Genomic DNA, 142,917 nt, shown 5'->3' with positions numbered 1-142,917 from the left:
CAGCCTTTCTTGTAATACATTTACAGACAGACAATGCTCATTGTGACACAATCTTGAGAGCTGTTTATTTATTGTCTGAAGACCTTTGGGTTTACAGTTTTAAGTTTGTTTGTTATTGTAAAACAGTAACCTCTGTCTGTGGTGGGTTTATCTAACCCTTGTGGGCTTTTATGTCTCTATGGGTTTATGGCCCATTGTCTGATGTATGACTGATATCTTGGTCTCATCTTATCTTGAAAGCTGGCCACTTGAAGGGCAGGGTGAAACTAAATTAAACATAGTGCAAATCACTGTATAAGACCAGAGAAACGTGACTAAAGGTACCGTCACACATAACGATATCGTTAACGAAATCGTTATGTGTGACAGCGATCAACGATCAGGCCCCTGCTGGGAGATCGTTGGTCGCTGGGGAAAGTCCAGCACTATATTTTGTCACTGGATCTCCCGCTGACATCGCTGAATCGGCATGTGTGACGCCGATTCAGCGATGTCTTCACTGGTAACCAGGGTAAACATCGGGTTACTAAGCGCAGGGCCGCGCTTAGTAACCTGATGTTTACCCTGGTTACCAGTGTAAATGTAAAAAAAAAACAAACACTACATACTTACATTCCAGTGTCTGTCCCCCGACGCTCTGCTTCCCTGCACTGTCAGCGCCGGCCGGCCGTAAAGCACAGCAGTGACGTCACCTCTTTGCTTTACGGCCAGCCGGCGCTCACAGTCAGTGCAGGGAAGCAGAGCGCTGGGCAATATACTACGTGGCTGGGCAATATACTGTGTGGCTGGGCAATATACTACGTGACTGGGCAATATACTACTTGACTGGGCAATATACTACGTGGCTGTGCAATATACTACGCAACTGGGCAATATACTATGTGACTGGGCAAAATACTACGTGACTGCGCAATATACTACGTGACTGGGCAATATACTACGTGACTGGGCAATATACTACGTGACTGGGCAATATACTACGTGACTGGGCAATATACTACGTGTCTGGGCAATATACTACGTGACTGGGCAATATACTACGTGACTGGGCAATATACTACGTGACTGGGCAATATACTACGTGACTGGGCAATATACTACGTGACTGGGCAATATACTACGTGACTAGGTAATATACTACGTGACTGGGTAATATACTACGTGGCTGTGCAATATACTACGTGGCTGTGCAATATACTACGTGACTGGGCAATATACTACGTGACTGGGCAATATACTACGTGGTTGGGCAATATACTACGTGGCTGGGCAATATACTACGTGACTGGGTAATATACTACGTGGCTGTGCAATATACTACGTGACTGGGCAATATACTACGTGACTGGGCAATATACTACGTGGTTGGGCAATATACTACGTGGCTGGGCAATATACTACGTGGCCATGCATATTCTAGAATACCACCATCTAGTCTAATATATAAAGCTGAATGTGTGTGTGTATGTGTGTATGTCCGGGATTGGCATCTGCACCGTCGCAGCTACAGCCACAAAGTTTTGCACAGTCACACGTCTGGACCACACATAAAACTCGCCACGCGCAAAATTCGCTATGCGCAAAACTTGCTGCACACAACTTGCTACACCAACCTGTCATATGCAATTCGACACACAAAAAGTTGCTACACGCATGTTGCCACACAAAACTCATCTCACAAATGTCGCTACATGCATGTCGCCACATTCAACCTAACACACACAACTTGACACATGAAACTCGCCCTAAAACACACACAAGTCTGGTATTATCCTTCAAAAATAAAAATCTGATTAATAAGCAGACAAACTACAAGAGCAACAAATGTACCATATAGGAAATACGGCAGCTGTCAGTCACATAACCTGTCTATTATGTGTATGTGTGAGCTAATATATACTGCCAGGGGGGAGGGCTTCCTGTTGGCTGGAGATTTATCAGGCTGCCAATTTAGCTTACAAATACTGAGGTAAAAATACCGACCAAATAACATGTGAACGAGGTCTAATACAGGAGGAGATGACACACAGATATATACTATATACAGGGGAGATGACACACAGGTATATACTATATACAGGAGAGATGACACACAGGTATATACTATATACAGGAGGAGATGACACACTGGTATATACTATATACAGGGGAGATGACACACAGGTATATACTATATACAGGGGAGATGACATACAGGTATATACTATATACAAGAGGAGATGACACACTAGTATATACTATATACAGGGGAGATGACATACAGGTACATACTAAATAGAGGGGAGATGACACACAGGTATATGCTATATACAGGGGAGATGACACACAGGTATATACTATATACAGGGGAGATGACACACAGGTATATACTATATACAGGAGGAGATGACACACAGGTATATACTATATACAGGAAGAGATGACACACAGGCATATACTATATACAGGGGAGATGACACACACATATATACTATATATAGGGGAGATGACACACAGGTATATACTATATACAGGAGGAGATGACACACAGGCATATACTATATACAGGGGAGATGACACACACATATATACTATATATAGGGGAGATGACAACAGGTATATACTATATACAGGGGAGATGACCCAAAGGTATATACTATATACAGGAGGAGATGACATACAGATACATACTATATACAGGAGGAGATGACACACAGGTATATACTATATACAGGAGATGACATACAGGTATATACTATATACAGGAGGAGATGACACAGGTATTTTCTATATACAGGGGAAATGACACACATATATACTATATACAGGAGGAGATGACACAAATGTATATACTATATACAGGAGGAGATGACATACAGGTACATATTATATAGAGGAGGAGATGACACACAGGTATATACTATATACAGGTGCAGATGACACACAGGTATATACTATATACAGGAGATGACATACAGGTATATACTATATACAGGAGATGACATACAGGTATATACTATATATAAGAGAAGATAACACATAGGCATATACAATATACAGGAGGAGATGACGTACAGCAGGTATATACTATTTACAGGGGAGATGACATACAGATATATACTATATACATGAGATTACATACAGGTGTATACTATATATAAGGGAGATGACAAACATGTATATACTGAGGGGAAAATGAGAGGTTTGAGGTGAAAATGAGGGGTGTGAGTGCAAAATGAGAGGAGTGAGGGAAAATAGTGGAGTGATTGGAAAATGACAGATGTGAGGTCTAAATGACAAGTGTTAGGGGGGAATGAGAGGAGTGAGGGGGAAAATAAGAGGGGTGAGGGGAAAATGAGAGGTGTAAGGGAGAAAATGAGAAATGTGAGGGGGAAAATGAGAGGCATGATGGGAAAATAAGAGATGTGAGGTGCTATAACTAACCACAGATATTTACTATGCCCAGGCAACACCGGGCTCTTCAGCTAGTCTAATATATAAAGCTGAATGTGTGTGTATGTCCAGGATTGGCATCTGCACCGTCGCAGCTACAGCCACAAAATTTTGCACAGTCACACGTCTGGACCCCGAGAGCGTCATAGGCTATGTTGTGAGGCAAAATTTTAACCCCGCATGTTCCAATTTACCAAACAATTTTGCCCCTATTTACATAAAGGGGAAAAGTGAAAGTAAAAGTGTTGGAGGCAAATTGACAGCTGCCAGATGTGAACAAAGAGTATTTACCGTACAGTTGCTAAGGTGGGGCCCCGAAATAGGATACTCACCACACACGGGGACATGAACACACACACAAAATGCGCCACACATTACCACGTGCTTGAACACATATACCACTCTCAGCACACATTTCCCCACACATACACCAACCTCGCCACATAAAAGTCAAAACACAAAAGTCACCATTCAAAACTCGCCAGTCGCCACGCGCAAAATTCGCCACATGCAAAACTAGGCTCACGCAAAACTAGCCACACATGCAAAACTCATCTCATGGAAAACTCGCCAAAACTTGCACACGTGGAAAAATTGCCACATGCAGAAAAGTTGCAACACATGCCAAAATTGCCTCACACAAAACTTGCACATACTCAAAATGCACCACACATAAAACTCGCCACATGCAAAACTCGCCATGCGCAAAACTTGCTGCACTCAACTTGCTACACTAACCTGTCACATGCAACTCGACACACAAAAAGTTGCTACACGCATGTCGCCACACAACTCATCTCACAAGTCACTACATGCATGTCGCTACACGCAACTCAACACACACAACTTGACACATGAAACTCACCCTAAAACACACACAAGTCTGGTATTATCCTTCAAAAATAAAAATCTGATTAATAAGCAGATAATCTACAAGAGCAACAAATGTATCATATAGGAAATACGGCAGCTGTCAGTCACATGACCTGTCTATTATGTGTATGTGTGAGCTAATATATACTGCCAGCGGGAGGGCTTCCTGTTGGCTGAAGATTTATCAGGCTGCCAATTTAGCTTACAAATACTGATGTAAAAATACTAACCAAATAACGTGTGAACGAGGTCTAATACCGGAGGAGATGACATACAGGTACATACAGTACTATATACAGGGAAGATGACACACAGGTATATACTATATACAGGAGCAGATGACACACAGGTATATACTATATACAGAGGAGATAACACACAGGTATATACTATATACAGGGGAGATGACACACAGGTATATACTATATACAGGAGGAGATGACACAAAGGTATATACTATATACAGGAGGAGATGACATACATGTATATACTATATACAGGAGGAAATGACATACAGGTATATACTATATAAAAGAGGAGATGACACATAGGTATATTATTATTACTAGATGGTTGCCCGATTCTAACGCATCGGGTATTCTAGAATGTATGTCCACGTAGTATATTGCCCAGCGACGTAGTATATTGCCCAGTCACGTAGTATATTGCCCAGTCACGTAGTAGATTGCTCAGCCCCATAGTATATTGCCCAGTCACGTAGTATATTGCCCAGCCATGTAGTATATTGCCCAGTCACGTAGTATATTGCCCAATCACGTAGTATATTGCCCAGCCACGTAGTATATTGCCCAGCCACGTAGTAGATTGCTCAGTCACGTAGTATATTGCCCAGTGATGTAGTATATTGCCCAGTGACGTAGTATACAGCACAGAGCCACATAGTATATTGCACAGCCCATGTAGTATATTGCCCAGCTATGTAGTATATTGCCCAGTCACGTATGACAGGTTAAAAAAATAAACATATACTCACCTTCCGCAGGCACGTTGTAGCACTGTCGCCTGTGTGGGGTGCAGGCGGCATCTTCCGGTCCCAGGGTGTGCTGACATCGTAGTCACGTGACCGTGTCGCGGTCACATGACCGTGACATCACGGCAGGTCCTTGTCATGCAGGACCTGTCATGACGTCGCGGTCACATGACCGTGACTTCATGGCAGGTCCTTTCCGCGCAGGTGCACAGGACTTGTGATGACCTCGCGGTCACATGACCGTGATGTCATGGCAGGTCCTTCTGCCAGACCATCCGTGCGACCGGAACGTGCCGGTTGCATCGCGAGGAGCGGGAAAGGTGGCGTAGGTGAGTATATAATCATTTTTTATTTTTTAAATTATTTTTAACATTCAATGTTTTTACTATTGGCGCTGCATAGGCTGCATCAATAGTAAAAAACTTGGTCACACAGGGTTAATAGCAGCGGTAACGGACTGCATTACACCGCGGCATAACGCGGTCCGTTACCGCTGCCATTAACCCTCTGTGAGGGCAGAGTGGAGGGGTGTATGCGGGCTATATACAGAAGAGATGAGATACAGGTATATACAATATACAGGAGGAGATGACATACAGCAGGTATATGCTATTTACAGGGGAGATGACATACAGGTATATACTATATACAGGTGATGACATGCAAGTGTATATTATATATAAGGGAGATGACAAACATGTATATACTGAGGGGAAAAGGAGAGGTGTGAGGTGAAAATGAAAGGTGTGAGGTGGAAATGATAGGTGTGAGGTGAAAATGAAAAGGTGTGAGTGCAAAATGAGAGGAGCCAGGGAAAATAGTGGAGTGATCGGAAAATGACAGATGTGAGTTCGAAAGGACAAGTGTTAGTTGGGAATGAGAGGAGTGAGGGTGAAAATTAAAGATGTGAGGTGGAAAATGAGATGCGTGATTGGAAAATAAGAGAAGTGAAGTGCTATAACTAACCACAGATATTTCCTATGCCCAGGCAACGCCGGGCTCTTCAGCTAGTATATATATATATATATATATATATATATATATATATATATAAAATCTGTACACTGACACTATATACAGAGCTTGTTGCAACTTTTTGCGTTCTGTGCGGTCGGCGGGCGCGTCAAAATACCGTATCCGCATACATCCTCATGTCTTGCGTACCCAATGTTAAAGATAGTTATGCAGGACGCCTGCAGAAGTATGCAGAGAAAGGCGGGGCTTAATGTTGGACATACGCAGCCTTCCGCAATGCTCCAGAATGCAAATGTGAACTTAGCCTTAAATCATTCTTTATCTACATGTACCTGTACATTCATGCAACAAGCAAGTTATCAACAGCCCCTCTGGCCTCCCTGTTTTCTGGCTTTGGAGTGCACCACATTACATCACACTACCAGGAAGCAGAGATTAATTAAGTTCACCCTGGCATCACAAATTTTTTTTTCATTGCCATAGCGATGTGGTAACATCCGCACACCACATGGTGCGTGACCTATGGCATAGTAGTGCATGCATTACACAAACTACTTGTTAATGTTGTCCTTGGTGGGATTTGCAACCAGGAACCCATTGATGCAAATAACATCTGAAAACTCCACTCAACTCTGATATCTCACACTGACTCCCTGGTCCAGTACAACAATGCATTTCATGTTACATAGTATGTGGGGGAGGTGGTTGTACTCCTCAGACCAGCCCCTTACACTGATTTCACCAGGGTAGTTTTATAATTAACTGATTTTCATTTCACAGTGATCCATAGTTCACAAGTAGTAAGCTTCTGCCCGTGAAGGAGGAAGCTCTTCGTAAGCCACCAGTTTTTCCGACATCAGGTAGAGCATCTGCACTTGAAGGTAACTTGCTCTTTTGCTTGTTTTTGATTAAATCAGAATTTGATAATTATAATTCAACAACTGAACAGTGTTTTGTGTCTATAGAGAAATAATGGTTACACATTGTGTTTAGCTATATTAATGTGTCTGTAATTATTTGTTACAATTGGTGGTAGGGTCGTAGTAGTAGTAGTTTGCGCTGCTGTGCTAGATTCATGAAATCCGGAGGACGTGATGAGGGATTAGGTCAAGCAGTTTAATTCTCAATGTGTTTCAAAGTTGAATCAACTTCTTCATCATCCACAATGCATTTATTTGCTAGAATGTCTTTAAATAACATAAATTATATAAAAATACTAACAGAGTACCTGCAGTACAGCAGCACGTTCCCATGTCAGATCACATTGTCTCATTCTTCACATAATTGCTTCTTTACTGTTGGGATGAATAATGTAAGTTGTGTTGAGTGCTGTAGTTTATAGGAAAATGAAAAACAAATATCACGGGGTAACTGGCTGTATTTTTCCTTCTTTCCATTTCTTCTGTATCCCACAGTAATATATAAAGGTATATTACTACTGTGAGCGCTCACTGAGCTGCCGGCTTAGTCTTACTTCCCTCCCTGTCTCCATAGATTGACAGACGATTTTTCATTCATTGCAAAGGCAAGATATAGCCGTAGTCTATAACCGAACAGAACAAACCAGAAAGTGAGAGCTGGAAGCTACAATACTGAAATGACATTGATCATCACATATAGACGTCTATGGCACAAGTCAGGAGTGGGCATATTCCATCCACCAGGAAAACAAACCCTACTACATGTAATTCTACAAAATAAAAGTCTAATACTTGAATGTTAAAAGAAAAATCTAGAAGTGATTGACGGGTCTCTGCTTCATGTATAAAAAAACAATTAACTCCTTTTTTCAATGCGCTGATTATACATTCTGGGATTGGCTTACACATTGGGTATTTGCCAAAAGCATGTAACAGTAGCCCGTGGGATACATGGATATGGCTTAGCTAATATTTCACTAATTATAGCCTCTGTATAAAGGCAGATAATCGTTAGGATTTTTCTTTAGTATTGTAACTCAGATTTTATTTAGCCATCACCAATAATGCAAACAAAATCATTGAAGTCCATTTCTAGACATCAATAAAGCTCAAGTTTCAAATGGTGTAATATCCAAGATCGGCTCCTACAAAATATTTAAGGAAAATTTTGGAAAGAAACATTTTTTTTTGTTAGGGAGTTATAAGGGTTAAAATTTGACCAGCAATTTCTCATTTTTACACCCTTTTTTTTTAGGGACCACATCACATTTGAAGTCATTTTGAGGGATCTATATGATAGAAAATAACCAAGTGGGACACCATTCTAAAAATTGCACCCCTCAAGGTGCTCAAAACCACATTCAAAAAGTTTATTAACCCTTCCGGTGCTTCACCGAAATTTTTGGAATGTTTAAAAAAAAAATGAACATTTAATTTTTTTTCACAAAAAATTTACTTCAGCTGCAATTTGTTTTATTTTCCCAAGGATAACAGGAGAAAATGGACCTAAACAGTTGTTGTACAATTTTTCCTGAGTACCCCGATACCCCAAATGTGGGGGTAAACCACTGATTGGGCGCATGGCAGAGCTCGGAAGGGAAGGAGCGCCATTTGACTTTTCAATGCAAAATTGGCTGGAATTGAGATGGGACGCCATGTTGCGTTTGGAGAGCCACTAATGTGCCTAAACATTAAAACCCCCCACAAGTGACACCATTTTGGAAAGTAGACCCCCTAAAGAACTTACTTAGATGTGTGGTGAGCACTTTGACCCACCAAGTGTTTCAAAGAAGTTTATAATGTAGAGCCGTAAAAATAAAAAATAATATTTTTTCACAAAAATGAATTTTTCGCCCCCAATTTTTTATTTTCCCATGGTTACCAGAAGAAATTGCACCCCAAAAGTTGTTGTGCAATTTGTCCTGAGTAAGTTGATACCCCATATGTGGGGTAAACGACTGTTTGGGTGCATGGCAGAGCTCGGAAGGGAAAGAACGACGTTTGACCTTTCAATGCAAAATTGGCTGGAATTAAGATGGGATGCCATGTTGCATTTGGAGAGCCCCTGATGTGCCTAAACATTGAAACCCCCACAATTGACACCATATTGGAAACTAGACCCCCCAAGGAACTTATCTAGATGTGTTGTGAGAACTTTGAACCCTCAAGTATTTCACTACAGTTTATAACGCAGAGCCGTGGAAATAAAAAAACATTTTCTTCCTACAAAAAAGTTTTTTTAGCCCCCCAAATTTTTATTTTCCCAAGGGTAACAAGAGGAATTGGACCTCACAAGTTGTTGTCCAATTTGTCCTGAGTACGCTGATACCCCGTATGTTGGGGGAAACCACCGTTTGAGCGCATGGCAGAGCTCGGAAGGGAAGGAGCGCCATTTGGAATGCAGCCTTAGATGGATTGGTCTGCAGGCGTCACAATGCATTTGCAGAGCTCCTGATGTGCCTAAACAGTAGAAACCTATCACAAGTGACCCCATATTGGAAATTAGACCCCCCAACGGAACTTATCTAGATGTGTTGTGAGAACTTTGAACCCCCAAATATTTCACTACAGGTTTTAACGCAGAGCCGTGAAAATAAAAAATCATTTTTTTCCTACAAAAATGTTTTTTTAGCCCCCCAAATTTTTATTTTCCCAAGGGTAACAAGAGAAATTGGACCCCTGAAGCTGTTGTCCGATTTGTCCTGAGTACGCTGATACCCCATATGTTGTGGTAAACCCCTGTTTGGGTGCACGGGAGAGCTGGAAGGGAAGAAGCACTGTTTTTCTTTTTCAACGCAGAATTGGCTGGAATTAAGATCACACGCCATGTCGAGTTTGGAGAGCCCTGATGTGCCTAAACAGTGAAAAACCCCAATTCTAACTGAAACCATAACCCAAACACACCCCTAACCCTAATTCCAACCACACCCCTTACCCCAACTCCAACACACCCCTAACCCTAATCCCAACCATAACCTTAGCCACATCCCTAACCCTGACACACCCCTAACCCTAATTCCAACCGTAAATGTAATCCAAACCCTAACCCTAGCCCCAACCCTAACTCTAGCCCTAGCCCTAAACCTAACCCTAGCCCTAACCCTAACCCTATCCCTTACCCTAGCCCTAGCCCTAACCCTAACCCTATCCCTAGCCCTTACCCTAACCCTAGCCCTAACCCTAGCCCTAACCCTAGCCCTAACCCTAATGGGAAAATGGAAATAAATACATTTTTTTATTTTTTCCTAACTAAGTGGGTGATGAAGGGGGGTTTGATTTACTTTTATAATGGGTTTTTTAGCGGATTTTTATGACTGGCAGCATAGCATAAAATATTTTTTTGCATTAACACATTTTGAGAGCTATAATGTTTCCATATTTTGGTGCACAGAGTCATGTGAGGTCTTGTTTTTTGTGCGACGAGTCGAAGTTTTTATTGGTTACATTTTTGGGCACGTGACTTTTTTGATCGCTTTTTATTCCGATTTTTGTGAGGCAGAATGACCAAAAACCAGCTATTCATGAATATCTTTTGGGGGGGGGGGGGGGCGTTTATACTGTTCCGCGTTTGGTAAAATGGATAAAGCAGTTTTATTGTTCGGGTCAGTACAATTACAGCGATGCCTCATTTATATCATTTTTTTTATGTTTTGGCGCTTTTATACGATAAAAACTATTTTAGAGAAAAAATAATTATTTTTGCATTACTTTATTCTGAGGACTATAACTTTTTATTTTTTTGCTCATGACACTGTATGGAGGCTCGTTTTTTGCGGGACAAGATGATGTTTTCAACGGTACTATGGTTATTTATATCCGTCTTTTTGATTGCGTACTATTCCACTTTTTGTTAGGCAGTATGATAATAAAGCGTTGTTTTTTTGCCTCCTTTTTTTTACGGTCATCACTGAAGGAGTTAACTAGTGGAAAAGTTTTATAGGTCGGGTCGTTATGGACGCGGTGATACTAAATATGTGTACTTTTATTGTTTTTTTTTTCATTTAGATAAAGAAATGTATTTATGGGAATAATATATATTTTTTTCTTTATTTATATATTTTTTTTTTACAGAACTAAATATATTTGTTTTAACTTTATAACATTGCTCCAGTGGGGGGCATCATGTTATAAGGTCAGATCGCTGATCTGACACTTTGCAGAGCATTCTGAGCAGGCGCTCGGTAAGTCACCTCCGTGCAGGACCCGGATGCAGCCCTGCAGCCATTTTGGATCCGGGGCCTGCAGTGAGAAGAACGTAGGAGACCCACGGAGCAACGCGACCACATCACGTTGCTCTGAGGGTCTCAGGGAAGCACACAGGGAGACCCCTCCCTGCGCGATGCTTCCCTACACCGCCGGAACGCTGTGATCATGTTTGATCGCAGAGTGGCAGGGGTTAATGTACCATGGGCAGCCCGTGATCGCTCCTTGCACATAGTGACGGATGTCAGCTGCGATAGTCAGCTGACACCCGGCCGCAATCGGCCGCGCTCCCCCCGTGAGCGCGGCCGATCGCTTTGATGTACTATTCCGTCCCTGGGAATTAACCCCTTAGCGACCGCCGATACGCCTTTTAACGGCGGCCGCTAAGGGTACTTAAACCACAGCGCCGTTAATTAACGGCGCTGTGGAAAAAGTCCATAGCGCCCCCCAGAGGCCGATTTTCTCCGGGGTCTCGGCTGCCGAGGGTAGCCGAGACCCCAGAGAACATGATTCGGGGGTTTTTTAACCCACCCCGCATTTGCGATCGCCGGTAATTAACCATTTACCGGCGATCGCAAAAAAAAAAAAAAGCGATCTCTTTTTAATTTCTCTGTCCTCCGATGTGATCTCACATCGGAGGACAGAGAAAAGGGGTCCCAGGTGGCCCCCCAATACTCACCTAGCTCCCCCGATGCTCCTCGTGTCTCCCGGTGGGCGCCGCCATCTTCAAAATGGCGGGCGCATGCGCAGTGCGCCCGCCGACCGGCACCGGGAGAATCTTTGGGGTCTCGGCTGCCGGGGGTAGCCGAGACCCCAAAGAGCATGATCGGGGTCGGTATTACCGACCCCTGTTTTGCGATCGCCGGGAACTAACTGTTTACCGGAGACCGCAAAAAAAAAAAAAAAAAAAAGTAAAGTGTAATTCTCTGTCCTCTGATGTGATCGCACATCAGAGGACAGAGAAATAGGGGGATTCGGGGACCATAGCATACTCACCTAGGTCCCTGGATCCTCTTGCTGCTCCTCCTGGCCGCCGGCAGCAGAACATGGCGGACGCATGCCCAGTGCGCCCGCCATCTGTCTCCATCTGCCGGCCGGCAGGAGAACAGCAGTTGGGGCTAAAATTAGGGTTAGGGGTAGGGGTAGGGTTAGGGGTAGGGTTAGGGGTAGGGTTAGGGTTAGGGGTAGGGCTAGGGTTAGGGCTAGGGTTGGGGCTAAATTTAGGGTTAGGGTTGGGGCTAAATTTAGGGTTAGGGTTGGGGCTAAACTTAGGGTTAGGCTTCTTTCACACTTACGTCGGTACGGGGCCGTCGCAATGCGTCGGCCCGACATACCGACGCACGTTGTGAAAATTGTGCACAACGTGGGCAGCAGCTGTAGTTTTTCAACACATCCGCTGCCCAATCTATGTCCTGGGGAGGAGGGGGCGGAGTTACGGCCACGCATGCGCGGTCAGAAATGGCGGATGCGACGTACAAAAAAACGTTTCATTGAACTTTTTTTGTGCCGACGCTCCGCCAAAACACAACTGATCCAGTGCACGACGGACGCGACGTGTGGCCATCCGTCACGATCCGTCGGCAATACAAGTCTATGGGCAAAAAACGCATCCTGCGGGCACATTTGCAGGATCCGTTTCTTGTCCAAAACGACGGATTGCGACAGAATGCCAAACGACGCAAGTGTGAAAGTAGCCCTAGGGCTAGGGTTAGGGTTGGGGCTAAAGTTAGGGCTAGGGTTGGGGCTAAAGTTAGGGTTAGAGCTGGGATTAGGGTTAGGGTTTGGATTAGGGTTGGTATTAGGGTTAGGGTTGGCATTAGGGTTACGCTTGGGATTAGGGTTAGTTTTGGGATTAGGGTTAAGGTTAGGGTTGTGATTAGGGGTGTATTGGGATTAGGGTTAGGTTTGAGGTTAGGGTTGAGATTAGGATTAGGGGTGTGTTGGATTTAGGGTTTTGATTAGGGTTATGGTTAGGGTTGACATTAGGGTTGTTTTGGGGTAAGGGTTGTGATTATGGTTAGGGTTAGTGATTAGGATTATGGATGAGGTTGGGATTAGGGTTAGGGGTGTGTTGGGGTTAGGGTTGGAGCTAGAATTGGGGGGTTTCCACTGTTTAGGTACATCAGGGGGTCTCCAAACACGACAGCCAATTTTGCGCTCAAAAAGTCAAATGGTGCTCCCTCCCTTCTGAGCTCTGCCGTGCGCCCAAACAGTGGGTTACCCCCACATATGGGGCATCAGCGTACTCGGGATAAATTGGACAATAACTTCTGGGGTCCAATTTCTCTTGTTACCCTTGTGAAAATAAAAACTTGGGGGCTACAATATCTTTTTTGTGAAAAAAAAAATATTTTTTATTTTCACGACTCTGCATTCTAAACTTCTGTGAAGCACTTGGGCATTCAAAGTTCTCACCACACATCTAGATAAGTTCCTTGGGGGGTCTAGTTTCCAAAATGGGGTCACTTGTGGGGGGTTACTACAGTTTAGGTACATCAGGGGCTCTGCAATCGCAACATAATGCCCACAGACCATTCTATCAAAGTCTGCATTCCAAAAAGGCGCTCCTTCCCTTCCGAGCTCTGCCGTGCGCCCAAACAGTGGTTTACCCCCACATATGACGCATCAGCGTACTCGGGATAAATTGGACAACAACTATTGCAGTCCAATTTCTCCTGTTACCCTTGTGAAAATAAAAACTTGGGGGATACAATATCTTTTTTGTAGAAAACAAAATATTTTTTATTTTCACGACTCTGCATTCTAAACTTCTGTGAAGCACTTGGGCATTCAAGGTTCTCACCACACATCTAGATAAGTTCCATGGGGGGTCTAGTTTCCAAAATGGGGTCACTTGTGGGGGATTTCTACTGTTTAGGCACATCAGGGGCTCTCCAATCGCGACATGGCGTCCGATCTCAATTCCAGCCAATTCTACATTGAAAAAGTAAAACCGCACTCTTTCTCTTCCAAGCTCTGCGGTGCGCCCAAACAGTGGTTTACCCCCACATATTGGGTATCGACGTACTCAGGAGAAATTGCACAACAACTTTTGTGGTCTAATTTCTCCTGTTACCCTTGTGAAAATAAGAATTTGTGGGCGAAAAGATCATTTTTGTGTAAACAAAAGCGATTTTTTATTTTCACGGCTCTACGTTATAAACTTCTGTGAAGCACTTGGGGGTTCAAAGTGCTCACCACACATCTAGATAAGTTCCTTAAGGGGTCTAGTTTCCAAAATGGTGTCACGTGTGGGGAGTTTCCACTGTTTAGGCACATCAGGGGCTCTCTAAATGTGACATGGTGTCCGATCTCAATTCCAGCCAATTCTGCATTGAAAAAGTCAAACGGCGCTCCTTCACTTCTAAGTTCTGCGGTGCGCCCTAACAGTGGTTTACCCCCACATATGGGGTATTGGCGTATTCAGGAGAAATTGCATAACAAAATTTATGGTTACATTTCTGTTTTTACACTTGTGAAAATAAAAAAAATGGTTCTGAATTAAGATGTTTGCAAAAAAAAGTTAAATGTTCATTTTTTCCTTCCACATTGTTTCAGTTCCTGTGAAGCACGTAAAGGGTTAATAAACTTCTTGAATGTGGTTTTGAGAACCTTGAGGGGTGTAGTTTTTAGAATGGTGTCACACTTCATTATTTTCTATCATATAGACCCCTCAAAATGACTTCAAATGTGATGTGGTCCCTAAAAAAAAATGGTGTTGTAAAAATGAGAAATTGCTGGTCAACTTTTAACCCTTATAACTCCCTAACAAAAAAAAATTTTGTTTCCAAAATTGTGCTGATGTAAAGTAGACATGTGGGAAATGTTATTTATTAACTATTTTTCATGACATATCTCTCTGATTTAAGGGCATAAAAATACAAATTTTGAAAATTGCAAAATTTTAAAAATTTTCGCCATATTTCCGTTTTTTTCATAAATAATCGCAAGTAATATCGAAGAAATGTTACCACTAACATGAAGTACAATATGTCACGAAAAAACATTCTCAGAATCAGCGGGATCTGTTGAAGCGTTCCAGAGTTATAACCTCATAAAGTGACAGTGGTCAGAATTGCAAAAATTGGCCTGGTCATTAAGTACCAAATTGGCTCTGTCACTAAGGGGTTAAGTCCCTGGTCACCTTGACGGGATAGTACGTCAAATGGGATAAAGGAGTTAAAAAATAACATATTAAAATCTAGCGGTTGTGTGACTGGTGCAATCAGGGTAGACATAATCTTATGTGACAATTTAGCAGGGGCAATAATTTTCATTACTCCGCTGTTGGAGTGTGTCAGCAAAGCAATCAATAGGGAGTACAAGTTTCACCATTGCACAATGTGGCAAGTTTTCACAAAGTACAAAACATTACCCATGTGGGGTATACATACATGACCAAAATAGGTTTGGATAGTAAAAGATGGATGTTAAGACAGCTTCCAAAAAAAACATTTGGGCTGCTTTCACATTGCGTTGCTGTTATCTGTAAGGCTTGCAAAGTCGAAGGAAATCAAGCCCTTGTTCAATTTTAGAGTCAGCCTGTCTTCATTTTCCCTTGACAAGCATGTGCACCTATCCGTTATGATTGCAGCAGCAGCCGAATTAGAATTAATGTTGTTGGAGTATAATTATGACATGGTGGAGAAATCTGAAACATGGCTGTATGAGAGTCATGACTGGGCTGTTAACTTGCTATAGTCTGTTCAGAAATGACCGAACGGATAAGCGAGAGGTAGGTGTGTGTCTATATGTAAAATCATCCTTGAAACCCATCCTGCGTGATAATATAGGTGAATCTAATGAAAATGTAGAGTCCCTGTGGGTGGAGATAAGGGGAGGGGGAAAAAATAATAAATTACTGATAGGGGTTTGTTATTCATCTCCAAAAATAATGGAAGCAATGGAGAATATCCTCATAAAGCAAATAAATAAAGCTGCGACTCAAGGAGAAGTCATTATTATGGGGGACTTCAAATACCCTGAAATTGATTGGGAACAAAAACCTGCAGTTCCAGAAAAGGTAATCAGTTTTTTGACAACTAAAGGTACCGTCACACATAACGATATCGTCAACGATATCGTTGCTTTTTGTGACGTAGCAACGATATAATTAACGAAATCGTTATGCGTGACAGCGACCAACGATCAGGCCCCTGCTGAGAGATCGTTGGTCGCTGGGGAATGATCAGGACTTTATTTCATCGCTGGATCACCCGCTGACATCGCTGAATCGGCGTGCGTGACGCCAATTCAGCGATGTGAGGAGAAAACACTGTGTGCACAGCTCACAGACTGGTGCTAAGACTTAGGTTCCCAAACCGTCAATATGTGTAATGTAAAAGTCTAGCACTCAACTTCAGTAACCGTAGAAGCAATTGTAACCGTAGAAACGATTTATTAGTAGCACAAGAAACGTTTCAGTCCCTTGGGACTTTCATCAGTCGCGTGCCTATGAAGGCCAAAAAGGCAGATTCAGTATAACTGAATGAGATTCGGATAAAAATAGCGGTGGACGCCGTGTCTCGAGGTGGTCTCTCTCTCCCCTCTCCAGCATTCTTAAGTCACGGGTGCTTCACCCGATAGGTGGTCATTTTCCACCGTATCCCATGTGCTTTCAAGCATACTCCTTTCATATAAGGGTGTTACACATATGCACTATTTTTATCCGAATCTCATTCAGTTATACTGAATCTGCCTTTTTGGCCTTCATAGGCACGCGACTGATGAAAGTCCCAAGGGACTGAAACGTTTCTTGTGCTACTAATAAATCGTTTCTACGGTTACAATAGCTTCTATGGTTACTGAAGTTGAGTGCTAGACTTTTACATTACACGCCAATTCAGCGATGTCTTCACTGGTAACCAGGGTAAACATCGGGTTACTAAGCGCGGCCCTGCGCTTAGTAATCCGATGTTTACCCTGGTTACCCGGGGACTTCGGCATCGTTGGTCGCTGGAGAGATGTCTGTGTGACAGCTCCTCAGCGACCACACAACGACTTTACCAACGATCACGGCCAGGTCGTATCGCTGGTCGTGATCGTTGGTAAATCGTTAAGTGTAACGGTACCCTAAGAGAGACAATTACCTTTCACAACTGGTTTAGGACCCAACAAGAGGGGGGCACTTCTAGACCTAATATTAACTGTTGTGAATTCTGTGGCAGAGCTCCCTCCTGTGGTCACAAGTGGTACTTCGGCTGGTTCTCTCTGTGAGCTTCCGTTGGTGGAGGAAAGTGGTACTGTGGCTTCTGAGTTTCCTTCCTCAGGTGATGTGGTGAAGTCGTTAGGTGCTTCTCTATTTAACTCCACCTAGTGCTTTGATCCTGGCTTCCAGTCAATGTTCTAGTATTGGACCTGTTTCCTCCTGGATCATTCCTGTGGCCTGCTGCTCTGCATAGCTAAGTTCCTCTTTGCTATTTGTTTGCTGTTTTTTTCTGTCCAGCTTGTCAATTTGTTTTTTACTGCTTGCTGGAAGCTCTGGGACGCAGAGGGTGTACTTCCGTGCCGTTAGTTCGGTACGGAGGGTCTTTTTGCCCCCTTTGCGTGGTTTTTGTAGGGTTTTGTGTTGACCGCAAAGTTACCTTTCCTATCCTCGCTCTGTTCAGAAAGTTGGGCCTCACTTTGCTAAATCTATTTCATCTCTACGTTTGTCTTTTCATCTTAACTCACAGTCATTATATGTGGGGGCTGCCTTTTCCTTTGGGGTATTTCTCTGAGGCAAGGTAGGCTTATTTTCTATCTTCAGGCTAGCTAGTTTCTCAGGCCGTGCCGAGTTGCATAGGCAGCGTTAGGCGCAATCCACGGCTGCCTTTAGTGTGGTTGGAGAGGATTAGGGATTGCGGTCAACAGAGTTCCCACGTCTCAGAGCTCGTTCTTGTTTTTTGGGTTATTGCCAGGTCACTGTATGTGCGCTGACCTCTATGTCCATTGTGGTACTGAATTACCTTTCATAACAGTACTGGAAGCCCAAAGTACTAATGATTCTCAATAGAGGGAAAAAAGAAGTTCTGAGACCATTTTTTTTTCTTTGCACTGTGTTTTGCCTTTTTTTCCCCTAGACATTTGGGTGGTTCAGGACACAGGTGTAGCAATGGACATTAAAGGTCTGTCTTCATGTGTGGATCAGCTCACGGCAAGAGTACAAAGTATTCAAGACTTTGTGGTTCAGAATTCTATGTTAGAACCGAGAATCCCTATTCCTGATTTGTTTTTTGGAGATAGAACTAAATTTCTGAGTTTCAAAAATAATTGTAAACTATTTCTGGCTTTGAAACCTCGCTCCTCTGGTGACCCAGTTCAACAAGTTAGGATCGTTATTTCTTTTTTGCGTGGCGATCCTCAGGACTGGGCATTTTCCCTTGCGCCAGGGGATCCTGCATTAAGTAATATTGATGCATTTTTTCTGGCGCTCGGATTGCTGTACGATGAGCCTAATTCTGTGGATCAGGCAGAGAAGAATTTGCTGGCTCTGTGTCAGGGTCAGGATGAAATAGAGGTATATTGTCAGAAATTTAGAAAGTGGTCCGTACTCACTCAATGGAATGAATCTGCGCTCGCAGCTATTTTCAGAAAAGGTCTCTCTGAAGCCCTTAAGGATGTCATGGTGGGATTTCCTATGCCTGCTGGTCTGAATGAGTCTATGTCTTTGGCCATTCAGATCGGTCGACGCTTGCGCGAGCGTAAATCTGTGCACCATTTGGCGGTATTACCTGAGCTTAAACCTGAGCCTATGCAGTGTGATAGGACTTTGACCAGAGTTGAACGGCAAGAACACAGACGTCTGAATGGGCTGTGTTTCTACTGTGGTGATTCCACTCATGCTATCTCTGATTGTCCTAAGCGCACTAAGCGGTTCGCTAGGTCTGCCACCATTGGTACGGTACAGTCAAAATTTCTTCTGTCTGTTACCTTGATCTGCTCTTTGTCATCGTATTCTGTCATGAGAGGTTTGAGGTGAAAATGAGGGGTGTGAGTGCAAAATGAGAGGAGTGAGGGAAAATAGTGGAGTGATTGGAAAATGACAGATGTGAGGTCTAAATGACAAGTGTTAGGGGGGAATGAGAGGAGTGAGGGGGAAAATAAGAGGGGTGAGGGGAAAATGAGAGGTGTAAGGGAGAAAATGAGAAATGTGAGGGGGAAAATGAGAGGCATGATGGGAAAATAAGAGATGTGAGGTGCTATAACTAACCACAGATATTTACTATGCCCAGGCAACACCGGGCTCTTCAGCTAGTCTAATATATAAAGCTGAATGTGTGTGTATGTCCGGGATTGGCATCTGCACCGTCGCAGCTACAGCCACAAAATTTTGCACAGTCACACGTCTGGACCCCGAGAGCGTCATAGGCTATGTTGTGAGGCAAAATTTTAACCCCGCATGTTCCAATTTACCAAACAATTTTGCCCCTATTTACATAAAGGGGAAAAGTGAAAGTAAAAGTGTTGGAGGCAAATTGACAGCTGCCAGATGTGAACAAAGAGTATTTACCGTACAGTTGCTAAGGTGGGGCCCCGAAATAGGATACTCACCACACACGGGGACATGAACACACACACAAAATGCGCCACACATTACCACGTGCTTGAACACATATACCACTCTCAGCACACATTTCCCCACACATACACCAACCTCGCCACATAAAAGTCAAAACACAAAAGTCACCATTCAAAACTCGCCAGTCGCCACGCGCAAAATTCGCCACATGCAAAACTAGGCTCACGCAAAACTAGCCACACATGCAAAACTCATCTCATGGAAAACTCGCCAAAACTTGCACACGTGGAAAAATTGCCACATGCAGAAAAGTTGCAACACATGCCAAAATTGCCTCACACAAAACTTGCACATACTCAAAATGCACCACACATAAAACTCGCCACGTGCAAAACTCGCCATGCGCAAAACTTGCTGCACTCAACTTGCTACACTAACCTGTCACATGCAACTCGACACACAAAAAGTTGCTACACGCATGTCGCCACACAACTCATCTCACAAGTCACTACATGCATGTCGCTACACGCAACTCAACACACACAACTTGACACATGAAACTCACCCTAAAACACACACAAGTCTGGTATTATCCTTCAAAAATAAAAATCTGATTAATAAGCAGATAATCTACAAGAGCAACAAATGTATCATATAGGAAATACGGCAGCTGTCAGTCACATGACCTGTCTATTATGTGTATGTGTGAGCTAATATATACTGCCAGCGGGAGGGCTTCCTGTTGGCTGAAGATTTATCAGGCTGCCAATTTAGCTTACAAATACTGATGTAAAAATACTAACCAAATAACGTGTGAACGAGGTCTAATACCGGAGGAGATGACATACAGGTACATACAGTACTATATACAGGGAAGATGACACACAGGTATATACTATATACAGGAGCAGATGACACACAGGTATATACTATATACAGAGGAGATAACACACAGGTATATACTATATACAGGGGAGATGACACACAGGTATATACTATATACAGGAGGAGATGACACAAAGGTATATACTATATACAGGAGGAGATGACATACATGTATATACTATATACAGGAGGAAATGACATACAGGTATATACTATATAAAAGAGGAGATGACACATAGGTATATTATTATTACTAGATGGTTGCCCGATTCTAACGCATCGGGTATTCTAGAATGTATGTCCACGTAGTATATTGCCCAGCGACGTAGTATATTGCCCAGTCACGTAGTATATTGCCCAGTCACGTAGTAGATTGCTCAGCCCCATAGTATATTGCCCAGTCACGTAGTATATTGCCCAGCCATGTAGTATATTGCCCAGTCACGTAGTATATTGCCCAATCACGTAGTATATTGCCCAGCCACGTAGTATATTGCCCAGCCACGTAGTAGATTGCTCAGTCACGTAGTATATTGCCCAGTGATGTAGTATATTGCCCAGTGACGTAGTATACAGCACAGAGCCACATAGTATATTGCACAGCCCATGTAGTATATTGCCCAGCTATGTAGTATATTGCCCAGTCACGTATGACAGGTTAAAAAAATAAACATATACTCACCTTCCGCAGGCACGTTGTAGCACTGTCGCCTGTGTGGGGTGCAGGCGGCATCTTCCGGTCCCAGGGTGTGCTGACATCGTAGTCACGTGACCGTGTCGCGGTCACATGACCGTGACATCACGGCAGGTCCTTGTCATGCAGGACCTGTCATGACGTCGCGGTCACATGACCGTGACTTCATGGCAGGTCCTTTCCGCGCAGGTGCACAGGACTTGTGATGACCTCGCAGTCACATGACCGTGATGTCATGGCAGGTCCTTCTGCCAGACCATCCGTGCGACCGGAACGTGCCGGTTGCATCGCGAGGAGCGGGAAAGGTGGCGTAGGTGAGTATATAATCATTTTTTATTTTTTAAATTATTTTTAACATTCAATGTTTTTACTATTGGCGCTGCATAGGCTGCATCAATAGTAAAAAACTTGGTCACACAGGGTTAATAGCAGCGGTAACGGACTGCATTACACCGCGGCATAACGCGGTCCGTTACCGCTGCCATTAACCCTCTGTGAGGGCAGAGTGGAGGGGTGTATGCGGGCTATATACAGAAGAGATGAGATACAGGTATATACAATATACAGGAGGAGATGACATACAGCAGGTATATGCTATTTACAGGGGAGATGACATACAGGTATATACTATATACAGGTGATGACATGCAAGTGTATATTATATATAAGGGAGATGACAAACATGTATATACTGAGGGGAAAAGGAGAGGTGTGAGGTGAAAATGAAAGGTGTGAGGTGGAAATGATAGGTGTGAGGTGAAAATGAAAAGGTGTGAGTGCAAAATGAGAGGAGCCAGGGAAAATAGTGGAGTGATCGGAAAATGACAGATGTGAGTTCGAAAGGACAAGTGTTAGTTGGGAATGAGAGGAGTGAGGGTGAAAATTAAAGATGTGAGGTGGAAAATGAGATGCGTGATTGGAAAATAAGAGAAGTGAAGTGCTATAACTAACCACAGATATTTCCTATGCCCAGGCAACGCCGGGCTCTTCAGCTAGTATATATATATATATATATATATATATATATATATATATATATATAAAATCTGTACACTGACACTATATACAGAGCTTGTTGCAACTTTTTGCGTTCTGTGCGGTCGGCGGGCGCGTCAAAATACCGTATCCGCATACATCCTCATGTCTTGCGTACCCAATGTTAAAGATAGTTATGCAGGACGCCTGCAGAAGTATGCAGAGAAAGGCGGGGCTTAATGTTGGACATACGCAGCCTTCCGCAATGCTCCAGAATGCAAATGTGAACTTAGCCTTAAATCATTCTTTATCTACATGTACCTGTACATTCATGCAACAAGCAAGTTATCAACAGCCCCTCTGGCCTCCCTGTTTTCTGGCTTTGGAGTGCACCACATTACATCACACTACCAGGAAGCAGAGATTAATTAAGTTCACCCTGGCATCACAAATTTTTTTTTCATTGCCATAGCGATGTGGTAACATCCGCACACCACATGGTGCGTGACCTATGGCATAGTAGTGCATGCATTACACAAACTACTTGTTAATGTTGTCCTTGGTGGGATTTGCAACCAGGAACCCATTGATGCAAATAACATCTGAAAACTCCACTCAACTCTGATATCTCACACTGACTCCCTGGTCCAGTACAACAATGCATTTCATGTTACATAGTATGTGGGGGAGGTGGTTGTACTCCTCAGACCAGCCCCTTACACTGATTTCACCAGGGTAGTTTTATAATTAACTGATTTTCATTTCACAGTGATCCATAGTTCACAAGTAGTAAGCTTCTGCCCGTGAAGGAGGAAGCTCTTCGTAAGCCACCAGTTTTTCCGACATCAGGTAGAGCATCTGCACTTGAAGGTAACTTGCTCTTTTGCTTGTTTTTGATTAAATCAGAATTTGATAATTATAATTCAACAACTGAACAGTGTTTTGTGTCTATAGAGAAATAATGGTTACACATTGTGTTTAGCTATATTAATGTGTCTGTAATTATTTGTTACAATTGGTGGTAGGGTCGTAGTAGTAGTAGTTTGCGCTGCTGTGCTAGATTCATGAAATCCGGAGGACGTGATGAGGGATTAGGTCAAGCAGTTTAATTCTCAATGTGTTTCAAAGTTGAATCAACTTCTTCATCATCCACAATGCATTTATTTGCTAGAATGTCTTTAAATAACATAAATTATATAAAAATACTAACAGAGTACCTGCAGTACAGCAGCACGTTCCCATGTCAGATCACATTGTCTCATTCTTCACATAATTGCTTCTTTACTGTTGGGATGAATAATGTAAGTTGTGTTGAGTGCTGTAGTTTATAGGAAAATGAAAAACAAATATCACGGGGTAACTGGCTGTATTTTTCCTTCTTTCCATTTCTTCTGTATCCCACAGTAATATATAAAGGTATATTACTACTGTGAGCGCTCACTGAGCTGCCGGCTTAGTCTTACTTCCCTCCCTGTCTCCATAGATTGACAGACGATTTTTCATTCATTGCAAAGGCAAGATATAGCCGTAGTCTATAACCGAACAGAACAAACCAGAAAGTGAGAGCTGGAAGCTACAATACTGAAATGACATTGATCATCACATATAGACGTCTATGGCACAAGTCAGGAGTGGGCATATTCCATCCACCAGGAAAACAAACCCTACTACATGTAATTCTACAAAATAAAAGTCTAATACTTGAATGTTAAAAGAAAAATCTAGAAGTGATTGACGGGTCTCTGCTTCATGTATAAAAAAACAATTAACTCCTTTTTTCAATGCGCTGATTATACATTCTGGGATTGGCTTACACATTGGGTATTTGCCAAAAGCATGTAACAGTAGCCCGTGGGATACATGGATATGGCTTAGCTAATATTTCACTAATTATAGCCTCTGTATAAAGGCAGATAATCGTTAGGATTTTTCTTTAGTATTGTAACTCAGATTTTATTTAGCCATCACCAATAATGCAAACAAAATCATTGAAGTCCATTTCTAGACATCAATAAAGCTCAAGTTTCAAATGGTGTAATATCCAAGATCGGCTCCTACAAAATATTTAAGGAAAATTTTGGAAAGAAACATTTTTTTTTGTTAGGGAGTTATAAGGGTTAAAATTTGACCAGCAATTTCTCATTTTTACACCCTTTTTTTTTAGGGACCACATCACATTTGAAGTCATTTTGAGGGATCTATATGATAGAAAATAACCAAGTGGGACACCATTCTAAAAATTGCACCCCTCAAGGTGCTCAAAACCACATTCAAAAAGTTTATTAACCCTTCCGGTGCTTCACCGAAATTTTTGGAATGTTTAAAAAAAAAATGAACATTTAATTTTTTTTCACAAAAAATTTACTTCAGCTGCAATTTGTTTTATTTTCCCAAGGATAACAGGAGAAAATGGACCTAAACAGTTGTTGTACAATTTTTCCTGAGTACCCCGATACCCCAAATGTGGGGGTAAACCACTGATTGGGCGCATGGCAGAGCTCGGAAGGGAAGGAGCGCCATTTGACTTTTCAATGCAAAATTGGCTGGAATTGAGATGGGACGCCATGTTGCGTTTGGAGAGCCACTAATGTGCCTAAACATTAAAACCCCCCACAAGTGACACCATTTTGGAAAGTAGACCCCCTAAAGAACTTACTTAGATGTGTGGTGAGCACTTTGACCCACCAAGTGTTTCAAAGAAGTTTATAATGTAGAGCCGTAAAAATAAAAAATAATATTTTTTCACAAAAATGAATTTTTCGCCCCCAATTTTTTATTTTCCCATGGTTACCAGAAGAAATTGCACCCCAAAAGTTGTTGTGCAATTTGTCCTGAGTAAGTTGATACCCCATATGTGGGGTAAACGACTGTTTGGGTGCATGGCAGAGCTCGGAAGGGAAAGAACGATGTTTGACCTTTCAATGCAAAATTGGCTGGAATTAAGATGGGATGCCATGTTGCATTTGGAGAGCCCCTGATGTGCCTAAACATTGAAACCCCCACAATTGACACCATATTGGAAACTAGACCCCCCAAGGAACTTATCTAGATGTGTTGTGAGAACTTTGAACCCTCAAGTATTTCACTACAGTTTATAACGCAGAGCCGTGGAAATAAAAAAACATTTTCTTCCTACAAAAAAGTTTTTTCAGCCCCCCAAATTTTTATTTTCCCAAGGGTAACAAGAGGAATTGGACCTCACAAGTTGTTGTCCAATTTGTCCTGAGTACGCTGATACCCCGTATGTTGGGGGAAACCACCGTTTGAGCGCATGGCAGAGCTCGGAAGGGAAGGAGCGCCATTTGGAATGCAGCCTTAGATGGATTGGTCTGCAGGCGTCACAATGCATTTGCAGAGCTCCTGATGTGCCTAAACAGTAGAAACCTATCACAAGTGACCCCATATTGGAAATTAGACCCCCCAACGGAACTTATCTAGATGTGTTGTGAGAACTTTGAACCCCCAAATATTTCACTACAGGTTTTAACGCAGAGCCGTGAAAATAAAAAATCATTTTTTTCCTACAAAAATGTTTTTTTAGCCCCCCAAATTTTTATTTTCCCAAGGGTAACAAGAGAAATTGGACCCCTGAAGCTGTTGTCCGATTTGTCCTGAGTACGCTGATACCCCATATGTTGTGGTAAACCCCTGTTTGGGTGCACGGGAGAGCTGGAAGGGAAGAAGCACTGTTTTACTTTTTCAACGCAGAATTGGCTGGAATTAAGATCACACGCCATGTCGAGTTTGGAGAGCCCTGATGTGCCTAAACAGTGAAAAACCCCAATTCTAACTGAAACCATAACCCAAACACACCCCTAACCCTAATTCCAACCACACCCCTTACCCCAACTCCAACACACCCCTAACCCTAATCCCAACCATAACCTTAGCCACATCCCTAACCCTGACACACCCCTAACCCTAATTCCAACCGTAAATGTAATCCAAACCCTAACCCTAGCCCCAACCCTAACTCTAGCCCTAGCCCTAAACCTAACCCTAGCCCTAACCCTAACCCTATCCCTTACCCTAGCCCTAGCCCTAACCCTAACCCTATCCCTAGCCCTTACCCTAACCCTAGCCCTAACCCTAGCCCTAACCCTAGCCCTAACCCTAATGGGAAAATGGAAATAAATACATTTTTTTATTTTTTCCTAACTAAGTGGGTGATGAAGGGGGGTTTGATTTACTTTTATAATGGGTTTTTTAGCGGATTTTTATGACTGGCAGCATAGCATAAAATATTTTTTTGCATTAACACATTTTGAGAGCTATAATGTTTCCATATTTTGGTCCACAGAGTCATGTGAGGTCTTGTTTTTTGTGCGACGAGTCGAAGTTTTTATTGGTTACATTTTTGGGCACGTGACTTTTTTGATCGCTTTTTATTCCGATTTTTGTGAGGCAGAATGACCAAAAACCAGCTATTCATGAATATCTTTTTTGGGGGGGGGGGGGGGGGGGCCGTTTATACTGTTCCGCGTTTGGTAAAATGGATAAAGCAGTTTTATTGTTCGGGTCAGTACAATTACAGCGATGCCTCATTTATATCATTTTTTTATGTTTTGGCGCTTTTATACGATAAAAACTATTTTAGAGAAAAAATAATTATTTTTGCATTACTTTATTCTGAGGACTATAACTTTTTATTTTTTTGCTCATGACACTGTATGGAGGCTCGTTTTTTGCGGGACAAGATGATGTTTTCAACGGTACTATGGTTATTTATATCCGTCTTTTTGATTGCGTACTATTCCACTTTTTGTTAGGCAGTATGATAATAAAGCGTTGTTTTTTTGCCTCCTTTTTTTTACGGTCATCACTGAAGGAGTTAACTAGTGGAAAAGTTTTATAGGTCGGGTCGTTATGGACGCGGTGATACTAAATATGTGTACTTTTATTGTTTTTTTTTTCATTTAGATAAAGAAATGTATTTATGGGAATAATATATATTTTTTTCTTTATTTATATATTTTTTTTTTACAGAACTAAATATATTTGTTTTAACTTTATAACATTGCTCCAGTGGGGGGCATCATGTTATAAGGTCAGATCGCTGATCTGACACTTTGCAGAGCATTCTGAGCAGGCGCTCGGTAAGTCACCTCCGTGCAGGACCCGGATGCAGCCCTGCAGCCATTTTGGATCCGGGGCCTGCAGTGAGAAGAACGTAGGAGACCCACGGAGCAACGCGACCACATCACGTTGCTCTGAGGGTCTCAGGGAAGCACACAGGGAGACCCCTCCCTGCGCGATGCTTCCCTACACCGCCGGAACGCTGTGATCATGTTTGATCGCAGAGTGGCAGGGGTTAATGTACCATGGGCAGCCCGTGATCGCTCCTTGCACATAGTGACGGATGTCAGCTGCGATAGTCAGCTGACACCCGGCCGCAATCGGCCGCGCTCCCCCCGTGAGCGCGGCCGATCGCTTTGATGTACTATTCCGTCCCTGGGAATTAACCCCTTAGCGACCGCCGATACGCCTTTTAACGGCGGCCGCTAAGGGTACTTAAACCACAGCGCCGTTAATTAACGGCGCTGTGGAAAAAGTCCATAGCGCCCCCCAGAGGCCGATTTTCTCCGGGGTCTCGGCTGCCGAGGGTAGCCGAGACCCCAGAGAACATGATTCGGGGGTTTTTTAACCCACCCCGCATTTGCGATCGCCGGTAATTAACCATTTACCGGCGATCGCAAAAAAAAAAAAAAGCGATCTCTTTTTAATTTCTCTGTCCTCCGATGTGATCTCACATCGGAGGACAGAGAAAAGGGGTCCCAGGTGGCCCCCCAATACTCACCTAGCTCCCCCGATGCTCCTCGTGTCTCCCGGTGGGCGCCGCCATCTTCAAAATGGCGGGCGCATGCGCAGTGCGCCCGCCGACCGGCACCGGGAGAATCTTTGGGGTCTCGGCTGCCGGGGGTAGCCGAGACCCCAAAGAGCATGATCGGGGTCGGTATTACCGACCCCTGTTTTGCGATCGCCGGGAACTAACTGTTTACCGGAGACCGCAAAAAAAAAAAAAAAAAAAAGTAAAGTGTAATTCTCTGTCCTCTGATGTGATCGCACATCAGAGGACAGAGAAATAGGGGGATTCGGGGACCATAGCATACTCACCTAGGTCCCTGGATCCTCTTGCTGCTCCTCCTGGCCGCCGGCAGCAGAACATGGCGGACGCATGCCCAGTGCGCCCGCCATCTGTCTCCATCTGCCGGCCGGCAGGAGAACAGCAGTTGGGGCTAAAATTAGGGTTAGGGGTAGGGGTAGGGTTAGGGGTAGGGTTAGGGGTAGGGTTAGGGTTAGGGGTAGGGCTAGGGTTAGGGCTAGGGTTGGGGCTAAATTTAGGGTTAGGGTTGGGGCTAAATTTAGGGTTAGGGTTGGGGCTAAACTTAGGGTTAGGCTTCTTTCACACTTACGTCGGTACGGGGCCGTCGCAATGCGTCGGCCCGACATACCGACGCACGTTGTGAAAATTGTGCACAACGTGGGCAGCAGCTGTAGTTTTTCAACACATCCGCTGCCCAATCTATGTCCTGGGGAGGAGGGGGCGGAGTTACGGCCACGCATGCGCGGTCAGAAATGGCGGATGCGACGTACAAAAAAACGTTTCATTGAACTTTTTTTGTGCCGACGCTCCGCCAAAACACAACTGATCCAGTGCACGACGGACGCGACGTGTGGCCATCCGTCACGATCCGTCGGCAATACAAGTCTATGGGCAAAAAACGCATCCTGCGGGCACATTTGCAGGATCCGTTTCTTGTCCAAAACGACGGATTGCGACAGAATGCCAAACGACGCAAGTGTGAAAGTAGCCCTAGGGCTAGGGTTAGGGTTGGGGCTAAAGTTAGGGCTAGGGTTGGGGCTAAAGTTAGGGTTAGAGCTGGGATTAGGGTTAGGGTTTGGATTAGGGTTGGTATTAGGGTTAGGGTTGGCATTAGGGTTACGCTTGGGATTAGGGTTAGTTTTGGGATTAGGGTTAAGGTTAGGGTTGTGATTAGGGGTGTATTGGGATTAGGGTTAGGTTTGAGGTTAGGGTTGAGATTAGGATTAGGGGTGTGTTGGATTTAGGGTTTTGATTAGGGTTATGGTTAGGGTTGACATTAGGGTTGTTTTGGGGTAAGGGTTGTGATTATGGTTAGGGTTAGTGATTAGGATTATGGATGAGGTTGGGATTAGGGTTAGGGGTGTGTTGGGGTTAGGGTTGGAGCTAGAATTGGGGGGTTTCCACTGTTTAGGTACATCAGGGGGTCTCCAAACACGACAGCCAATTTTGCGCTCAAAAAGTCAAATGGTGCTCCCTCCCTTCTGAGCTCTGCCGTGCGCCCAAACAGTGGGTTACCCCCACATATGGGGCATCAGCGTACTCGGGATAAATTGGACAATAACTTCTGGGGTCCAATTTCTCTTGTTACCCTTGTGAAAATAAAAACTTGGGGGCTACAATATCTTTTTTGTGAAAAAAAAAATATTTTTTATTTTCACGACTCTGCATTCTAAACTTCTGTGAAGCACTTGGGCATTCAAAGTTCTCACCACACATCTAGATAAGTTCCTTGGGGGGTCTAGTTTCCAAAATGGGGTCACTTGTGGGGGGTTACTACAGTTTAGGTACATCAGGGGCTCTGCAATCGCAACATAATGCCCACAGACCATTCTATCAAAGTCTGCATTCCAAAAAGGCGCTCCTTCCCTTCCGAGCTCTGCCGTGCGCCCAAACAGTGGTTTACCCCCACATATGACGCATCAGCGTACTCGGGATAAATTGGACAACAACTATTGCAGTCCAATTTCTCCTGTTACCCTTGTGAAAATAAAAACTTGGGGGATACAATATCTTTTTTGTAGAAAACAAAATATTTTTTATTTTCACGACTCTGCATTCTAAACTTCTGTGAAGCACTTGGGCATTCAAGGTTCTCACCACACATCTAGATAAGTTCCATGGGGGGTCTAGTTTCCAAAATGGGGTCACTTGTGGGGGATTTCTACTGTTTAGGCACATCAGGGGCTCTCCAATCGCGACATGGCGTCCGATCTCAATTCCAGCCAATTCTACATTGAAAAAGTAAAACCGCACTCTTTCTCTTCCAAGCTCTGCGGTGCGCCCAAACAGTGGTTTACCCCCACATATTGGGTATCGACGTACTCAGGAGAAATTGCACAACAACTTTTGTGGTCTAATTTCTCCTGTTACCCTTGTGAAAATAAGAATTTGTGGGCGAAAAGATCATTTTTGTGTAAACAAAAGCGATTTTTTATTTTCACGGCTCTACGTTATAAACTTCTGTGAAGCACTTGGGGGTTCAAAGTGCTCACCACACATCTAGATAAGTTCCTTAAGGGGTCTAGTTTCCAAAATGGTGTCACGTGTGGGGAGTTTCCACTGTTTAGGCACATCAGGGGCTCTCTAAATGTGACATGGTGTCCGATCTCAATTCCAGCCAATTCTGCATTGAAAAAGTCAAACGGCGCTCCTTCACTTCTAAGTTCTGCGGTGCGCCCTAACAGTGGTTTACCCCCACATATGGGGTATTGGCGTATTCAGGAGAAATTGCATAACAAAATTTATGGTTACATTTCTGTTTTTACACTTGTGAAAATAAAAAAAATGGTTCTGAATTAAGATGTTTGCAAAAAAAAGTTAAATGTTCATTTTTTCCTTCCACATTGTTTCAGTTCCTGTGAAGCACGTAAAGGGTTAATAAACTTCTTGAATGTGGTTTTGAGAACCTTGAGGGGTGTAGTTTTTAGAATGGTGTCACACTTCATTATTTTCTATCATATAGACCCCTCAAAATGACTTCAAATGTGATGTGGTCCCTAAAAAAAAAATGGTGTTGTAAAAATGAGAAATTGCTGGTCAACTTTTAACCCTTATAACTCCCTAACAAAAAAAAATTTTGTTTCCAAAATTGTGCTGATGTAAAGTAGACATGTGGGAAATGTTATTTATTAACTATTTTTCATGACATATCTCTCTGATTTAAGGGCATAAAAATACAAATTTTGAAAATTGCAAAATTTTAAAAATTTTCGCCATATTTCCGTTTTTTTCATAAATAATCGCAAGTAATATCGAAGAAATGTTACCACTAACATGAAGTACAATATGTCACGAAAAAACATTCTCAGAATCAGCGGGATCTGTTGAAGCGTTCCAGAGTTATAACCTCATAAAGTGACAGTGGTCAGAATTGCAAAAATTGGCCTGGTCATTAAGTACCAAATTGGCTCTGTCACTAAGGGGTTAAGTCCCTGGTCACCTTGACGGGATAGTACGTCAAATGGGATAAAGGAGTTAAAAAATAACATATTAAAATCTAGCGGTTGTGTGACTGGTGCAATCAGGGTAGACATAATCTTATGTGACAATTTAGCAGGGGCAATAATTTTCATTACTCCGCTGTTGGAGTGTGTCAGCAAAGCAATCAATAGGGAGTACAAGTTTCACCATTGCACAATGTGGCAAGTTTTCACAAAGTACAAAACATTACCCATGTGGGGTATACATACATGACCAAAATAGGTTTGGATAGTAAAAGATGGATGTTAAGACAGCTTCCAAAAAAAACATTTGGGCTGCTTTCACATTGCGTTGCTGTTATCTGTAAGGCTTGCAAAGTCGAAGGAAATCAAGCCCTTGTTCAATTTTAGAGTCAGCCTGTCTTCATTTTCCCTTGACAAGCATGTGCACCTATCCGTTATGATTGCAGCAGCAGCCGAATTAGAATTAATGTTGTTGGAGTATAATTATGACATGGTGGAGAAATCTGAAACATGGCTGTATGAGAGTCATGACTGGGCTGTTAACTTGCTATAGTCTGTTCAGAAATGACCGAACGGATAAGCGAGAGGTAGGTGTGTGTCTATATGTAAAATCATCCTTGAAACCCATCCTGCGTGATAATATAGGTGAATCTAATGAAAATGTAGAGTCCCTGTGGGTGGAGATAAGGGGAGGGGGAAAAAATAATAAATTACTGATAGGGGTTTGTTATACATCTCCAAAAATAATGGAAGCAATGGAGAATATCCTCATAAAGCAAATAAATAAAGCTGCGACTCAAGGAGAAGTCATTATTATGGGGGACTTCAAATACCCTGAAATTGATTGGGAACAAAAACCTGCAGTTCCAGAAAAGGTAATCAGTTTTTTGACAACTAAAGGTACCGTCACACATAACGATATCGTCAACGATATCGTTGCTTTTTGTGACGTAGCAACGATATAATTAACGAAATCGTTATGCGTGACAGCGACCAACGATCAGGCCCCTGCTGGGAGATCGTTGGTCGCTGGGGAATGATCAGGACTTTATTTCATCGCTGGATCACCCGCTGACATCGCTGAATCGGCGTGCGTGACGCCAATTCAGCGATGTGAGGAGAAAACACTGTGTGCACAGCTCACAGACTGGTGCTAAGACTTAGGTTCCCAAACCGTCAATATGTGTAATGTAAAAGTCTAGCACTCAACTTCAGTAACCATAGAAGCTATTGTAACCGTAGAAACGATTTATTAGTAGCACAAGAAACGTTTCAGTCCCTTGGGACTTTCATCAGTCGCGTGCCTATGAAGGCCAAAAAGGCAGATTCAGTATAACTGAATGAGATTCGGATAAAAATAGCGGTGGACGCCGTGTCTCGAGGTGGTCTCTCTCTCCCCTCTCCAGCATTCTTAAGTCACGGGTGCTTCACCCGATAGGTGGTCATTTTCCACCGTATCCCATGTGCTTTCAAGCATACTCCTTTCATATAAGGGTGTTACACATATGCGCTATTTTTATCCGAATCTCATTCAGTTATACTGAATCTGCCTTTTTGGCCTTCATAGGCACGCGACTGATGAAAGTCCCAAGGGACTGAAACGTTTCTTGTGCTACTAATAAATCGTTTCTACGGTTACAATAGCTTCTATGGTTACTGAAGTTGAGTGCTAGACTTTTACATTACACGCCAATTCAGCGATGTCTTCACTGGTAACCAGGGTAAACATCGGGTTACTAAGCGCGGCCCTGCGCTTAGTAATCCGATGTTTACCCTGGTTACCCGGGGACAACGGCATCGTTGGTCGCTGGAGAGATATCTGTGTGACAGCTCCTCAGCGACCACACAACGACTTTACCAACGATCACGGCCAGGTCGTATCGCTGGTCGTGATCGTTGGTAAATCGTTAAGTGTAACGGTACCCTAAGAGAGACAATTACCTTTCACAACTGGTTTAGGACCCAACAAGAGGGGGGCACTTCTAGACCTAATATTAACTGTTGTGAATTCTGTGGCAGAGCTCCCTCCTGTGGTCACAAGTGGTACTTCGGCTGGTTCTCTCTGTGAGCTTCCGTTGGTGGAGGAAAGTGGTACTGTGGCTTCTGAGTTTCCTTCCTCAGGTGATGTGGTGAAGTCGTTAGGTGCTTCTCTATTTAACTCCACCTAGTGCTTTGATCCTGGCTTCCAGTCAATGTTCTAGTATTGGACCTGTTTCCTCCTGGATCATTCCTGTGGCCTGCTGCTCTGCATAGCTAAGTTCCTCTTTGCTATTTGTTTGCTGTTTTTTTCTGTCCAGCTTGTCAATTTGTTTTTTACTGCTTGCTGGAAGCTCTGGGACGCAGAGGGTGTACCTCCGTGCCGTTAGTTCGGTACGGAGGGTCTTTTTGCCCCCTTTGCGTGGTTTTTGTAGGGTTTTGTGTTGACCGCAAAGTTACCTTTCCTATCCTCGCTCTGTTCAGAAAGTTGGGCCTCACTTTGCTAAATCTATTTCATCTCTACGTTTGTCTTTTCATCTTAACTCACAGTCATTATATGTGGGGGCTGCCTTTTCCTTTGGGGTATTTCTCTGAGGCAAGGTAGGCTTATTTTCTATCTTCAGGCTAGCTAGTTTCTCAGGCCGTGCCGAGTTGCATAGGCAGCGTTAGGCGCAATCCACGGCTGCCTTTAGTGTGGTTGGAGAGGATTAGGGATTGCGGTCAACAGAGTTCCCACATCTCAGAGCTCGTTCTTGTTTTTTGGGTTATTGCCAGGTCACTGTATGTGCGCTGACCTCTATGTCCATTGTGGTACTGAATTACCTTTCATAACAGTACTGGAAGCCCAAAGTACTAATGATTCTCAATAGAGGGAAAAAAGAAGTTCTGAGACCATTTTTTTTTCTTTGCACTGTGTTTTGCCTTTTTTTTCCCCTAGACATTTGGGTGGTTCAGGACACAGGTGTAGCAATGGACATTAAAGGTCTGTCTTCATGTGTGGATCAGCTCACGGCAAGAGTACAAAGTATTCAAGACTTTGTGGTTCAGAATTCTATGTTGGAACCGAGAATCCCTATTCCTGATTTGTTTTTTGGAGATAGAACTAAATTTCTGAGTTTCAAAAATAATTGTAAACTATTTCTGGCTTTGAAACCTCGCTCCTCTGGTGACCCAGTTCAACAAGTTAGGATCGTTATTTCTTTTTTGCGTGGCGATCCTCAGGACTGGGCATTTTCCCTTGCGCCAGGGGATCCTGCATTAAGTAATATTGATGCATTTTTTCTGGCGCTCGGATTGCTGTACGATGAGCCTAATTCTGTGGATCAGGCAGAGAAGAATTTGCTGGCTCTGTGTCAGGGTCAGGATGAAATAGAGGTATATTGTCAGAAATTTAGAAAGTGGTCCGTACTCACTCAATGGAATGAATCTGCACTCGCAGCGATTTTCAGAAAAGGTCTCTCTGAAGCCCTTAAGGATGTCATGGTGGGATTTCCTATGCCTGCTGGTCTGAATGAGTCTATGTCTTTGGCCATTCAGATCGGTCGACGCTTGCGCGAGCGTAAATCTGTGCACCATTTGGCGGTATTACCTGAGCTTAAACCTGAGCCTATGCAGTGCGATAGGACTTTGACCAGAGTTGAACGGCAAGAACACAGACGTCTGAATGGGCTGTGTTTCTACTGTGGTGATTCCACTCATGCTATCTCTGATTGTCCTAAGCGCACTAAGCGGTTCGCTAGGTCTGCCACCATTGGTACGGTACAGTCAAAATTTCTTCTGTCTGTTACCTTGATCTGCTCTTTGTCATCGTATTCTGTCATGGCATTTGTGGACTCAGGAGCTGCTCTGAATTTGATGGACTTGGAGTATGCTAGGCGTTGTGGGTTTTTCTTGGAGCCCTTGCAGTGTCCTATTCCATTGAGAGGAATTGATGCTACGCCTTTGGCCAAGAATAAGCCTCAGTACTGGACCCAGCTGACCATGTGCATGGCTCCTGCACATCAGGAGGTTATTCGCTTTCTGGTGTTGCATAATCTGCATGATGTGGTCGTGTTGGGGTTGCCATGGCTACAAGTCCATAATCCAGTTTTAGATTGGAAATCCATGTCTGTGTCCAGCTGGGGTTGTCAGGGGGTACATGGTGATGTCCCATTTCTGACTATTTCGTCATCCACCCCTTCTGAGGTTCCTGAGTTTTTGTCTGATTACCGGGATTTATTTGATGAGCCCAAGTCCGATACCCTACCTCCGCATAGGGATTGTGATTGTGCTATCGATTTGATTCCTGGTAGTAAATTCCCAAAAGGTCGACTGTTTAATTTATCTGTGCCTGAGCACGCCGCTATGCGGAGTTATGTGAAGGAGTCTTTGGAGAAGGGGCATATTCGCCCGTCATCGTCGCCATTGGGAGCAGGGTTCTTTTTTATAGCCAAGAAGGATGGTTCGCTGAGACCTTGTATAGATTACCGCCTTCTAAATAAGATCACGGTTAAATTTTAGTACCCCTTGCCGCTGTTATCTGATTTGTTTGCTCGGATTAAGGGGGCTAGTTGGTTCACCAAGATAGATCTTCGGTGTGCGTATAATCTTGTGCGTATTAAGCGAGGCGATGAGTGGAAAACTGCATTTAATACGCCCGAGGGCCATTTTGAGTATCTAGTAATGCCATTCGGACTTGCCAATGCTCCATCAGTGTTTCAGTCCTTTATGCATGAAATCTTCCGAGAGTACCTGGATAAATTCCTGATTGTGTACTTAGATGACATTTTGATCTTCTCGGATGATTGGGAGTCTCATGTGAAGCAGGTCAGAACGGTGTTTCAGGTCCTGCGTGCTAATTCTTTGTTTGTGAAGGGATCAAAGTGTCTCTTTGGTGTTCAGAAGGTTTCATTTTTGGGGTTCATCTTTTCCCCTTCTACTATTGAGATGGATCCTGTTAAGGTCCAAGCCATCCATAATTGGACTCAGCCGACATCTCTGAAAAGTCTGCAAAAGTTCCTGGGCTTTGCTAATTTTTATCGTCGCTTCATCTGCAATTTTTCTAGTATTGCTAAACCATTGACCGATTTGACCAAGAAAGGTGCTGATTTGGTCAATTGGTCTTCTGCTGCGGTGGAAGCTTTTCAAGAGTTGAAGCGTCGTTTTTCTTCTGCCCCTGTGTTGTGTCAACCAGATGTTTCGCTTCCGTTCCAGGTCGAGGTTGATGCTTCTGAGATTGGAGCAGGGGCTGTTTTGTCGCAGAGAAGTTCTGATTGCTCGGTGATGAAACCATGCGCCTTCTTTTCCAGGAAGTTTTCGCCTGCTGAGCGTAATTATGATGTGGGCAATCGAGAGTTGCTGGCCATGAAGTGGGCATTCGAGGAGTGGCGTCATTGGCTTGAAGGAGCTAAGCATCGCGTGGTGGTCTTGACTGATCATAAGAACTTGGCTTATCTCGAGTCCGCCAAGCGGTTGAATCCTAGACAAGCTCGTTGGTTGTTGTTTTTTGCCCGTTTTGACTTTGTGATTTCATACCTTCCGGGCTCTAAAAATGTGATGGCGGATGCTCTGTCTAGGAGTTTTGTGCCCCACTCTCCGGGTGTATCTGAGCCGGCGGGTATCCTCAAAGAGGGAGTAATTGTGTCTGCCATCTCCCCTGATTTGCGGCGGGTGCTGCAAAAATTTCAGGCTAATAAACCTGATCGTTGCCCAGCGGAGAAACTGTTTGTCCCTGATAGGTGGACGAATAAAGTTATCTCTGAGGTTCATTGTTCGGTGTTGGCTGGTCATCCTGGAATCTTTGGTACCAGAGAGTTAGTGGCTAGATCCTTTTGGTGGCCATCTCTGTCGCGGGATGTGCGTACTTTTGTGCAGTCCTGTGGGATTTGTGCTTGGGCTAAGCCCTGCTGTTCTCGTGCCAGTGGGTTGCTTTTGCCCTTGCCGGTCCCGAAGAGGCCTTGGACACATATCTCTATGGATTTTATTTCAGATCTTCCCGTCTCTCAAAAGATGTCAGTCATTTGGGTGGTCTGTGATCGCTTCTCTAAGATGGTCCATTTGGTACCCTTGTCTAAATTGCCTTCCTCCTCTGATTTGGTGCCATTGTTTTTCCAGCATGTGGTTCGTTTACATGGCATTCCAGAGAATATCGTTTCTGACAGAGGTTCCCAGTTTGTTTCGAGGTTTTGGTGAGCCTTTTGTGGTAGGATGGGCATTGACTTGTCTTTTTCCTTGGCTTTCCATCCTCAGACTAATGGCCAGACCGAACGAACCAATCAGACCTTGGAAACATATCTGAGATGCTTTGTTTCTGCTGATCAGGATGATTGGGTGTCCTTTTTGCCTTTGGCTGAGTTCGCCCTTAATAATCGGGCCAGCTCGGCTACCTTGGTTTCACCGTTTTTCTGCAACTCTGGGTTCCATCCTCGTTTCTCTTCAGGGCAGGTTGAGTCTTCGGACTGTCCTGGTGTGGATACTGTGGTGGACAGGTTGCAGCAGATTTGGACTCATCCTGGTCCTCCTGGGAGCTCTGGTGAGGGTTCGGTGACCCCTCCTCAAGGGGAGGGTACTGTTGTGAATTCTGTGGCAGAGCTCCCTCCTGTGGTCACAAGTGGTACTTCGGCTGGTTCTCTCTGTGAGCTTCCGTTGGTGGAGGAAAGTGGTACTGTGGCTTCTGAGTTTCCTTCCTCAGGTGATGTGGTGAAGTCGTTAGGTGCTTCTCTATTTAACTCCACCTAGTGCTTTGATCCTGGCTTCCAGTCAATGTTCTAGTATTGGACCTGTTTCCTCCTGGATCGTTCCTGTGGCCTGCTGCTCTGCATAGCTAAGTTCCTCTTTGCTATTTGTTTGCTGTTTTTTTCTGTCCAGCTTGTCAATTTGTTTTTTACTGCTTGCTGGAAGCTCTGGGACGCAGAGGGTGTACCTCCGTGCCGTTAGTTCGGTACGGAAGGTCTTTTTGCCCCCTTTGCGTGGTTTTTGTAGGGTTTTGTGTTGACCGCAAAGTTACCTTTCCTATCCTCGCTCTGTTCAGAAAGTTGGGCCTCAACTTTGCTAAATCTATTTCAACTCTACGTTTGAGTTAAGATGAAAAGACACAGTCATTATATGTGGGGGCTGCCTTTTCCTTTGGGGTATTTCTCTGAGGCAAGGTAGGCTTATTTTCTATCTCCAGGCTAGCTAGTTCCTCAGGCCGTGCCGAGTTGCATAGGCAGCGTTAGGCGCAATCCACGGCTGCCTTTAGTGTGGTTGGAGAGGATTAGGGATTGCGGTCAACAGAGTTCCCACATCTCAGAGCTCGTTCTTGTTTTTTGGGTTATTGCCAGGTCACTGTATGTGCGCTGACCTCTATGTCCATTGTGGTACTGAATTACCTTTCATAACAATTAACCAACAGGTCAGACCGCATAGCAAATATAAAGGTTGGGGGTCACTTGGGGAATAGTGATCACAAAATTATAAGTTTTCATGTATCCTTTAATAAGATGTGTAGTAGAGGGGTTACACAGACACTAAACTTCAGGAGGGCAAATTTCCAATGGATGAGAGATGATCTTGGTGCAATTAACTGGGATGATATCCTGAGACATAAAAGTACACAAAGAAAATGGGAGACGTTTATTAGCATCCTGGATAGGATTTAGTGAGGATAAATGTAAGGTCATCCACTTGGATAGAAGTAGTAAGATATATAACTATGTGCTTAATTCTAAAACTCTGGGCAAAATCATCAATGAAAAAGACCTGGGAGTATGTGTAGATGACAAACTCACATTTAGTGGCCAGTGTCAGGCAGCTGCTACAAAGGCAAATAAAATAATGGGATGCATTAAAAGAGGCATAGATGCTCATGAGGAGAACATAATTTTACCTCTATACAAGTCACTAGTTTGACCACACTTAGAATACTGTGTACAGTTCTGGTCTCCGGTGTATAAGAAAGACATAGCTGAACTAGAGTGGGTGCAAAGAAGAGCGACCAAGGTTATTAGAGGACTGGGGGGTCTGCAATACCAAAATAGATTATTACACTTGGGTCTATTTATTTTGAAAAAACGAAGGCTAAGGGGTGATCTTATGTTAATGTATAAATATATGAGAGGACAGTACAAAGACCTTTCTGATGATCTTTTTAATCATAGACCTGAGACAGGGACAAGGGGGCATCCTCTACATCTGGAGGAAAGAAATTTTAAGCATAATAACATACAGGGATTCTTTACTGTAAGAGCAGTGAGGCTGTGAAACTCTCTGCTGTATGATGTTATTTAATAGGGGACTGGATGCCTTTCTGGAAAAGTATGATGTTGCAGGTTATATATACTAGATTTCTTGATAGGGTGTTGATCCAGGGAACTAGTCTGATTGCCGTATGTGGAGTCAGGAAGGAATTTTTTTCCCCAATGTGAAGCTTACTCTTTGTCACATGGTTTTTTTTTGCCTTCCTCTGGATCAACATGTTAGGGCATGTTAGGTTAGGCTATGGGTTCAACTAGATGGACTTAAAGTCTTCCTTCAACCTTAATAACTATGTTACTACAGTATGTTACTATGTTACCTTCTGATCTGCAACATGGCCTTGGCAGGCACCACCACATCCAAGTCCCTTAATGTCACCCTTTCTCATATTGAATGCTTTATGCTTAGGAAAAAAAATCCTGGCTTTATTTTTGATAAGTACCCTCACGGAGTTATGTACAAATTCAGTATATCTAGCAATGTGTGGCTGTTTTTTTTATGATATCAGTTTTATTAAACACAGCAACAGCAGACTCATGAAAATTAGAGGTAAATAGTCACGTTTGCGTATCTCTGCAGGTTTTGCGCCACTCGCACAATTGCAAGATGAAGATACGCTATTTATTAAACCAATAGAAAATTATGATTTTTTTTACACCTCTTGTAATAACTGCAAAGTGTATTGTGTATCACGGTGACTTTCTGCACGTATGATACAGACCTCTTGGTTTCATTTTTGGAAATTTCTACTCTCAATCTCTATATATTCTTTTATTATAATTTGTTTATTGTGTTGTCCTTCTAGCGGTCTCTTTAAGCATGTATCTGGTAGCCTGATGTTTGTTTTTGGTTGTGCACTTGGACATTTTGGTACATGAATGCATTAATATGCTCCATACAATTCTTCAGGTTTCAGCCTTACACAGAATAATAATATGAGTAATGAAACATGCTCTATTCGACATAGTACCTCTGTTAGCATACACCATATAATGCTCATATACGGAACATCCCAGTAGGTGGGCAGAACGTCTGGGTACAAAATCTGTGTCTGACGGTGAACCATTGGCCATTCCCCTGTGTTACCTCATTCCTGCTCTGCTGTCCAGGAAGAAGACGCTGATGCCTTCTGTCCACAACCTGCGGTTGCACAGACACAACAGTCAGCAACCACGTCCAATTTGTTGTCCCAACGCAGCGTTCACTTTTCCCTTGTCAGCATATTTGTCTGTTAACGAATTGTTAGTTAGATAGAGCATACATATTAGTTTCACTTTTCATTGTACGGTGCTGGACAAAGACCTTTGCTGACTTTTCCAGGCTAGTAAATGAGACTTTGGGTGCTTACAAAAAAATGCTGGTGGGCTATTGCCCAGTTTCTGTACATTTTAAGCACGTCTAAGAGACTGGGTTAATACACTCTACCTACGTATTCAAGCTGCAACCTTACACATATTGGAACATCTTAATTGCCACTGAAAGGCATTTATCTGAGCTCTGTAGCACTGCCCATCACCTGAGTAATACACTCCACAGACCTCGACACTCTCTTGGACATATCCTGCAATTACTCCATTTTTGCTCCAAACCATGAAAAAGATACATCCTGCCTGATTAGGTAGTTTCCAGAAGAAGTGCGTAAACTTGTGAAGATTGGTCAATGACACTCCTGTCTCTTTCCCTTGAGGAGGCTGCTTCCAAGTAAAATGAGGCCTGTACATGTTCCAGATATGGGTATCAGGCCTGACAGACTGACCACAGTACAGGCCCTCGCTTGCATACACTGTATTCAGTATTTAATTCGAATGCTTTTGGTGTCTGGTAGAATCCAATTTACTGACACTGATCAAACAGCTTCCCCAACTCCTGTATTATAATCACCTTACAGCGGCTTCACCCACTATGACAGTGGTTCCATTGGGATCCGATGGCAAAAATTAACTGTGAAGCTTACAAAACACAGGTTTCACAGCACCTGCTAGCCCTCTGAAAATTTGAAGCCAGGGCCGCTTAATGATATGGCAGTGGACTTGGTGGTGGTGGCTTTCAAAGCCCAAAAGTCAAATGATCATGTTTGAAATGGCATTATGAAGGGATGGGTAATATGTATTTCACTATCTTGCTAACTATTTGGCATGAGGAAGGGACCTTCCAAATGTAGGAGTGAGAGCTCTCCCAAATGTATGATACAAGGCCACCTCAGGGCCCTCACCAAGCTCAGATTTCACGGCACCTGCTGTCACTCTGCAAATTATAAGTGAGGGCTGCATAAAAGTGGCGCAATAGTCTGACAACATTATTCCCAGATACCATATGTGAGTCAGAAAGGCATGCAGGCATCTTCTCCATGCTGTTCCTATTCAGTTTTATCTCTTTCCCATCCATTTCAGCTTTCTCAGGCCCCCAGACCTGTTTGTTGGATACAGCTGAAAAATATTTGGCTGTCCTATTGACTTGCATTGGATTCGTTATTGGATACGAATACACAGATATTAGGAATTATTCGGACCGTTTTTTCGAATCCGAATATTTCTCTATTCGTTCATCACTAATAACATCCCATACTAGCCCCTTCCAATAATAATGTCCCTCGACCTGAATCCTTCCAGTAATAATGCCCTTTATCCTGGGCACCATCCTATAGCAATGTCACCCTTCCAGGTATAATGCCCCACATCCTGGGCCCCTTTTGGTTCTTGTCCTATGCATTTTAAAAAGAAACAAATTATTCTTACCTCCCCCTTTCCCATGATGTAAGTGTGGCACCCCAGGAGTCCGGTTGCCACAGTGGCATTGCCTCCCTCACAGGGGGTGATGTCATGCCTGGAAGTAAGGAGGGGTTCCCTTACCAGCTAACACCAGTATCCAACACTTTTCCTACTTCAGACCAGAAGGGGGAGCTCTTACACCCGGTTTCAGGGGAGATTCCCTATAAGTTCTGGCCTGGAGGTGGAGTTAGTCAGTCGAGTCTGAGAGTGAGAGGAGAGGAGAGAAGTTGAGGAGAACCTGGGGAGTGGAGCTGTAACCAAGCTCACCCCAGAACGGAGCACTGACAAAATAGGATGCCAAATGTTGTGAATTCTGTGGCTGAATTCACTCCTGTGGTCACAAGTGGTACTGCAGCTTCTGAGCTTCCTTCCTCAGGTGTTCTGGTGAGCTCATTAGCTGCTTCGTTACTTAACTCCACCTGATGCTGCTATCCTTGCTCCTAGTCAATGTTCCAGTGTTGGATCTGAGCTTCTCCTGATTGTTCCTGTGACCTGCTGCTCTGTATAGCTAAGTGCTTTTTTGCTATTTTGTTGCCTTTTTTCTGTCCAGCTTGTCTTTTGTTTTGCTGGAAGCTCTGAGACGCAAAGGGTGTACCTCCGTGCCGTTAGTCCGGCACGGTGGGTCTTTTTGGCCCCCTTTGCGTGGGTTTTGCTTTAGGGTTTTTTGTAGACTGCAAAGTTCGCTTTACTGTCCTCGCTCTGTCTAAGAATATCGGGCCCCACTTTGCTGAATCTATTTCATCCCTACGTTTTGTCTTTTCATCTTACTCACAGTCATTATATGTGGGGGGCTGCCTTTTCCTTTGGGGTATTTCTCTGGGGGCAAGTCAGGCCTATTTTTCTATCTTCAGGCTAGCTAGTTTCTTAGGCTGTGCCGAGTTGCATAGGTAGTTGTTAGGCGAAATCCACAGCCGCTTTTAGTTGTGTTTAGGATAGGATCAGGTGTGCAGTCTACAGAGTTTCCACGTCTCAGAGCTCGTTCTTTTGTTTTTGGGTATTTGTCAGATCACTGTGTGCGCTCTGATCGCTAGGCACACTGTGTCTCTGGATTGCCTTCATTACACCTTTCATTAGCAGACATAACAGTACTAGGAGCCTACTAATGATTCTCAATAGAGGGAAAGAAAAAGTTCTGACATCATTTTTTTTTTTTTCTCTGCTCTGTGTTCACTTTTTTTTTTTTTCCCCTAGACATTTGGGTGTTTCTGGACACAGGTGTGGACATGGATTTTCAGGGTCTGTGCTCTTCAATGGATAATCTCGTTATAAATGTACAAAAGATTCAAGATATTATTGATCAGAAATCTATGTTAGAACCAAGAATTCCTATTCCTGATTTGATTTTTGGAGATAGAACTAAGTTTCCAAGTTTCAAAAATAATTGTAAGCTATTTCTGGCCTTGAAACCTCATTCTTCTGGTAATCCTATTCAACAGGTTTTGATTATTATTTCTTTTTTGCGCGGCGACCCTCAAGACTGGGCATTTTCTCTTGCGCCAGGAGACCCTGCATTGAGTAGTGTCGATGCGTTTTTCCTGGCACTTGGATTACTGTACGATGAGCCTAATTCAGTGGATCAGGCTGAGAAAAATTTGCTGGCTTTGTGCCAGGGTCAGGATGATATAGAAGTACATTGTCAGAAATTTAGGAAATGGTCAGTACTCACTCAGTGGAATGAATCTGCGCTGGCAGCTTTGTTCAGAAAGGGTCTCTCTGAGGCTCTTAAGGATGTCATGGCGGGATTTCCTATGCCTGCTGGTTTGAATGAGTCTTTGTCTTTAGCCATTCAGATCGGTAGGCGCTTGCGCGAGCGTAAATCTGTGCACCATTTGGCGGCATTGCCTGAGGTTAAACCTGAGCCTATGCAGTGCGATAGGACTATGACCAGAGTGGAACGGCAGGAATACAGACGTCTTAATGGGCTATGTTTCTACTGCGGTGATTCCACTCATGCTATTTCTGATTGTCCTAAGCGCACTAAGCGGTCCGCTAGGTCTGCCGTCATTGGTACTGTACAGTCCAAATTCCTTCTGTCCATTACCTTGATATGCTCTTTGTCGTCATTTTCTGTCATGGCGTTTGTGGATTCAGGCGCTGCCCTAAATCTGATGGATTTGGATTATGCTAAACGTTGTGGGTTTTTCTTGGAGCCTTTGCGGTGTCCTATTCCATTGAGAGGAATTGATGCTACACCTTTGGCCAAGAATAAACCTCAGTACTGGGCCCAGCTGACCATGTGCATGGCTCCTGCACATCAGGAAGTTATTCGCTTTCTGGTGTTGCATAATCTGCATGATGTGGTCGTGTTGGGGTTGCCATGGCTACAAACCCATAATCCAGTATTGGATTGGAATTCCATGTCGGTATCCAGCTGGGGTTGTCAGGGGGTACATGGTGATGTTCCATTTTTGTCGATTTTGTCATCCACCCCTTCTGAGGTCCCAGAGTTCTTGTCTGATTATCAGGATGTATTTGAAGAGCCCAAGTCCGATGCCCTACCTCCGCATAGGGATTGTGATTGTGCTATCAATTTGATTCCTGGTAGTAAATTCCCTAAAGGTCGATTATTTAATTTATCCGTGCCCGAACACGCCGCTATGCGCAGTTATGTGAAGGAATCCCTAGAGAAGGGACATATTCGCCCATCGTCATCACCACTGGGAGCAGGGTTCTTCTTTGTAGCTAAGAAGGATGGTTCGCTGAGACCGTGTATTGATTACCACCTTCTTAATAAGATCACTGTTAAATTTCAGTATCCCTTGCCATTGTTATCTGACTTGTTTGCTCGGATTAAGGGGGCTAGTTGGTTCACGAAGATAGATCTTCGTGGTGCGTATAATCTGGTGAGAATCAGGCAAGGAGATGAATGGAAATCTGCATTCAATACGCCCGAGGGTCATTTTGAGTATCTAGTGATGCCGTTCGGACTTGCCAATGCTCCATCAGTGTTTCAATCCTTTATGCATGACATCTTCCGTGAGTACCTGGATAAATTCCTGATTGTTTACTTGGATGACATTTTGATCTTCTCAGATGATTGGGAGTCTCATGTGAAGCAGGTCAGAATGGTTTTTCAGGTCCTGCGTGCTAACTCTTTGTTTGTGAAGGGATCAAAGTGTCTCTTCGGTGTGCAGAAAGTTTCATTTTTGGGATTCATCTTTTCCCCTTCTACTATCGAGATGGATCCAGTTAAGGTCCAAGCCATCCAGGATTGGATTCAGCCGACATCTCTGAAAAGTCTGCAAAAGTTCCTAGCCTTTGCTAATTTTTATCGTCGCTTCATCTGTAATTTTTCTAGCATTGCCAAACCATTGACCGATTTGACCAAGAAGGGTGCTGATTCGGTCAATTGGTCTTCTGCTGCTGTGGAAGCTTTTCAGGAGTTGAAGCGTCGTTTTTGTTCTGCCCCTGTGTTGTGTCAGCCAGATGTTTCTCTTCCGTTCCAGGTCGAGGTTGATGCTTCTGAGATTGGAGCAGGGGCGGTTTTGTCACAGAGAGGTTCTGATTGCTCAGTGATGAAACCATGTGCTTTCTTTTCCAGGAAGTTTTCGCCCGCTGAGCGTAATTATGATGTGGGCAACCGAGAGTTGCTGGCCATGAAGTGGGCATTCGAGGAGTGGCGTCATTGGCTTGAAGGAGCTAAGCATCGCGTGGTGGTATTGACTGATCATAAGAACTTGACTTATCTCGAGTCTGCCAAGCGCTTGAATCCTAGACAGGCCCGTTGGTCGTTATTTTTTGCCCGCTTCGACTTTGTGATTTCGTACCTTCCGGGCTCTAAAAATGTGAAGGCGGATGCTCTGTCTAGGAGTTTTGTGCCCGACTCTCCGGGTTTATCTGAGCCAGCGGGTATCCTCAAGGAAGGAGTCATTGTGTCTGCCATCTCCCCTGATTTGCGGCGGGTGCTGCAAAAATTTCAGGCGAATAAACCTGATCGTTGTCCAGCGGAGAAACTGTTCGTCCCTGATAGGTGGACTAATAAACTTATCTCTGAACTTCATTGTTCGGTGTTGGCTGGTCATCCTGGAATCTTTGGTACCAGAGAGTTAGTGGCTAGATCCTTCTGGTGGCCATCTCTGTCACGGGATGTACGTACTTTTGTGCAGTCCTGTGGGATTTGTGCTAGGGCTAAGCCCTCCTGTTCTCGTGCCAGTGGGTTGCTTTTGCCCTTGCCGGTCCCAAAGAGGCCTTGGACACATATTTCGATGGATTTCATTTCTGACCTTCCCGTTTCTCAAAAGATGTCAGTCATTTGGGTGGTCTGTGATCGCTTTTCTAAAATGGTCCATCTGGTGCCCTTGGCTAAATTGCCTTCCTCCTCTGATTTGGTACCTTTGTTCTTTTAGCATGTGGTTTGGTTGCATGGCATTCCTGAGAATATTGTTTCTGACAGAGGTTCCCAGTTTGTTTCAAGGTTCTGGCGAGCCTTTTGTGGTAGGATGGGCATTGACCTATCCTTTTCCTCGGCTTTCCATCCTCAGACTAATGGCCAGACCGAACGAACCAATCAGACCTTGGAAACATATCTGAGATGTTTTGTTTCTGCAGACCAGGATGATTGGGTGTCCTTTTTGCCGTTGGCTGAGTTCGCCCTTAATAATCGGGCCAGCTCGGCTACCTTGGTTTCTCCATTTTTCTGCAATTCTGGGTTCCATCCTCGTTTCTCTTCAGGACAGGTTGAGTCTTCGGACTGTCCTGGTGTGGATTCTGTGGTGGACAGGTTGCAGCAGATCTGGACTCAGGTAGTGGACAATTTGACCTTGTCCCAGGAGAAGGCTCAACTTTTCGCTAATCGCAGACGCCGTGTGGGTCCCCGACTTCGTGTTGGGGATCTGGTTTGGTTATCTTCTCGTCATATTCCTATGAAGGTTTCCTCTCCTAAATTTAAACCTCGTTTTATTGGTCCGTATAGGATTTCTGAGGTTCTCAATCCTGTGTCTTTTCGTCTGACCCTCCCAGACTCCTTTTCCATACATAATGTATTCCATAGGTCATTGTTGCGGAGATACGTGGCACCTATGGTTCCATCTGTTGAGCCTCCTGCCCCGGTTTTGGTGGAGGGGGAATTGGAGTATATTGTGGAGAAGATTTTGGATTCTCGTGTTTCTAGACGGAAACTCCAGTATCTGGTTAAATGGAAGGGTTATGCTCAGGAAGATAATTCCTGGGTTTTTGCCTCTGATGTTCATGCTCCCGATCTTGTTCGTGCCTTTCATGCGGCTCATCCTGGTAGGCCTGGGGGCTCTGGTGAGGGTTCGGTGACCCCTCCTCAAGGGGGGGGTACTGTTGTGAATTCTGTGGCTGAATTCACTCCTGTGGTCACAAGTGGTACTGCAGCTTCTGAGCTTCCTTCCTCAGGTGTTCTGGTGAGCTCATTAGCTGCTTCGTTACTTAACTCCACCTGATGCTGCTATCCTTGCTCCTAGTCAATGTTCCAGTGTTGGATCTGAGCTTCTCCTGATTGTTCCTGTGACCTGCTGCTCTGTATAGCTAAATGCTTTTTTGCTATTTTGTTGCCTTTTTTCTGTCCAGCTTGTCTTTTGTTTTGCTGGAAGCTCTGAGACGCAAAGGGTGTACCTCCGTGCCGTTAGTCCGGCACGGTGGGTCTTTTTGGCCACCTTTGCGTGGGTTTTGCTTTAGGGTTTTTTGTAGACTGCAAAGTTCGCTTTACTGTCCTCGCTCTGTCTAAGAATATCGGGCCCCACTTTGCTGAATCTATTTCATCCCTACGTTTTGTCTTTTCATCTTACTCACAGTCATTATATGTGGGGGGCTGCCTTTTCCTTTGGGGTATTTCTCTGGGGGCAAGTCAGGCCTATTTTTCTATCTTCAGGCTAGCTAGTTTCTTAGGCTGTGCCGAGTTGCATAGGTAGTGGTTAGGCGCAATCCACAGCCACTTTTAGTTGTGTTTAGGATAGGATCAGGTGTGCAGTCTACAGAGTTTCCACGTCTCAGAGCTCGTTCTTTTGTTTTTGGGTATTTGTCAGATCACTGTGTGCGCTCTGATCGCTAGGCACACTGTGTCTCTGGATTGCCTTCATTACACCTTTCATTAGCAGACATAACAGCCAAAGTCCTTGGCTGTGTGGGTGCTGTATGCCCTAACAGCCGAATCTGGAGGGCAGGGAGCTGCAAGGTCCCTGGCCACACCGAACACTCAGAGGCACCACAGCAGACCAAGAGCCCGGGACTGCCAGAGAAAAGGCAGCGCTCATGAAAGGCTCATGCTGTCTGCCATACAGGTTAGAAGCAACATGCAGGAGAGGAACTTGAGCAGAGCTTAAAGCAGCAAGGACCTAAGAGAGCAGCGCAGTATGTAGGCCTCCGAAACCACCTGACTAGGTGGATCCTAAGTTGTTTCCAGGCTGCCTGGACCCAATTATCACCTGTTATCCATGCCCCGGGCTGCACCTGCAACTAATAAGTAAAGGAAACTACAGTCCCTGTATCCTCCAGTCATTTCCTGCACCCTCAGTCCTGCACCCCAATGTCTATGATCCCTTACCAACTATACTGGTAGCCCTGGGGCCCCTCTCCACCTGTGGGGGGCAGAACCATCCCAGCTGAGTCACCATTGGCCCCAATGGTCTCCTTAAGCGGCGTCGGCCACTCATTGCCAAACACCACAGGTGGCATCACATTAAATCCCCTACAAACTTTCCTTCATCATTTTTATTGCACGCCCAGGGCCACGGACCGGGTCACCGCTGCCGTGACAACTCCCTGATGAACTGTCCGACCCAGTTCCGAGTACCCCGCGGCCCTAGCGGGCATCACATAAGGTGTCCTCCTTTGTAGCTGGAGAAAAAGCCAGCAGCTGACTTTGTGGGAAGCATATGACGTTACTGTCATGTGTCGCCAGTCACTAGCAAGCCCACTTCTGCTGCCAGACTCTGATTGACCGGCAGCGAGTATTACACTGCAGAGAGCCAGTGAGTTTCTGCATAGCAATACATTTCAGATGAATGTGCATCTGATAATATATATTCGGATGAAATTGGCGCTGGCTTTGGTGTGCCCCCCTTAAGCACCATCTGTGACCGCAATTGTAATGCTCCTGAGTAAGAATGAAAGATCAATCAAGTTGAAGACAGAAGCAAATGTGTCTGATAAGATATTATTATTTTCTAAAAAATAATTACTTGTTGACGCTGTTATTTCAAGGCAAAAGAAAAAAAGAGGTCACTTATAAGGTATGCACACCACCTAATATCATATAATATAAATCAGCAAACTTTATTGGTAACAAAATTTTAAAACCAATTAAAAACAATGCAACACTACACCACATGAACCCCCCCCCCCCTTACTTGTGTGAAAAATAGCAATACACAGTGTTATACACTAAAACAATAAGTAATGGCAGCAAGAAAAATACACCCATGGAGGTATGCGAATATATAATACTACCAGCACACCCACCAGGTGAATAATACGCAGCACTGAGTCAGGCCGGCATCACACTAGGCGTATGAAAATAAGGGCCGTATTTTACATGCGTAATATGCAGAAATATTAATAATAGGTTAATAATGGAGAGGCGTCAATAAGACACCTATCCATATGGTTAATAATACACACACACATTATGAAAAAAGTATTTTATTGAAATAAAGACACAGGGTGTTGTAATATTTTATTATACTCTCAATCCAATTGAAGACCCTTGTCACCTGAAACAAAGTTAAAATTAAAACACAACAATATCCCATACCTCTCCGATGCTCAGTCATGTCCCACGATGTAAATCCATCTGAAGGGGTTAAATAATTGAACTCGAGCGTGAGAAAATAGTCAGAAAAATTCCCACGCTCGAGTTCATCTGAGGTTTTGCCAGCAGGGGGCGCAGCAGCGCAAGTCTAGGTAGCAACGTTCCTCTGCTTCCCATTCATTCCCCAGTTTTTACAGGCAGGGGCGGCTGCATTAGCAGGCTCCTGTTTGTAAAATTATTTAACCCCTTCAGATGGATTTACATCGTGGGACATGACTGAGCATCGGAGAGGTATGGGATATTGTTGTTTTTTTATTTTAACTTTGTTTCAGGTGACAAGGGTCTTCAATTGGATTGAGAGTATAATAAAATATTACAACACCCTGTGTCTTTATTTCAATATAATACTTTTTTCATAATGTGTGTGTGTTTTATTAAACATTTACTACTATTGGATTAATAATGGATAGGTGTTTTATTGACGCCTCTCCATTATTAACCTGGCTTAATGACACCTTACAATAGCAAGGAGGCAGTAACCCTTTATTACCCCATATCTCACCGCTACACTGGAATGGGAAGAGAGTGGCCAAGTGCCAGAATAGGCGCATCTTCCAAGTGTGCCTTTTCTGGGGTGGCTGGGGGCAGATGTTTTTAGCAAGGGGGGTCAAATAACCATGGACCCTCTGTAGGCTATTAATATCTGCCCTCAGTCACTGGCTTTCCCACTCTGGCAGAGAAAATTGCACGGGAGCCCACGCCAATTTTTTCCGTGATTTAACCCTTTATTTTAAGAGCTAGAGCTCCAAAATTTTGCACACAGACACTTGGAACATTATTAGTGAGGAATATGTTAAAAAATAAGGGATATGAAATGGTTTACTGTATGTAAACCATGTCTTAGATCCTGTCGGGTTTGAGGAGATAGCAAAAGCCGGCAATTGAATTACCGGCTTTTCTGCTATCTAGCGCTGTATTAAATATAAATATAAATATATATATATGTCTCACTGACCTATATATATATATATACTATGTGTACACATTTATTCTATCTATTCTAATAAAACCTGTCAGTGTGATTTTACTGTACACCGCACTGAATTACCGACTTTTCTATGGAACACCGCTGCGTATTTCTCGCAAGTCACACTGCTGGTCCGTGTGTAATCCGTATTTTTTCTCGCCCCATAGACTTTCATTGGTGATTTATTTGCGCAATACACTGACAAACACAGCATGTTGCGATTGTCTATGGCCATACAAGACCGTAAAATACGGATACGTAATATACGCCAGATAGGAGCTGGGCCATAGAGAATCATTGTACCGTGTGCAATCCGTATTTTCTGTGCCTCTCATACATCTGTAAAACACGCTAGTGTAACGCCGGCCTCAAAGTAATGTACACAAAACACCTTGAATCCAATAACTACAATAATGTGGTAGAGATCCACATGGGGGTCAGGTGCTTAAGATCCACAAGTAAGTTCCAACCTGTCAGGTGAGTAAAAGTACTGCTGAAAAAGGCAAGTCACCTAAAGAGAACTATCATGCTGGCAGCCAGACACAGGAGCGGGAAGTGGAGGAGTGGACTCCCAACGCGTATCGCTGTTACAAGGACAGCTTCGTCAGGGGAAGTGGGTAAAGAACTACCAATAAGATGTATAAATACCTGTATCCTTAATGCTAAGTGACAACTGGTGTGTGTGTCTGGCAAGCCGGGAAGCGGAGGTGGCGGCTCCTAGTGGAGTAATGCGAGCAGATGTCTCTCTTGAAATGTGTCTAATTATTTCAAGTTATCATTGGTGGGGAGTTATAGAAGATGTTTCTCTTCCCCGGCCATGACATTTTGTATGCACAAAGCAGAGACTTCGAGATTTGCTGGGAAGAGTCAGCCAGTGGTAGAGCCAGACTAGTCTTCCGTGACAGGGTCCCTTTATTGTACATGTCAGGAAAACCTGTGTATAACCTCACTGGAGTAATTGCACTTATGGTAATATTAGTTCTTCTCAAAAGTTTACATACCTCGGAAGAATTTTTGCTTTCTTGGCCTTTTTTCAGACAATATGAATGATACCACCAAAACTTTTTCTCCACTCACGGTTTGTGGTTGGGTGAAGCCATTTATTTTCAAACTACTATGTTTTCTCTTTTTAAATCATAATGACAACCCAAAACGTGCTAGACAGCCCAGGAATTTACAGGAACTGGAGACTTTTCCCCTAGAAGAGTAGGCAATAGTGATGAGCGAACATGCTCGCCACTACTCGTTACTCGCCCGAGTATCGCTATGTTTGGCGTACTTGGCGAGCAGTGAGCATTTCTGGGATTATTCGGCGGTAACTGCAGTCTCCACCCAGCAGTTTTGGTGGACTTTAGAGATCCAATCACGGTGCAGGGATTGTCTGCCAGGCCATGAAACGCCGCAGCCATCTTTGTTGTGGTTGTGCAGTGATTTGCTGGGCCGTACAGCATCATCCCGAGCATAAGAGACCTGGTGCCGCCCTGCTCGCCGCATTCTGTTCCTGCTTCAGCAAGAGTAGGGAGAGCTGCTGCCGAGATAGGGTCAGAATCGTGGTTTTAGAGTTACATACATAGTTACATAGTTACATACAGTTAGGGCCAGAAATATTTGGACAGTGACACAATTTTCGCGAGTTGGGCTCTGCATGCCACCACATTGGATTTGAAATGAAACCTCTACAACAGAATTCAAGTGCAGATTGTACCGTTTAATTTGAAGGGTTGAACAAAAATATCTGATAGAAAATGTAGGAATTGTACACATTTCTTTCCAAACACTCCACATTTTAGGAGGTCAAAAGTAATTGGACAAATAAACATAACCCAAACAAAATATTTTTATTTTCAATATTTTGTTGCAAATCCTTTGGAGGCAATCACTGCCTTAAGTCTGGAACCCATGGACATCACCAAACGCTGGGTTTCCTCCTTCTTAATGCTTTGCCAGGCCTTTACAGACGCAGCCTTCAGGTCTTGCTTGTTTGTGGGTCTTTCCGTCTTAAGTCTGGATTTGAGCAAGTGAAATGCATGCTCAATTGGGTTTAGATCTAGAGATTGACTTGGCCATTGCAGAATGTTCCACTTTTTGGCACTCATGAACTCCTGGGTAGCTTTGGCTGTATGCTTGGGGTCATTGTCCATCTGTACTATGAAGCGCCGTCCAATCAACTTTGCAGCATTAGGCTGAATCTGGGCTGAAAGTATATCCTGGTACACTTCAGAATTCATCCGGCTACTCTTGTCTGCTCTTATGTCATCAATAAACACAAGTGACCCAGTGCCATTGAAAGCCATGCATGCCCATGCCATCACGTTGCCTCCACCATGTTTTACAAAGGATGTGGTGTGCCTTGGATCATGTGCCGTTCCCTTTCTTCTCCAAACTTTTTTCTTCCCATCATTCTGGTACAGGTTGATCTTTGTCTCATCTGTCCATAGAATACTTTTCCAGAACTGAGCTGGCTTGTTGAGGTGTTTTTCTGCAAATTTAACTCTGGCCTGTCTATTTTTGGTATTGATGAATGGTTTGCATCTAGATGTGAACCCTTTGTATTTACTGTCATGGAGTCTTCTCTTTACTGTTGACTTAGAGACAGATACACCTACTTCACTGAGAGTGTTCTGGACTTCAGTTGATGTTGTGAACGGGTTCTTCTTCACCAAATTAAGTATGCGGCGATCATCCACCACTGTTGTCATCCGTGGACGCCCAGGCCTTTTTGAGTTCCCAAGCTCACCAGTCAATTCCTTTTTTCTCAGAATGTACCCAACTGTTGATTTTGCTACTCCAAGCATGTCTGCTATCTCTCTGATGGATTTTTTTCTTTTTTTTCAGCCTCAGGATGTTCTGCTTCACCTCAATTGAGATTTCCTTTGACCGCATGTTGTCTGCTCACAGCAACAGCTTCCAAATGCAAAACCACACACCTGGAATCCACCCCTGACCTTTTAACTACTTCATTGATTACAGGTTAACGAGGGAGACGCCTTCAGAGTTAATTGCAGCCCTTAGAGTCCATTGTCCAATTACTTTTGGTCCCTTGAAAAAGAGGACGCTATGCATTACAGAGCTATGATTCCTAAACCCTTTCTCCGATTTGGATGTGGAAACTATCATATTGCAGCTGGGAGTGTGCACTTTCAGCCCATATTACATATATAATTGTATTTCTGAACATGTTTTTGTAAACAGCTAAAATAACAAAACTTGTCACTGTCCAAATATTTCTGGCCCTAACTGTAGTTATTAAGGTTGAAGGAAGACTATAAGTCCATCTAGTTCAACCCATAGCCTAACCTAACATGCCCTAACATGTTGATCCAGAGGAAGGCAAAAAAAACCCATGTGGCAAGAGTAAGCTCCACATTGGGGAAAAAAATTCCTTCCCGACTCCACATACGGCAATCAGACTAGTTCCCTGGATCAACGCCCTATCAAGGAATCTAGTGTATATACCCTGTAACATTATACTTTTCCAGAAAGGTATTCAGTCCCCTCTTAAATTTAAGTAATGAATCACTCATTACAACATCATACGGCAGAGAGTTCCATAGTCTCACTGCTCTTACAGTAAAGAATCCTCGTTTGTTATTATGCTTAAACCTTTTTTCCTCCAGACGTAGAGGATGCCCCCTTGTCCCGGTTTCAGGTCTATGATTAAAAAGATCATCAGAAAGGTCTTTGTACTGTCCCCTCATATATTTATACATTAACATAAGATCACCCCTTAGCCTTCATTTTTCCAAACTAAATAGCCCCAAGTGTAATAAACTATCTTGGTATTGCAGACCCCCCAGTCCTCTAATAACCTTGGTCGCTCTTCTCTGCACCCGCTCTAGTTCAGCTATGTCTTTCTTATACACCGGAGACCAGAACTGTGCACAGTATTCTAAGTGTGGTCGAACTAGTGACTTGTATAGATGTAAAATTATGCTCTCCTCATGAGCATCTATGCCTCTTTTAATGCATCCCATTATTTTATTTGCCTTTGTAGCAGCTGCCTGACACTGGCCACTGAATATGAGTTTGTCATCCACCCATACACCCAGGTCTTTTTCATTGACGGTTTTGTCCAGAGTTTTAGAATTAAGCACATAATTATACATCTTATTACTTCTACCCAAGAGCATGACCTTACATTTATCCCCATTAAAGCTCATTTGCCATTTATCAGCCCAAGCTTCTAGTTTACATAAATCATCCTGTAATATAAAATTGTCCTCCTCTGTATTGATTACCCTGCAGAGTTTAGTGTCATCCGCAAATATTAAAATTCTACTCTGAATGCCCCCTACAATGTCATTAATAAATATGTTAAAAAGAAGAGGGCCCAATACTGACCCCTGTGGTACCCCACTGCTAACCGCTACCCAGTCCGAGTGTGCTCCATTAATAAACACCCTTTGTTTCCTATCCCTGAGCCAGCTCTCAACCCACTTGCACATATTTTCCCCTATCCCCATTATTCTCATTTTATGTATCAACCTTTTGTGTGGCACCGTATCAAAAGCTTTTGAAAAGTCCATATACACTACATCCACTGGGTTCACTTGGTCCAATCCGGAACTTACCTCTTCATAGAAACTGATCAAATTAGTCTGACAGGAATGGTCCCTAGTAAACCCGTGCTGATACTGGGTCATGAGGTTATTCCTCTTCAGATACTCCAGTATAGCATCCCTTAGAATGCCCTCCAGGATTTTACCCACAGTAGAGGTTAAGCTTACTGGCCTATAATTTCCGAGTTCAGTTTTTGTCCCCTTTTTGAATATTGGCACCACATTTGCTATACGCCAGTCCTGTGGCACAGACCCTGTTATTATGGAGTCTTTAAAGATTAAAAATAATGGTCTATCAATGACTGTACTTAATTCCTGCAGTACTCGAGTGTGTATCCCATCCGGGCCCGGAGATTTGTCAATTTTAGTGATTTTTAGACGCCACCGCGCTTCCTGCTGGGTTAAGCAGGTCACATTTAATTGGGAATTTTTATCACTAGTCATTTTGTCTGCCATGGGAATTTCTTGTGTAAATACTGATGAAAAAAAACTCTTACATCTGCAACTCTTACATCCACAACTCCTCAGAAACCAACAGTCCTTTTTAGGGCCAATTCGTGGGTCCCGATATTGCAGCGCTAGGTAGGCAGGGCACAGCATATCCACATCAGTGCAAGTCCTGCAGACACTTTACGTGCGTCCATTGGTCCCACTGCATCCTTCCCAAAGCTCCATAACCGCCTGCTGCTGCAGCTTGTTTACTGTCTATATACCTTGCTTTTTTTTCCCAAAAATTCCCCCCCCCTCACAAAAAAGTATAAAGTCTGTACTGTCAGACTGATGCCTGTTGAAAACTATAGTTTGTCAGGCATACGTAGCATAGTTATATGTGCTACCCTTGTGTCCCCTTTTTTTTTGGTGTTTTAAATTCACCGAAAAAGGTCTCATATCTGTGCTCCAAGTTTGGTCATTGGAGGCCGGTGTACATTTTTGGCTGTCTGATAGTCAAATTCTATACCGCACTATTTCGCATAAAAAAAGTTTGAAATGCCACAGATTTGTCAGTGTGGTATTTCTGTTACAGCCGTCATATATCTCTGTTCCAAGTTTGGGCATTGGAGGCCGGTGTACTTATTTTTTGGCTGTGTGATACTCAAATTTTATACAGCGCTAATAAGCCTAAAAATTTTTTGAAAGACCACAGATTTGTCAGTGTGGTATTTCCGCTACAGCCGTCATATATCTATGTGCTCCAAGTTTTGGCATTGGAGGTCGGTGTACTTTTGGCTGTGTGATACTCAAATTCTATACAGAGATATTTAGCCTAAAAAAAATTTGAAAGGCCACAGATTTGCCAGTGTGGTATTTCTGTTATAGCCGACATATATCTCTGTGTTCCATGTTTGGGCATTGGAGGTCGGTGTACTTATTTTTTGGCTGTCTGATGCTGAAATTCTTTACAGCGCTATTTAGCTCCCGAAAATTTGAAAGGCCACAGATTTGCCAGTGTGGTATTTCTGTTACAGCCATCATATATCTCTGCTCCAAGTTTGGGCATTGGAGGCCGGTGTACTTATTTTCTGGCTGTGTGATACTCAAATTCTATGCAGCTCTATTTCACATAAATAAAACTTTTAAAAAAAGCCCCCCAAAATTGAATACAGTCTGTTAGGTCAGGTTAAGGCCTGCCAGGTGTTTGGGTTTGAAAAATCGCAGATTTGCAGTCATGCTGATCACAGATTGTTTCACTACTAATAAAGACATTTCTGTTGAGCTTTTGAAATAGTGCAGTAGTTCATTCAAAATGGTTAAGGTAAGGGGCAAGGGACGGGGAAATGGACGTGATGCTGATGGTGCATGCAGAGGACGAGGCCGTGGGCAAGGTGAAAGTGGGCAACAACAAAGACCCACATTTTCTCGCTTGACCTTCCTGTCCCAGTTTCTAGGGGACCGCAGCACACCACTATTGAAGCCAGAACAGTGTGAAACAGCTTTTGGTTGGATAGCGGATAATGCTTTCTGTCACTTAGCCACCATCACCACCTTGTCTTCCACACGGTCAAGTCTGAGTAGCCGTGAGTGTGGCCAGGATGTTCCTCACCCTGATCCTCCTTTCTCCCACCCTGCCGAGTGCCCTGAGACAACTGATGCAACACTTGGACACTCTGAAGAGCTGTTCAGTTTTCCGTTTCAAGATTCAGAAATCTCTGCCGGTCACCTTGAAGTGGGGAAAGATGAGATCGCATGTAGAGCTGCCCAAAGCTTTGACCAGCACCGGTCACACGAAGGCGATGGTGGGAAAGTGTCACAAGAGGTGGACGATGATGAGACACAATTGCCAGAAAGTCAGGAGGACAGGCAGCAGGGCCGGCGTCAGCACCCGGCGTACCCGGGCAAGTGTCGGGGCCCTGGCGAGACAGGGGGGCCCATTCAAGGCCGGCGTTAGGGGCAGGCAGCTGCCAGTGCCTAGGACCACCAGGAGGAGGAGCGGCCGGGGGCTGTCTAATTATTCTCACCTACCTACTCCTGGCGGCTGGCGCAGTCCCTGCAGGTCCCCGACTCCCCAGCTTCTTCCTGTACTGTGTGGTCACATGGTACCGCTCATTACAGTAATGAATATGCGGCTCCACCTCCCATAGGGGTGGAGCCGCATATTCATTAATGTAATGAGCGGTAATGGTGACCGCTCACTACAGGAAGAAGTTGCCGCGCCGGGAAGCAGGGACTGCACAGCGTCAGGAGCAGGTGAGTATAACGGGGAGGGAAGCGCTGCGCGATAGTCACCTGCTGCTCGTTCCAGCCGCCGCTCCTCCTCTGTTCAGCATCTTCTGCATTGACCTGCCTGGCGTCAGTGCAGAAGATGCTGAAGAAGATGGAGTGGCGGCTGGAACGAGGAGCAGGTGAATATTGAAAGTGCCGGGGGCCTGAGAGATGGAGAAATGAGTATGTGTTTATTTTTTTATCGCAGCAGCAGCAAATGGGGCAAGTGTCTTTATGGTGGAGCATCTTATGGGACCATAACGTTTGTGCAGCACTATATGGGACAAGTGTCTATATGGGGCCATAACGTTTGTGCAGCACTATATGGGGCAAGTGACTGTATGGAGCATCTTATGGGGCAATAACGTTTGTGCAGCATTATATGGGGCAAGTGTCTCTATATACTACATGGCTGTTCTATATACTACGTGGGCTGTTATATGCTACGTGGGCTGTGCTATATACTTGATGGCTGTTCTATAAACTACGTGGGCCGTGTTATATACCATGTGGCTGTGCTATATACTATATGGGCTGTTATATGCTATGTGGGCTGTGCTATATAATATGTGGCTGTGTTATAAGCTACGTGGCTGTGCAATATACTACGTGGGCTGTGTTATATACTACATGGCTGTGTTTATATGTGATCATGAATCGTGGTATGTGTTAAAGGGGGGGCCCACTGAGACTCTTTCGCCCCGGGCCCTAAAAAACCTGGAGCCGGCCCTGACAGGCAGGGTGCGGATGTGGAAGATGAGGTGGTGGATGACATAGTGACTGACACAACCTGGCCGGAGTACATGCATAGTGAGGACAGCAGCACAAATGGGGAAGGAGGCATATCCCCCAACAGGCAGGAAGAAGCAGTGTGGTGCCCACAGACAGAAGGCGTGAATCCGTTCCCAGTAACCAACATTAGGGAAGTTGCCTTTCCAACTGTTAGATCTTCCCAAGACTGGTTATTTTTAAAGACTCTGACGATAACCCCAAACAGGCCATTTGCAGCACCTGCCATGCCCGCATCAGCAGGGGTAGAAAAAAAAAACAAGCCTGACCACCCCAGCATGATCAGGCACATGCAAGCAAAGCACCCGACTTTGTGGGCCGAACCTCAGGCTCCAGGAACACCGTCTGCAGGTTACACCACTGCTTCTTAAACTGTTTTGCATAGAAGCCAATCCCCAGTCCACCGTGCATGTGAAGATGCCTCTAGCCCTGCACCTGTTGTGGCCCACAGTCAAGCAGCACCATAAGCAAGCCCGTCCACATCCTTGTCCCAGCACAGCGTTCAGTTGTCTATAACCCAGTCCTTGTAACGCAAGCGGAAATACCCAGCCAACGCCACACAGACCACAGTACTCAATTCTAATATATCTCTTCTGCTTGCGCTAGAAATGCTGCCTTTTAGGCTTGTAGAGACAGAAGCTTTCTGCAACCTGATGGCGGTGGCCATCCCAAGGTAATCGGTCCCCAGTCGCCACTATTTCTCCCGGTGTGCTGTACCGGCATTACACCAGCATGTGTCCCACAACATTAGCCGTGCCCTCAACAATGCTGTTACCGGGAAAGTCCACCTAACTGCATACACATGGACAAGTGCTTGTGTGCAGGGACGGTACATCTCAATGACAGCACACTGGGTTAACATACTGGAGCCAGGACCCAGTCGGACCTTGGGATGGAACACATCCTCCCCACACCGAAGGTTGCTAGTCCTACGTCAATCAGGGTTGCCCCAACAGTCTACAGCTCCTGCACCTCCTCCTCCTCATCCTCCATGTCTGAAATCAACACATCAGTCAGAAGCTGGAAGCACTGCAGCACTGCCTCAGCCAAGCGGCAACAGACTGTGCTAAAGCTATTCTGCATAGGTGACAAACCGCACAATGCAGAAGAGTTGTGGACATCGCTGAAAGAGCAGTGAGATGTTTGGATGACACCGCTGACCCTACAACCAGGCATGGTCATGTGTGACAATGGCCGTTACCTGGTGGCGGCTCTGAGCCAAGGTGAGCTCACAAACGTACCTTGCTTTGCCCATGTGCTTAATCTCGTGGTTCAACGTTTTCTGAAAAGCTACCCGGAGCTGCCATATCTGCTAGTGAAAGTACGCCGTCTGTCTGCCCATTTTAGAAAGTCAGCTACAGCTTCAGCTGGCCTTGCCGTGCTTTAGCAGCGTTTTCAGCTTCCAGCTCACCGGCTGTGGTGTGATGTCCCCACGTGCTGGAACTCTTTTCTGCATAAGTTGGATTTGTGAGCAGAAGAGGGCCGTTGTTGACTGCCAACATCAACAAGGCCGTTGAATTTCAGGTCAGACTCCACACATAAGACCTCAGGAGTGGACATAGATGTCAGACATATGTAACATCCTCCAAAATTTTGCGGACTGCATCAAGATGGTGAGCGGCTATGACGCCATAATTAGCATCACCATCCCGCTTCTCAGCATTCTGAAAAGCTCTCTGCTCACAATCAAAGAGGATGCATTGCAGGCGGAGCACGAGGACATGGAGCAAGGAAACCTACAGGGGGATTACACTCAGCCTAGCCTCATGTCTTCTCAATGTGGATTTTTAGGCAATGACGTGGAGGAGGAAGCACAGGAGCTACTTTCATGCACAATAGACGGTACTACAAACACATCTGTATGCTTCTGTTCAGCGGGGATGGCCAGAGGACAGGGAGGAAGAGGATGAGGATGAGGAGGAGAAGGGCAGCATGGTCAGTCGTCCTGTTGGTGAGGACATGGAAGTCTTGCCTGTTAGCAGTCTGGCACGCATGGCAGACTTTATGTTGTGCTGCATTTCATGTGACCCTCAGATTATCCAAATTTTGGCTGACACTCATTACTGGTTGGTGACACTTCTAGACCCACGGTACAAGTAGAACTTTCAATCTCTTCTGCCTGAGTACCAGAGGGCCCTTGAAGCGGAATTACTTAGAAAATTCCCATGTGAGAACGCTGGCAGCAGACGTCAGAGTTTGTCGTACAACCAAGGACTCCAAGCGAGAGAGAAAGAAGTACAATCCAGCTCAGGCAGGGGAACAATGGCCAAGTTCTTGGACAGTTTTCTCTGACCCTCCCATCGTGGCGGCACAGAGGCAAGGGGTGCTGTCACAAGAAGTGCCATGTTAGGGAAGATGGTGAGGGAGTACCTTGCAGATCGTACAAATATCCTCCATGATTCCTCTGTGCCTTTTAATTATTGGGTATCCAAGCTGGACACGTGGCATGAACTGTCTCTCTATGCCTTTGAGGTCCTGGCCTGCCCTGCTGTTAGCGTTCTGTCAGAGAGGGTTTTTAGCGCTGCTGGTGGAATTATAACAGATAAGGGCATCCGCCTGTCAACTGAAAATGCTGGCAGGCTGACTCTTATAAAAATGAACAAGGGCTGGATTGGGAAAGACTTCTGTACACCACCAAGTGAAAACAGCACAACATTACCTCAAATGCATTCTCTCATTTGGGGAGGTGTATTCTTATGCACCTCTTCACAACCACACATGGGTATATGTTTCCAAATTTGGTCTGTTTGCTCTTATCCTCCTCCTTATCCTCATCGTACTCATCCAGAACCACTATATCACCAGGGTGAACGTGGTCTGTACGGTGCATTTTGGCCAAGGGTGCTGTGATGGCACTCTTTTATTTTTTTTAAAAAAAGAACAACACATTGGGGAATTGGGCATGACATTTCTTTGGGCCTAATTCTTAACTTGGTCTCCTGCAATGTGTTCTTTAACTGCCACTGCCACTAGCCAAAAAAAGAAGAAAACAGAATGGACTATGAAACAGGCCCGCACAACCATTGTATTATGTTTCATGTCGACTTCATATTTATTTGTAGGGCATTTGAATAGGGGTGTTTTTGTACACTATTGGTACATTTTAAATGTTTTTATGTTTTGCTGTGATGTTCAATAAACATTGTGTTATTTTTCTACTTTCTATGGTTGTGCGGGCCTGTTTCATAGTCCATTCTGTTTTCTTCTTTTTTTGGTTATACATTTAATATTGGACTAGGCACAGCACCCTATAACATTTATTTGTGTATACAGCTTGAGTGCACCCTTTACAAGTGTTTGCTTTAACTTCCACTAGATCACCAGGGTTAACAAGCTCTGTACTGTTATAGGCCACTGATTTTTCTGCTAGGGGGCTGTGATGGCACTATTTTATTTTAAATAAAAAGGACAACACATTGGGGAATTGGGCATGACATTACATTGGGCCTACTTCTTAACTCGGTCTCTCGCAATGTGTCCTTTAACTGCCACTATATCACCGGGGTTAACGTGTTCTGTACTGTTATAGGCCACTGATTTTTGGCTAGGGGGCTGTGGTAGCACTATTTTATTTTTTTTTAAAAATGACAACACATTGAGGAATTGGGCATGACATTACATTGAGCCTACTTCTTAACTCGGTCTACTGCAATGTGTCCTTTAACTGTTACCAGATCACCAGGGTGAACAAGCTCTGTAATGTTATAGGCCACTGATTTTTGGGCTAGGGGGCTGTAATGGCAGTATTTTTTTTTTTAAAGTGCAACACATTGTTGAATTGGGAATGACATTACATGGGGCCTACTTCTTAACTCGGTCTCCTGCAATGTGTCCTTTAACTGCCACTAGATCACCAGGGTTAACGTGCTCTGTACTGTTATAGGCCACTGATTTTTGGGCCAGGGGCCTGCGATGGTGTTAAGGAACCCCACCACACCAAGAATATGTTGTGCAGTTATATGTATGTATAATAGGTTCCAGGTGAGATGCATGTCCCTAATGCATCAGCCCACAGGCTGCACCCCTGGGCAGAGAGGACAAGATATTCCCCTTTTGACCTTCCCCACCTTTGTAATTCCCACAGTAAATATCGGCAGGCTCCGGCCACCTGCGGCTATGGTAATGTATGTCTGGTCTGCCGCTTTTCAATTGGCCTGCCCTCTGTATCTGTGTGATATATATTCTGTGTCCTGTGAGTAAAGTGTTGTCATACTGGAAATATGTGGAGACGCAGTGATCTTTTATATGCGCCCATGTAATCAAGGAATTCCAGCCAGCATCCTTCATTCCGACTCCAGCCAAAGCAGAGTGGACCTCCTGAAACACGGGGTGGTACTGAAAGAGGTACTCCAGCATGGCAGACCCCGTTACAGATGGCATTAGTGTATTTTTAAAAAGGTACCCTACATTGATGAAACCACAACATTGTTGGCAAAGACTTCTTAACATTTGTATACATTGAAGAGCTCCCTTAAAAAGCTCCTTTTTTTGTTGCCTGGTTGCTCACATTGGCACAATACACTTCACATAAATTTGATAATGCAATGCTGTTAGTTTGGCTCTGTAGTTCATTACAAATATTTCTTTGTCTACTACATTAGCTTCTCTCCTTGAGAGCCACAACTTTGGCTGCCTCAAATGTACAAATGGCAAATATACAAACAGCGATTTGTAACCAAGATTTAAATACCTTATACAGAATGCATTCAGACAATTGCATAGCTGCATTTCTTGTAAAACAAATTTCAGATGTGACAGACAATGCTCATAGTGACATAATCTTGATAAATGTTTGTTTATTCACTTCACAAACAGTTCTAAACCTCTATATGTTTGCTGTTTGTCATTGTAAAACATGAAGGTTTACTGAAACTATGCCGGTGGTGGTTTGATCTAAATCCTTGTGGCTTTTATTTTCTAGGGGTTTATGGCCCCTCGTCTGATGAGTCCATGATATCTCAGTTTCATCCAACCTTGAAAAGTGGCCACTTGAATGTCTGGGTGAAACTAGAGTTACTGAATAGTGTAAAGCACTATATAAAACCAGAGAAACATGATTAAGACAGATGCCAAAACTGGGGTACATGTACATGTACAGTGTGCTGATACCTGCATAATTGTGGACGCCCATGCAGTGTAGGTAATCTATCAGGGCTTCTCTGCTTTGGTGTTTCTTCTAGGATATTCCAGACGGATGATGTTTAAAAGCCTCTTGGTGATGATGATCTAAGTATACTGTATGTAATGAATCTTCAGATATACGTATAATCACTATATTTATTTAATCTTTATATGTACTTATTAACTGGTGTATGTTAATGCAGCGCCCCAGAGTCCTGGTCATTGCAGTAATGTCGCTCTGCCACTAAGGAGAGTGATGTTATGTCTGATTGCACTAAAGGAGTTCACCTGACCAGGTATCACAGTCACACATTACACTTCACACTCCGGCCACCAGGGGGAGCAAAAGGCTCTATGTTTTAGGCCACTCCTCACACTCTGGTAAAACTGGGGGTTGGATAGGAAGTTAGTGAGAAAGCAGCCTGTGAGAGCTCCAGGGAGGACCTGTCAGGGGTGGGTTCCTGGCAGGTACCTAGCAGAAAGGACAGATCGTTACGGAGCCGCGCCTGCACTACCTTGCGGCGGCATCCTAAGGAAGGACATGAAGCGGAGTATATTGTGGAGAAGCTGTCTACCTTAAATCACCTAAGCAGACATAGGGGGCAAACGTGGAGAGGGGCGTCTCTAGGGTCCCAGAATAGCTCCGAGCCTACCCGTCATACGGGTGCATCCTAGCCAGATAAACTTGGGGGATGCAGAAGAGAAAGGACTGATACGAGAGTTGTGAGGACTATCCCGTGGTGCTCAGCAGGGAAGGACTACAACACACAGGCGCTAGTTGGTAGGCAACGATTTCCACCTGCAAAGGGAACACTGGATGTGCCTTTGGACCGGCCGGTCTCAGACAGCCCTGTTAACAGTGCTCTGGATAGCGGATCCCGAAGCCTTCAGTAAAAAGGTAAAGAGACTGCAACCCTGTGTCCTTGTTATTAACTGCACCTCGCATCATCACCACCTATACTACTGGGAAGACCTGGGGACATACTTCACCTGTGGGAAGTCACACCATCTAGCTGCCATCATATCACCCAAGCGACCCCAAGCAACGTCGGTCACCCTGACCGAATACCACAGGTGGCGTCACGAAACCATGACAAACTTGCATCACCTTTCATTGGAGGCCCCTTAGTAGGGTCACGGACTGGGTCCAGCCACCGTGACAACCCTAGAACCGAGACAGAGAGGACCGGTACCGAGTACCCCGCAAGCCCTGTGTCTGGGGGCGCTCCATTAACATATACAAAAGTGTACGCACTCACATTATTCAATCATGCTATTCCTTGAATTTTGTTGTTAGCAATAAAATTGCGTTGTATTGCAAGTATTAGCCTTTTTTTTAAAGCCGTATCTGAACCTTAGTGTTAAGAACATGGCAAATAAAATTGCCAAATTCTTCTGTAAATAATTGTGCAAAGAGGGAACCATCATACCATTACAAAACACGAGTGGATTTTCATATGTCCATCCAGTATGTGGGCTCACAGGCTTATTGGTGTGCATATGAATTGGTAGCAGGGCAGGCCTTGAATTCAATGCGACACTTTTTCAGGAGTCCACCTGGACATCTTATGACAGGGTATTGTGGTGCGTCGTATTCTTGGCAGCCCATCCACTCACAGCATAAGCTCCAACAGCTTAGGAGACCCACTGTTTAGTAATGGCCCTTTAAATAGATAAATGCCACCTGATGCACCAGTAAAAATAGGCTTTGTGACTTTAAGAGTCCTTCCTTCGTAAATGAAACAAGATGGGTCTGCTTATGTGTCACACACCACATGGCCAGCTAGGGGTGTTAAATGTTACAATGACATTTCCCACTGAATGCATTTGTAGTGGTTGAAAGCAATGTTAAAGTTGAAAAACTCTTCAAAAACCTCTTTTTGGTCGCTGATCACCCGCTGTCATCGCTAGATCGGCGTGTGTGACGCCGATCCAGCGATGTGTTCACTGGTAACCAGGGTAAATATCGGGTTACTAAGCACAGGGCCGCGCTTAGTAACCCGATATTTACCCTGGTTACCATTGTAAAAGTAAAAAAAAAAAACAGTACATACTCACATTCCGATGTCTGTCACATCCCCCGGCGTCAGCTTCCCGCACTGACTGTGTAAGCGCCGGCCGTAAAGCAGAGCACAGCGGTGACGTCACCGCTGTGCTCTGCTTTACGGCCGTCCGGCGCTGACACAGTCAGTGCGGGAAGCTGACGCCGGGGGACGTGACAGACATCGGAATGTGAGTATGTACTGTTTTTTTTTTTTTACTTTTACAATGGTAACCAGGGTAAATATCGGGTTACTAAGCGCGGCCCTGCGCTTAGTAACCCGATATTTACCCTGGTTACCAATGAACACATCGCTGGATCGGCGTCACACACGCCGATCTAGCGGTGACAGCGGGTGATCAGCGACCAAAAAAAGTTCCTGATCATTCCCAGCGACCAACGATCTCCCAGCAGGGGCCTGATCGTTGGTCGCTGTCACGCATAATGATTTCGTTAACGATATCGTTGCTACGTCACAAAAAGCAACGATATCATTAACAAAATCGTTATGTGTGAAGGTACCTTTAGGCCAATTCCATACATGTTAGTTTGCTAATTACAAGAGAGGTTTCCAGCAAAGTAAATGGGACTGACCAATATTTATCACCCTTTCTTAAAGGGTGCCCTGGCAGCCACATGGTTGTTGGCCAAGTTAAAGTTCTCCTAGCAGGTGCCTGATTTATAGGTTTCTTAGATTGAAGCCATTATCATATAGCCTTTAACACAGTTTCAACTACAAAAAAAAAAACAACTGAGAAATGTCATTTTTATCAATGAACTATGCCGCTTAACATATCCAAGTTATTGGTAATGCTTAGTCTGTGTTTTGGGTCAGTATAGTTGGCTCCACAGCATATCAATGAGACAAGATAGATGGTCAGAACAGATATTGTAACTCTGGAATGTAGAATGATTAATGATGGCAGGGTAAGGGTCATTAAACAGGGTGAACCTAGGTAAATACAGTTATGAACACCCATGACCTGCAATCAATATCGCCACAGATAAGTTTAAAGGTTACTACAGATCAGAAGGTAAAGACTTATGCAGCCTAATATAATGAATCCTCATGAGTATTTTGCCTATTGGAACACTGTTTTCAATCTTAAGTTGTTCTTTTCATTGTGAAGTTATTAGCATGCCGATAAGTGACAGGGCGTGATACCTAACTTGGTTCTGATTCTGTTCATTCAGTCTTTCCTAACCCTTTCTTTCTCTGTAGGCCACTTCTCACATACTGTTTTCCAGTTTCTATCAGTTACTTGATATTCATTCCAATGTCATTCTTGATGGTATCCAGCCAACGGGTCTTTTGTTTCCCCAATTCTTTTTTACCACTGACAATACTGAGTAACATCTTCTTTTCTAATGAATTAGTTCTAATCACATGCCCAAAATAGTTCAGTTTCTGTCTGGTGATCTTGAAGTCCAAGAGCATTTCTGGGTTTACAGTTGTGCTCAAAAGTTTACATACCCCGGCTTTTATGCACACACACTGATAACAAGCAAACAGGTCACAGATGAGGATGTCAACTTTAGTAGCCATTCTAACCCATTTGTGTCAACTTCTGTGTATGTTATCAGGCCAAAATCACCAGGGTATGTGAACTTTTAATTAGGGTCATTTGGATGTTTTGGGTTGTCATTATGATTTGAAAAGAGAAAACACAATAGTTTGGCAATAATAGCTTCATCTAACCACTTACCATGAGCGGAGAAAAGTTTTGGTGTTATCATTCACATTCTCTGAAAAAAAAAGCCAAGAAAGCAAAAATTCTGCCGGGGTATGTAAACTTTTGCGCACAATAATAGCACCATGAATGACTTTCCTGAATGCCACCATGCTCCTGAAGGACCAGGAGATGTCACATAGAGTCCTTGGTGTCTGATTTGGCAGTGGAATTTGTGCACCTTGGCACCATTTGAGCTTGAGTATACGGTGTCAAGTGTGACAGTGAGACCTGCTGTAAAGACTGAACCAAATAGCCTCAGAGGAGCATGTTCATTGTCTGTAAGTAGGGCAAAAATGTCCATCAGGAAATTCTGGAAAATGCCAGATGGGCAGTTCAGGACGGCGGCACTGTTAACAGTTGTAGCTGAACATGGAGCCTCCGCTCCATGATCTGTTGTCACTTACTCCAGCAAGCTGCAGGATACTTTAGGCCCATAGCCTGCTGGAGGCCGGCATGATGCAGGTGATATTGGCAACACAATGACGTCAATGCATCTTGCCTGCAAGATGCAATAAAACAGGAAGCAGAAGCTACAGTGGATGAGGAGGCTGCATTAGGTGAGTATTTTTATTTCCATGAGCTGTGTTGCCCAGAAAAATGTGGGGGACCATCATACTATATGGAGACTGCAAATGGGTTCATCATACTGTATGGGGGCTGCATGTAACTGTCATACTTTATTGGAGCTGTGAAGGGACCATTAAACTGTATTGGGGCTGTGAGGGAAACCATTAAACTGTATTGGAGCTGTGAGGAGAACATTCATACTATATGATGTGTGGGAACATCATGCTGTATTGGGGCTATGACGAGGACCCTCCTAGTATATGAAGTTTGGGGGACCATTATACTGTATTGGGGCTTTAAGGGGTTACCTCATACTATATGGGGGGCTGTGGGGTACCATCATAGTATATTAGGGCTGTGAAGTGGATCCTCATACTATTTGGGGCTGTGGGGGACAATGATATTGTATTGGGGCTTCGAAGGGGATCATCATACTATATAGGGGTTGTGAAGGACCTTATTACTACATGGAAGGCTTTGGAGTGACAGTCATACTGTATTGGGGCTGTGAGGGACCATTATAATATATGTGAGACTGTGGGTGTACCATTATATGATATTGGGGCCGTTGGGGACCATCATTCTATATTTAGGAACCATCATACTGTGTGAGGAAATGTGAGGGAACCATAATACTGTGTGGGGGCTGTGGAGACCATCATTCTGTCTAGGGGACTATGGTGGAGCCATCATACTTCATGGACAGCTGTGGAGACCATCAAGCTGTGGGGTGAACCATCATACTTTGGTAGAACCATAATACTGCGTGGGGGAACTATCATTCTGTATAGTTGAACATTCATATTGTGTGGGGGACTGTGATGGGACCATCATCCTGTGTGGGAAACCATTATAATGTGTGTGTGGGGGGGCATGGTGACCATCATTCTGTGGGGGAATGTAGTGGTACCATCTTCCTGTGTGGGAGAACCATCATACTTTGTGCACAGGTGTGGAGACAGTCATGCTGTGGGGGGAGGATCATACTGCAGTGAGTCTGTGGGAGACCGTCATACTATGTGAGGGCTGTGGGGGGACTAACTATATGTGTGTTAGGAGTCTAGTTTCCACTGCTGCACAGGGTGAATCTCGATCCGTGTCTGCTACGGTCTCCCATTCTGCATCGGCCGCAGTGGAGCCTGCTCAGCGGCGATGTCGCTCCCAGCGTCTCACTGAGACTGATACTGTGCAAAGGGTTACTACTGCCTCTCCAGGCTCTGCTATGGTACCCTGCACTGATCTGCAGCGAGCAGGCTTTTCTGGGTCTAAGTCCTGCTTTGCATACACTGAGCATGCCCAGGGCAAGATCTCTCAGTGGACATCTAGGGTCACATGCTCAGGAAGGTCCTGCAGGTGCTAGGACACACTTCTGTGCATAATAGTTTTCTCTGATACTCCTATTGTGGTGTCGATCGCAAGAGGTCTACACTAACTCTAATCCTGTGTCCTGGGATAGAGTTCTGTGTTGTTTCCTTGCTTGCGCTCTCTGTGCGGTACCGCGACCCTGTGACTTAACAGGGATCGCTTCCTTCACACTGGGTGAAGTTAACTCGTGTGTGTAATCACATTGCAACGCCATATAGTGCCGCCATTCATTTAGCAGCAGGTTCTTTCCTGCACGGTGGATCCCGGGTGGCGAACGCACCAATCTTACTTAATAAATATATTCGGTGCGTTCCGCCAACCCTAACATTGTGCGGCTCCATCATATTGTATTGGGGCTGTGGGGGGACCATCATGCTGTGTGGAGGACTGAGTGAGAACCATCATGCTGTGTGGGGGCTGCAGATACCATCATGTTGTGGAGGGACCATCAAAGTGTGTGGGGAGCTATGATGATCTTTATACTGTGTAGGTAGAAAAATGTGGGAACATCATTCTCTATGGGGTATTTGGGGGGGGCACCATACTGTATGGGGGCCAAGGAAGGGGCATCACAGTGAGAGAATATTAAAGGGCCTTGTAAGGGAAAAATAACTATGTAATATCCCTCTTCATATCTTAAAAGTTTGGTGGTATGACCATGACTGCACCTATGTGCCATGATGGAAATTTTGCAAAGGGGTCCTGTATGTAAACCCCTGCTCAGGGGCAATATTATAAGGAGACACAATATGTGGGAATTTTTATGAGGAGGCTCAATGGGGAATCATTATCATTATAGGGGGAACAGGAGACATAATAATAATAATAATAATAATAATTATTATTATTATTATTATTATTATTATTAGATGTTGATGCTATTATATGATATGATATTATGATATTATATTAAGATAATATTATTAGCAGGCACAGGGGAACATTACTTGTCTAGGATGCTGTATAATTGTAAAAAGTAATAGGGGGGCACTATTACTATGAGGACGTACAGAGGGAACATTATTACTGTGTAGCGGCACACTGGGGGCACTGTTAATGTGTGCAGCACAAAAGGAGGATACTATTACAGAAGGTGCATTATTACTGTCTATGGCACTGGTTTTACCATGGTTTTGTAGAGTTGGTGAAATGTAAGGAGGGGGCTAGAAAAGCTGTAAGCCAAATATATCTTTGTGTTACATTTTGCAGGGACAAGATATGGATGGAAGAATAGGTAATGGAGTTCTGGGCCGAATGAAAAAGAAAATGGAAAATGATTGATAACAATCAGCAAGAACATACATGAACAGTATACACATACATGCTTAAAACAAATTGTATATGCGCTGTAAAACACTCCTTTGCTTTGTTGTATGGGCCAAGAAAAAACTATAAAGCCGCTCTTAAATAAAAGAAAAAAAAAAAGAGAGGTGGGAATGCTTCCGCAGTGGGAAATGCACAAGCGATGCCCCTTGGTATGTTACATGCTATAGGTAAAAACCTTAAAGTTGACAGGTATGCGTCATAGGACAACAGCTAAAGGTGCAGATAAATAGGTAGGGTTTACCTGATGTGCTCATTCATATCGCATGGTGGGATGCTGTTGAAAGCTGTTTGTCCGTGAAGATTATCCTATACAGGTCCTTCTCAAAAAATTAGCAAATAGTGTTAAATTTCATTATTTACCATAATGTAATGATTACAATTAAACTTTCATATATTATAGATTCATTATCCACCAACTGAAATTTGTCAGGTCTTTTATTGTTTTAATACTGATGATTTTGGCATACAACTCCTGATAACCCAAAAAACCTGTCTCAATAAATTAGCATATCAAGAAAAGGTTCTCTAAATGACCTATTACCCTAATCTTCTGAATCAACTAATTAACTCTAAACACATGCAAAAGATACCTGAGGCTTTTATAAACTCCCTGCCTGGTTCATTACTCAAAACCCCCATCATGGGTAAGACTAGCGACCTGACAGATGTCAAGAAGGCCATCATTGACACCCTCAAGCAAGAGGGTAAGACGCAGAAAGAAATTTCTCAACAAATAGGCTGTTCCCAGAGTGCTGTATCAAGGCACCTCAATGGTAAGTCTGGAAGGAAACAATGTGGCAGAAAACGCTGTACAACGAGAAGAGGAGACCGGACCCTGAGGAAGATTGTGGAGAAGGACCGATTCCAGACCTTGGGGAACCTGAGGAAGCAGTGGACTGAGTCTGGTGTGGAAACATCCAGAGCCATCGTGCACAGGCGTGTGCAGGAAATGGGCTACAGGTGCCGCATTCCCCAGGTAAAGCCACTTTTGAGCTACAGAGAAGCAGCACTGGACTGTTGCTAAGTGGTCCCAAGTACTTTTTTCTGATGAAAGCAAATTTTGCATGTCATTCGGAAATCAAGGTGCCAGAGTCTGGAGGAAGACTGGGGAGAAGGAAATGCCAAAATGCCTGAAGTCCAGTGTCAAGTACCCACAGTCAGTGATGGTGTGGGGTGCCATGTCAGCTGCTGGTGTTGGTCCACTGTGTTTCATCAAGGGCAGGGTCAATGCAGCTAGCTATCAGGAGATTTTGGAGCACTTCATGCTTCCATCGGCTGAAATGCTTTATGGAGATGAAGATTTCATTTTTCAGCACGACCTGGCACCTGCTCACAGTGCCAAAACCACTGGTAAATGGTTTACTGACCATGGTATTACTGTGCTCAATTGGCCTGCCAACTCCCCTGACCTGAACCCCATAGAGAATCTGTGGGATATTGTGAAAAGAAAGTTGAGAGACGCAAGACCCAACACTCTGGATGAGCTTAAGGCCGCTATTGAAGCATCCTGGGCCTCCATAACATCTCAGCAGTGTCACAGGCTGATTGCCTCCATGCCACGCCGCATTGAAGCAGTCATTTCTGCCAAAGGATTCCCGACCAAGTATTGAGTGCATAACTGAACATTATTATTTGTTGGTTTTTTTGTTTGTTATTAAAAAACACTTTTATTTGATTGGATGGGTGAAATATGCTAATTTATTGAGACAGATTTTTTGGGTTATCAGGAGTTGTATGCCAAAATCATCAGTATTAAAACAATAAAAGACCTGACAAATTTCAGTTGGTGGATAATGAATCTATAATATATGAAAGTTTAATTGTAATCATTACATTATGGTAAATAATGAAATTTAACACTATATGCTAATTTTTTGAGAAGGACCTGTATTTGAAGAGGTCCGGTGCAGCAACGCCGGTGTTGTGAGCGCCACTGGAATATTATACCTCTTAATTTAGTATACACATACAGTTGAAACCAGAAGTTTACATACACTATGTAGAAAGACACATATGCATGTTTTTCTCAATATCTGACATGAAATTAGAATAAGCCTTTCCCATTTTATATCAATTAGGATTACCATTATTATAAAATTTGCCAAATGCCGGAATAATGAGAGAGAGAATGTTTTAAGGCATGTTTATTCCTTGCCTATTAAGTCAAAAGTTTACATACACTAAGATTACTATGCCTTTAAACGATTCTGGACTGCACATATGATGATGGCATGTGTTTAGAAGCGTCTGATAGTTTTTTTTGGCAACATCTGAGTTAAGTAGAGACACAACTGAGAATGTATTTTAATGCACACCTGAAACACACTGCTTCTTTGTGTAGCATCATGCGGAAGTCTCAAGAAATCAGCCAATATAACAGGAAGAAAATTGTTGACTTGCACAAGTCTGGCTCATCCTTGGGTACAGTTTCAAAATACTTCTTCATCTGTACAAACAATTATACACAAGTACAAACAAGATGTAAATATCAAGCCATCATACCTTTCAGGCAAGAGACGGGTTCTGTGTCCCAGAAATGAACGTGCTTTGGTTTGACACGTGCATATCAACCCAAGGACAAAAGCAAAAGGCCTTGTGAAGATGATGGCAGAAGCTGGTAAGATTGTGTCAATATCCACAGTGAAACAAGTACTGTATCAACATGGGCTGAAAGGTCACTCTGTCAGGAAGAAGGCATTACTCGAAAAGAAACATAAAAAAGGCAGATTAAAGTTTGCAAATGCACACAGGAGCAAAGACCGTAATTTTTGGAGACGTCCTGTGGTTCGATTAAACTAAAATTGAACTTTTTGGGCATAATGACCGTTGTTACATTTGGAGGAAAAGGGGAGAAGCCTGGAAACCTAAAGAACATCATCCCAACTGTGAAACATGGCGGTGGCAGCATCATGTTGTGGGGTTGTTTTGCTGCAGGAAAGACTGGTGCACTTCACAAAATAAATGGCATCATGAGAAAAGAAGATTATGTGGCAATACTGAAGCAACATCTCAAGTCATCAGCCAGGAAGTTAAAGCTTGGGCAGAAATGGGTCTTCCAAATGGACAATGACATGAAGCATGCTGCCAAAATTGTAAGAACGTGGCTTAAGGATAACAAAGTCAATGTTTTGGAGTGGCTATCACAAAGCCCTGATCTCAATCCTATTGATAATTTATGGGCAAAGCTGGAAAGGCCGGTGTGAAAAAGGCGACCTACAAACCTGGATCAGTTACACCAGTTTTGTCAAGAGGAATGGGCCCAAATTCCAACCAACTATCGTGAAAAGCTCGTGGAAGGATATTCCAAACGTTTGACCCAAGTCATTCAGTTTAAGGGCAATGGTACCAAAAACTAATGAGGTGTATGTAAACCTTTGACTTTGCAGTAAGTAATAAAATGCCTTAAAACATTCTCTCATTACTCTGGAATTTGGCAAATATTAATAATTATGGTAATCCTAATTGACCTAAAATGGGAGAGATGAATTCTGATTTCATGTCAGATATTGAGAAGAACATATGTGTCTTTCTGTATAGTGTATGTAAACTTCTGGTTTCAACTGTACATGGTCTGCAGAGCACTAGTTTAGGACTGATATTACAATATATATTGTCACTAGTGTTGAGCATTCCGATACTGCAAGTATCGGGTATCGGCCGATACTTGCTGTATCGGAATTCCGATACCGAGTTCCGATATTTTTGTGACATCGGAAATCGGTATCGGCGTGTGCGGTGCGTATGGTTCCAAGGGTCTGGAGGAGAGGAAACTCTCCTTCAGGCCCTGGGATCCATATTAATGTAAAAAATAAAGAATAAAAATAAAAAAATAAGGCTATACTCACCCCTCCAGCGAACCCTGGCTGTCACCGCTCCGCCTCCGTTCCTGAGAATGTAGTGAGTGAAGGACCTTCGATGACATCGCGGTCAGGTGAGCAGTCACGTGAGCGGTCACCTGACCACGACGTCATCGACGGTCCTTCACTCTCTGCAATTCTCAAGAAAGGAGGCGGACGCTAGCAGCGGTGACAGCCAGGGTTCTTCGGAGGGGTGAGTATAGCCATATTTTTTATTTTTATTCTTTATTTTTTACATTAATATGGATCCCAGGGCCTGAAGGAGAGTTTCCTCTCAGACCCTGGGAACCATCGAGGATACATTCCGATATTTGTGTCCCATTGACTTGTATTGGTATCGGAACTCGGTATCGGCGAGATCCGATATTTTGCCGGTATCGGCCGATACCATCCGATACTTTCAAATATTGGAAGGTATCGCTCAACACTAATTGTCACTATAAGGTGGTAATACCAGTCCTACTACAGAGGTTTTTGTTCAAAAAGCACTGTCACCTATATTTTTGTTTTCAAATATGTGCATGATGTGTGGTGTGAATGTAATAATGTACTCACCTACCACCACTTTCTTTGGGATCCAGCGTTGCTCTACTCCGCATCTTAGTGATGTTACCGCAATTCCGATTAGGCTGTTCTCTGGAAGAGGTTTTCATAATGCAAGCCAATGGAGCCTCGTTCTGATGCTCCGTAGACTTGCATTGTAAAAGCCAACTTTACTAGTCGCATTTGCGCTAACCTCTTGGGTCTGTGCACTGTCAATTTGCAGGGCTGAATTTTAGTCCCTGTCCGTCCCTGACTGTGAGAGAGATCTGGAACCTTAGAAAGAGGGGAGTTCTTCTGGCTTTTGCGTGAGGACGACAGAAAGAGAAAGATGGTCTTAAATATAGAAGCCCTTTGAGTGGTCTCTGGAGCAGCAAGGATAAATAAATGTTAAAATCAAACAAAGTCCATCTCACCATGATCGACATCCTTGAAAACTCAGAGCACGGAACTGCTGTGTCAAGGCGTGGAGAAGTCAGAGAAGAAATAAGGAATCCAGCTCAACGAGGTAGTGAAAAAAACCATTTTCTTTACTCACTTGAAAAATATGTTCAGTGGAGGATAAAAACATCAGCAATTACAAAGGATAAAATGCGATAGCAACGCGTTTCTGGTGAACAAGCACCCTTAATCATGAAAAGGGTTTTTTTCACTACCTCGTTGAGCTGGATTCCTCATTTCTTCTATAAATAAATGATATTGAATCTGAGAAATCATTGACCACGGCTGATTCAAAAGTTAATCAGAGACTCTGGCTATGACTATAAGAAATCATGTGCTGTGATTTGATGAAGGATAGAATCTACAGCTGATCGATATCTGTACTTATTCTCCTCCTCCTAAAAGAATGGTGAAAGAAGCATCCTAAGTGCAAATAGAAGTCACCTTCAAGTTGAACTTTGTTCTGTTGATAGAGTGGTGGTTGTTTTGTAGGTGGACCACGTTAAATAAGTGAGATAGGTGCACACACTGCAGGCACTAAATGTTGGTGATCAGGGGTGACACTGAAAATGCATAATGGCCAAGTGATAACAAATTGCAACCCTGTATAAGAGGCTGGTGCAACTATATATATTTATATATATATATATATATAGAGAGAGAGAGAGAGAGAGAGAGAGAGAGAGAGATACAAAAAAGAGGCAGCACTCCATAGTAAAGTGAAAAAAAGTGTGGAAGGTTTTAATCAGCCCACATAGCCGGGCAACGTTTCAGCTCCATCTGAGCCTTTTTCAAGCTCAGATGGCTTGAAAAAGGCTCAGATGGAGCTGAAACGTTGCCCGGCTATGTGGGCTGATTAAAACCTTCCACACTTTTTTTCACATTACTATGGAGTGCTGCCTCTTTTTTGTATCTCTGTGAATCTGGTGCAATCGCTGGACTGGTTGCCGGAGGCCCTGCACCCGAAGATAAGTATAAACGTGGTGCTGTTCCTTTTCTACTATTATATATATATATATATATATATATATATATATATACACACCTAAGGCTGCTTTCACACATCATTTTTTTGCCATCAGGCTCAATCCGGCGAATTCTGAAAAAAATGGATCCAGCAAATGTTGCCGCCGGATCCGTTTTTTTCTCATAGACTTGTATTAGCAACGGATTGCGATGGATGGACTCACATTTCATCCATTTTTTTCCTGGATCCGTTGATAATTGGTTTCTGGCGGCTAGAAAAAACGGACATAGTAACGTTTTTTTGTCCATTGAAAAAACGGACAGCGATGGATCTGTCGGCGTCCGTTGTTTGCTACAATGGAACCCTATGGCACTGGATCTGTCAAATGACGGAATCCGGCAACAGATTCAGTTTTCATGCTCCTATTTTTTCCATTCTGGGGTCTCTCTCTCTCTCTCTCTCTCAGGGTGGAAAAAGCCTGAACTAGATCCATAACAGTATGTGTGTTTAGGTAAGCTCTATCAACCATGTTAACGAAGCCAAGGACTGTGTGAAAATGCATGCAACTATTCTACTGAAATACAGCTCCAAAAAACTGAAACATAAAAAGGGTCTCAGAATCTGATGACCAAATATATAATTTTTTTAAAGTAATAAAACATAAAAATTATATATTTGATGTCAGTATAACTGTCCTACCATACAGGGAACAATAGATATAAAACCCGACATTGCTGTGTTTTTCTATTTAATTACTAATAAAGTAGCTTAATTTTCACAGAGCATTACAGATGAGTCACCCGCCAGGGCCGTGGGGTACTTGGTACCGGGTCCGGTACTTTAAGTGATGTGTCACCGCGGCGGCGAACCAGTCTGTGGCCCTGGGCGCCCAAGTAAAAGGGAATGTCCTTAAAGGGGGTTTGAATAAAGTTTGTGTTCGTGATGCCACCTGTGGTATTCGGTCAGAGTGACCGACACTGCTTGAAGGGGTCCTCTGGGGAGATGTTGTGGCAGCAGTGATGGTATGGCTTCCCACAGATGAAGCTGGGTCCCCAGGGCTCCCGGTGTATAGATAAAGATGGTGTAGCAAGAAATGGAGGGCACAGGTTTGCAGCCTCTATATCTGATTTACTGATGAATTCAGGCAGCCACAGTCCAGGGTACCGAATCACAGGTGCAGGTATGGTCCGACCGAGTGGGGAGTTCCCCTTACCAGGTGGGGTTAGAAGCCTTCCTTCAAGCGCTGTGGTGAAGTCCCTTGCTGCCTTAAGCCTCTCACAAGGTCCTCACGTGTTCTCTCTGTCCTCCAGGTTGATAGGACACCACCCATACGACAGGTAGCTTGAGCCTTTTTACAGGGTCTCTATCGCGACCCGGGCTCTATGCGCTACTGTGTCCTCAGGTGCAAGGGTGGACAGGTGACTTATAGTCCAGCTGTCCTGCTAGTTTCTGCTGTGCCACTTGGAGTACAACACAACCTCGGTCTTCCGGCAGCCGGTATCTGCGCTCAGTAGGGAAGTATCCCAGTCGCAGCTATCCCCCCAGTTCTTCACTCTCCTGCGCTTCTCTTCCCCTCCATGCTCCCTACAGCTTGTCCAGCGTTCTGTTCTATCCCTTTCCTTTCAAGAGCTGCAACACCCTCGTGGCTGCACGGCCTCTCTCTCATACGTTCTGCCTCAGACTGCTCCAGTCTGCTTTCTGGCACTCACTGACTGACCTCACTTTCCCTCCAGACCAGAATATATATATGGGAGCCACCCACAAACTGGATCAGAGCTCCGCCCTACTGGCTTTGAGTATGAACATGTTAAGTGCTTGTGTTTACCTGATAAGAGAGATCCTTCCTCGCTTCCTCGACATCACTCTCCCCGTGAGGAAAGCAATGCCACTCTGACACCTGTGGGGTGTCCCACAGACCTCATCATCACTGGCTAAATTTCATATCAGTATGTATTTGGAGTGTGGGAGAACACCTGTAAAAATGGAGAAAACATACAAATTCATTGCAGATGTTGTATTTTCTTTGACTGGATTTGAACCCACTACTCCAGCGCTAACCACCGAGAACCATGTTGCCCATTCTAATCCACCCCGCAAAGTGTTGTTTGTCCAATTTTTAGTACATTATATGGTATATTAACAGGCCCTTTTAAAAACAAAACTAATCCCACAAAAACAAATGCTTGAATGGCTACAACAGTGAAAAAAATAAAATACGGTAGAAAAATAAAATTACTCTTGGAACACAGAGCTGAAAAATGTAACTTAAAACAATGGCTTCAAAAGGAAGGGGTTAAAATAGTGATCAATCAAGTTTGATAATGAAGTGTGATTTATAGCCTACATCAAAGTGCAGATTTTATTGCCCAATATGTTGTGGGAACACTGGATACAATTAATAGATAATGAGTATGACCTTAAGAAACTTCTGCTATGGTCTGAAGTGTACTTTGTTATCTTTTACAGATACAATGGCTTTTAACCATTTTGAATATAAAGGAACAAGATTTGCCGTAGGAGTGCACACAGAAGAGTCTGTTGCTTATGCAGAAAATCAATTTGAAATTTTGGATGACGACGTTTACAATGTAACCTTTCCCAAATCAGGTAAATTATAAATATTAATATTTGTCACTTGAATTTTTTAATTATATCAACTTCAGAATCTGCTTGGAAAAGTGAAATTAAATGCGATCAAAAAGACAAGTGTAAATAAAAATAGTATCACTGAAGAAACTGTCTTTTCTCGCTATACAGCTCCATCAGCGGAAAAGTAAAACAGTTATATCTCTCAGAAATAAGAAATGCAAAAATAATTATTTTTTCTATGATGTACAAAAACAAGTTATATTGCGGTACCTTTTTTCCTATAAAAGTTTTTATTGTGTAAAAGAGCCAAATTTGTAAAATTGGGTCATTTATGGGGCCTTCTACTGTTCTAGCTCCTCAGGGGCTCCCCCAGTGGGTCATGACACCTTCAAACCTTAAGAGTAAAATCTGCAATAAAATATGGCACTCCTTCCTTTTTGAGCTTTGTACTGTGCCTCAAAAGTAGTTTTTATCCTGGGGTATTGGCACTCTCATGAGAAATTGCACAGCAAATTCTCTCATCCATTTTCTTCTGTTCCCCTTGAGAAAAAAAAAATTGGGGGCTAAAAAAAAAACTTTGCGGAAAAATGTGTTTTTTAAATTTTATTAGCTCTGTTATAAATTTCCGTGAAGCACCTGGTAGTTAAAGATGCCCATCACACATCTAGATACGTTCCCTGAGGGGTCTAGTTTCCAAAATGCTATCACTTGTGGGGGTTTACACTGCTTAGACACATCAGGGGCTTCGAAAAGTGACATGGCATCCGCTCTCGATTCCAGACAATTTTTTGTTCAAAAAGATAAGCTTTCTCCTTCCCAGGAAGGTCCTTGCCATGCGCCCAAACAGTGTTCTTCGTCCACACATGGGGTATCAGCGTACTCTGGAGAAATTACACAACAATTTTTAGGGTCAATTTTCTCCTGCTTCCTTTGTTAAAAAATAAATTTTGGTGCTTAAATATGATTTTTGCAGAAAAAATTTGATTTTTAATTTTCACGGCTTTACATTATATACTTATGTGAATCTCCTGAGGGTTCAAGGTGCTCACCAAATATCTAGATAAGTCCCTTGAGGGGTCTAGTGTTTAGTGTTTGTGAGGGGTTTCCACTGTTTAGGCACATCAGTGGCTCTGCAAATGCGACATGGCATCCGATCTCAGTTCCAGCCAAATTTGTGTTCAAAACATAAAGCGGGGCTCCTTCCGTTCCGAGCCTTGCTGTGCACCCAGTGGTCTTCCTCTACATATGGGGTGTCAGCGTACTCAGGAGAAATTTCACAACAATTTTTGGGGTCCATTTTCTCTTGCTACATTTGTTAAAATAAAAAAAAATTGGTGCTAAAAGATGATTTTTGTGGAAAAAATTAGATTCTTAATTTTCCCGGTTCTACGTTATAATTTTATGTGAAGCACCTGGGGGTTCAAGGCGCTCACCAAACATCTAGATAAGTCCCTTCAAGGGTCTGGTTTCCACTGTTTATGCACTTCAGGGGCTCTCGCGATATGGCATCCGTTCTCGATGCGAGCCAATTTTGCATTCAAAATATGGAGTAGTGCTCCTTCCCTTCCGAGCTGTGCCGTGCACCCAAATGGTGGTCTTCCTCCATATATGGGGTATCGTCGTGCTCAGGAGAAAATGCATAACAAATATTGTGGTTCATTTTTGCTTGATACCCTTGAAAAAATTAAAAAAATTGTGTCTGAAGTAACATTTTTGTGAAAAAAAAGTAAATGTTAATTTTTGAAGCACTTGAAGGGTTAATAATAAACATCTTGTATGTGGTTTTGAACACCTTGAGGGGTGCATTTTTTAGAATGGTGTCACTTTTGGGTATTTTCCATTATTTAAGCCACCAAAGTCACTTCAAATATGAGGTGGTCCCTAAAAAATGGTTTTGTAAATTTTGCTGGAAAAATGTGAAATCGCTGGTCAACTTTTAACCCTAATAACTTCCTAACAAAAAAAATTATGTTTCAATAATTGTGCTGATGTAAAGTAGACATGTGGGAAAAGTTGCTAGTTAACTATTTTGTCTGACACAACGCTCTGATTTAGGGGCAAAAAATAAAATTTACATTTTGTTCACAAATAAACACAAGAAATTTTGAACAAATTTCATCACTATCATATGTCACTATCACTAATAAACACACTCAGAATCAGTGGGATCCTTTGAAGCAGGGCCGGACTGGGACTAAAATTCATGCCTTGCATTTGAAGTTACACAGGCCCACTTGTCACATGGTGACTGTATAATATATTTGTACACTTGAAGGCAGGGCCGGTTTTAGGCAAAGTGGGGCCCTAGGCAAAGTTTAAAATGGGGCCCCAAATGCTAACATATTGCACATCACACAAAAGCATTTTGGTTGTATTTACATGCACTGATCTCAGGTCGCTAAATGAGTTTGATCGACAATACTGAAGTTGTTCAACGCTTGTTTCCCACCCTCTTTCCACCAGCTGAGGAATAATGATGGAACAGAACGATCACTAACAGATTACCATACGGTATCATGTTATCAGCAGCACATCTACAGTTTACACCGGCGATGTGCTGCTGATAACAATGATTTTTGTTTCAGCAAAAACAATCTGAATATGCAGCATTTTACTTGTTTACTAAAATACTCCCCATAGTCCTCCATATATTATAATGTGCACCTCAGTCCTCCATATAGTATAATACACTCCCTATAGTCCTCCATATATTAAATTACACAGCTCCGTCCTCCATATAGCATAATACACTCCTCATAGTGCTCCATATAGTATAATGTACCACCATAGTCATCCATGTAGTACAATTCACTTCCCATAGTATAGTGCACCCCATAGTTCTTCATATAGTATAATGTATTCCCCATAGTCCTCAATACAGTATAATGCAGCCCACATATAGTATAATGCAGCCACCACCCTACAGAATATAAAGCAGCTACCACAGAGTATAATGCTGCCACCCCATAGGATATAGTGCAGCCCCATCAAAGAGTGTGATGCAATCATCCCTGATAAAATCTAATACAGCCCCCCATAGAATATAATACAGCCCACCTCCCCATAATATATAATGTAGCCCCCATAGAATATAATGCAGCCCCCCATAGTATATAACACAGCCTCCCCCATAGAATATAATATACCCCCACAATAGTATATAACACAGCCACATAGTATATAACACGGCCTTCCCCATAGAATATAATATACCCCCATAGTATATAGCACAGCCCGCATAGTATATAGCACAGCCCGCATAGTATATAGCACAACCCGCATAGTATATAGCACAACCCGCATAGTATATAGCACAACCCGCATAGCATATAGCACAACCCGCATAGCAGATAACACAGCCCACGTAGTAGTATACAGCACATCCCACTCAGTAGTATATAGCACAACCCACACAGTAGTATACAGCACAGCCCACACAGTAGTATACAGCACAGCCCACACAGTAGTACATAGCACAGCCCACACAGTAGTATATAGCACAGTCCACATAGTAGTATATAGCACAGCCCACATAGCAGATAACACAGCCCAAATAGTAGTATACAGCACAGCCCACACAGTAGTACACAGTACAGCCCACACAGTAGTATACATTAAACAGTAGTATACAGCACAGCCCACACAGTAGTATACAGCACAGTCCACGTAGCAGTATACAGCACAGCCCACGTAGCAGTGCACAGCCCATGTAGCAGTATACAGCACAGCCCACGTAGCAGTGCACAGCCCACGTAGCAGTATACAACACAGCCCACGTAGCAGTATACAGCACAGCCCACATAGCAGTATACAGCACAGACCACGTAGTAGTATACAGCACAGCCCACACAGTAGTATACAGCACAGCCCACACAGTAGCATACAGCACAGCCCACACAGTAGTATATAGCACAGCCCACACAGTAGTATATAGCACAGCCCACATAGTAGTATATAGCACAGCCCACATAGTAGTATATAGCCCAGCCCACACAGTAGTATACAGCACTGCTCACATAGTAGTATACATCACAGCCCACACAGTAGTATATGGCACAGCCCACATAGTAGTATACAGCAGAGCCCACATAGTAGTATATAGCACAGCCCACATAGTAGTATATAGCACAGCCCACACAGTAGTATATAGCACAGCCCGCACAGTAGTATCCAGCACAGCCCACATAGTAATATACAGCACAGCCCACATAATAATATAAAGCACAGCCCACACAGTAGTATATAGCACAGCCCACATAGTAGTATACAGCACAGCCCGCATTTCTCCTCCCCCTAGAATGGCCCTACAGTCCAGTAAAAAAAACACACACTCCTCACCTCTCCTCGTGCCCGCGTTGCTCCCTGCTCCTGTCTCGGCGGCTGCTGCTGCACTGTCTGGGACACAGTGAGTGCGCGCGCACCCGCAGTGTCAGAGGCAGAGCGGGGAATGATGGGAAAGGGACGCTCTCTCCTCCATCATTGCATTCCACTGTAGAATATAGAAAAATCAGCCGCACTCTTATGGTGTATCTTTGCAAAAATGTGATGTATTTATTCACATGTGTTGAGACAAAATTTTCATATATATACACACACACAGCAGGGAGAATAAACGGAGTAGTAACGTTTCGACCCTGCCTCGGGTCTTTCTCAAACTGCGTTTTCTAGATAGTGTGAAAAATAAGAAGTGTGGTCCCTTTAAGGGCTCCTATTGTTGTGGTGTCAGGACGTCCTGCTTCTGTGGGCCCACATATAATATATAATTCAGACGCATGGTGGTATAATGCACCCCATAATATAATGCAGCTCCATAGGAGTATAATCCAGCCCCATAGGGGTATTTATATAAATAGATCGTCAGTTATAAGTAGCAGAAAAAACCATTGAAATGGCGACTCAAATAGCAATCATAAACCCAAGGAGAACTGAGTCCAGAAATAGCCAAAGTAATATTCACATCAAAATTTTATTGAAAGATTCATAATGCTCCCCCATCGGGTATAATGCACCCACATAGGATAATACACCTCCATAATATAATGCAGCCCCATAGGGGTATAATGCAGCCACATAGGGGTATAATGCAGTCCCATAGGGGTATAATGCTGCCCCATAGTATAATGCACCCCTGTAATATAATGCTCCCCCATAGGGGTATAACCATTCTGCCGCCTCGCCATTGCCAGAGCCGCCGCCTCGCCCCTACCTTCTGTCTCTTCCCCACTTTCCCATAGAATGTAAGTCCGCAATGACAGGGTCCTCTCCCCTCTGCACCAGTCTGTCAATGTAAACCTGTTTACTGTAAACAATATCAATAACCCTGTATGTAACCCTTTCTCATGTACAGACCCATGGAATTAATGGTGCTATATAAATAAATAATAATAATAATAATAGAGGTGTAATACTCCCTCATAGGGTTATAATGCTCCCACATAGGGGTATAACGCTCCCCACACAAAAAAAATTAAAAAGGTTCTCCATATCTGGCCGAGATCCAGCAATGTCCTCGGCTAGATACAACTGAGGCGCGCAGCGTCATTCCGGGGTATGACAGTGACGTCATACACCGGCAATGTGCCCACTGACGTAAGCTGCTGGCCTGTGATTGGCAGGCAGCTGTTGACTGTTGCCATGCGGGAATCTCTGAGGACGCATCGGAGGACGCACGGGCAGTTATTGAGGCGACAGAATCCTGCCACTTGGGCCCACTGAGCAGAGGAGAGGGGGCCCGCTGTGGGCCCCTTCTGCTCATTGGGCCCCATACGCTAGTAAGGGCAGTAACGCCCTGGTGGCGGCCCTGATCTCAAATACCACTGATAACATAGGATTCATCATTCACACTAGCTGACCCTGCTTCCCTTCTTTTCACAATGACTTTTGCACATGCTTACTAGATGCTTTAATACAAAAGATGCAGTCTGCTCATTTCTGCTAAAGTCCATCTGAACTTCCTGAAACAGAAACAGTAACTTAGGGTCCAATAAATCCCTTGTGGCCAGTATGAAAATTGTTGCATTGCTAAATTTCTATTTATTATTTTTAATACAGACTTTGATATGTAAAAAAAAACATTGTCAAGGCTCTTTACAATATACTTTAAACGTAAAAAGCTGGTTTAAGAAATTATTCATATTCTAATTATATCTTCCCTTTAAGTCCATATACAGCAACCCAGTAGCTCAGCAAGATTTGAAGAAATATTTTGCCAAAGTAAAAAAAAAGTATAACGAACTGTGTAACTTTCACTTGTTGTAGGTACTAACTGGATGATTGAAATTTTAAATTTAATAAAACACAAAGGAGATGCTGCAAAAAGCGGCACTTTACCTATCTACATGAGATCACCATGGTATGAAACAGTTGGATCTGATGAAACAATAAAACAAATGGTTTCTCCAAGAATAATATCTTCCCACCTACCAGAACACATTTTTGCTAAATCGTTTTCAAAATCTAAGGCAAAAGTAAGTAAAATGTAATGCTTCACTTTCTAATTTCATGTATTCGTATCACCGGTTGAGGAGGATCCTTCAAGCCCGTAGTCTGGGTGGTCGGTGCAGCAGTCATGTGGGAAACAGATTGTAGAGGCATACAGGAGACCTGGAATAGGTAGCAGAGGTCCTGAAGACTGCAGGTGGACAGTAGAGAAAGAAAAGGTAGCAGAGATCCTAGAGACTGTAGGCAAACAGGACTCAGGAATACTAGACGTCTTAATACTATGACACAAGTATGTCTTTAGTAGGCCTTTTATACTGTAGGCCCAGGCAGATAGTCACATGGGATCACACCAAGTCATCTGCAAAGCCCAACGTGGAGCTCAACAGACATCAGTGGACCAGGGTGAGGGAAGCAAAGGCTGGGTCAGGAATAGATGCATAACATGCTGAACCATATGTAAGGATTATGCAAATACAATTAACAAGCAGTGCAAAAAGGAAGGACAGTGAGGAGAAATAAGGGAGGGAAAGCATTTACTAAAGTCTGAATTGCTCTTTTAATTGCCTTGAGCCCGCATTTCCAGTTAAAATAATATCTGCAATGCTGAAGATCTTGGAATAAATATCTTGGAATATATTCTGTCATATAAGCATTGGGACAAAGATCTCATTTAATTCTGAATATATGTATATACGGTATGTATATAGATATATAGATATATATTTATATATCTATATCTATCTATCTATCTATCTATACTAGATGCTATCGCATCGGGAGGGCGGTAATGTCACGATGGGGGCAGGCTTTGCAGCGTTGAGAGTCTTTCCCCCCCCATGTGCTCACCCACCTATCCATTCTCTCTTTCCTCATCTGCTGACTTCTCCCGTCTGTGCTCTCTTCTTTGACCTGTCTACCCCATGTGCTATCCTCATTGTCTGCTGTCTCTCTCGTTCCTGTGCTGTGTTCTCCTCTCATGTGCTGTCCCATTTGAGCTGTCTCCCCCCTGTGATCTGTCTCTCTCACCCCTGTGCACTTTCTCTCTCCCCCATCTGCTGTCTTCTCGTCTCATGTCATCTCTTTTGTGACCTGTGTACTCCCTGTGCTCTCCCCCTTGTGTGCTCTCTCTCTCCCATGTTGGCATTGATATATGCTTTTTAAAGAGGTTTTCCCACCACCTAAAGTTCATTTGAAAAACTATCTGTGTCTGACCTTGTACAGAACATAGCACAGCTCCTGGGCAGAGGAGGAAGCAAAAGACAATACTGACATTCCAGCAGGAGATCGCAGAGGATACATTTTGTGAGGTAAAATATTGTTTAGAAACAGTCAGTGAAATATTTCACCTCACAAAATGAATCCTCGGTGATCGCCTGCTGTAATGTCAGTATTGTCTTTTGCTTCCTCTGTTGTGAATTCTGTGGCAGAGCTCCCTCCTGTGGTCACAAGTGGTACTTCGGCTGATTGTCTCTGTGAGCTTCTGTTGGTGGAGGGAAGTGGTACTGCGGCTTCTGAGTTTCCTCCCTCAGGTGATCTGGTGAGGTTGTTAGGTGCTTCTCTACTTAACTCCACCTAATGCTTTGATCCTGGCTTCCTGTCAATGTTCCAGTGTTGGACTTGCTTTTCCCTGGATCATTCCTGTGGCCTGCTGCTCTGCATAGCTAAGTTCTTCTTTGCTATTTGTTTGCTATTTTTTCTGTCCAGCTTGTCTAATTTGTTGCTGGAAGCTCTGGGACGCAAAGGGTGTACCTCCGTGCCGTTAGTTCAGTACGGAGGGTCTTTTTGCCCCTTTGCGTGGTTTTCTTTAGGGTTTTGTGTAGACCGCAAAGTTACCTTTTCTATCCTCGATCTGTTAAGAAAGTCGGGCCTCACTTTGCTGAATCTATTTCATCTCTACGTTTGTCTTTTCATCTTAACTCACAGTCATTTTATGTGGGGGGCTGCCTTTTCCTTTGGGGTATTTCTCTGAGGCAAGGTAGGCTTATTTTCTATCTTCAGGCTAGTTAGTTTCTCTGGCTGTGCCGAGTTGCATAGGCAGAGTTAGGCGCAATCCACGGCTGCCTCTAGTGTTGTTTGGAGAAGATTAGGGATTGCGGTCTGCAGAGTTCCCACGTCTCAGAGCTCGTTCTATGATTTTGGGTTATTGTCAGATCACTGTATGTGCTCTGACCGCTATGTCCATTGTAGTACTGAATTGCCTTTCATAACATTCCTCCCCTGCCCAGGAGATGTGGTATGCTCCGTACATGGCCAGATACAGACAAGTTTTAAAATTAATATAATACTAAACACACCAGCGCTAACTCAACCTAAAAGAAAAAAACCCTTTGCAGCTGGACTCCAGACCAGGGAACCGCCACTCCTGGTATGAACAAGGGATAGAAAAGACTATATAATAGTAATGGAGACCGCGCAAAAGAAGGGGGGGGGGGGGTTACAATAGAACAAAGGGCAATATACAATAAACAATAATACAGCACTAAATGGTATAAAAATAGAACTGAAAAGGGCCTTAGTTACTGCGGACCAGTATGGTCAACAAACGGCAATCCACCAAAATGAAACCTGAAATGTGTATACCCATATAGGCACACACAGGACTGTCACTAGGTATATAAGGTAATCGTACCTGTAACTCCTGGGAGACCGCGTATGGGAGCTGTGCCGAGCAAAATGGCTATGGCTGAGACTGGAATGAAAATACCCACATGCCAGGTGCAGAGCCGTGCGTGCCGCTGCCGGGTGAAATGACCGGCGCCAATAAGGATGCGGTGGAGGGTCGGCAGATACCCGAATCAGTACTGCACTCCGGGACTGCTGGAAAGCTATGTAGAGCCAGGGAGAGCCCCGGCCGGTGGCGTCCCTGGATACAAGCACGAGGAAGATGGCCGACAGAGATCTGAGCATGTGACGTCACAGCTAGGAAGCTATGGAGCGGCGCTAGGGACAAGGTAGTAACCAACGCGTATCGAAGGAACAGCGTCCTTCTTCGTCAGGGTTACCCGGCCGCAGTCGCTCCCAGGAATATAAGCCAGACCCCTGTCAATCTTCCTGAAAAGGACCCACCCACCTATATAATTAAATGAATAAATGGTAGTGTCTACCTGCATCTACAGTGTCACAATTACTGCCATGTGGGATATTACTTGCTGGGAAAAAAATGAGCCAGACAAACAAACAACATAGCAAGCTGCTTGCTATACATCCAAACCGCAAGGGGAATCACCTACCCCATAAATACTAAAACAAGGGTCGGCTGCAGGGTACAATATAGAAAAAATACATATAAATATATCTAAAAACAATATTTAATAATATATTACTTAAAAAGGGGAGGGGGGGAAGAAAAAGGGTTATATACCCATAAAACTCCCCATCTGAAAAATAAGAATACCACTGCAACGTATAACACTAAAGCTAAAAAAGAGAATTAAAATGAAAAATATATATATGATAATTAAAACTAATAATAAAAAAAAAAAAAGGACAATCATTGATAAAGAACCGGAAACACCCATGTGTATATACTGATTAGAAGGCATATAGTTCTAATCCATGATTCAGGCCTTTTGGTGCAAGGCAGTTTTAAAATTAACTTTCGTTTCGTGGGAAAACCCTTAATGTGACCCGCTTCCTCTGACTGTAGACATGTCGCGCATCTGCCGCCGTGATCAGCCGAATCATTCACTATGCCTGCACAGAATTCACACAGGCGCAGTAAATCAGACCGCCGCCATCTTTGTGCAGACAGATAGCGGCGGTCACATGCGCTCCTTCTGTACAAAGATGGTGGCGGTCAGTGAATCATTCAGCTGATCCCAGCGGCGGCATGTTCGCAACGGTGTTCTGCTGGCGGTACCGCGCAAGAAGCTGCGTACGGTGTATACAGTGTGTGTGTGTGTGGTGCGTAAGGATTACTAATGGAGAATCGTCTATACGACAACTATCCATTACTAATCCTATAGTTACAGTATATAGTAAGTAAAGACACAGCCAGAATAAAGTATTTTATTAGAAATAAAGCAAAAGAAACTGTTTCAATTTTTATTTAAAAATAATAAACACAGTTATACTCACATAACATGTAATTCCATTGAATCCCTCGTCTCAGTCACAAGTGGTGTCGTCATTGAGGTTACCTCTGGTCACTGAGGCTGCGTTCCCAGTTGGGCTGAACTGCTGTGACCAGCACCATGGTAAAAAGTCAGTGATGAGGTCACCGCTAGGGTTGAGCGACTTTTAGTTTTTTAGGGTCGAGTCGGGTTTCACGAAACCCGACTTTCTCAAAAGTCGGGTCGAGTGAAATCGGCCGATCCTATTGAAAAGTCGGGGTCGGGGATCGGCCGAAACTCGAAACCCAATGAAAGTCTATGGGGGGTTTTATTTTATGTACACTGCTTGAAAAAGGCTCAGACATGGAGCCGAATTGTCGTATGGTGGGCTATTAAACAACATCTTTTTCACTTGTGATGATGCACTGCTTCCAATTTTTTTTCAATATTATATGGACTGGTATGTAGAGATGAGTGAACATTGCTGGAGGGAGCTGCATCGGGAACCCTGATACTTACAGCGCTCCCGATGATCAGCTGTTTGGCGCGGCAGCTGCATGTGTCCCGGCTAAACACCTGATTATCGGGAGCACTCCTGGTATCCGGGTTCCCGTTGTAGCCTCTTCGGTAAGCGCTATAGCTTGTCGAATAAGGAGAGAGCTGACGATGTTCGCTCATCTCTACTGGTATGTAACTGGGAGGCTTTGTACCCAATTTTTCTGGTGCAGCTCTTTTCTCATTTTTATCTATCTGACTAATCAGAATTAAATTAGTGCACAAGCTAAATAACGGCATAATTGTATGATGACTGTATCACTGTAACATGATCCATCAACAAAGATAGACAATAAGCAATAGTTACAAAATGTCTTATTGCCGTTTGACTACATATACTTGGCTAATTATAATTATGTTTGTAAGGTTGTAAGGAAACAATGGAATCATGACATTGTTGTTACAAAGAAAACCAGTTTATGGACAGACTATGAAACATTTACATAATGTTAACATGTTTAAGACTAGGGAGACACCAAACAAAAACGATCATAGTGCAGAACTTTGCAGTTTAATCGTTTTTCTAACTCCCTCGATTAGAGGATTTTGCTGTTAAAGGGAATTTGAAAACTGATACAAGCTGCACGATCCAGTCTTGCATGCTTCACTCTGATATGCTGCGGATTTCAGAGAAAAAGATACTTTAAAATCCACCAGGAAGCAAGCTGCATAGGAGACTATTTGGACTGGCTTTTCTCTACCTGCTGCAAGTGACCGATAGGTCTCTCCCTATACACACTCACAAGGAGAGACTCTTGTGTGACTTAGTCTCCAGGGACATGTCAGAATTTATGTATAATCCTAAATGAAAGTTAAATTCAATCCCCCTCCTATCTAACCAGGTTAACACATCCTCAGTGTCCCTCCTGCTGCTGAGATCTCACACTGCTCAGTACAAGCTGCAACTGTCAGTGAGGCAGGGTGAACAGAGATTTAATACACTTTGACCCCTGAGCTATATCATTCTGTAGCTGGACTCATAAAATGTTCATTTTAATATCAGCCATTTTTACATAGATTTTCAAAGTATATAAGCCAGCCTTATCAGGTCTGAGAGATCTGTTTATCAATGTATGTAGTTTGTATTGGGAATTCTGGTGACAGTCACAGAGTAATTGTGCCCCTATTGAAGCCTTTTTTTCTGTTTACAACCACTAAATTACAACTTTTTTAGCCCCCATAGAGTATGATGCCCAACACACAGTATGAAACTCTGACAGTGAATTCCCCCACACAATCTGATCCCACACCAACCCCCAAATGCACATGCCACATAGTGCCCCCAGCAAAGTATGATGCTGTCACAGTGCCCTCAACACAGTTTGATGTCTCCACAGTGACCTCCAACACATTGCTACCATATGTCTCCACAGTCCACCACGACAATGATAGATCTAAAGTTTCCCTCCACAACCCTCTAATACAGTATGGTGCCACTAAACGACCTCAACACGGTATGATGCCCCATAGTTACCCCATATACAGTATGATACCTCCACAGTAATCCCAACCAAGTATGATGGCCCTGACAGCCTCCCACACACAGTATAATGCCTCCCAAATGCTTCCCACACACAGTATCAGGTCACCACAGTCAGTATCATGGAGTCCATAGTTTTCACTTTCCTACAGTATGATGCCACCATAGCCCCCAAACAACATGATTCCCTCCACATAGTATGACACCCCACAGATAGACAGAATGATGGCTCCCACACACCGTATAATGCCTACAGTCAGGTACGGACTGGGGATGAAATTCAGTCCTGGCATTTGAAATCACACAGGCCCATGGTGTCACCGTCCCCAATAACCAGATGGGATATATTACTAATATTACCCTGGATGAAGGAAAGAAAGATTTACTACAAGACCAATATTTCTAATTATACCCGTGGCATGCTGAGGTAAGTGACAGAGTGACCGGCTTTGTGCTCCGTCACAACTGTTAACAGTACGAGTGTGTTGAGAACATTGATTCTGTTAACAATGTAGCACACAAGGCAGCCCACAACCAGACCGGCCCTTCTGGCATTTGCCAGAATTGTCAAATGGCCAGTCCGGGCCTGCCTACAGTTAACCCATCTGCCTACCCACTGTTTTATTCCTCCACAGGCCATCACACAAAATGATGCCCAACAGTCTCCCACACAAGAACTGATTAACAAAAAAAACAACTACTCATGCAGCCTATTACCCTGACACATTTCGTAATCAGCCATAATCAGCTTCGGAGCAAGAGTGATTTAGTGGCATGATCATGACTGCTGTGCTAAGAATCAAACACAGTCAGAATGGTTGAAAAATGAGTCGATTGCTCCATCCTCACCATTGTAGTCAACTGTATTTGTAGGATAAGTATGTAGATGCTGTTATAATTTTGGCACTAGGTGGGTGGGGGGAGGGGGTGTCGCTTTTCAGCACAGTACTGTAGGACAATTCCTTAATTTTGACCGGTGGGTTAACACTAATGGGGAATGTCTCCTGGAAGTGTAAGCTTTAATAATTATTTTTATTTGTATATAGCGCGAACATATTCCGCAGCGCTTTACAGTTTGCACACATTATCGTCTCTGTCCCCAATGGGGCTCACAATCTAAATTCCCTATCAGTATGTCTTTGGAATGTGGGAGGAAACCGGAGTACCCGGAGGAAACCCACGCAAACACGGGGAGAACATACAAACTCCTTGCAGATGTTGTCCTTGGTGGGATTTGAACCCAGGACTCCAGCGCTGCAGTGCGATCCACTGAGCCACCGTGCTGCCCATAGCTTTGATGTGCACTGTGGGTTACTATATACCTTGTCAGCTCCTATAAAAATGAATGTATCGCCTACATGATAATACGTTTTAAGGAGGAATAACAAAGGAAGAGCAGCAATCCAGAGTTTAAAGAAAAGATGCTGCAGAATAGTTATTTTATGGAAAATGCCACATATAAAAATAACTATATAGTAAAGTGCATTTTAAAACAATTAATAGTAATACTTAATTAAATGTTTATAATTAACGAAAATAACTCACTGTATTGTGGTATGAAATGCACTTTCTTATCCTTCACTTCATTTTTTTCAGATTATCTACACAATGAGAAATCCAAGAGACGTTATTGTGTCTATGTTCCATTTCACCAAGATTCTGAATATCTTTGAAGCAGCTGAAGATTTTGAGAAATTCATAGATGACTTTATACAGGGGAAGGGTAATATACTTCCTTAAGGGAATATATAATTAGAAAAATACATTATCTGAAATACATATATTATGCTTATGGAGGGCAGAAGAGCAGCATCATACAGAGATAAGGTTCTGCATGTCTTGTTCTATCCACATCTTGGTATTTAGGGTACAGAACTGTACTGCACCTCTTTCCTGTATTACTATGTACTTGTCATTTGGTAATTTCTGCCTTTATCTTCTCGACTAATCCAAATACAGTGTCTTACGAAAGTATTCAGCTCCTTGGCATTTTTTCATATGTTGCTACCTCATAACCTGGAACTTCACTTTTTTTTTTTTTTTAGGGTATATGTTTAGAGCGTGACTACAACTCTGAACACTTGGTTTTCTTTTTAGGTTATGTGCACACAATGAGGAATTGGTGCGGATCCGTTAGGGATTTTTAAGTGCAGAAACGCTGCAGTTCTGCACAGTGATTTACAGTTCAATGTAAATCAATAGTGAAAAAAAAGCTGTGCACATGGTGTTGAAAAATCCGCACTGAATCCGCTGTGGATTGAAAAGAAGTGCATGTCACTTCTTTTGTGTGGAACTGCAGCGTTTCTGCACCCTTCCATTATCGAAATCCGCAGAGGTAAAAAACACAGAAAATCCACATAAAATCAGCATTAATTCCGCATCAAAACCGCACAAAATCCGCACCTGCGGTTTCTGCCAGGAGATGCAGATTTTGTGCAGAAAATTCTGCACCCCAATCCACAACGTGTGCACATAGTCTTACTGTGCAGCAAATAACAAATAGGACAAAATAACTGAAAACATCAGTGTGCTTAATTATTCACCCCCCTAAAGTCAGTACTTTGTATAGCCACCTTTTGTGGCAATTACAGCTGCAAGTTACTTTGGATTAGTCTCTATGAGCTTTCCACTTCTGACCCCTGGCTTTCACTAGGCCTCTCCAAAATATGTATATGTTTCCCCTTAAACCAGTCGTGTATTGCTTTAGCAGTTTGCTTTGGGTCATTGTCTTGTTGGAAGGTGAACCCCCGTCCCAGTCTTAATTCATTGACAGACTGAAACAGGTTTTGCTCAAGAATATCCCTGTATATCGCACCATCCATCATCCCCTCGACTCGAACCATTTTCCCTTTCTCTGCTGAATGAAAACATCCTCATAGTATGATGATACCACCACCATGTTTCACTGTGAGATGTTGTTCTTGGGGTAATGATCTATGTTGATTTTGCACCAGAGATAGCGTTTACCTAGGTGGCCAAAAAGTTACATTTTGGTCTCATCTGACTACAGCACCTTCATCCATACATTTGGGAAGTCTCTCATACAGTTAGGGCCAGAAATATTTGGACAGTGACACAAGTTTTGTTATTTTAGCTGTTTACAAAAACATGTTCAGAAATACAATTATATATATAATATGTGCTGAAAGTGCACACTCCCAGCTGCAATATGATAGTTTCCACATCCAAATCGGAGAAAGGGTTTAGGAATCATAGCTCTGTAATGCATAGCGTCCTCTTTTTCAAGAGACCAAAAGTAATTGGACAATGGACTCTAAGGGCTGCAATTAACTCTGAAGGCGTCTCCCTCGTTAACCTGTAATCAATGAAGTAGTTAAAAGGTCAGGGGTGGATTCCAGGTGTGTGGTTTTGCATTTGGAAGCTGTTGCTGTGAGCAGACAACATGCGGTCAAAGGAACTCTCAATTGAGGTGAAGCAGAACATCCTGAGGCTGAAAAAAAAGAAAAAATCCATCAGAGAGATAGCAGACATGCTTGGAGTAGCAAAATCAACAGTTGGGTACATTCTGAGAAAAAAGGAATTGACTGGTGAGCTTGGGAACTCAAAAAGGCCTGGGCGTCCACGGATGACAACAGTGGTGGATGATCGCCGCATACTTAATTTGGTGAAGAAGAACCCGTTCACAACATCAACTGAAGTCCAGAACACTCTCAGTGAAGTAGGTGTATCTGTCTCTAAGTCAACAGTAAAGAGAAAACTCCATGACAGTAAATACAAAGGGTTCACATCTAGATGCAAACCATTCATCAATACCAAAAATAGACAGGCCAGAGTTAAATTTGCAGAAAAACACCTCAAGAAGCCAGCTCAGTTCTGGAAAAGTATTCTATGGACAGATGAGACAAAGATCAACCTGTACCAGAATGATGGGAAGAAAAAAGTTTGGAGAAGAAAGGGAACGGCACATGATCCAAGGCACACCACATCCTCTGTAAAACATGGTGGAGGCAACGTGATGGCATGGGCATGCATGGCTTTCAATGGCACTGGGTCACTTGTGTTTATTGATGACATAAGAGCAGACAAGAGTAGCCGGATGAATTCTGAAGTGTACCGGGATATACTTTCAGCCCAGATTCAGCCAAATGCTGCAAAGTTGATTGGACGGCGCTTCATAGTACAGATGGACAATGACCACAAGCATACAGCCAAAGCTACCCAGGAGTTCATGAGTGCCAAAAAGTGGAACATTCTGCAATGGCCAAGTCAATCTCCAGATCTAAACCCAATTGAGCATGCATTTCACTTGCTCAAATCCAGACTTAAGACGGAAAGACCCACAAACAAGCAAGACCTGAAGGCTGCGGCTGTAAAGGCCTGGCAAAGCATTAAGAAGGAGGAAACCCAGCGTTTGGTGATGTCCATGGGTTCCAGACTTAAGGCAGTGATTGCCTCCAAAGGATTTGCAACAAAATATTGAAAATAAAAATATTTTGTTTGGGTTATGTTTATTTGTCCAATTACTTTTGACCTCCTAAAATGTGGAGTGTTTGTAAAGAAATGTGTACAATTCCTACATTTTCTATCAGATATTTTTGTTCAACCCTTCAAATTAAACGTTACAATCTGCACTTGAATTCTGTTGTAGAGGTTTCATTTCAAATCCAATGTGGTGGCATGCAGAGCCCAACTCGCGAAAATTGTGTCACTGTCCAAATATTTCTGGCCCTAACTGTACGTCTTTTGGCAAACTCGAATTGAGCCTTATATTTTTTGTCTGTAAGTAAAGGTTTTTTTCTTCCCACTCTTCCATAAAGGTTACCTCTATGGAGTGTACAGCTTATGGTTGTAAGGACAAATACTTCAGTCTCTGGTTGGGAACTCTAAAGCTCCTTCAAGGTTACCTTTGTGATTAATGTCCTCTTTGCCCCGGCTGAGAGTTTGCTAGGTGGCCCTCTATTTGTAGGTTTGTTAGGGACCATTTTCATTCCATTTGATGATAATGGATTTAATGGTGCTCAGGGGGTTCATCAGATTTTGGGATATTTTTTATAACCCAACCCTAACTTGTACTTCTCAACAACTTTGTCCCTCACTTGTTTAGAGATCTCCTTGGTCTTCATGGTAGTGTTTGGTTAGTGATGCCTCGCCTCTTGCGTAATGGTGTTGCAGCCTCTTCAGAAAAGCTTTGTTTATACTGACAGACCACATGACACTTAGATTGCACCCAGATGGACTTCCTTTCATTAAACATGTGAAGTATGAATGTAATTGCTTGCTCCAGAAAGTTTTAGAGGCTTCATAGCAAATGGGGTGAATACTTATGCAAGTGCCAATGTTTAGTTATCCCATAAATTAAATTTATGCCTACATTTTTCTTACTTCAGCAACTTAGACTATTTAGTGCAGATGCATCACACAAATTGGATTACTAAAATATTTAAACACAGGCTGTAATGTAACAAAAAAAGGTAAAAAGCCAAGGGTGATGGTCGGGGGTGGGGGTGAATACTTTTGCCTAGCCACTGTAAGTAAGGAAAGCATAGGGATCTTTACATAGTCATGACTCAAATTAATTTATGTCTGCGGTTATAACTACGGTATATAAGAAATACCTACAACGGGTACGAAAAGTATTCATACCCCTTTACATTTTCACTCTTTGTTTCATTGCAGGCATTTGTTAAATTCAAAAAAGTTCATTTTTTTTGCATTAATGTACACTCTGCACCCCATCTTGACAGAACGAAAGCAGAAATGTATTCATTTTTGCAAACTTATTAAAAAAGAAAAACTGAAATATCACATGGTCATAAGTATTCAGACCCTTTGCTCAGACACTCATATTTAAGTCACATGCTGTCCATTTCCTTGTAATCCTTCTTGAGATGGTTCTTCTCCCTCATTATAGCCCAGCTGTGTTTAATTAAACTGATAGGACTTGATTTGGAAAGGCACACACCTGTCTATATAAGACCTCACAGCTCACAGTGCATGTCAGACCAAATGAGAATCATGAGGTAAAAGGGACTGGCCAAGGAGCTCAGAGACAGAGTTGGGTTCAGATCTGGCCAAGGTTACAACAGAATTTCTGTAGTGTTCAAGGTTCCTAAGAGCACAGTGGCCTCCATAATCCTTAAATGGAAGAAGTTTGGGACCACCAGAAGTCTTCCTAAACCTGGCCGTCCAGCCAAACTGAACAATTGTGGGAGAAGAGCATTGGTGAGAGAGGTAAAGAAGAACTCCAAGATCACTGTGGCTCCAGAGATGCAGTAGGGAGATGGGAGAGGTTCCACAAAGTCAACTATCACTGCAGCCGTCCACCAGTCGGGCCTTTATGGCAGAGTGGCCCGATGAAAGCCTTTGCTCAGTGCAAGACATATGAAAGCATGGATAGAGTTTGCTAAAAAACAGATGAAGGACTCCCAGACTATGAGAAGTAAGATTCTCTGGTCTGATGAGACGAAGATAGACCTGTTTGGTGATAATTCTAAGCGTTATGTATGGAGAAAACCAGGGACTGCTCATCACCTGCCCAATAAAATCCCAACAGTGAAACATGGTGGTGGCAGCATTATGCTATGGGGGGTGTTTTTCAGTTGCAGGGACAGAACAACAGGTTGTCATTGAAGGAAACATGAATGCGGCCAAGTATAGAGATATCCTGGATGAAAACCTCTTCCAGGGTGCTCTGGACTTCAGACTTGGCCATTCTTGACTGGCCCTGCCAGAGCCCTGTCCTAAACCCAATTGAGCATCTCTGGAGAGACCTGAAAATGGCTGTCCACCAACATTCACCATCCAACCTGACAGAACTGGAGAGGATCTGCAAGGAAGAATGGCAGAGGATCCCCAAATCCGGGTGTGAAAAACTTGTCGCATCATTCCCAAGAAGACTCATGGCTGTACTAGGTCAAAATGGTGTTTCTTCTCAATACTGAGCAAAGGGTCTGAATACTTATGACCATGTGATATTTCAGTTTTTATTTTTTATAAATTTGCAAAAATTACTACATTTCTGTTTTTTTCAGTAAAGATGGGGGCAGAGTGTACATTAATGAGAAACAAATGAACTTTTTTGAACTTACCAAATGGCTGCAATGAAACAAAGAGTAAAAAATTTTATGGGATAAGTATACTTTCCATACCCACTGTAAGAAAAAATTAATGATCATGAGCACGTGTATTTTTTATAAGTGTTTGTAAGCCAAAGAGGTTATGGGCAACAAACTTATCTTGGGTAAAGTATGATGCTGGCTATAATGACTTACACCATAATCTCTACTTGCTGGCACTAGATGTTGTTGCTGCAAAACAGTATCTAGAGTTTGGAAAGTTAATAAGAGGGTTTTGTGAGGGAAGAAAATTCTCATCTAAAAAATAAACCATTGTCTTTCTTTCAGTTCTGTATGGATCATGGTTTGAACATGTGAAAGGCTGGATGAAAATGAAAGATGACAGCAGATTCTTCTTTATTACATACGAGGAGCTCATACAGGTAGTAATACTATATAGGGCGGCATAAAGTGACAGCGGGGTCATTGGTTAGAACTGGCTGCCTAATCATATGTCTCTAGAATCTATATCCATGGATACTCGGGCGACTAACGAGTAGTGTCGAGAACGTTCGCTCATCACTAACCATAAGTTGCCAGGATATGGCAGAGGCAGGGCCTGGCTGAGCAGTGCCAAGGAAACAGAGAGCCGACTGAGCCTGTTCCGGGCCTGCACACAGCTCTAAACCATTTTCTGACTGTAGTCTTACAGCCAGAGCACAATATCCATGAAAGCCATTCTCCTCAATCCAGGTGGTCTGCCCAGGGGAAGGGTAGGGGCCCTCCGACTGTGGATAGGGACGAGACTGACCGAGGGTTGAAATGTTGCCAAGCGTGAACCTGCTGTGCAGAGGCATGCTACCAGGGATGGGAGGCTGAGGGACTGGCGAGGCTGCTAGGGTGAGTAGCCGAGGTGCACTCACCAGCTCCTGTTCCGACATCCTGGTCGTGCCCATCCTGCAACTGCCAGAACTTTCCGCAGATGCAGCTGTGCACTTCGGTTCCTGATGTTGAAGTTCTGTCTTGACCTTCATATCCTGTGCGGGCTCCTCTGGGGCTATTGCTGTTTCCGATCCTAAATGGCGTGGAAGCAATAGCTCTGGGTGAAGAGGTTCCGGCTCCTGATGCTGACATTCTGGCTCGGCAGCCGCCGGCATCCCTCCTCCGCAGGACAAGGGAAACGGTGAGTCCAAAACTCGTTGGTGACTCTACTTTGTCACCCAGATAGGGTTTTCTCCTCTACTTGTTTCCATTTCCTCTCAATGCGGCCTATACCGCCACAGCTGCACACAGGGTTGTCTTCTGGGCCCCACCCGTTCCAAGGTGGGGTTGCTTCCAGCCTGCAACAACTATACTGGCATCACAGCACGGCCTCTCATCTCACAATATCTTACCCACTGCTCCAGGCCATGATGTGGTTTCTGTTTCTTGCCAGCTCCATATTCTGCTCCTCTGCTCTCTGCATGCTTCCTGGCTGTGTGAATAGGGGGGTGGCACCTGAACTCTCTGGTTCTTATAGGAATCAGGTGCACCTGTCTAATCTGTTCCTGACCAACTATCAAGAGGCCTCCAGTATTTAGTGCAGCTCCACCCAGGGGACTGGGACTGTGCAATGTGTTAGCTCAGTTTGTGCTTAGTTTTTGAGTTTGCCAGGCCTTGCTGTGTTTCCCCCTCTCTAGAGGCTTCTTTCCTTGCCTTGCCTTGATCTTGTTTTCCGCCCTCCAGGAGGCAGAATATCCTGGTCCCTGTGTCTTTGTTATTGATTCTTGTCTTGTTCCATTTCCTTGTCTGAACTTAGTCTTATCTCAGTCTCCTTGTCTGTGGCTTCCTTCACTGTTGTGTCTTTCCTTGTGTTCTCAGTCTGCTTATGCTCCGCACTCTTGCGACTCTGCCTGCTCTGTACCTTTGTGGCTTTACCTCTGCTCTGCACTCTTGCGGTTCTGCTCCATTCTACTCTGCTTAGCTTCTGCTGCTGCAGTAATCTCTTGCTGCAGCTCCTCTCCCCATTCCTTGCGGTTCTGCTCTGCTTTGCTGCTGCAGAAACCTCTTGCTGCAGCTCCTCTCCACATTTCTTGTGGCTCCGCTCTGTGTTATGAAAGGCAATTCAGTACTACAATGGACATAGCGGTCAGAGCACATACAGTGATCTGACAATAACCCAAAATCATAGAACGAGCTCTGAGACGTGGGAACTCTGCAGACCGCAATCCCTAATCCTCTTCAAACAACACTAGAGGCAGCCGTGGATTGCGCCTAACTCTGCCTATGCAACTCGGCACAGCCTGAGAAACTAACTAGCCTGAAGATAGAAAATAAGCCTACCTTGCCTCAGAGAAAAACCCCAAAGGAAAAGGCAGCCCCCCACATATAATGACTGTGAGTTAAGATGAAAAGACAAACGTAGAGATGATATAGATTCAGCAAAGTGAGGCCCGACTTTCTTAACAGATCGAGGATAGAAAAGGTAACTTTGCGGTCTACACAAAACCCTAAAGAAAACCATGCAAAGGGGGCAAAAAGACCCTCCGTACCGAACTAACGGCACGGAGGTACACCCTTTGCGTTCCAGAGCTTCCAGCAACAAATTAGACAAGCTGGACAGAAAAAATAGCAAACAAATAGCAAAGAAGAACTTAGCTATGCAGAGCAGCAGGCCACAGGAATGATCCAGGGAAAAGCAAGTCCAACACTGGAACATTGACAGGAAGCCAGGATCAAAGCATCAGGTGGAGTTAAATAGAGAAGCACCTAACGACCTCACCAGATCACCTGAGGGAGGAAACTCAGAAGCCGCAGTACCACTTCCCTCCACCAACAGAAGCTCACAGAGAGAATCAGCCGAAGTACCACTTGTGGCCACAGGAGGGAGCTCTGCCACAGAATTCACAACAGCTCTGCTTAGCTTCTGCTGCTGCAGTAATCTCTTACTGCAGCTCCTCTCCACATTCCTTGTGGCTCCGCTCTGCTTAGCTTATGCAGAAATCTCTTGCTGCAGCTCCTCTCCGCATTGCTTGCGTTTCTGCTCTGCTTAGCTTTTGTTGCTACGCTATCTCTTGCTGCTTTTCCGCTCCTATCTGCAGCCTTGCAATTCTCCTCCTGTGTGAACAGGTCCCAACCTGTTCCTTCATGCTTCTTTCCTTTCTGCTTGTTTCCTTACCTGCACCTGCAGTGTGAACAGGCCCCTGTTCCTTCATACACCACACTAACCAGCCCTGTGTCTGTCGTTCCTGCCAGCCCTGTGTCTCTGTCGTTCCTACTAGCCCTGTGTTCTCTGCTGTGCCTGCCAGCCCTGTGTTCTCTGCCATGCCTGCCAGCCCTGTGTTATCTGCCGTGCCTGCCAGCCCTGTGTTATTTGCCGTGCCTGCCAGCCCTGTGCTCTCTGCCATGCCTGCCAGCCCTGTGTTCTCTGCCATGTCTCTGCCAGCCCTGTGTCTCAGCCATGCCAGCCTACTCGTCTGAGTTTTAGCCGTGCTTTTCTGCCTATCCTGCCTGATGCCTGCACCTGTCCTAGTGTTCCTGTTCTCCAAGTGGGATCAGCAGCCACAGCCAGACACCACCCTGGAGTAGCACCTGGCAGCTGCCTGCTGCACAAGCCTGACCTCACCATCAGAGGCTCCAGTGAAAACCCAGGCAGCTGTCATAGTCACGCCCCTTCCAGGGTAGTCTGGTTTGTGGCTCAGTGGGGCCACAAACCCCCCCCGAGCTCACGCCCACCAGTCAGGGTATGAGCGTGACAGTTTGCACAGGCCATGGCCTCTGCTGTATTACATGTCCTACCACTCGCAGAGCATGATGGACCTTTTTCCTGCCCATATGAGCAACCTGAAAAATTTGTTCCACCAAGGGTGGTTCAGATTGAAGAGACTTCTGACCCAATCATAGTCTCTAACGCTCTATTCAAGCAGCTTCAGGCCTATGAGGAGCAGCACGACCCAGCAGACCCACCTAGGTTCTATGAGAATCTAGAAGAAAGCCAAAGCTTCCTGGAACAGTGCTTATGCTACATCCTGCAGAATGCAGCTTGTTTCCCCTCTGACCAGTTTAAGGTGGGTTACATTATGTCCTACCTAGCAGGAGATGCTTGCAGTTCTGCTCTGCTTAGCTTTTGTTGCTACGCTATCTCTTGCTGCTCTTCTGCTCCTATCTGCAGCCTTGCACTTCTCTTCCTGTGTGAACAGTGTTGTGAATTCAGCTTTTGGGCTCCCTCCGGTGGTTGTAGAGGGTAATGCTGTTGTGCCTGGATTGCAGGAGTGGACATGTGTATCTACTAATTGCAGGACTGACTGGGGTATATAGCTTTGCAGGATCCTTTAGTCAGTGCCAGTTGTTCATTGTTCTTGCAGGATTCACTTCCCTGCTGGTCTCTCCAGTTTGCTGTGCTTTTCTACAAAGATAAGTCCTGGCTTGTTTTTGCTGTCCACCTTCTGTGGACCTTAATAGTTCTGTGCATGTTCATGTTTTTGCCTTGTCAAGTTTTGTCTGTGAAGGATTTTTTGCAGCCTGGCTATTTCTCTGGAGATGCAGTTATACCCCCCATGTCTTTAGTCAGATGTGGTGATTCGTATCTTCTGTGGTGGATATTTTCTAGCATTTTAATACTGACCGCATAGTACTCTGTTCTTTTCTTTCTTTTTAGCTAGTATAGCCTCCTATGCTAAAATCTGATTTCATTTCTGCGTATGTTATTTTCCTCTCCTCTCACAGTCAATATTTATCTATCCTTTGGGGATTTTCTCTGAGACAAGATAGGTTTCCTGTTTCTATCTTTAGGGGTAGTTAGATCTTAGGCTGTGCCGAGGGGTCTAGAGAGTGTTAGGTACCCCCCACGGCTACTTCTAGTTGCGCTGCTAGGTTCAGGGTTTGCGGTCAGTACAGGGACCACATTCTCCAGAGTCCGTCTCATGCTGCTCCTAGGCCACCAGATCATAACAGAACAGGTTCCAAACTGTTCCTTCATTCTCCTTTCCTTCTTGCTTGTTTCCGTACCTGCATCTCCTGTGTGAATCGGTCCCTACCTGTTCCTTCATACACCACACCAACCAGCCCTGTGTCTCTGTCGTTCCTGCCAGCCCCGTGTCTCTGTCGTTCCTGCCAGCCCTGTGTTCTCTGCCGTGCCTGCCAGCCCTGTGTTCTCTGCCATGCCTGCCCGCCCTGTGTTCTCTGCCGTGCCTTCCAGCCCTGTGTTCTCTGCCGTGCCTGCCAGCCCTGTCTTCTCTGCCGTGCCTGCCAGTCCTGTGTTCTCTGCCGTGTCTCTGCCAGCCCTGTGTCTCAGCCGGGCCAGACTACTAGTCTGAGTTTCAGCCGTGCTTTTCTGCCTGTCCTGCCTGAAGCCCGCACCTGTCCTAGTGTTCCTTTTCTCCAAGTGGGATCAGCAGCCACAGCCAGACACCATCCTGGAGTAACACCTGGCAGCTGCCTGCTGCACAAGCCTGACCTCTGTTATGAAAGGCAATTCAGTACCACAATGGACATAGCGGTCAGAGCACATACAGTGATCTGACAATAACCCAAAATCATAGAACGAGCTCTGAGACGTGGAAACTCTGCAGACCGCAATCCCTAATCCTCTCCAAACAACACTAGAGGCAGCCGTGGATTGCGCCTAACTCTGCCTATGCAACTCGGCACAGCCTGAGAAACTAATTAGCCTGAAGATAGAAAATAAGCCTACCTTGCCTCAGAGAAATACCCCAAAGGAAAAGGCAGCCCCCACATATAATGACTGTGAGCTAAGATGAAAAGACAAACGTAGAGATGAAATAGATTCAGCAAAGTGAGGCCCGACTTTCTTAACAGAGCGAGGATAGAAAAGGCAACTTTGCGGTCTACACAAAACCCTAAAGAAAACCACGCAAAGGGGGCAAAAAGACCCTCCGTACCGAACTAACGGCACGGAGGTACACCCTTTGCGTCCCAGAGCTTCCAGCAACAAATTAGACAAGCTGGACAGAAAAAATAGCAAACAAATAGCAAAGAAGAACTTAGCTATGCAGAGCAGCAGGCCACAGGAACGATCGAGGGAAAACCAAGTCCAACACTGGAACATTGACAGGAAGCCAGGATCAAAGCATTAGGTGGAGTTAAGTAGAAGCACCTAACGACCTCACCAGATCACCTGAGGGAGGAAACTCAGAAGCCGCAGTACCACTTCCCTCCACCAACAGAAGCTCACAGAGAGAATCAGCCGAAGTACCACTTGTGACCACAGGAGGGAGCTCTGCCACAGAATTCACAACAGACCTCACCATCAGAGGCTCCAGTGAAAACCCAGGCAGCTGTCATAGTCATGCCCCTTCCAGGGTAGTCTGGTTTGTAGCACAGTGGGGCCACAAACCCCCCCCCCGAGCTCTCACCCACCAGTCAGGGCGTGAGCGTGACAGTTTGCACAGGCCATGGCCTCCGTTGTATTCCATGTCCTACCGCTCGCAGAGCATGATGAACTTTTTTCCTGCCCGTATGAGCAACCTGAAAAATTTGTTCCACCAAGGGTGGTTCAGATTGAAGAGACTTCTGACCCTATTATATTCTCTAACGCTCTATTCAAGCAGCTTCAGGCCTATGAGGAGGAGCACGACCCAGCAGACCCGCTTAGGTTCTATGAGAATCCAGAAGAATGCCAAAGCTTCCTGGAACAGTGCTTACGCTAAATCCTGTAGAATGCAGCTTGTTTCCCCTCTGACCAGTTTAAGGTGGGTTACATTATGTCCTACCTAGCAGGAGATGCTTTATTATGGATTTGCCCCCTCTGGGAAGCAAAAGATCCTATTGTCATGAGTCTTGGGGCCTTCCTGGTGGCCTTCCGTAGAGTCTTTGACATACCTCGTCCTGCTGCTCCTTTGAAGTCTTCCCCATCTAGGTCCGAGAGGTGCTCCAGACGGGCAAAACCCGTGAAGAAACCCCCACGTCAACCCATGACCGTCTGTGACCCTCCAGTTCCTTTACCCATTAAAGCAGCTACTCAAATAGAACCCAAAAAGACTGTCAAGAGTGGACTGGCAAAGCACCAGTCTAAGACCAGTCGTAAGAAGGGCTTACTGTATTGCTGTGGTTGTGAGGAACACCCGGACGGCCTCTGTCCAAAGGATCTAAAGCTTCAGAACCTTGGGTCAGTAGGAGAGACTGCCCTCGGTGAGAATAACTCCCTTCCGTTTAAGTCTGTGTCTGTTCCGGTGCCTTGTGGGAGCTTTGGCCTTGCAGATGTATTCAAGATGCTACCCAGATGGAGTCTATGTGTGGTTCCTGTTCCACAGCTCCAGAATCCTGTGAAGGTGTTTGGTGAATGCCACGTCTCACTTATGAACAGTCCAGTGTCGAAGGGACAACTACAGCACCAAATCGGAGTATTATATGCGAAGAAATTTGTTTTCCACTTGTTGACCAGCCTACCCATCGGTCGTTCTGAACCGGATACTCTGCTGCCCGTTCCGGTCCGAAGACCCAGCGTGGTTGTGCGTTTGGAATTATCAAGTCTTCAGAAGTTTCTTGTTCCTAAACTGCAAGGTCAATCTACAGTGTTGATATCTTCTCCACATAATCGGCTGGCTATTGAGTCACGGTGTGCTGACCTCACTGAAGTAAAGGAAGCAGTGGCGTCCTCTCCGCACACCTCCAGTGACAGTACCAGTGACCAGTTTCCGGGAACATTCCTGTCACTTAAAAGTTTTTCTCTGAACTATGGGCAGAAGATGCTTCCTGTAAAGATGCCTTCAGACTCCATGTGGCAGGTGGATGAAGAAGTAAAAGCAGAAGCTCTTGTATCTCTGTTCTTCACCAATTCAGAGGAAGAGATGGTCCAGTTTTGTCAGAGTAACAGGCTGATGGGGCTTCCTGAATGTATGCCTTCTGCTTCCAAGTGGCTACTTGATACTAAGACAGAGACTTACTCACCCTCTAATCTGGAAAAGGAGGTCCAGTATTTTCAGGGTCCCAGGCTGAAGATGTTTCCTGTATGTATGCCTCCAGCTTCCATCTGGTTATTGGGTGAAGATCCCAAGACAGAAGTGTTCTCATCTCTGCTTTCCACCAGTCTAAAGGAGGAGGTTAAATTTTCTTGTGATGATGGGCTTAAGTTGGATCCAATGAAGGTGTCTTCAGTTCCAAAGAATCGGATTATGTTGAGGTCAAATCAGAACATTCCAAGTCCCTGCTTTCAGTCAACCAGGTGAAAGATGTCCTGTCCCTTGTATCTTCTGTGTGGGAAGCTGATCATACTGGACTCAACGAGACAGGGCAACCTGAGATCTCTAATGTCTCATCTACCTAATTCTACCAGAGGTATGTTGTGATGGTTCTGACTATGTGTGCTCCTATCCTTGTACAAGTTATTCTGGCAGGCTGGAAGAAGAGAGGCCTTAAAGGAGGGGTACTGTAACAACTCTGCTGGCATCACGGCATGGCCTCTCATCTTTCACACTGTCTTACCCACTGCTCCAGGCCATGAAGTGATTTCTGTTTCTTGCCAGCTCCATATTCTGTTCCTCTGCTCTCTGCATGCTTCCTGGCTGTGTGCATAGGGGGGCGGTGCCTGAACTCTCTGGTTCTTATAGGAATCAGGCGAAACTGTCTAATCTGTTCCTGACTAATTACCAAGAGGCCTCCAGTATTTAGTGCAGCTCCACCCAGTGGACTGGGCCTGTGCAATGTGTCAGCTCAATGTTGTGAATTCTGCTTTTGAGCTCCCTCTGGTGGTAGTAGATGATAATGCAGTTGTTCCTGGGCTGCAGTCTTGGACAGGTGTATCTGCTAATTGCAGTTCTGACTGGGGTATTTAGGCTTGCAGGACTCATTAGTCCTTGCCAGTTGTCAATGTTTTTTGGGATATGATGGATCTCTGTCTGGCTTCTCCTACTTGGCTGCCATTTCAGCAAAGATAAGTGTCTGTTTCTTTTTCTGTGGCACACAGGCTGTGTGCTTGTTTTTGATTGTATTCCTGCTCTGAATGTAGGATTCGCTGGAGTTGCAGACATACGCTCCTACGTCTTTAGTTAGATGGAGAAAGTTTTTGTATATTCTGCTGTGGATATTTTTGAAGGGTTTTAATACCGACCGCACAGAACTCTGTCCTATACTGTCCTATTTTAGCTAGAGTGGCCTCCTGTGCTAAGTCCTGTTTTTCTGCCTGTGTATGTTTTTTCCTCTCAGACTCACTGCCAATATTTGTGGGGGGCTGTCTATCCTTTGGGGTTTTGCTCTGAGGCAAGATAGTATTCCTATTTCCATCTTTAGGGGTATTTAGTCCTCCGGCTGTGACGAGGTGTCTAGGATTGGTTAGGTACACTCCACGGCTACTTCTAGTTGCGGTGTTAAGATCAGGATTTGCGGTCAGTATAGTGACCACCTACTCCAGTGAAAGTTTTCATGCTGCTCCAAGGTCACCGGATCATAACAGCTCAATTGGTGCTTAGCTTCTGAGTTTGGCAAACCTTGCTCTGTGTTTCTCCCTCTCTAGAGGCTTTTCTCCTTGCCTTGCCTTGATCTTGTTTTCCGCCTTCTGCCTTCTTGTCTTGTTCCATTTCCTTGTCTGAACTTAGTCTTATCTCGTTCTCCTTGTCTGTGGCTTCCTTCCCTGTTGAGTCTTTCCATGTGTTCTCAGTCTGCTTATGCTTCACACTCTTGCGGCTCTGCCTGCTCTGTACCTTTGTGACTTTACCTCTGCTCCACAATCCTGCGGTTCTGCTCCGTTCTACCCTGCTTAGCTTCTGCTGCTGCAGTAATCTCTTGCTGCAGCTCCTCTCCACATTCCTTGTGGTTCTGATCTGCTTTGCTGCTGCAGAAACCTCTTGCTGCAGCTCCTCACCACTCTCCTTGTGGTTTCGCTCTGCTTAGCTTCTGCTGCAGAAATCTCTTGCTGCAGCTCCTCTCCGCATTGCTTGCGGTTCTGCTCTGCTTAGCTTTTGTTGCTACGCTATCTCTTGCTGCTCCTATCTGCAGCCTTGCACTTCTCTTCCTGTGTGAACAGTTCCCAACCTGTTCCTTCATTCTCCTTTCTTTCTGGCTTGTTTCTGTACCTGCATCTCCTCTGTGAACAGGTCCCAACCTGTTCCTTCATACACCACACCAACCAGCCCTGTGTCTCTGTCATGCCTGCCAGCCCTGTGTTCTCTGCCGTGCCTGCCAGCCCTGTGTTCTCTGCCATGCCTGCCAGCCCTGTGTTCTCTGCTTGCCTGCCAGCCCTGTGTTCTCTGTCGTGTCTCTGCCAGCCCTGTGTCTCAGCCGTGCCAGCCTGCTCGTCTGAGTTTCAGTCGTGCTCTTCTGCCTTTCCTGCCTGATGCTCGCACCTGTCCTAGTGTTCCTGTTCTCCAAGTGGGATCAGCAGCCACAGCCAGACACCACCCTGGAGTAGCACCTGGCAGCTGCCTGTTGCACAAGCCTGACCTCACCATCAGAGGCTCCAGTGAAAACGCACGTAGCTGTCATAGTCACTCCCCTTCCAAGGTAGTGTGGTTTGTGGCACAGTGGGGCCACAAACCCTCCAAAGCTCACGCCCACCAGTCAGGGTCTCAGCGTGACACAGCCGCTCCACCAATTTTGCAGAATTCGATGGAGGAGGGCGAGGCCTATCTCTCTTCATCTGTGCCCACCATGAGAGGTCCGGAGGATGGAACATGGTACCTTTTGGTGCCCACGAATGGTGTTGTCCATGTCGTCGTTTTCTTTGGCGCCATTTCCCATCATCTTTATAATAATCTTTATTTTTATAATAATCTTTATTTTTCTATAGCGCTAACATGTTCCACAGTGCTTTACAATTTGCACACATTATCATCACTGTCCTCGATGGGGCTCTAAATTCCCTATGAGTATGTCTTTGGTATGTGGGAGGAAACCGGAGATCCCAGAGGAAACCCACGCAAACACAGGGAGAACATACAAAATCCTTGCAGATGTTGTCCAAGGTGGGATTAGAACCCAGGACCCCAGCGCTGCAAGGCTGCAGTGCTATCCACTGAGCCACCGTGCTGCCCTACCATCTTCATGGCCACCATCTTTGTCACATAAACGGTGTCAGACCAGTCAGACATATCAGTCACATTTAAATCATCAGCATCTTCTTTCTTCATGACATTTCCGCATTGCTAAGTAGTGGCTTCCCGCCGACTACACCAAGTGTGAGAGAGAGCCATTGCAGTAATCATAGCCGAGGATTGCGGTATATCAGTGCCCTGGCCTCCCATTACATATATACTCATACAGTGTCCATTACTCTGCATACCTGTGTCTTCTCTCACTGCGCCGTCAGGGTCTTCTCTGTATTGCTGTAAAGTTTCTGTGATTGGCTTCACATGAATTGAGACACAGTCCATTTCAACTTTTATCTGAACAACTTTACTGGCTTCTGGACACAGCACATCCATATTCATTACAGCATCACCAACAGGTTCCATTATGCACACTTCTTCCTCTTTCCCTGTACTCTTCTCCCTGTCACACAGCATGTGCCCGGGATGAACCATATCATATGGTTCCTCAGCGTCCTACCTGTCCACACTCATTTCATCTGAAATTTCCTCTGCCTTTTCGCCCCGGATCTGAGGGCATCTGCCCATGCTATAAGCTGCCACATGGTGAGCGACTTGCCTGTCTGTACTGCCATATTATTCCTTTCAGCTCCAGTTCTCACTAAACACTTTCACTGCTGCTGTTCTGCTATTTTTCTGGCCTGCTGCTGGTCTGGTCCCCTGGACCTGTATGGCTGGGCTTCTTTCTTGGCAATGTTATGTGGCCTCTGTGTTGTCCTGGGCATTAAGCCCCTCTTGACTGTCAGGGCACTGTGGCCCTCCTGAGCTGTTCAGCTCTCAGGCTACGCTGAGCTAAAAATAGGAAGCTCTCTAAGTTATTCCACAGTGGCCCATCCTATAGTAAACTATGTACAGTGTATGAGCTAACTGGAGTCTGTCAGCACTCCATCTTGACACACTCAGTATCTATATTCAGCATGTCACAGAAAGCCCAAAAATTCCACATGAAACTCTGGACCCTCAGCCTCTTTGCACTCTACACCCAGGATACCTGTGCACCTTTCACAGAATGGTCTGTAATGATTCATTCATACGTGCTCATTCAGGGATTATTTCCCAGCGATCTGAGTCAGCTCAAAGTGAGTTGAATAATGTCTTCTGTCACATACAGAGCACCACACCTAATGGATCCTCTTATCAATCAGGGACTTATTTATTTTCCCTTAGGCCAGCATCACACTTAGCATATGGAAAATCGGTCCAAGTCTCCCTGCCGAGAGTCGCACGAGTGTAATGTGAGTGTCATGTGACTACAATTCGATTTTTTTTCACACCTAGCATCCGATTTGCATCCGATTTACATCCGAGTGCAGTGCGATTGCTATCCGACTGCAATGCGATTTTCTTTCAATGTTCTTTTTATTGAGAGAATAACTCATAACAAACATCTTCAGAAAAAGTAACCGTAATAGAATGCAGAAACTCAATTGCATTACAGGTAAAATGAACGGCCAATATCTAGCATGTAGAAACTTAATTACCGTAAACATTGGATTTACAGAAACTTTTAATTTTTGTTGATAAAATATAGTGAACATCAGAGTAGATAGAGAGCGGTTGAGTAGGATGAAAGTAAGAGTGGTAGGGGAAAAGAGTGCAGGGGAAAGGGGTGAAAGGAAGAGGTAGAGGGGGAGATGCAGTATCACCTTCGAATGATTAAATATGTATGGCAATACTGCAGAGTAAAAGGAAGTCTGTGTCCTGAATTGGGTCCAGGACATCCAGATGTTATGAAAGTTAGCAGAGGTATGATTGACTCTAGCTGCTAACTCCTCCATATGGTATATTTGTTCAATTTTGGAATAAAGTTGTTGTGTGGTGGGTATGGTAGTTGAGTTCCAATTTGTCGGGATTAATGATTTCCCAGCCGCCATAATGAATTGAGCTAGTTTAGTAGCATATCTATCATTGGGCCCAATTGGGAGCTTTAGAAAGATATTTTCCGGTTTCAAGCTGATGCTTGCCCAGTAACTTATGCAAGACTGAGGACACCTCATTCCAAAAAGGACAAAGCATCGGACAGGACCACCAGATGTGTATATAGCTACCATCGTTCGCGCCACATCTCCAACAGTTAGTGGCTGCAGCATGGGGCCATCTGTGAATTCGTTTAGGCATGACATACCATCTGGTAATAGTTTTGAACGAGTTTTCCTGAATAAGGGCCAAGGGAATTTCTGTAAATATATTTGATCTGTGCTTCAGAAAAGGAGGTACATATGTTTCTTTCCCAACGGGATAAATATGACCGCTTCAAAGGTATATCTATCTTAAGTAAGGACTGGTAACTTGTTGAGTTTTGGTAGGGGGTTTTGTCCTGGCGCATAAGACTTCATAGGGGGTAAAGATCTATTGAAGTCAATCGGGTGGTTCCGTTGACAAAAAAGGTGGGAAAGTTTTTCATGCTGCAGGAAGGTAAGGCCCGATAGCCCAGGGATTTTGCAAAAATCTTGTAGTGTGAGAAGGGTCAGTCACATCTTCGAATAATTGCTCAATCGGAATATGTGTGGCCCGAAGATGAAGGGAATCTTTTAGGTTAGTGACTTTAGTTAATGGTGAGAGAGGAGGAGCTAAAGCGCAGCATAGTTTTTTCCAGATTTTAATTGAGGCTAGTGTGTGTATATGTTTGTATTCTGTTGGAATCGGATTTTTATTGTGTCCTAGTAATATGGAGCGCAGGGGAAGAGGAGACATTGCTTCTTTAATGTTGAACAATTGTTTATCCTCTGAGTTTCTAACCCAATTGACTGTTCTTGTTAAATGTGCTGCTTGGTAGTATTTTACAATATCCGGAGCTCCCATCCTGCCCATATCTTTTGGTAAGGTAAGGTATTTGGAGTTCATATGTGGTTTTGCCAAATGTAGTTAAAGAATGAACTTTACTTAAAAATGAGGTGGGAATTTGAATTGGAAGCATGTTAAAAATGTAGATATATTTTGGTAGGATTAAACTTTTTAGGATATTCTTCCTTCCTATCCAGGATAAAAAAGCATCTTTCCAAGAGTGAAGGCAAGTGGATGTTGATTCTAATAGATGATTAAAATAGAGTGTGAAGAGATCTTTATCAGAGGCACTCAACTGGATACCTAAGTACTTTAAGCTTTTTTCTTGCCAAGGAAAGGGAAATGTAGATTTAAGAACACCTACAGTACAATATTATCAGGCAGGCCCAGGTTCAGCATCTCTGATTTGGTCTCGCTAATTTTAAAATTAGAAAATTTACTGTAGCTCTCCAAGATTTTCATCATGGCCGAAATGCTTCTCAGGGGTTTAAATATTACTAACAAGAGGTCGTCCGTGAACGCCGCTGTTTTGTAATGTGTGCCCTGAATTTGTAGACCTTCTACTTCGAACATTGTTGAATAGCCTGTAACAGCGGTTCTAATGTCATAATAAAAAGTAATGGAGACAGTGGGCAGCCCTGCCTTGTTCCGTTAAAAAATTTGTAACGAATCCATGAGAGATCCATTGAGTCTGATTCTTGCTGTGGGCATTGAGTACATTCCCATAATTGCGGATATTGATGATGGAGGAAAGCCAAATTTTAATAGAGTGTCATGTAGAAAGAGCCAATCCACCCTGTCGAATGCTTTTTTTATCATCTATACTCATTAGAGCTAGCGGAATGTTCTGTTGTTCTGCATATTGCATTAGGTGTAGAATCTTGTATGTGTTATCTTTCCCCTCTCTCCCTTTCACAAATCAAGTTTGACTTAAAGAGATTAACTGAGGCAGCACAACAGCAACTCTTTTAAGGTACCTTCACACATAACGATATCGTAAACGATATCGTTGCTTTTTGTGACGTAGCAACGATATCTTTAAGGAAAACGTTCTGTGTGACAGCGACCAACGATCAGGCCCCTGCTGGGAGATCGTTGGTCACTGAGGAAAGTCCAGAACTTTATTTCGTCGCTGGACTCCCTGCAGACATCGCTGGATCGGCGTGTGTGACACCGATCCAGCGATGTCTTCACTGGTAACCAGGGTAAACATCGGGTTACTAAGCGCAGGGCCGCACTTAGTAACCCGATGTTTACCCTGGTTACCAGCGTAAAAGTAAAAAAAACAAACACTACATACTTACCTACCGTTGTCTGTCCCCGGCGCTCTGCTTCTCTGCACTCCTCCTGCACTGGCTGTGAGCGTCAGTCAGCCGGAAAGCAGAGCGGTGACGTCACCGCTCTGCTTTCCGGCCGCTGTGCTCACAGCCAGTACAGGAGGAGTGCAGAGAAGCAGAGCGCCGGGGACAGAGAGCGGTAGGTAAGTATGTAGTGTTTGTTTTTTTTACTTTTACGCTGGTAACCAGGGTAAACATCGGGTTACTAAGCGCGGCCCTGCGCTTAGTAACCCGATGTTTACCCTGGTTACCCGGGGACCTCGACATCGTTGTCGGTATCGCTGCAGCGTCGCTGAGTGTGAAGGTACCTTTAGCCATCATTCTCGCATATAGCTTTATATGAAATAGGCCTATAGCTTCCATATTGTTCCGGATGTTTCCCTTCTTTGTAAATCAGCGAGATTCTGGCCTCCAGAAATTGGCATGGAGCTATATCACCTCTTTGAAGATAATTACACATTATGAGGAGATTGGGGAGTAGAGCTTCAGAGTTGGATCTGTAATAGTATGCTTTAAAACCGTCTGGTCCAGGGGCCTTCCCTTTTGGGCATTTCGACAGGGCATACAGGAGCTCCACAATAGTGAATGGTCTGGCAAGTTGTTGTTGTTAATAGATTGGGAGATTTAGATTTTTTAAGAAGGTTTTAATATTCTGCCTTCTTTGAGTTTTTTTCATATTCCTCTTCGTTTGGGGCGCAATTGGTGTAGAGATTTGTAATAGTGTAAAAATTCCATTTCTATCTGTGAGTAGTTTTGGGTTCTAGAGCTTTAGTGTTAATGGTATGTATAAAGGTACGTGCCTGTCTTTTCTTGATTAATTTGGAGGCCTTATCTCCATGAAGAAATATACGGTTTCTCCAAGAAGCGAAAAACGTAGCAGATTGTTCTCTAAGGACGTCTTTTAATGTTTGCCTTTTGGCTGTAAGCTCTAGGAGAGTTTGTGGCAGTAATGATCTTTTATGTTGAGATTCTAAGCATATTATTTCTCTATGAAGAGAGTCCAATTCTTTGTTCTTTATTCTATTTAAGTGGGACACAATGGAAATGAATTTTTGCCGAATCACAGTTTTATGGGCCTCCCATAGTATTAAGGGAGATGTCTCAGCATTGTTATTAAGCTCAAAATATGTTTGAATAGCCTTATTAATACGAGATTTCGTGGAGGGTTTATATAGTAGGGACTCGTTCAGTTGCCATGACCTGCACAAGGAAAATTGTTTGGAGAGAAGCAAGTCAGCTGTTACATAAGAGTGGTCAGAGAAAAGAGAGGGAACTATATGTTTGTTGGATATTGGGTAACAAAGATTTAGGGGCGAATAGATAATCGATTCGATGGTATGAATCATGTGGGTGTGAGAAAAATGTGTAGTCACGTTTAGACGGGTGCATGTAGTGCCATAGATCTATTAGGTTTAGGGAGTGGAGAGCATCTTTCAATCTTGCTTAATCTCTCAGGGAGATTGCACTTTTTTTCTTTGTTGTATCTATGGAGGGTTCGAGAACTAGATTAAAGTCTCCTCCCAAAATGAGCGTGCCCTCCCTGAAATCTCTAATTTTCTTTAATTTAACCAAAAGTCATTTTAATTGTTTCTTTTTGGCGCATAAATATTACAAATAGTAACAGCCACACCAGTCATGATTCCCTTTAGCAATAAAAAATAGCTATCTTTATCTGCCAACTGATCATGGAAGAGAAATGGAATATCTTTAGCTATGGCTATTGATACTCCTTTAGATTTTGTTTGGGGCGAGGTGTCATAAAACCATCTGTCGTAATATGCTTTCCCAAGAGAGGGATTTTTTTTTCAGTGAAGTGTGTTTCTTGTAGAAGCAGCAGGTCGATACCTTTTTTCTTACAATGTGAGAGGGTTTGGCCTCTGGATGCCGGGTAATTGAACTCATTGGTATTAAGACTGAGTAATTGAAATACCTTCTGGTTGTCAGCCATCGGGGGTACTGTGACAGAGAGTATTATCCATCGACGGCAGTCATCCCAAGGTGCCGGATGGAAGGGAGAGAAGGAGGAAGGAGCAAGAGTGGGGGTGAAAAAAGAAGGAATAGAAGGGTTGCAAAGATGAAATATTATATTATGAAAAAGCACAAAATGACATTTAACTAAGTGCAACATAATGAAACTAATGAGCTGGGAGTAGCTAATTACTGCTAATTTTTGCCAGCTAGTAGTGAAAGCAAATTTGACCTTCATTAATCATTATATTGATTAACTGGAACATTACTTTTTAAACAGCATAGAAGTTTCACACAAATAGTTATCAAGAAAAAGTTATTTTTTAAGTAAATTCACAAGAAAGATCAATATTCAATTTAAACCGTTAAAAAAATTATCTGGGGATTTATTCCCCACAGCGAGTTACTTCTGCCACAAGTAAAGGCGTACTCTTCAAGTGTCCGGATCTTTGGTTGGAGTAGATCTTGAGACTTTATGCCTTGTCTTCTGTGATTTAGGAGTAGAGACTGGATGCCAAGGGGATGGGAGAGGGAGAGGTTGTAGTATCGAGGCCGCCTGGAAAGTCTCAATGCCTGGGCATTGGCCCAGGGAGATATGTAGGTCTTTGCATAGCTTTCAAATTTCAGCTGAAGATCTGGCTTGCAATCTTTTATCTTCACTAATAATCTGGATCCTGAACGAAAATAGCCATCGGTATTGTAGTTTTTTTTTTGGAGAACAGCTTTGGTTAATAGTTTAAGCAATTGTCTTTTCTTCAGAGTGATTGCTGAGAGGTCCTGGAATAGTTTGAGATGTGAACCTTCACATTTAATGTCCTGCACGTTTTTGTATCAGATATTTGGTACGAAAATCCAAGAATCTGCACAGTACATCTCGAGGTAGGTCTCCTTGTTTAGGCTTAGAGCGAAGCGCCCTATGTATTCTTACAATTTTCTGACTTTTTGATGTCTTTAGGGTCTTGCTCCAAGAGGAGTGATCGGAAGGTCTCAGTTGCAGCCTTGTTTAGAGCGTCAAAGGCAACAGATTCCGGTAGCCCTTTTATCCGAATGTTATTCCTGCGTTCTTGATTTTCATGGTCTTCTAGAGTGGAATGGACAAGTTGCAGTTGTTCCTCTTGGGCTTTAATGCAGGATAGGATATCATTAGAGTGCTCTGCATAGGTGGGCTGTGCATTTTCTAGAGACTCCAGTCTATGACCCTATTGAGATATTTCTTGTTTGATATCTGTTAATTCTTTTCCGATGGGTTCTAAGGCTTTGGATAAGATTCGCTTAATAAAAGAACGAGTCTCCTCGGTTGGTCTTTGCAGCAAGACCCCATATCAGAATTGATCTCCATATCTGTATCCATTTCTCCCTCTTGTGCTGAGTTAGATGGATAGTTTGTTTTAACAGCACTTGGGGTTGCAAGGCGTTTTTTTAAGTATTTGTCTAGATCCGACTGAGTGGCTAGATTGTTCGTTTTGGTAGATCTAGGTGTCTTAACACCGGATTTAACTATTGTGTGGAAATGCGTAGAAAAGCTTCTAGTTCTTCCCCTAACTAGCAAAAAGGCTTATTAGAATATCATGCTACTTGAGTTTTGCCAAGACAGCGAGAATGACAATTCAAGAGCTGGAGGAGAGAGTAAGCTAAAGCAGGCCAAAAGACTTCTAATAGTTCTCAGAAATAAGCAGTTCTTTTTAGAGGCCACTTGGTGTCAGCGTAGTATCACCGAACTGTATTAAGGCAGTTTTGGTTCTTCTGAAACTGATTTTAGAGAGGTTCTCTGTGTTTCCCATTTATAATGGGAGATGAAGATTAACGTCCCGGGAATAAATTTGAGGACTGTAGAGATGAGTCCGCTTATTATGTTATTAGTTATGTGGAAGATATTGCTAGGCGAACACCAGATGTTTGTGTGGTTCTATAGAAGTGTTAAGGGGTACCAACACTAGCCCCGGGAGGTCAGTCAACAGTGCTTTATGCCTGTGGTGCTGGGTATGGGGCAGCAGGAATACCTGCCAGCAGGAATGGCTGGGAGGCTGAGCTGCTTCTCCCTCAGAGGTGAGCACGGATGTTTCCCTCTGTACTAAGGTACAGTTTCAAAACGGCATCAATAATGGCGCCGAGCTAGGCGAGGCTTGGAGCGCAGGAGGAGACGGACCGCTGGACCCCACACTGAGCCCGTATTTAATTCTCCGTCTCAGTCGGGGCGCTACCCCACGTGTGCAGCACCCGGATGGTACAGAGGGCTGCACACCAGGAGAGGTGAGGCGCCATGGGGACGGCCGCACCAGAGTCTGTGGGAGCGGCGGGGAGCCGATTCAGGTAAGCAATTTTCTTCAGATTTGTGATATATATATATATATATATATATATATATATATATATATATATATATATATATAATTAGATAGATAGATAGAAGAAAAGCCGGCAATTCATGCGTGTGCACAGTAATATCACACTGACAGGTTAGAATAGAATAGATAGAATAGATATATACACATAGAATACATAGATATATAGATGTCAGTGACACACTCATATATGCTGTGTGTATGTATGTATATTACATAGAAGAAAAGCCGGTAATTCATCTGCTGTGTTCTGTAAAATCACTGCAGGAGCCTACAGGATAGAAGATGTGGATTACATACAGTAAATACAATTGGAATAGGTGATGTGAGCTGCCCCATAGATTAACACTGCTCTGAGTGCTATGCGATATTTTCTCGCATAGCACTCATCCATATTCTACAGTAATGTGACGCCGGTCTTAAACTCAGTTACTCATCACTCATGTCATTCAGATTTTTTCATAAACCTATATACAAAAATTCACCAAAGCGTCAGTCAGTGAAATATTTTACCTCACAAAAGGAATCCACTGTGATCCACGGCTGTAATGTCAGTATTGTCTTTTGCTTCCTCCCCTGCCCAGGAGATGTGGTATGCTCCGTACATGGTCAGACACAGACAATTTTTAAAATTAACTTTTGTTAGTGGGAAAACCCCTTTGTGACCGGCTTCCTCTGCCTGTAGACACGTCGCACATCTGCCAGTGGGATCAGCTGAATGATTCACTGCGCCTGCGAGTAATTTGCACAGGCGCAGTAAAACAGACCACCGCCTTCTTTGTGCAGACAGATAGTGGCGGTCACATTAAAACTGCACATGCACTCCTCCTGTACAAAGATGGCGGCAGTCAGTAAATCATTTGGCTGATCTTGGCGGCGGTGTTTTGTGACGGCTTTCCATTGGTGGTACCGCGCAAGAGGCTGTTTGAGTGTTTGAGTGTGTGAGTGTGAATGTGTGTGTGAGAGTGTGTGACTGTGAATGTGAGTGTGTGATTGTGAATTAAAGTGTGTGAGTGTGTGTGTGTGGTGCGTACGGCATATAGAGCATGTCTGTGTGGTGCGACGGTGTTCCGCTGGTGGTACCCCGCAACAGGTTGGTACCAGCAGCAGTTTCCATATTGAGACACCCATCACTTGGGTGTCCCAATATGGCGATCGGTGATCTTCATCACTATTCTGGGATACGGTGACATCTGGACAGAAGAGGAAATGAAAACATTTCAAGGCAATTATATAAATAGATTACTCATACAGCCATATTATATATACAGTGGGGCAAAAAAGTATTTAGTCAGTCAGCAATAGTGCAAGTTCCACCACTTAAAAAGATGAGAGGCGTCTGTCATTTACATCATAGGTAGACCTCAACTATGGTAGACAAACTGAGAAAAAAAAATCCAGAAAATCACATTGTCTGTTTTTTTAACATTTTATTTGCATATTATGGTGGAAAATAAGTATTTGGTCAGAAACAAAATTTCATCTCAATACTTTGTAATATATCCTTTGTTGGCAATGACAGAGGTCAAACGTTTTCTGTAAGTCTTCACAAGGTTGCCACACACTGTTGTTGGTATGTTGGCCCATTCCTCCATGCAGATCTCCTCTAGAGCAGTGATGTTTTTGGCTTTTCGCTTGGCAACACGGACTTTCAACTCCCTCCAAAGGTTTTCTATAGGGTTGAGATCTGGAGACTGGCTAGGCCACTCCAGGACCTTGAAATGCTTCTTACGAAGCCACTCCTTCGTTGCCCTGGCGGTGTGCTTTGGATCATTGTCATGTTGAAAGACCCAGCCACGTTTCATCTTCAATGCCCTTGCTGTTGGAAGGAGGTTTGCACTCAAAATCTCACGATACATGGCCCCATTCATTCTTTCATGTACCCAGATCAGTTGTCCTGACCCCTTTGCAGAGAAACAGCCCCAAAGCATGATGTTTCCACCACCATGCTTTACAGTAGGTATGGTGTTTGATGGATGCAACTCAGTATTCTTTTTCCTCCAAACACGACAAGTTGTGTTTCTACCAAACAGTTCTAGTTTGGTTTCATCAGACCATAGGACATTCTCCCAAAACTCCTCTGGATCATCCAAATGCTCTCTAGCAAACTTCAGACGGGCCCGGACATGTACTGGCTTAAGCAGTGGGACACATCTGGCACTGCAGGATCTGAGTCCATGGTGGCGTAGTGTGTTACTTATGGTAGGCCTTGTTACATTGGTCCCAGCTCTCTACAGTTCATTCACTAGGTCCCCCTGCGTGGTTCTGGGGTTTTTGCTCACCGTTCTTGTGATCATTCTGACCCCACGGGGTGGGATTTTGCGTGGAGCCCCAGATCGAGGGAGATTATTAGTGGTCTTGTATGTCTTCCATTTTCTAATTATTGCTCCCACTGTTGATCTTTTCACTCCAAGCTGGTTGGCTATTGCAGATTCAGTCTTCCCAGCCTGGTGCAGGGCTACAATTTTGTTTCTGGTGTCCTTTGACAGCTCTTTGGTCTTCACCATAGTGGAGTTTGGAGTCAGACTGTTTGAGGGAGTGCACAGGTGTCTTTTTATACTGATAACAAGTTTAAACAGGTGCCATTACTACAGGTAATGAGTGGAGGAAAGAGGAGACTCTTAAAGAAGAAGTTACAGGTCTGTGAGAGCCTGAAATCTTGATTGTTTGTTTCTGACCAAATACTTATTTTCCACCATAATATGCAAATAAAATTAAAAAAAAACAGACAATGTGATTTTCTGGATTTTTTTTTTCTCAGTTAGTCTCCCATAGTTGAGGTCTACCTATGGTGTAAATTACAGACGCCTCTCATCTTTTTAAGTGGTGGAACTTGCACTATTGCTGACTGACTAAATACTTTTTTGCCCCACTGTACATATATATTACATATATATATATATATATATATATATATATATATATTACATATTATACATACATATATATTACATATAGTATTTCTCATACAGCCATAAAATCATAATTACTGGTGATATATACACACACACATATACAGTGCCTTGCGAAAGTATTCGGCTACCTGGAACTTTTCTACCTTTTCCCACATAATATGCTTCAAACATAAAGATATCAAATGTAATTTCTTGGTGAAGAATCAACAAGTGGAACACAACTGTGAAGTTGAATGAAATTTATTGGTTATTTTAAATTTTTGTGGAAATGCGATGCCCCAGGGTCCTGGTCGTCGCAGTGGTATTGCTTTCCTCTCAGGGAGAGTGATGCTATGTTTGGAGGCAAAGAAGGATAACTGCATCCAGGTATCACAAACCTGCAACACATTTCACACCCCAGGCCACCAGGGGGAGATCCTGCTTCTATTTGTTAGGTCACTCCCCACATATATATATAACTGGTAGTCTGTAGGAAAAGTTAGTTCATTTCCTGGCAGAGCTCCAGAGAGGAGTTCTGTTAGTTCCAGACCAGAGTCTGAGGAGGACAGAGGGTTAAAGGAGCTGTGCATACCCTCAGAGCTGCAGCTCCCAGAAGGAGATATTGAAAGGCAGAATTGTATTGCAGCAAGCGTGAAGGAAGTCGAAGCAAAGGAGAGGATACCAGAAGGGGACCAGCCCTACACAGGCTGCCTCCTTCTGAGGCGCAGAATCCTGATAGCTGGAACACCGAGGGAGTAAGGACCATTATGCTTTGCTCCAGAGACCGGCAGGACAGCTAATTGCAAGTTACCTGTCCGTCCTACACCCAGGAGGCACGGTGGCAACCCATGGAGGCCGGGGCATGCTAGAGTCCCTATAAACAGCCTCAAGCCACCAGTCATAAAGGTTTGTACTATCATATGTGGGGGACAGAGAGAAAGACATTACATCTGTGAGACCCTTATGTGAAGCCATAGGCAGTAAGGGACTACAGCACTGCAGCGCAAGGGAAGGCTACTGATTTCCACCTGGACAAGAGAACTCTGGATTTGCCTCCAAACCGGCTGGACTCTGCCTGCCCTGTGTTCTGGTGCCCTGGACTGTGGATGCTGAAGTCTCCAGTAAAGTTAAAGAGACTACAACCTTGTGTCCTCGTTATTCTCTGCGCCTTTCACCATCCACCATCTACACACCGGGAAGCCCTGGGGACATACTTCACCTGTGGGAAGGTATACCATCTAGCTGCCATAACATCACCCCAGCGGACCCCTTAAAGCAGCGTCGGTCACCCTGACCGAATACCACAGATGATGTCACGAACATTCCCCTTAAAGACCTTTCCCCTTTAATACGGACGTCCCAGGGCCACGGACCGGGTCAGCCACCGTGACATCCCCCTGTGTACAGATTCTACAGATTTCTATCATATCCTTGTGGTTATTGGATTTAAGGCATGATTTATATTCTTTTGACCTGGTGCTGCGTACCATTCATCTGGTTGGTGTGCAGTTTAGCATTGTATATCCGCATATCACCACAGGTCTATTTTCTCTGGTTGCCATTCATTTAATGTTCTAGTTTGTATTACTATGTATTGCTATTTTTCACACAGGCAGTGGGTTTATGTGGTGGAGTGTTGCATTGTTTTTAATTGTATTTAACCTTGTTGCCAATAAAGTTTCCTCTTTTATACTATATGATCTTGGATGGTGTGCATACCATATAGTGGCTTCTTTTGTCTTCCCTTTGCCAGCCAAGATATCAGGAATAGTATTGTGGACTTGCACAAGTCTAGTTCATTCTTGGGTACAATTTCAAGATAGGTGCCTTGTTCATATGTACAAACAATTATGTGCAAGTGAAAACAAGATGAAAATGTTCAGCCATCATACCGCTCAGGAGAGAGACGGGTACTCTGTCCCAGAGATGAACGTGCTTTGGTCTGACGTGCATATCAACCCAAGGACAAAAGCAAAAGGCCTTGTGAAGATGATGTCGGAAGCTGGTAAGATTGTGCCAATATTCACAGTGAAACGAGTACTGTATCAACATGGGCTGAAAGTCCACACTGCCAAGAAGAAGCCATTGCTCCAAAAGAAACATAAAAAAGCAAGATTAATGTTTTCAAATGCACACAGAAACAAAGACCTTCATTTTAGGAGACATGTCCTGTGATCTGTTGAAATTAAAAAGTCATTTTTGGGGAAAAATTACCATGTTTACGTTTAAAGGAAAAAGAGAGAAGCTGAGAAGCCTAAGAACACCATACCAACTGTGAAACATGGGGGTGGCAGCATCATTTTGTGGGGTTGTTTTGCTGCAGGAAGGACTTCACAAAATAAATGGCCTCAGGAGATTATGTGGCAATAATGAATCAACATCGTAAGACATCAGCCAGGAAGCAAAAGCTTGGCCAGAAATTGGTCTTCCAAATGGACAGTGACCCAAAGCATACTGCCAAAATGGTGACAAAGTGACTTAAAGATAACAAAATCAATGTTCTAGAGTGGCCACCACAAGGCCCTGATCTTAATTCTTTTGAAAATTTATGGCCAAAGCTGAAAAGGCCGGTGCGAGCAAGGCAACCTACAAACCTGGATCAGTTACACCAGTTTTGTCAGGAGGTATGGGCCCAAATTCTGACCCACTAGTGTTAGAAGCTATTGGAAGGATATCCCAAATGTTTGACCCAAGTCGAAAAATATTTAGAATTGAGAGTCCTCAGTGGTTGATACCTTTTAATGGCTAACTGAAAAGATGGTAACAAATTGCAAGCTTTCGAGACTACACAGGTCTCTTCATCAGGCAAAGACTAAAACAAATTCTGAAGAAAGGGGTCACTGGCGCAGTATGTGAGGGGAGATACCTTATTTGTTTTAGTCTTTGCCTGATGAAGAGACCTGTGTAGTCTCGAAAGCTTGCAATTTGTTACCATCTTTTCAGTTAGCCATTAAAAGGTATCAACCACTGAGGACTCTCAATTCTAAATATTTTTTTATCCACTGGCTAACAAGGTACCAAGATATATTTCTTTCCTGACCCAAGTCGTTCAGTTTAAGGGTAATGGCACCAAATACTAATGAAATGTTTGTAAACTTTTGACTTTGCAGTAAGTAATAAAAATGCCTTAAACTATTCTCTTTCTCTCATTATTCTTGCATTTGGCAAATATTAATAATTATAGTAATCCTAATTGACCTAAAATGGGAAAGGTTTATTCTGATTTGATATCAGATATTGAGAAAAACATGCATAAGTGTCTTTTTATATAGTGCATGTAAACTTCTGGTTTCAACTGTATATATTGTGACGGGGTCACTGGCGCAGTATGTGAGGGGAGATACCTTATTTGGTGGATTATAAGACACACCGGATTATAAGACACAACCCAAATTTTGAGTATAAAAATAGGAAAAAACCTTTTTTTAATAAAATGACGGTGCTTCTTATAATCCATGCATCTTATTACCGGGGGTTGTGGCTGTGGTGAAGCGGAGTCTCAGGGTCGCTGCTGGAGGAGGCAAGAGTGGAGCGCTGCTGCAGACCACAGGGGGTGTTCGGATGTGCACTGCTGCCGGTGTTTGGGCTTTCAAAAATGTCGGCAGAGTCCCCACACCACCAGAGCCCCCACACTTACATGGTTTACTACGTGGTGGACTCCGGGAAAATGGCTGCCAGGGGCGGCACATGCGCAGATGGAGATCTCCGCACTAAGATCTCGGGAGATGAGATCTCAGTGCTAAGTTCAGAACCTCATTCTCGGCATCTGTGGGGGTCCTGTGGGTTGGTCCCACAGCAGTCGGAAAGTTACCCTCTGTCCTATGTATAGGGGATTTCTTTCAAACTTGGTACAACTCATTTAAGTGAATTAGAATGCATTCCTGTACAGTTAATAATAATGATCTTTATTTATATAGCACCAATATATTCCACAGCGCTTGTTTAAATATTAAACATAGTTTCTTAAACCATTTGTGATAAAAAGGAAAGTTTGCTTATTACTTGTACTGTGATATGAATGATACACTATATTTGGGTGTAAATAATTGTCATTTTTTCAGGATCTCCGTGGCTGTGTGGTGAGAATCTCCAAATTCTTAGGACAGGATTTAGATGATGCACAGATTGACTTGGTTGCCGAACATTCAACCTTCAAAGCCATGAAAGAAAATGTAATGTCAAATTGGAGTCAACTTCCAGCTGGAATACTAGACCTAACAAAAGGAAGCTTCATGCGTAAAGGTAACTTTTATTCTTCTAAAGGTACCTTCACACATAACGATATTGTTAACGATATCGTTGCTTTTTGTGACGTAGCAACGATATCGTTAATGAAATCGTTCTGTGTGACAGCGACCAACGATCAGGCCCCTGCTGGGAGATCGTTGGTCGCTGAATAAAGTCCAGAACTTTATTTCGTCGCTGGACTCCTGCTGACATCGCTGGATCGGCGTGTGTGACACCGATCCAGCGATGTCTTCACTGGTAACCAGGGTAAACATCGGGTAACTAAGCGCAGGGCCGCGCTTAGTAACCCGATGTTTACCCTGGTTACCATCCTAAAAGTAAAAAAAAACAAACGCTACATACTTACCTACAGCCGTCTGTCCTCCAGCGCTGTGCTCTGCACTCCTCCTGTACTGGCTGTGAGCGTCGGTCAGCCGGAAAGCAGAGCGGTGACGTCACCGCTCTGCTTTCCGGCCGCTGTGCTCACACAGACAGTACAGGAGGAGTGCAGAGCACAGCGCTGGAGGACAGACGGCTGTAGGTAAGTATGTAGCGTTTGTTTTTTTTTACTTTTAGGATGGTAACCAGGGTAAACATCGGGTTACTGTGTGACAGCTCTCCAGCGACCAAACAGCGACGCTGCAGCGATCCGGATCGTTGTCGGTATCGCTGCAGCGTCGCTTAATGTGAAGGTACCTTAATTAATTAATTAATTTAAATTAGTGTAAAACACTTTGAAAAGTTGCCAAATTTTTGGGTAGTGAGGAGTTGTACAAAAATGTTGCTACTTTTGGGATTTTCACACCAGATTGAATCAGCTACGCCAAAAGGAGCAGAGCCAAGCTAGAATGGGTCCTGGCTACCTCATTAAATTCTGCAAAAGTGCTTGAGTCTAAATGACTTGGCCCCAATAACTCTGTAGCAGAGAAAGTTAATTAGGTGGACTGCATTATTACCTTTGATAACTCTTGTTTATGTAGAAACAAACATAATATTTATCACTCCTTGACTTTCTCAGTTTTCTTTTTTTCTCTTTTTGTTGTTCATCCCACCTTTTATTATTACTATTTTTTGTAATCAACATAGTCATATGAGGGATTGCTTTTTGAAGGGCAAATTGCAGTTTTTAATGGCAGCATTTCATTTACAAAACAATGTATATTAAAAAAGAAATTCTGACTGACATTTCAGATCACACACTAAACAGGAAAATTACATTTTAACTTTTTTTATTTCTGACAATGGAGCTGTTGTAAGGACTCAATTTTTTACAAGGCGAATCTGTAGCTGTTTTTAGCATTTTGATGGTGTGCACAAAAACTGTTTGATCACTTTTTACTCTATTGGGAGGCAAAGTGACTAAATACAGCAATTCCAGCATATTTTTTACGGAGTTCACTGTGCTGGATAATTTAAATTACACTAGGTTCTTTTTTCCTTTTTATTTACTAAACTAGCTGAAGAGCCCGGCGTTACCTGGGCATAGTAAATATCTGTGGTTAGTTATAGCACCTCACTTCTCTTATTTTCCCATCACGCTTCTCATTTTCCCAATCACATCTTTCATTTTCCCCCTCACACCTCTCATTTTCTCCCTCACACCTCTCATTTTCCCCCTCACATCTCTCATTTTCTCCCTCACTCCTCTCATTCCCCCCTAACACTTGTCATTTCAACCTCACATCTGTCATTTTCTGATCACTCCATTATTTTTCCTCACTCCTCTCATTTTGCACTCACACCTTTTCATTTTCACCTCACACCTCTCATTTTCACCTCATCACCTCAGTATATACATGTTTGTCATCTCCCTTATATATAGTATACATCTGTATGTCATCTCCTGTATATACCTCTATGTCATCTCCCCTGTATATAGTATATACCTGCTGTGTGTCATCTCCCCTATATATAGTATATACCTGAATGTCATCTCCTCCTGTATATAGTATATACCTGTGTGTCATCTCCCCTGTATATAGTATATATCTGAGTGTCATCTCCTCCTGCATATAGTATATACCTGCATGTCATCTTCTATATATAGCATATACCTGTATGTCATCTCCTCCTGTATATAGTATATACCTGTATGTCATCTCCTCCTGTATATATATGTACCTATATGTCATCTCCTCCTCTATATAGTATATACCTGTGTGTCATCTCTCCTGTATATAGTATATACCTGTGTGTCATCTCCTCCTGTATTAGACCTCGTTGACACGTTATTTGCTCAGTATTTTTACCTCAGTATTTGTAAGCTAAATTGGCAGCCTGATAAATCCCCAGCCAACAGGAAGCCCTCCCCCTGGCAGTATATATTAGCTCACACATACACATAATAGACAGGTCATGTGACTGACAGCTGCTGTATTTCCTATATGGTACATTTGTTGCTCTTGTAGTTTGTCTGCTTATTGATCAGATTTTTATTTTTGAAGGATAATGCCAGACTTGTGTGTGTTTTAGGGCGAGTTTCGTTTGTCAAGTTGTGTGTGCTGAGTTGCGTGTGGCGACATGCATGTAGCGACTTTTGTGAGATGAGTTTTGTGTAGCAACATGCGTGTAGCAACTTTTTGTGTGTCGAGTTGCATGTGACAGGTTAGTGTAGCAAGTTGTGTGCAGCAAGTTTTGCGCATGGCGAGTTTTGCGCGTTGCGAGTATTATGTGTGGTGCCTTTTGAGTATGTGCAAGTTTTGTGTGAGGCAACTTTTGCATGTGTTGCAACTTTTGTGCATGTGGCAATTTTTCCGCGTGTGCAAGTTTTGCGTGTGGCGAGTTTTTCATGAGGAGAATTTTGCACTTGTGGCGAGTTTTGCAAGAGCCTAGTTTTTGCATGTGGCGAGTTCTGCGCGTGGCGAGTTTTGAGTGGCGACTTTTGTGTTTTGACTTTTATGTGGCGAGGTTGGTGTATTTGTGGTGAAATGTGTGCTGAGGGTAATATGTGTTCAAGCACGTGGTAGTGTGTGGCGCATTTTGTGTGTGTGTTCATATCCCCGTGTGTGGTGAGTATCCCATGTCGAGGCCCCACCTTAGCAACTGTACGGTATATACTCTTTGGCACCATCGGTCTCATTCTTTAAGTCCCCCTTGTTCACATCTGGCAGCTGTCAATTTGCCTCCTACACTTTTCCTTTCATTTTTTCCCATTATGTAGATAGGGGCAAAATTGGTGAATTGGAAAGCGCGGGGTTAAAATTTCACCTCACAACATAGCCTATGACACTCTCAGGGTCCAGAAGTGTGACTGTGCAAAATTTTGTTTCTGTAGCTGCGACGCCTCCAACACTTTTCCTTTCACTTTTTTCCCCATTATGTAGATAGGGGCAAAATTGTTTGGTGAATTGGAAAGCGCGGGGTTAAAATTTCACCTCACAACATAGCCTATGACGCTCTCGGGGTCCAGACGTGTGACTGGGCAAAATTTTGTTGCTGTAGCTGCGACTCCTCCAACACTTTTCATTTCACTTTTTTCCCCATTATGTAGATAGGGGCAAAATTGTTTGGTGAATTGGAACGCGCAGGGTTAAAATTTCGCCTCACAATTTAGCCTATGACGCTCTCGGGGTCCAGACGTGTGACTGTGCAAAATTTTGTGGCTGTAGCTGCGACGGTGCAGATGCCAATCCCGGACATACACACATACACACACACACACACACATTCAGCTTTATATAGTAGATGAGAAAGAAAGGCTTGAACCTGCAATTTCTCGATTACTAGATATTGACCATAAAATCTAGGACAGATCCACTTGTGAGGTGGTGAATGTGAACAATGTGTGGATTATTGTTGATCGATATGTAAATCACATTTACAGAATGCTGTGAATTAAGGTTTCCATCTTGAAAATCTATATTATATTTAATGGGAGGCAAGGGTCATAGATTGCAATACAAAACTTACATATAGCAAATTAGGATTGTTAGTAATTTTATGGGGTAATGAATTAAAATAACAATCCTAATTTGCCATAAGTAGATTAGATCATTCATATATATCAAATAATCTAATCTATTTATGGCAAATTAGGATTGTCTTTTTAATTTATCACATGATAAGAAATAACAATTTTAATGTAGTTCAGTTAAAGCTAAATTTTATTGACCTGCTAATTTTTAATGAGGCTTTGACTCAGGCTTTTTTTGGATTAGACAACATACGGTACTGCGACGCCCACAAGGGCCGTGGGGTACTTGGAACCGGGTCAGGCAGTTCTTTGGGGAAGTCACGGGACCGTGCAATAAAAATGAAAGCATGGGGAAAAGTTATATGGGATTGATTCGTGACACCACCTGTGGTGTTCGGCAATGAATGGCCGACGCTGCAGTTCAGGTCCACTGGGGCAGATGGTGACGCAGCAAAGATGGTACAGCTCCCCATGGGTAGAGCAAGGCCCTGGGCAGTTATAAGCTAAATTTGATGATGGTAACTGTTGTAATACAGAGCAGGTGACACAGTAAATAATTCTGAGGACACAGCAGGTTGCAGTCTTCACACTTTACTCACAGTCTTTAGATTACAATCACCAGCCAGAAGCCCTGTTATCAGGACTTGAAGGAAAGACCTGAAAGTGAACGCTTTGGGTTATAGTTCTAGAGCCCCCAAGGGCGAGCGGACCTGATGGGACCACCCCCTATTCAGGGAGCATTAGGGACAGGCCCAAGGGGGATGGAACCACAACGGCTGGAGCCAAAGGTGCGACTAAGAATAAATAAAGAGAGAGAAGAGACTGGGGTATGAAGACGGTGGATGAGAACAGAGGACAAACGGGCTCTTATGGAATATGGGTGGTAGATGGGACTAGGAGGACCAGAGACGGAGCGGTGGCAGGATGGTGGAAGAGAGGAAAGAAAAAGGTAATAACAAGCAGGGATAAACTGGAAGGCACGAGTGGACACTGGGCAGGTATGGCGGAGAAACTGAACTGATATGACAGAGACACAGGGCAGGTACAGGTGAGACACAGAGTAGGCACGGGTGAGACACAGGACGGTACAGCTCAACACGTCAACCTTGAGAATAAACGGCCAATTAGCATCAGGGCGATGGAGCACAGGAGCCATAGCAAACCTTTGTTTCAGAGTCTGGAAGGCGTTTACAGCTTCAGAGGTCCAATGATTGGGGTTGACCCCTTTTCGAGCAAGAGCAGAAATTGGTTTGGCTATGGAGGAAAAATGAGGGATAAATTGTCTATAGTAATTGGCAAAGCCAAGAATACGTTGTATTGCTTTTATTCCAAGGGGACGTGGCCAATTGAGGACAGCGGAAACCTTCTCGGAATTCATCTCCATACTGGACTTCGAGACTATGTAAACGAGGAAGGGCAAAGAAGACTGCTCGAAGACACACTTCTCGATCATAGCGAATAGATGATTCTCCCTTAGACGTTGCAAAACTTGACGAAAGTCTCATCGATGGATGGATAAACTCGGAGAAAAGATGAGAATATCGTCAAGGTAGACCACAACACAAGAGTAGAGAAGATCCCGGAATTCATCATTAACAAATTCTTGGAATACCGCAGGAGCATTGCAGAGACCAAACGGCATAACCAAGTACTCATAGTGACCATTACGTGTGTTGAACGCGGTCTTCCACTCATCCCCAGCACGAATTCGAACCAGGTTATTGGCTCCTCGCATGTCGAGCTTGGTACATTTTTGCGCTCCCCTCAGGCAATCAAAGAGCTCTGGGATAAGTGGCAGTGGGTATTTGTTCTTCACCGTGATGTTGTTTAGGCCTCTGTAGTCGATACAAGGACGAAGGGAACCATCCTTTTTCTTTACTAAGAAGAAGCCTTCTCCGTCAGGAGAAGAAGATTTCCAAAAAAAGCCTTTGGCCAGATTCTCCTTAACGTACTCTGACATGGCTAGAGTCTCCGCAGGAGAGAGAGGATAGATCCTTCCTCTAGTAGGAATTGCTCCAGGAAAGAGGTCAACAGGGCAGTTGTAGAGTCGTTGCGGAGGAAGACTCTCCGCTTCTTTCTTGTCGAAGACATCCGAAAAGGAACTATAAACAGAAGGCAACCCAGAGATGAGAGAGAGAGGATGAGGAACACCAACAGGATACACCGGCAGCAGACAACATGCCCTACAGGACTCTCCCCAGCGCAAAATATTACCAGAATGCCAATCCAAGGTGGGCTCGTGGGTTCGAAACCATAGAAGGCTGAGAAGTACCGGATGAGAAATTCTGGCTAAGACATAAAAAACAATTTTCTCCTTATGCAGGGCCCCTACCTGAAGTTCCACCTCTTGCGTAACCTGAGTAATGGTCTCTTGCAGGGGTTTACCATTCGCGGATGCAATGATCCAGGGATATTCTAAGGTTCTCACAGGGACAGAAAATTTAATGACCTCTTAGAGCCTAATAAAATTCCCCGCCGCGCCCGAGTCTACATAGGCGACTGATCAAAAACTTTTAGTACATGCAACAGAATAGACAGAGTAAGGGGTAGAGAGGTATAGCATACACCTAGGGAGGCCTCTCTTACCTGACCTAGGTGAAATTTCCCTGATGCTCTGTACAAGCCCGCAGTAGATGGGAGGCACTCCCGCAGTAAAAACAGAGGTTCTGAGCGCATCTCTCCTTACGACATTGTTCAGACATCTTGATCCAATCGACTTGCATTGGCTCGGGTGCAGACTAAGTGTAGGACGTTCTGAGTCGAGGGCTGGGTGGTCTACGAGTGGAAGGAGGAGGACGAAGAAGTCTTCTCTCACAGGCTCGCTCCTGGAAACGAAGGTCAATACAAGTAGCCAGGGAAATTAAATCCTCCAAAGCAGTTGGGGTATTGCGACCTGCTAACTCATCTTTAATTCGCCCTGAGAGACCCCGCCAGAAGTCTCCCATCAAGGCCTCATTATTCCAACCAAGATAGGAAGATAAAGTATAAAACTGGATAGCGTACTGACCTACAGTAAGAGACCACTGGTGGAGGTTAAACAGAGCTCCTCTAGTAGAAGCTAGGTGTCCCGGCTCATCGAATACACAACGAAAAGTCTCCAGAAAAATTGACAACTGTGAGACCACAGATTCATCGCGCTCCCAGAGGGGGTTAACCCATGCCAAGGCGTCCCCTTCCAGGTGGGAAATCAAGAAGACCACTTTAGCCCAAACAGTAGGGTACTGCAGAGGCAGTAGCTCAAAATGGAGGCGACACTGGTTTAAAAACCCCCCACACTGTTTGGGGTCCCCATTATACCAAGGTGGTTTTGCCAAACTGGGAGGAGGGTGGGGAGCCGAAACAGGGGTGGTAGTAGAGGCGGCCGACTGCAAGGAGAGCAACTGGTTGTCCACCGAAGCCATATAACTGAGAATATGAGCCTGGGTGTCTGGCTGCTGAGTCAACTCCTGTTGCAGACCCACCAGCTGAGAGGAGATCCCAGGATCAGATGTCTGAAACGCAGAGAGGCGAGGGTCCAAAGTTTTCATAAAAGACATAATACGGGTCTGATTTTCCCGTAAGAAGACAAGCTCTTTCTGAGCAGCAGAGGCTCCAGCGGGATCCATGGCCTGGTTATACTATCAGGACTCGAAGGACAGACCCGAAAGTGGACCCTCTGGGTTATAGTTCTAAAGCCTCCAAGGTCGAGCGGACCTGATTGGACCACCCTCATACAGGGAGCGTTAGGGACAGGCCCAAGGGGGATGGAACCACAACGGCTGGAGCCAAAGGGGCGACTAAGGATAAATAAAGAGAGAGAAGAGACTGGGGTATGAAGTCGGTGGATGAGAGCAGAGGACAAACGGGTTCTTATGGAATATGGGTGGTAGATGGGACCAGGAGGACCAGAGACAGAGCAGTGGCACGATGCTGGAAGAGAGGAAAGAAAAAGGTAATAACAAGCAGGGATAAACGGAACTGGAAGGCACGAGTGGACACTGGGCTGGTATGGCGGAGGCACTGAACTGATACGACAGAGGCACAGGGCAGGTACAGTTGAGACACAGGACGGTACGACTGAGGTACAGGGCAGGTATGGCTGAGGCACCGGGCAGGTATGGCTGAGGCACAGGGCAGGTATGGCTGGGGTACAGGGTAGGTATGGCTGAGGCACAGGGCAGGTACGGCTGGGGTACAGGATAGGTACGGCTGAGGTACAGGGCAGGTACGGCTGGGGTACAAGGCAGGTATGGCTGAGGCACAGGAGAGGTATGGCGGAGGCACATGGCAGGGCGGGCAGAGAATGGGATCCAGGGACCAAGGAGAGTACACCAGAAGTAACTAGTAGCTAGTACACTAGCTAGTACAGTAGGTAGTACACTAGCGTAAGTGCGAAAGATAACCAGGCGTCTTACCTGTGCAGATGCCGAGAATAAATATCCGATGGGCGCCGCCATGATGGGGCGGAGCCAGTAGGTCACGACCTCCCAGAGGGCTTAGCGGCAAGAGCAGTGCAACTGCGCAAGCTGGAAGCGCTGATGCACCGAAAGCCTGAGAAGACAGGCGAGGATCGGTGAGGGACCCAGTCGGAGACACGCCGGAGGCAGGCGACGGACGAGTGAGTATTCACCGATGTGACACGTGTCCTCCGGGTTGGTGGTCCAGCTCTCAGGTAGTTATTGAGCACTTTTCTGGGACCCCCTTCTTGTGAACCTGTCCAGGTCGCCTTTCTGCGCTGGCTCACACCCTCCTTCTCGGCGCCTGACCCAAAGTGTTCCAAGCCAGCAGCCTCCGGTGCTGTCAGGTGACGACCTCCTGGTCCCCTTGACCATTTATGGCTGCGTTTTCAGCAATTGTCTGTAGATTTGGCTGTCGCACATACAGATACTCCAGCCTCCAGTTCGCTAGCTGAGTCCTACAGTCTCTCCACTAGTCTGGGGCTGGTTCCCAATGTGACCTGGTCCCTCCACCCGACTACAGTCGGCGTGGATTTGGGCGCCACGGGTGGATTCTTAATTTCCCTGGCCCCTAGGACCCCTTCTCTCTCAAGCTCCTCTCTGTAACTTCCCTCTTCTCCTTCATACTCTTCAGACTCCTCTCCCTCACTCCTCTCCCTCTTACCAACTAACTTCTCCTCCCTCCTGTTTCCATAACAACACCTCACTTCCAAATGTCACTCTTCCTTTATCTATTTCCTCCACCCACACCCTCTACCTAGTTCCCCTCCAGCCTGGGATGGGGCCCTCCCTTGATAGGATTCGCCCAGATCCCCTGGCCTGGAATGGTGTGATGTTGGATGCTAGTATGTGGATACCGGGTAGTACCCCCTCCTTACCCGAGAGTGGGGTACCACACCTCTGGCTGAGGTGCAGCACCTCTGTGACGACTGGACCCTCAGGGGCACCACAGTACTTTTCCCAGGTCATTGATGTCCATTTGTGATTATTTCAAACTGCATTAAATCATTGCATGAGCGCAATGGCTCAATAACATACCTGTGCCCAGGTTGTGGAGGATACAGAGGGTGGTAAGCACTATGTGTGTGGAGATATATGGGAGAGCACAAAGGAAGTTTGGGCTGACATAGGGAGAAGATGAGGGAGCTTCTGGCTCAGGTGAATGCTGATAATGAAGTGCATCATAGCTGGGAAGCCATTACTAGAGGGCGGGTTGTAATCAGCCTTGTAATAACCAGGGAGCGTGGCTGTCCAGAAACTCAGGCTTTTTAGTGTTAGCAGTGCAGGCACTGTCTACCAGAGTTCTAGTAGTCATTTAGACTTTCTTGTGGACCAAATATATTTTTAATATGGGCCCTGAATTTGACATGTATGGTATAACAGCCCCATATACTGTATTTTATGACTAATTCCTTTGTTATATTCAAAATGCTTTCTCTCCTATCTCCCCCTTTTGTTCTTTCTCTATCACAATTATTTTCTTGAGGTAATATCAACGTGAGGTAATTACATGGTTATAATGGTACCTGGACATATTTTAGGACCCCATATAATTGGTGGTTCACATAGGTCAGTTGTGACCATCACATGCAGGTCCTATCATTAGCCCTTGGTAGCAGGGCAGCTATAGATTGTCAGCTGTTCTTCCATTGGTACAGTGAAAATTGGTGGGAAGAATCTATCCCTGATGCTGAGGGGTTTTCTGCCCGTCTTGATGAAAGAAGATCACCACTTTCCTTCACTTCCCAATTTTTATTTTTTGTCACGGTGTTTGTTATGGGGGTTTTTGTCAAACAGCTATGCTCGGTAGTCTTGGCTACTGATTGATTCTTGGTTTGGATATTTAAATACCTGATTAAAGTTTGATGTTTTGTGTTTCATGTGTTATTTATTCTTGAGTTAGCTCATTGATAAACATTGTGGCTTATTTTATGCATACTATGGTATCTATGTTTATTTAATGTATTATTTATTAATGATTTGAGCTTGTGTTACCATGATAATTAGCCATGATATGATCCAACCAAGGGACCATCACCACTATTCTTCTTTTCCACTATTCTCCTTATCTTTATGTTTGTTGTATCCCTCTCCACACACTTAGCCATGGTTCTCTATGACCCCCACTGATGTTTTTATGATTGACTCCTCTCAGCTTCCATAGCCAGCAGGACTCCATCTGGACTTTATTTTCTGCATGATTCCCCTTCTCACTGCATCCAGTGGTCTTATTGAATGTACTGAATTCAAGCGTACTGAAAACCTAGTCAAATCGTGATACTCTCATACTGGTCCTCTATAGAAGTGCCTGTAAGGATGCCGGTAGCTGTCTACTGATTGCACTGTATTAGAATATCATTAAAAGCAACATTCCACCATTTTTAGTGCAGTGATGGAGTGGTGTTAACAATCTAAGTCCCCTGTCCCTAGTATTCTACTTACCAGCTATGGGTTTCAACTTTTATCGGCGCCGCTCCAGTCAGTCTCCAGTAGTTTGCGACCTGCCAGGTCACTTCAGTGTTTGCTGATACTCAACACTTAATGTAAGTCTAATAGAGCCAGAATGAAGTCAGAACGAGGCCTTACTTCCGGTCAGTCAGAAATGGTCTTCAGAACATGGCGATGTAGGATGAGAGTGGTGCCAGGAAGAGCTGAAGATGGAGGCTTGTAAGTATAGTACTAGGGTAAGGGATCTTAGATTAGTAGCACTACTCCAGGGCTGAAATAGAAAATACACTGGAGAGGTGCTTTAGTTGAATGTTATTTGTATGAACTTTTTCTGGTAGTTTTGTGTGCATGTATTTCTGTGATGTATGATTTCATTATTTTCATAACACTGAATCCAATGACACTGCTCCTTTTTGTTTTGGTGTCCAATTCATGCACTTTCTTTTAAAAACACTTTGCTTGAGTTTATTTAAAGTTTAGGTATATAGACGCATAATAGGGCTCCAAAGAAATCTATAGATGCCCTGTCGTGGCTTTGTGCTTGGAGAATTATGAAGCCCAGGTCATATTAGAGCAATCTGGAATAAATGTTACTCTTTAAAAAAAAACTTGGAAACAAAAGAAACAGGAAGTTTCTTTCAGCAATTGACGAAAATTACCATTATTCTATCAATTAATGCACTGTTCCCATTGTACTGTTTTGTTACAGGTGTAGCCGGTGATTGGAAGAACCATTTTACAGTAGCTCAGAGTGAATATTTTGATAAAATCTATGAAGAGAAGATGAAGGATGTCAATGTGAAATTTTTCTGGGAGGAATCTTCATAAAGTCATCATCATCACCTCATTCTGTATATGAAGCAAGAAGTGTTTTCAGGATTGGGTGATGTGGCTTACTCAGGATTGTCAATGCCCATAAAGACACAGTCTATGAAAATAACGGGCCATTGTAATAACCAATACATGTATCTGGGTTTTTTTTTAGTTGCCTGGATGTGGTCTGTGGGCTTATCATGATTGTTATTATTGCCCTGACGTATAGACATTTACCACTTATAGTCTTCAGGTTTCTAAGTATAACTCTAGGCCATTATGGGGCAAATTAGCCAAAAAATAAATAAAAAGGAAGGTTGATTTTCCTTGCTTTGGTTTTAATTAGAATTGAGAGTCCTCAGTGGTTGGCTAATACGGTACCAAGATATATATTTTTGGTTTTAATTGTCATCTATATATCTGTAATTGTCTAAGGAACACTTCCGTCTGTTTGTCTGTCTGTCTGTATGTCTGCCACGGAAATCCCGCGTCACCGATCGCTCGCGGCCGTTAGGCCGTGACCAATCAGCGACGGGCACAGCCCGGCTGAGAATTAGTCCCTCCCTACTTCCGTCTAGTCAGTGCCCGGCGCCCGCTCCATACTCCCCTCCAGTCACCGCTCACACAGGGTTAATGGCAGCATTCACGGACCGCGTTATGCCGTTATGTGTAGCACACTCCGTTAACGCTGCTATTAACCCTCTGTGATCAACTTTTTACTATTGATGCTGCCTATGCAGCATCAATAGTAAAAAAAATCTAATGTTAAAAATAGTAAAAAACCTGCTATTCTCACCTTCCGTTGTCTGCCGATGCGCGCGCGGCTGCCGCCAGCTTCCGTTTCCAGAGATGCATTGCGAAATTACCTAGAAGACTTTACGGTCTCGCGAGACCGCTAAGTCATCTGGGTAATTTCGCAATGCATCTCTGGGAATGGAAACTGGCGACAGCCGCGTGCGCATAAGGACAGCTTCGCTGGACGCCTGAGGGTGAGTGTATAACTATTTTTTATTTTAATTTTTTTTTTAACAGGGATATGGTGCCCACACTGCTATATACTACGTGGGCTGTGTTATATACTGAGTGGGCTGTGTTATATACTGCGTAGGCCGTGCTATATACTGCGTGGCCTGTGTTATATACTGCGTGGGCTGTGCTATATATTACGTGGGCTGTGTTATATACTGCGTGACTGCTATATACTACGTGGGCAGTGTTATATACTGCGTGGGCTGTGTTATATACTGTGTGGGCTGTGTTATATACTGCGTGGCCACTGTTATATACTGCGTGGTCTGTGTTATATACTGCGTGGGCTGAGCTATATATTACGTGGGCTGTGTTACATATTGCGTGGGCTGTGTTACATACTGCGTGCCCTGTGTTATATACTGCGTGGGCTGAGCTATATATTACGTGGGCTGTGTTATATATTGCGTGGGCTGTGTTACATACTGCGTGAGCTTTGCTATATAATGCGTGGGCTGTGGTATATATTATTTGGGCTTTGTTATATACTGAGTGGGCTGTGTTATATACTGTGTGGGCTTTGTTATATACTGCATGCCCTGTGTAATATACTGCGTGGGATGGGCTATATATTACGTGGGCTGTGTTATATATTGTGTGGGCTGTGTTATATACTGCATGGGCTGTGTTATATACTGCGTGGGCTTTATATACTGCGTGGGCTGTGGTATATATTACGTGGGCTGTGTTATATACTGAGTGGGCTGTGTTATATACTGTGTGGGCTGTATTATATACTGTGTGGCCTGTGTTATATACTGCGTGGCCTGTGCTATACATTACGTGGGCTGTGTTATATACTACGTGGCTGTGTTATATACTGCGTGGCTGCTATATACTACGTGGCTCCTATATACTACGTGGCCTGCGCTAAATACTATGTGGCTGCTATATACATACATACATACATACATATTCTAGAATACTCGATGCGTTAGAATCGGGTCACCATCTAGTATGACATAAAATAACTAAACGGCTTTAGTTTTCTTTTAATTAAATGTAGGATATTTTATAGAATAAAACAGTTGATGACATAAATATTAAGTTTTAATGTTTATTTTCTCTATTTTTCATGTAATGCATATATAATAGTGATGTTACATGATTGATATGTGCATACAATGACAAAGTCTGATCCCGCAGTCATGTGTTATTTCGTGATATAGCCTGGCTATAGAATAATATGAAATTGGATTGAATTGAAGGAAGTAACTCATGCAGAGGAGTAGCTAGGGTTTTGGCTCAGGGGGGGGGGGAGCTTCTGAGTGGCCCCTAACCAAGTAACCTTGATTACAACTCGGTGACGCCCACTAATAGTGAAGGAAAACCTCAGCAGATGACCGCGCAGTTACTGAAGATAATCTCTATGTAACGACCAACATGGATATTACCGCCATATGGTCAGTGGTAGATAGCAGTCCTACAGAACATAGATCACAGCACAGTTACAGATAATGTCTTACCGCTGACGTTCTTTATGATGGAGTCGTCACTTTAGTGACCCTGTAGTATAAGGCAGCACCCCCATAGGCAGACCCTGTACTATAAGGCAGACCCCCCATAGGCAGACCCTGTAGTATAATGCAGACCGCCCCAAAGGCAGACCCTGTAGTATAAGGCAGACCCCCCATAGGCAGACCCTGTAGCTTTAGGCAGACCCCCCATAGGCAGACCCTGTAGTATTAGTCAGATCCCCCATAGGCAGACCCTGAAGTATAAGGCAGACCCCCCATAGGCAGACCCTATAGCATTAGGCAGACCCCCCATAGGCAGACCCTGTAGTATTAGGCAGACCCCCCTATAGGCAGACCCTGTAGTATTAGGCAGACCCCCCTCATAGGCAGACCCTGTAGTATTAGACCCCCCCATAGGCAGACCCTGTAGTATTAGGCAGAACCCCCATAGGCAGATTCTGTAATATAAAGCAGCACCCCTTAAAAAAATAAATAAATACTCACCTCTCTTTTTCCTGGTTCCTGCCCTGCTCTGAGCTCCCGCTCGTCTCGGCGACGGGCAGTGACTCATCGCAACCCCTGTCAGCATCACCAACGTCAGACGCTGAGAGGGGGATGATAGGGGTAGGAGCGCAGTGCTCCTTCCCTCATCATTGCGGTCAGCTGTATAGGCTAAATGCCAGTACAGCTGACCCTGCGATGACAGGTGGGGGGCACACTGCTGGCACCGGGCCCCCAGCCTGCTCAGGGGCTCCATAGTGGCAGAGCAGCGAGCCGATACAGTTACAGTAGCGTAGCTCCGAGTGGGCCCCCTCTGCCCCCCCCCCCCCCCCGGCAGCTACGCTACTGAACTCATGCTTTGAAGAATAAAACTGCATACAGGTTTGTGTATAATCTATAATCATGATGAAATGTACACACCTTTGTGCCAACCAGTGTCAGTAGTGGCAAATAAAACAAGTTTTGGTAAGCTGTGAAAAGTGACAGAATTATTATCCCCAGATCTATATATCTAAAGGTAAGTGAATCTTTAGATGGTCAAATTCACCAACTTCATCAAATGATTCCATAAAGCTTCATTCAGGCTTAAGGTCACAAAACTGTTTTTCTCTCATCTCAAGAATTTGGTCCGATTATGCCAACCACACTAATAATACTCCAATCAGAGTTTCATCAAAGTTTGATCCTATGTTCTCATATGTGAACAAGAGAAAACAAATTCTCCATCTTCCCCATTCTGTCAGTCTGTAAAAACGAGACCGCACTTGAATGTCATCCAAATTCAGCCAGATTTTTTCCACAGGCCCATAGACACTAATAGCCTAATGCAATCCGTTAATCATATGCAACTTTAGCAGGCTATGACTTTTTCCTCAGAACAAATGGGTCACAGGAAAAAATCGGACATGTTGACGACCCCATTGAACAACATGAGGAAGAGGGCTATCTGTCAAATCCATGTATTGCACTTATCCAATTTTTACAGTCTTGTGTGCGAACATTTACAGCAAATTGTTAGGCTGGTTTCACATTGGCGTTTTTTCGGGTGCGTTTTTGCGGTAAAAAACGCAAAAAAAGCATGGTGAAAAAATGCATGTAAACGCGTGTAAACGCTGCGTTTTTTTGACGCATGCGTTTTTGCATGTGGTGAAAAAAACGCGGCATTTTGACGCGTTTACATGCGTTTTTACATGCGTTTGCATTTTTTAAACGCATGCTGAGAAATGTGTGACAGCTGCCAATCATCAAAATAAAGTAAAAAACCCACTATAAACAGAAATAGTTAGGGTTAGGGGTAGGGTTAGGGGTAGGGATCATAACCCTAACCCTAACCCTAAAGGGATTCTACCCCTAACCCTACCCCTAACCCTACCCCTAACCCTAACCCTAAGGGATCCTAACCCTACCCCTAACCCTAACCCTACCCCTAACCCTAACCCTAAGGGATCCTAACCCTACCCCTAACCCTAACCCTACCCCTAACCCTAACCCTAAGGGATCCTAACCCTAACCCTAACCCTACCCCTACTCCTAACCCTAACCATAAAGGGATTAGGGTTAGGGTTAGGATCCCTTAGGGTTAGGGTTAGGGGTAGGGTTAGGGGTAGGGTTAGGGTTAGGATCCCTTAGGGTTAGGGGTAGGGTTAGGGTTAGGGGTAGGGTTAAGGGTAGGGTTAGGGGTAGGGTTAGGGGTAGGGTTAGGTTCCCTTTATCACCTTTATGTTGGGGGGTGGCATATCAGTGTGTTTTCTGGTTTTTTAATAAAAAAACGCATGCGTTTTTTACCGCAAAAAACGCATGCACCAAAAAACGCATGCGTCCCCATTGACTTCAATGTATTTTTTGACCCAAAAAAAACGCATGAAAATGCATGCGTTTTTTTTGGGTCCAAAAAACGCTTCTAAAAATACTACAAGTAGCATTTCAGAAAATGAACGCATGCAGTAAAAAAACGCATGCGTCAAAAAACGCGACCAAACGCGTACACAAAAAAACGCATGCGTTTTCAATGTTAAATATAGGAAAAAAAACGCTGCAGACAAAAACGCAAGTGTGAAACCACCCTTAGTGGTGCAAAACCTCCAGTTTCCCTGAAAAGTAGTTTATAAGAATGCTTACTGTTAGGTAGTAATGGCAGACACTGATCGTGATACAGTACACTATATCCCACCTTATTATTTAATGGTGGTGAAATTCATCC

General features: G+C 44.0%; 1 protein-coding gene across 1 annotated transcript; it reads left to right on the top strand.

The window, feature by feature from the left end:
* The first annotated feature begins 23,217 nt into the window (after nt 1-23,217).
* On the top strand, nt 23,218-138,056 carry LOC138651036 (sulfotransferase 2B1-like). Its single transcript, XM_069740974.1, has 7 exons — nt 23,218-23,318; nt 79,884-80,024; nt 86,265-86,473; nt 94,131-94,257; nt 99,899-99,993; nt 125,955-126,135; nt 137,627-138,056. Exons 2-7 carry the CDS (start codon nt 79,889-79,891, stop codon nt 137,743-137,745), a joined length of 867 nt encoding a protein of 288 aa, XP_069597075.1. The 5' UTR covers nt 23,218-23,318; nt 79,884-79,888; the 3' UTR covers nt 137,746-138,056.
* Nucleotides 138,057-142,917: the final 4,861 nt, after the last annotated feature.

This window comes from Ranitomeya imitator, chromosome 10 (genome assembly GCF_032444005.1).
Source record: "Ranitomeya imitator isolate aRanImi1 chromosome 10, aRanImi1.pri, whole genome shotgun sequence".
NCBI classification, from domain to species: Eukaryota; Metazoa; Chordata; class Amphibia; order Anura; family Dendrobatidae; genus Ranitomeya; species Ranitomeya imitator.
The sequence above is the reverse complement of the archived record's forward strand: the minus strand, read 5'-3'. Positions and strand labels throughout refer to the sequence as shown.

What these genes read in the sequence shown, in the direction of transcription:
- LOC138651036 (XM_069740974.1), top strand. Translation starts at nt 79,889, where the DNA reads ATGGCTTTTAACCATTTTGAATATAAAGGAACAAGATTTGCCGTAGGA. An exon ending in TGTAACCTTTCCCAAATCAG is followed by an intron (nt 80,025 to 86,264) that starts GTAAATTATAAA and finishes CACTTGTTGTAG; the next exon opens with GTACTAACTGGATGATTGAA. An exon ending in AGGAAGCTTCATGCGTAAAG is followed by an intron (nt 126,136 to 137,626) that starts GTAACTTTTATT and finishes GTTTTGTTACAG; the next exon opens with GTGTAGCCGGTGATTGGAAG.